Source organism: Lutra lutra, chromosome 12 (genome assembly GCF_902655055.1).
Source record: "Lutra lutra chromosome 12, mLutLut1.2, whole genome shotgun sequence".
In the NCBI taxonomy this organism is placed as follows: Eukaryota; Metazoa; Chordata; class Mammalia; order Carnivora; family Mustelidae; genus Lutra; species Lutra lutra.
The window spans coordinates 82520863-82661503 of NC_062289.1; the positions used below are offsets into that span (position 1 = coordinate 82520863).

Below are 140641 nucleotides of genomic sequence, written 5' to 3' on the forward strand. Positions count from 1 at the left end.
CACCCAGCTAGAGAGGATGTTTCACAACAGAAATTATTCTCCCTCAGCTCTGGAAGCCAAAAGTGGAAAACCAAGGTGTAGGCAGGACGGTGCTTCTTCGGAAGCCTGTAGGGAAGGAGCCCTCCTCGCCCTTCCAGCTCCCAGCTCCTGCCTCCCTCCTCATGTGGCCAGCTTCCGTTGTGTGTCTCTGTGTCCTCTCTTCTGTATTGTATTATATTGTATTTTTTTATTATAATTTTTTATATTGTATTAACATATAATGTATTATTAGCCCCAGGGGTACAGGTCTGTGAACCTCCAGGTTTACACACTTCACAGCACTCACCATGGCACATACCTTCCCCAACGTCCATAAGCCCATCACCCTCTTCCTACCCCCCTCCTCCCAGCAACCCTCAGTTTGTTTTGTGAGATTGAGAGTTTCTTATGGTTTGCGTATTGTATTTTTTAAAAAGATTTTATTTATTTGACAGAGAGACAGCGAGAGAGGGAACACAAGCAGGGGGAGTGGCAGAGGGAGAAGCAGGCTTCCCTGCTCAGCGGGGCTGAGTCCCAGGGCTCAATCCCAGGACCCTGAGACCATGACCTGAGCCGAAGGCAGACTCCTAACAACTCAGCCACCCAGGAGCCCCCATGTCCTCTCTTCCTATGAGGACACTTGTCGTGGATTTAGGGCCCCCCTGCCCTCATGCAGTATGACCTCACCTGAGGATGATTGCATTGGTGAAGGCCCGATTCCCAAGTAATGTCGCCCTCACAGGTCCTGAGAGTAAGGCCTGAACGTATCTTTTTAGGGGGACAGGATTCTGAAACCACTCCCGATGGAGAGAAGTGAAAGAAATCAGGAACTGTCAGGACAAGAGAACAGATTCGAGGAGGAGGAGGGGGAGGGGAAGTGGATGGAGGAGGAAAAGACCCCACCCCCCGCCTCCCCTCCACTTCCCCTCCCCCCTCCCCCCAACCCATGTGGCCCTTACCTGCCCATGTGGCTGGGGGCATAGGTGTCCAGTTCCTTGGGAGGCTCATGTTGCAGGAACCATTACAGGCATGGGTCATAGCATTTGCCGTCTGGGCTCCCTCCTCCCGCAGCCTATCTTGAGTGAATATCGGAATCCTTTGGAAGGCGTGTGAAAAAACAGATCCCTGGACCTCACCTGATCCGGCAGGTCTGGGATCCGAACCACGAATTTGCATTTCCGTCACATTCCAAAGTGCTGCGGCTCCTGGAAATGCGTGGGGAGCTGCAGCCTGAGATGAGTGGCTGCCAGCCCTGGCTGCACTCGAGGATGGCACAGGAAGGCAGAAACGACATCACATGTTGCGCCGGACCCTGGACCAGAGACTCTCCGAGGTTGGGGCCCAAACTCGCCCGCGGTATAGCCCCGCTATACCAAATCTGGGGTCAGCCAGATTTGAGGTGAACAGCCCAGTTCCTCTTTGTCCATCAGATGGCAACTCATAAAGCCTTCCCTGACTTCCCCCAGCGGGGTAAGTTCCCCTCTTCACCCATCCATTCGTCCATTCCTCCAGCCACCATGCCCCTTGCAGGCTGTGGGCCCTGCTGTGAGGAAAGGCAAGGCCTTTGTCCTCGTGCTGCTTTCATACCAGTGGAGGAGACAGACAGTAACAGTCAGCCTGGATAACATCAGGGAGTCATGGAAATAAAACGGGATGATGTGATAAGGAGTGCTTTTCTAGATACGCTCACCAGGGGAGGCCTCTCTGAGGAGGTGACATTGGAGCTGGACCTCGAGGGAGCTGCCATGGAGAGCAGTTGAAAGCAGGGAGCACAGCACATGCTAAGGTCCTGTGGCAGCACAAACCGAACACTTCAGAAGATCCACAAGAGGCTAGGATGGCTGCAACTCAGGGCTGAAGGGTGAGGAGAAGTAGGAGAGGGGAGCCGGCTCGGGGCCTTGTGGGCCCCAGGGAGGGGTCTGGGCTTCATGCCCGTGCAATGGGAAGCTAGTGCAGGATTTAGACAGGAAGTAACTCGATCCTGTTTGCTTTGAAAAGGGACCCCTCTGTGGCCTCTGTAATACACCCTCACCAGAGCAGATTCCTTTCCCTGAGAGCATTTCTCTTAAGTGCCAGTATAGACTCAGTGGTGTGAGAGTAATATGCTTGTCCCTGCAGGTCTGGAACCTGCATGGGGCTGGGGCTGTCACCCCCACTCCCCACCATGCCCACGGGAAACATAGTTAAACCAACGGCCCTGTGAGTGGTGATCTCCCTCAGCACCACCCTGTCGCCGGCCAAAAGCCATTTCAGGTGCTGGCAGGTGTGTCCACAGTGGGGTCGGCATTCACTGCTTGCCAGATAATGTTTTGGAATCTGCTTCTACCTGAGTTCCAGCCCCCTCCACTGTACCCCTCAGTCTGGTGGCCAGGAATAACTCCCCCGCTCAGGAAAGCAACAGGCAACTTTGCTGGTCTACAGTTGAGTGAATTTTTAAAAACAGTTCAGGGCCTTTCTCTAGCCTCAAGGATTCTTTGTCCTGACATCGACAAGCTCCTGCCCCCCTGCACCTATGGCCAGCCTCTTGCCCTGATGCTGTGGACCACATTCCCATGCCCCACTGGGCCCCAAGCGGTGGAGGTGGGTACTGAAAAGGGTACTCAGGCCAGACAAACAGTGAAACAGACGGGGACTTGCTGCAAATGAATTGTTTAGTTCGGCTGAAGCACAAAAAGTTGGCTTTCGTTGGAAAACCCAGCGCAGTGTCAGGCCCACACATGGTGAGAGGTTAAGTGGTTCTCTTGAGTTAAAAAGAGGAGCCTGAAAACTCAGCCCAGATTTCAACAAACCAGCACTCATACACTTTGGACCTGGGAACAAAAGCTCTGAGAGAGAGATTGAGAGAGAAAGAGAAAGAGAGAGGAGGGAGGGAGGGAGGAAAAAAGGGAGGAGAGAAACTTGGACTATGAGCCTTTTGTGCACTTCCAGATACTCCCCCGAAAAGCTACTGCTATAGCCATGCTACCCTCACACTCCACCTTTCAGTTCCTTGACCACACAAAGTTTGCTCTCACCTCAGGGCCTTTGCACTTGCTATGCCCTCTGCCTGGAATCCCTTCCCTGGGTCTCCACGTGGTTGGCTCTTCTTTATTCAGTTCTTTGCTCAGATACCACCTTCTCAGAGAAGCCCTACCCTCACTCTCTCTATTCAACCGCTCTATTTTGTTTCTTTCTCAGTATTTAGCATGATCTGAAATTATTTTGCTTATTTACGAACTTGCTTTTGTGTCTGGCCCCACCCTCTGGAATGCACCTCTAGGAGAGAACGGACCTCTCTCATGATCTCCAGTGCTCAGAACTGTCCTGAGACATAGAAGGCACTCAGTAAACATTCCCTGAATGAATGGATCAATAAAGCTGTTGATTGTGGCTGCTGGGTGCCAGCCAGAGGGTTTCATATCTGTATTCATTGAGATGCTTTTGGCTGAAAGTACTAGAAAGCGCCAACCCAAACAGTTTAACAATGAAGACATTTATTATTCCCATATGGGGGAAGTCCTGCGATGCCCTCTGGTGAGGACATTTGGGCTTCTCAGTTTCAGCGGACAAGGATGGCCATCACTCAGGATCCAGGTCCATCCCATGTCCCTTCTCCAGCATTTTCTACAGAGCAGGATGGCTGCCTCCCACCCAGGCATCTCACCCAGATGGGATAACACCCAGCAGAAGAGATGCAGAAACCATCTCCTCTTGGAGCCCTTTTGAGAAGACTTTTTCTGAAGGCCCCCCAGCGCACCACTCCCTTGTCTTATTGGCCAGCATTTGGTCACGTGTCCACCACCCTAAGCCAATCAGATGGGGCGTATGGTGTTACCAAGTCTGGCCTGGCATCTTCAGCAGCATCCCTTCCTGAGGAGGGCTGGGTGGGGAGTGTGGGTTCCTGCTTTTGGAACATCTGTGGCCTCTTGGAGGAAGGTGGGCACTTTGCCATCAGTAGAGAAGGGGGTGGGAGAGAATGAGTTTTGGGAAGGTGGCCCATAGTGTCTATTACACATGAATTCAATGTATAATTTCATTGTCACAATAATCATCGACCCTTGAGTGGGTCATTTAAAAAAAATATTTATTTATTCATTTGACACAGAGAGAGAGATCACAAGTAGGCAGAGAGGCAGGCAGAGAGAGAGGAGGAAGCAGGCTCCCCACTGAGCAGAGAGCCCGATGCGGGCCTCGATTCCAGGACCCTGGGATCATGACCTGAGCCGAAGGCAGAGGCTTAACCCACTGAACCACCCAGGTGCCCCAAGTGGGTAATTTTTTTAACACACTTTGTTTTATTTTTGAAAAGGTTTTTATGTATTTATCTGAAACAGAGAGAGCATGAGTGGGGGAGGGCAGAAGGAGAGGGAGAGGCAGGCTCCCCGCTGAGCAGGGAGCCCCACATGGGGGCTCGATCCTAGGACCCTGAGATCATGACCTGAGCTGAAGGCAGAGGCTTTAACCCACTGAGCCACCCAGGTGCCCCAACACACCCACTTCAAACAACAATTATTTTCAGTAAGAATAATTATTTTCTGGATTCCTTATTTAGTTTCGTTTTTTATTTTATTATTCCTTTTAAAGATTTTATTTATTTATTTATTTATTTTTAAGATTTTATTTATTTATTTGATAGAGAGAGATCACAAGTAGATGGAGAGGCAGGCAGAGAGAGAGAGAGAGAGGGAAGCAGGCACCCTGCTGAGCAGAGAGCCCGATGCGGGACTTGATCCCAGGACCCTGAGATCATGACCTGAGCCGAAGGCAGCGGCTTAATCCACTGAGCCACCCAGGCGCCCAGATTTTATTTATTTTTTTAAGCAATCTCTGCACACAATGTGAGGCTTGAGGTCACAACCCCGAGATCAGGAGTTGCATGCTCTACCAACTGGGCCAGCCAGGTGCCTCCTCCTTCTTTAGTTTTAAACAATCAAAAAGAAGGAATACATGCCTATTTTTGAAGATATTTATTAAGATATTTTGTGTGTGTGTGTGTGTGTGGCATCTGGAATTCTTTAAATTATATTTCATGAAGAATACAGTATTTGTTAGAGGTTAAGTAATACAAACATGCCAATTGGAAGCTTATGTACATTTTATTAAAATGCAACAGTAACATGGGTACTGTTTAGTATAGGAATTGACAAGCTTTTTTCTTTTTTTTTTTCTTTCTTTCTTTTCTTTTTTTTTTAAGATTTATTTATTTATTTGACAGAGATCACAAGTAGGCAGAGAGGCAGGCAGAGAGAGAGAGGAAGGGAATTAGGCTCCTTGCCAAGCAGAGAGCCCGACGTGGGGCTTGATCCCAGGACCCTGGGATCATGACCTGAGCTGAAGGCAGAGGCGTTTTAACCCACTGAGCCACCCAGGCGCCCCAACTGGCTTTTTTTTTTTTTTTAGAGTGACTGCTGGAGGGTGATAATAAGAAGCAGACTGAGTTTGAGTGGGTTTTATTATGGTTTTTAAATTATCTGGAGGCAATGCATTATGAGGGTTCTGAGTCCTCTGTCGCAGCCTTGGTACACCTCCGACTTTTGTTTTATAAAGGGCATGTGGGTCTCAGAAGGGGCACCCAGGGCTCAGAGGGGATTCCTGGAAAGCAGGGGATCGCTGGCGTGTGTCCCCTTCCTGCCCCCTGCATGGCGGGGTCCTCTTTTTGGGACAGACCCTGTGTGGGTGTGTGTTGTTCAGGGAAACCAGTGGATTGCCCCACTCAGGCTTGGCGGCACTTCTCCTTCTGGCCCAGGATGGGCCCAGGAAGGAAAAGGTCCCTCCAGAGTGGGCTTAGGGACAGTCTGGAAGCCCCCAGCCCCTCACTTCCCTCTTTTGGAGGCTGCAGAGAACTCTCCAGAAGGTCCACCAGACCTGCTTTTCCTCCCCAAGCCCTCCCTGCCCATATCTTATGTGTTGCCTCCCTCTCCAATTCTTTTTTTTTTTTTTAAGATTTTATTTATTTATTTGACAGAGAGATCACAAGCAGGCAGAGAGAGGGGGAAGCAGGCTACTCTGCTCAGCAGAAAGCCTGATGTGGGGCTCGATCCCAAGACCCTGAGATCATGGCCTGAGCTGAAGGTAGAGGCTTAACCCACTGAGCCCCCCAGGGTACCCCCCCCACCCCTGCCCCTGGTTGATCAAAGACCGACTCTCTGGTTTACTTCTTTATAGCTCAGCTTCCGGCCAGCCTCCTGCCTGCACTTCCTGGGGGTTCCTCTTCTATCCTTGCGGTGCTCAGATTTTTATCATTGTGTGGATATCAGCCCTTTGAAAGTGTGCCATCTGTGCAGGTAGCCATCACCACCATCCATCCTCCCAAACGGAGACCAGCGTCTCAGCCCCCTCCCCCGGCCCCTGGCGCCCCCATCCTGGATCCTGTCTCTATGATGGGGACTCAGCAACTCTGGTAGCCTCCTGTCATTGGAATCCTGCCATATGTGTGCCTTAATGTTCATGACATTGGCCTTCAGGTTTTCTTCTCATTCCTTCCATCTTTCCTTCCTCCTTCCCTCCCTCCCTCCCTCCTTTCCTTCCTTCCTTCCTTCCTTTTTTTCTTTTTTTCTTTCTTTCTTTTTTCTTTTTTTTTTTTTTTTTTTTTTTTTAGTTTGCTTCTTGCCCAATGTGGGGCTTGAACTCCCAACCCCAGGACCAAGAGTTGCACGCCCTACTGACTGAGCCAGCCAGGTGCCCCTTGTCCGGGTCCAGAGCCATCCTCCTGTGTCCAGCAGGCAGAAAACTAGGGAAACAAATAGAAGCTTCCATCCTCTTTTGAGCCTGCAGAAATGGAGCAGGGTTCTTAGCTCACGGCTGCCCTCGGAGTTCTCCCCACACCTCCACCTTTGTCCTGGAAAGTGATTTTATGTTGGAGGCTTAGCCCTTGTCAGAGAGGTACTATCTCAAGTACAAGAGCCAGGGGCAAAGGTAAGGTTCGGTTGCCAACTCTTAGAAAAGGAAGGTGGCAGGAGGTTCACAAAATGTCTGGTGATTCCTCAGAAAGCTGGGATTTCTTGGGCCAGGCTGAGTCTCCTGGGAGTGTCTGGGAGCTCTGGAGACCTCCATTAATATTCACCATATTGTAGGGACACTTTTGCCTGTTGAAGGAAAACAGCTCCTAAGACATCATTTACATCAGTTATCAGAAATCAGATCTTCATTAAAATCTATCCTGGGGGGCACCTGGGTGACTCAGTGGGTTAAAGCCTCTGCCTTCGGCTCAGGTCATGATCTCAGGGTCCTGGGATCAAGCCCCACATCGGGCTCTCTGCTCAGCAGGGAGTCTGCTTCCCCTCTCTCTCTCTCTCTGCCTGCCTCTCTGCCTACTTGTGATCTCTGTCTGTCAAGTGAATAAATTAAAAAAAAAAAAAAACTATGCAGGGATCCTTCTGCCCCAGGGCCTTTGCACTGGCTGTTCCCGCTGCCTGGGAATCTCTTCCTTAGAGATCTGTGTGGCTCCTTCCTGCACTTTCTTTAGGTCTTCATCCAATGTCTCCTTCTCCCAGAGGCCCTCCCAGCCACCCCCTTTGAATCACACGCCCCCTCCCCACCGGTGGCACTTACCCTGTTCTCTTATTTCCCTTCTTAAAGCATGGATCATTTTCTTTTCCCCCTCAAGGCCCCCTCCTTGGTCTGGATCATTCTTTAATACAGTGCTATTCAAAAGAAATGCAATGAGAACCACATCTGCAATCAAAAAAGTTTTTAGTAGCTGCATTTTCCTCCCTAAAGACTTGTGGGACAGAGGGAGAGGCAGCGAGAATCTCAAGCAGACTCCTTGCTGAGAGGGAGACCCACGCGAGGCTGCATCCCAGGACCCCGAGACCATGACCTGAGCTGAAATCAAGAGCTGGCCACTCAACCAACTGAGTCACCCAGGCACTCCTGCATTTTTTAAAAAGGATTTTATTTTGGGGCACCTGGGTGGCTCAGTGGGTTGAGCCTCTGCCTTCAGCTCAGGCAGGAAAGGAAGATTTTAAGATTTTATTTATTTATTTGAGAGAGAGAATATGAGAGATGGAGAGCATGAGAGGGGGGAGGGTCAGAGGGAGAAGCAGACTCCCCACTGACCAGGGAGCCCAATGCAGGACTCAATCCCAGGATCCTGGGATCACGACTTGAGCCAAAGGCAGACGCTTAATCGACGGAGCCCCCCAGGCATCCCAAAGGCAGATTTTTAATCACTGGGCTCTGGTAGTTATGGTTCCTCAGTGTGTAGATATCCATGAAGGACCTACTGTGTGCCAGGCACTGTTCTAGGAGTTGGGGACACAGTCATGGGCAAAACAGATTCCTGCCCTTATGGAGCTTTTCCATTAGAGAAGGAGAGCCAAGGCATTATGTAGTGTGCTGGGGGAGAAAGCAAAGTAGGGAAGGGAGACAGGGAGTTTTGTGGGGGGTGTGGATAGGAAGGATTCTCACCGAGATGGTGTCAGGGCAAGAACGTGAAGGGAGGGAGGGTGAGCTCCATGGGGGGTTGAGAGAAGAGTTAAAGGGACTGAGGAGTACAAAGGTCCTGAGGCAGGAGCAAGGTAGCAGGTTTGAGAAACACCCAGGAGGTAAAGCAGGTGGGATGGGGGAGGGACGGGGCGTCGGGGGGGGGGGGAGAAGAGGAACACGAGGTCAGGGGGATGATGGTCACCTTGTGGGTCGTGGTGAGGACTTGGCTCTTCGTCTGAGAGAGGTGGGGGCCAGAAGAACATTCTGATTTTCCCAGTGACGGTTCATTGACAGGTAGTTTGTAGAGCATATAGTGCAGTCTTTTAATGGGTACAATTCACTGGATTTTAGTCTATTCCCAGGGTTACGTCACCACTGCCAGGACAGTTTCATCAAGAGAAGCCTTGTACCCCTTAGCTCCGGATTCTCCCCCGTCGCTCCCCTGACCCTCCCCAAGACAGGCAACCTTCCGGTCTCGCGGATTTACCTCTTCTGGACATTTCCTATTAATGGAATCATACACCATGTGATCTCTTCTTTTTTAAATATTTATTTATTTTACAGAGCGGGGAGGGGCACAGAGAGAGATCTTCAGGCAGACTACCCGCCCCCCCCGCCCCACGAAGCACGGAGCGTGGTGCGGGGCTTGATCCCAAGACCCTGAGATCCTGTCCTAAGCTGAAATCACCGGTCAGACGCTCAACCAACTGAGCCACCCAAGTGTCCCTGTGTGGTCTTTTCTAAGTTTCACTCGGGGTAAAGTTTTCAAAGTTCATGCACGCCGTGGTACGTAGCAGTACTTCTCTCCTTCTCATGCCAAATAACGTTCCGCTGTGTGACAGTCTGTATTTTATTTGCCTCTTCGTCATCTGGGCTGTAACACCTTTTAGCTACTGTGCACAGGGCTGTAATGACCCCTGGTGCACACATTTTTGCGTGGACACAGTTTTCACTTCTCTCGTATGTGCCCCAGACTGGGACGGCTGGATTCCCCGCTCAGTCCCCGCGGCTGCCTCATTTTACAAACCCCCACCACTCCCCGCCCAGGCAGTGTCTGAGGGTTCCAGCATCCCCCACATCTTTGCCCACACTCACCATCTGTCTTTTGATTGGGGACACGTCTGAGCTGAGAAGGAACATCATCTGACTTGGTTCATTTGGGATCCGTCCGGCACCCACGTTGAGAATATCTTACTCTGATTCATCTCTCCTTTCCTTCTGTGTTTTTCTCAGCTCTCCCTATCCTGGCAAGGCCGCTCTCTAAAGCATGACGAAGTCTTTTCTCCTGCTTCTCAGCACCCCCCACCACATCCTTGCCCCCCACAACCCCGTCGGAAATGACTCCCCTCAATGAGCTCAAGGCTCGTCACGTGTCTCAGACAGCCTTTCATCTCCGCTGTGTCTCTTGTCAGGCGATCGCCCTGGTCTGACGCGGGGACCCTCCTGCCGTGTCCTTGAGGCTCTCTTGGGTAAGCACCACGCACATTTGGACCTTGAAGAGTTCGTAATAAATAACAGTTACATTGGGTGAGAGGGTCAAGGCGAATGGGCCTCTTTGGGGGAGGACGGGTGCAAGGAGGGGGGGCGGGCATTGGGCCAGGGCAGACCCCAGGTTCATTGGTTAGTTCAGCTGGTTAGTTCAGTTGGTTAGTTCCCAAGAACAGCAAAGTCATGGGGATAAGACAATTCCCATAGCTGATGGCTGTTGAAAACCTTGAGGAATTCAATGAAATATGTTAATTGATTGACTAATTGACTTGATTGATTAATGCCTCAGTGAGCTAATTGATCACCTGAAGACTTCAGGGCATACGTAACATGTGCCAGGAGCTGCCCGAGGTGCTGGGGATATATCATCAGCAAAACCAGACCGGCTTGTTGCTTGGGAGCTGGGGGAGACAAAAGTAAAGAAACCATTAAGACCATTTCAGGTAAAATGGGGATGATTTGGTATAGTGACTGGGGTTCCCATTTTGGATACTGGGCAGTGAAGGCCTCTCCGGGGAGTGAATGATGAGCTGGAGTCTGGAGCAGAAGTGAGCTCTGGAAGGATCTGGGGGAAGAGTGTTCTGAGCACAATATACAGCAAATGCAAAGGCCCTGTGGCAGGAGAAAGCTGGGGCTGTTCAAGGAACAGAAAGAAAGCCCAGGAGGCTGGGAGTACAGTTAGTAAGGGGAGAGGCTGGGAGATGGGGCAGAAAAGGTAGGCAAGAGCCAGGTCGTGCAGGTCTTGGGACAACACTGGCCTCAGCTGTGCTCCCACGTTGCGGGAACTGATCTAAGTAAGCCCTGCCACAGTTGCCCAATGCAGTTAAACCTCACGACAGCCCTTGGGGAGAGGCTCTTATTGTCCCCACTGGACAAGTGAGAAAACCGAGGCCAACAGTGGGCCAAGTGCCTTGCCCTGGGACTCTGCTGCGGGAAACCCTGGAGCATGGTTTCCCCAGACTCATTCCCCTCTGACACCGCAGCCCTGTCCTGGCACCCCGATCTAGGTCAGGGGTTGGGCTCCTCCTACATGCACCCTGGGCAAGGTCAGGTCTGCTGTGGGGGACAGTGGCAGGCAAGGCTCTCTGGCTGGTATGGAGTGGGTGCTGTACACAAATACTGCTTCGGCCAGATCATGCTGCTTTCTTCCACGGCTGAAGGAGAGTTTCCGAAGGCCTCCTCCCGAGCCAGCAGGGACCGGCCTGCCTTCGCCGGATGCTGAGGACACTGCGTCCCACCCCGTGTAACCCTCAACCAGTCCCTTGTCCTCTCAGTAGTCCGGTCTAGAGAATGAGGGGCTCAAAGCTCAATGTCACATGCAGCTGGGGAGCCGTAGGGGAGCACCTGCTGTGTTTTCTCGGAGCACCTGTTACCTGCAATTAAGCATCCTTTATTTGCTCACTCGCTCATCATATCTCCCTCTTCATTAGAAAGCAGACACTAAGGTGTGTTCATGTCACCTTTCTGTGCCTGCTTCCTCACCTGGAAAATGGAGCCATTTTGGGCAAGGTGCTAAGCCCAGGGGGCCCAGCATTACCTGCCAGGCAGAGTGCTAGCTGCGGAGGACAAGGCAGGGGCTCAGAGAGACCAAGTCTGCCCGCAGCATTCTAGCTGGGGGGCTGGTCAGAATGCAAAGGACGAATGACTGTGTAACATGCCAGGTGGTTCTCAGCGATAAGGGAGATGGGGAGAGCTGGCGCTATTTTGTTTTACACGAGGTGGCGGGTGGAAGGCCTTTCTGATAAGGTGGCAGAGTGGTCATGAAGGAAGGAGCCGGGCAGATATCTAGGGGAACAGAATGCCAAGCGGGGTGGGTTGTGTGTATCAGGCACTGAGGCGGGAGTCTGCAAGGCTGGTTCCAGCGAGAGCGAGGCTAGAACAGAATGTGAGTGTGGTTGGGGGCTTGGGGGATGGCAATGAGGTCGCAGAAGTGCGGATGAGGGCTCCGGTGTTTCTGATGAGTTGGGAAACTCCTACTAAGTGTGTCCATGACGCCGGTCATGACACAGGAAGTGGGAGAGGAGGAGGGGCAGGGGCGAAGGAGAGGGGAGCAGGAGGGTGAGGGGGCGCTGCGGGAGGACGGGGAGAGAGAAGAGGAGAGGGAGCAGGTGATGGGAGGAGGAAGAGCAGGGAAAGCGAGAGGCGGGGAGGAGCGGGGAAGAGGACGCAGAGGGGGAGCCAAACCCCACCGACGCCACTGCACGCGGAACGCGAGGATCCCCGCGCGGTCTCCCGCGGAAACGGAAGCGAGGGCGTGGGGCGGCAGACTACCCCCCGCGGGGCGTGTCCTCCGACCGTCCGATCCGCGCCCCGCCCGGGCCCCGCCCCCAACCCCGCCCCGACCCCGCGAAGCCCCCGCCCCCCGCCCCCGCCCGTAGGCTCGCGCCCGAATCCTGGTGCCCAGGGCGTCCCGGGGGCGGTCCGGCTGCGCCGGCGATGGCGCATAAAACCGCCGGCCACCTGCAGGGCCGCTCCTCCGTGCGCCAAGGTCTGGGCCCCGCCGTGCCGCTGTGGCCCGCCTGCCCTAGAGTCGCCGCCTGTGTCGCCTGTGTCTCGGTCCCCGTCCCCCCAGGCGCGGAGCCACGCGAGGGCCGGGCGGGAGCCAGGGCGCGCAGACATGGGCAGCCGCGCCAGAGCGTGCCGGGCGGTCGCGGTGCTGGGCTTCGCTGGGCTGCTGTGCGCAGTGCTGGGAGCCGTCATGATCGTGGTGGTGCCCACGCTCATCAAGCAGCAGGTCCTCAAGGTGGGTGAGGGGCGCCGCCTGGGGCCCGCACGGGGTCGAAACTGGAGGACGAAGGGCGCGGAGGAGCGCGCGCAGTCAGAGGGCGGGCGAGCCAGAGCCGGGATCGGCGCCCTGGGTCTGGGCCCCGGAGCAACGGGAGCCCGGAGCGCATCGCGAGGGGCCGCTGGCTGCCGCCGTAGTACCCTCCCCGACCCAGGCCGAGGCTGGGGGGCTCAGGGGCATTTGGGGGCTCTCCTGGAGGCGCGGGTCCAGGGTTGGGGAGGCCTGAATGAGAAACCTTACCCTAAGCAGTCTGGCGCCCAGGCCAGGCTGGAGTGTGAGCACATTATGGTGCTACTTTCTCGCCTCTTGACTACAGCAGCCTGAGGCCCTATCTGCTAAAATTAGGGCTGCACTTTGCCTGTTTCCTGTGGACCCAGGACGACAGGAACCTTCCATTCATGTGCTTCTGTGAGACTCACATGGGTCCCTGGGCCTGGATAGTAGTCCAGAGCACTCTGCTGTCCAGAAGCTCCCCCTTAGAAAGCCCTTCTCAGAGGCCCAGGGCTCCGTCCTCCCCCAACACTGCCTTCCTGATGCCCACTGGAAATGGTAAGCGGCTTTCCCCTTAGATTCCCACAGAGGCAGGAGCCCAAGGCTGCATTAGCAGAGGGCTTTCCTCTGATCTTAACTTTCCGCGCGATTGCCCTTTCAACTGTGGAGACACATTAGCTGGCCTCAGACCATCAGACTCTGCCCTGGGTGTCTGGACAGCCTGTTTAAGTGAGCTGGCGTTGAGAAAGGCCAGGGTCACAGCATTTTAGAGCCTTGACGCCAGAGAGAGCACTGGCAGTGTGGGGAGGGGAAACTGAGGCACACCTTGCCCAGACACTGAGCAAGCTTCGATAAAGATGTGGGTAATGTCACTTGCTCGTTGACTTCTCTTTTCCCCTTAGCCTGCTCCTTTAGTGGGTTTCTTAAGAATGGGACTTGTCCACGTCTCATATCTGTGCCCCCTGCCCAGTACGGGATGCCTGGGGATGAATGGATCACGGGATGAATGTGGTCTACAGTCTGCTTACACCTGAGCCGCCCCTCTCTGGGACCCGGCCGTCGTTAACCATGAGGCGAGGACTGGCTTTTCTCAAGGTCTCTGGGAGTCATGTTGGGCACACTGTGTCTTTTTGTTGGTTTGTTTGTTTGCAGATCTTGTCCCAGTAAACCCTGTAGTCTGATTCCGAGGAGGTCCTGGCTGCTGGTGCCCCTGAGCCCTGAGTTCCTCTCGTGTTTTTTTGGCCTCTGGGGGGGGCCAGACAGATGTGTGTGGGGTCACCTCAGTGTGTTCGAACTGCTTTGTTCTTTCTCATGGTGGCTGAGGGGTTACACTGTTCAGAAGAGCCATGAGAGCTTTATCTCAGGGAGAGCCCACGATGTTGTCATCCAGGTGCTGTAAACATGGGAGCCATCAGGACCCTGTGCAAGGAGCCTCTTGCTTTGGGGGTGCGAGAGTGGGTGGGGTTTATAGTTGAAACATCTTGTCGGCCCCATCATTCCTGGGTGAACTCCTGGGTGATTTCTTCTTCTCCTTTTGTCCCCCCTTTTTAAGAGATTTTATTTATTTGAGAGAGAGAGTGCACACAAGCAGGGATGAGGGACAGAGGGAAGGGGAGAAGCAGACTCTCCCGCTGAGCAGGGAGCCTGATGCAGGGCTCGATCCCCGGACCTTTGGATCATGACCTGAGCCAAAGGCAGACGCTTAACTGACTGAGCCACCCAGGCGTCCCCAGGGTGGTTCTTTCTAGGGATGTCAGTCAGTTCTGTGCACACTGGTTCACACGCAGGTACCCCCTAATTCCCCACTCTAACTCTGGGTTTCCAGAGTGGAGACCGCCATCATCCTCAGCTGTCCTGGACCGAGAATTTCCAGGCTTAAAGTGGAGCGAGAGCCGCCCTGCATCCTCCGTGAATCTCCCAAAGATGATTGGTTTGGGTCCGAGTGGCGTGAAGGCAGGAAGGCAAGCCCAGCCCACGACAGCCACTTCTTGGGCAGCCCAGGCTGAGTCCCAGCCAAGTCCCTTCCCGTGGAAGAAGGATGTCTGTGTTCAGGGGACCGAGTGGGTGGGACGTGAAGAGAGAGGGAGGGACTGCCTGCCGGTGTTTTCTTTGGCTGCACGTGTCCATGGCAGCGTGAATGGGAGGCCTTGTGCTTCGCTATTTTCTTATGCTTTTTGGTTAACTAAAGAAGTCCGCCTATAAGACATGAATTCTTGCTTGGAAAAAAATAAAAAATTCAAACGGTGGGGAAAAGAGATCCCTCCATTTTATTCCCATCCTCAGATAATAATTACCACCATTGTTGGCAGGTGTGTATCTTTCTAGACCTTTATCGGTGCCTACGTCATAAGTATGTATTTACGCACATTACGACGTATTTTTTCCATACATGGAACTATACTACATGTATATATATATATACACATATATATATATACATACATATATATAAAATGTATATATATCTGCAGTTTGCTTTTCAATTCGCGGATATCTCTTGAAAATGTCTCCAGGTCACAACAAATAAATCGATCATTTTCCCCCCCTTTCTGCATGGTATTCCTTTAAATCGCTATCCCTTTATTTCCTGGTTTCTCTACTGACTGGTGATTTTCTCTGTCTCAAGCAACTGACCCGTGAGTGTCCTGGTTTATACCTCTCGGCCTACATGTCACGAATACTCGCACAGGGCAGATTTTCAGAACAGAAACCTGTAGACCACGAAGCCTGTTTCGTTTGAATTTTGACAGTTACCGCCAAATTGCCTTTCTGGAAAGCTCCAGCATTTATGCGCCCGCCAAGAGCGTGAAAGCCCCACTCCCCCTGCATGTCTGCCATCGTTATACTTCACGATGATCATTTTGTTGTTGTTGTGGATCTGATGGGTTTGATTTACGTTCCTCAGGCTGCTGATGGGGTTGAGTGGGGAGCTGATGCATTCTGAAACCCTAGTCAGTTTCCGGAGCCCGGGGCTGCCGGGTTGGCTGGGCCCTTTGCTAGCTGGGGACATCATGCCACTCACTTCACATCTGAGGCACGGTTTCTTTCTTCAGCTCTGAGATGGGTCAGGTGTAGTTTGCCTGCCAGCGAGATTATAAACTACAAAGGCAGTTACGTATGTGTGCAAATACCTTGGACATGTCTCGTGTTTCTTGTTTGACTCTGACCATAGCCTTGAGAAGTAGGTTGAGGTGGTGCTTTGGTTCCCTCCTACAGGTAAGGAAACTGAGGCATCGCAGAGGTCTGGGGCTTGCTGGCGTCTGTACAGCTCGTGGCAGTGGAGGGCCAGAGCCACAGTCCCGAGTTGGGGTCTACATATCAGCCAGGGCCTAGGAAATAAGGTGGGAGTGGGAGCCGGAGCCCTTCATCCGATAGATTTCTAGGCAAGAGTTAGAAAGAAGGGACTCAATGTGTATGCTTTAGCACAGAGAGTTGGCAAAATAGAGAAGTCATTGAGAAAAAGCTCAGGTCACAAGACAATAACCTGTATTTCCAGTGGGGGACAGTGCACATAAAATCAGAAAAGGGGTGGACTGACAGTGCTCACTCTCGGGGCAAAGAGGGAGGCTCAGGCTGTGGCCGAGGGAAACATATTTTATCTGTAATTCTTTTTTCAGTTTTATTTATTTAGATTTAATTTGTTTAAATTTATAGTAATTTACTTATTTGAGAGAGAGAGAGTGTGAGGAGGGGGAGTAGCAGGCAGAAGGAGAGGGAGAAGCAGACTCCCTGCTGAGCAAGGAGCCTGCCGCGGGACTCAAACCTTCGATCCCAGGACCCGGGGATCGTGACCTGAGCTGAAGGCAGACGCTTAACCGACTGAGCCACCCAGGCGCCCCTGCCTTTTTTTTTTTTTTTTTTTTTAAACAAGGAGACTATTCATGTGTTATATGTTTAATTAAAAATTAGTAATGAGGGGCGCCTGGGTGGCTCAGTGGGTTAAGCCGCTGCCTTTGGCTCAGGTCATGATCTCAGGGTCCTGGGATCGAGTCCCACATCGGGCTCTCTGCTCAGCGGGGGGCCTGCTTCCTCCTCTCTGCCTGCCTGCCTCTCTGCCTGCTTGTGATCTCTGTCTGTCAAATAAATAAATAATAAAAAAAAAATCTTAAAAAAAAAAAAAAAAGAAGAAAAAAAAAATTAGTAATGAATCCAAGATTTCCCCAGAGAGTGGCCGAACGTGCCTCCCACGGTGGGCGGCACACAGCGGAGCAGCCTCGTGTGCTGAGGTTGCTGGGAGAGGTCCAGGGAAAGAAGTAAGACTCATCCCTTCTACTTTCCCTCAGTAGGCGGGAGTGGACAGGAGGTGTCCAGCCGGAATGCGCTAAGGAGAGCAGTCGTGAATTCCCATGGGCCAGGCAGTGTTCAGGACATCTTGGTGAATGCCGTCTTGCTTAGTCCTGGGACAGTTCTGGGACACTTCTCATTATCGTCCTCGACAGATAGGGAAACGAAGCTTTGGAGAGAAATTTGCCCCAGGTAACCTTCCTGGTGTGTGTGTGTGTGTGTGTGTGTGTGTCCGTGTAAGTAAATATCCTGGAGGAAAACGCCAGGAGAATGAGGACTCTTATCTCCATCGCCTAGGACTGAGCCTGGCATGCATGGCCGTCCCTGTTCGAACGGATGAGGAATGCTCCCTCCAGGTCCCTGGCAGTACGTTTCCAAGTTAACAGGTGTCTCTGGTCGGACAGGGAAGGCCTGGCAGTAGGAGGAGCCCCTTGCTGCAGCTGGGCCGCAGGGGAAAGTGCTTGTCTGCTGGGCCACTATGAGTCCATGGGCCTCCAAGCCTCCTCCACATCCAGGAGGGGAGCTGGGTCCCCTCTGCCGTCTCTAAGTTGGTTTTCTGATTGAAATCAGCCTCGAGGGCTTTATCCACTCATTTTTTCAGCTGCCAGAGGCTTCCCCAGCTTGTGTTTCCATCTCAATAAGTGACACCTCCATTTGCTCCCCCAAGTGTAGAGGTGAAGATCTTGGGTCATCCTTCATGTGGTCTATCAGCAGATCCTATTGGCTTTATCTTCAAAGTGTATCTGGATTTCAACCCCTCTTCTCAGCATCACCATGGCGGCCTTCTCCATCCACTGCTTGGACTGGTGCAGTAGTCTCATCTCTGGTCTTCATAGGCAGCCAGAGGGATCCTGATAAAACACTCGTCAGATCATGTGTCCCCTCAGCTGACTACCCTTCGAGGTTCCCTATGTTATTGTGAGTATCAAGGTTGTCCCAGTGGCCTGACGGCCCCCACTCTGGCTCTCCTTCCCTCTCTTACCTCGCCGTCTCTTGGCCTCCCTGCTCACCTACCACACTATCTCCTTGACGTCCTTGAGGCTGCCTAGCCTGGCCCTACCACAGAGTCTCTGGCTTGCATTCCCCTCTGTCTGGAAGGCTCACCCGCAGATATCTGTGTAGCTTGCCCCTCATGTCCCTAATAGTAGTCCCTTATGTTATATGTTTATTTGTGCAGCCTTTTTCTCCCTCCTGAGCCTGGACATCTGCTGGGGCAGGGCCTGCATTGTTGCTCTCACTGCAGAGTCTCTGAGGACCAGAGCAGCCCTTGCGTTCCTGCGCAGATGGTGGAATAGCGAGGTGGTCGGTGTTTTGAGGTCGGATTGTTTCCTTATCCTCTTTCCCTGCCTGAGATTCGGACTCAGACTAGTTCTTCCCTCAGCGAGAGCCACCCAGAGAGCCTCAGGACTGTCCTCCCATGCCCCTGGGTGGCTTTGGGCCCCCTGGCAAATCTCCTCCGCCCATCAGTTAGAAGGTGGGGGTTGATGACAGGGAAGTGTTAATGAGCGCTTCTTACTGGCCTGCTGTGGTCCTAATCATCCTAAGTGTTTTAGGCTTATTACATCATCTGTTTAGCATCCAGGGAGCTCCTGTTGCCTCTCTTTTACCCAGGAAATGGGGGAAGCACAGCGCCGTGAAGTCACTTGCCCTGGGTCACACGGCTGACATGGCAGGGCCAGGATTTGAATCCTGGAGCCCGCTGCCCTGTAGACCCTGTCCTCCCCACTCTCTGTTTCTGAGTGTCTTGGGCTAATCTTTGGCAGGAGGGCAGGCCCTTCCTGTGCTCTGTTTGGGTTGAGCTCCCCTTCTGCTTGCCCTGCATGGCCAGCAGGCAGCGGGCCCCCTGCAGCCAGGTGTGTGTATGTGTGTGTTCTGGACTTGCAGATGCCAAGAGAAGCGGGGAAGGGCGGCTTCTCCTGCAGGGTCGGCTTGGCCAGCCTTGCTCCCAAAGCTCTGGGAAGCCCCCGGGGTCCCAGCCTGGCCACTCCTGAGCCCCGGACAGCGGAGGGGGTCTCTTGCCTCTGGCCGCAGGCCATGGAACTGGCGGGCGCTGGCGGGTGGAAGGCGCTCGGTTCTTGGGACCCTAGGATCGCAGGTGCACGCCCACTCCGGGTTGTTTTGCTTCCTCTTTCCCACAGGGGGACTTCCTGGTCCTCCCGGCCTGTGGGAGGTCGCTTCATCTCACTCCACGGTGACAGCTGGAAACCACGGCTATTTTTAGCGTCCCTGAGTTGGATTTAGTTTTGTTTTCCTTTCTGGTTTCCTGAGGGGACGTGTGTGCTCACGCGAGTGTTGTCGCGTGTGCCGATTGTGTGTACACGACGGGCGACAGGCGAACGCATGTTGGCATGGGCACATGCACGCGTGCGACCACAGGCTGGAGCACGTGCACACGCGTGTGGATGTGTGTAACCAGGGAGCACGGTGTCACCATGTTGGCGTACACGTGGACATGCGGGCGTGCGTGCACACAGGTTGCCGTGCGCCCGCGTGTGGCATGGGACGTGTGGTCCTCGTGTGTTGGCACGTGTGTGTGTATGTGTGGGCTCACGCGCCAGTGCTGACGTGTGCATACATGTCGCCGCACATGGTCACACACAGGCACACTGGTTGGTGTGCCCGGTCACATACGTGAGCACACGCGGGCACACACATCCGTGCATGTCTGTGCGTGTTGGGTGCGTGTGTATGTGTGTGGTGACATGCCCTAGCACCGTCTGGCCTTCCACTGGCCTGGCAGCGCCGGTGTATTCTGGGTGCCCGGCTCTTCCCGTTCCATGAAACGTTCCCGGTGCCTTCCTGGAATGACTAATACCAGCCGTGCCTCCACTCGGTGATTCAACGTGATTAGCTAGAACTGGTTAAGCTCAGTTACCTGGAATCACCTTGTGCTGGCCTTCCTCTAGCAGCGAATGACACAGAGTGAGTCACGCGTTGGTGTCATCAAACACTCGCTCAGTAAAGTGTCCCCACATCCCGGCACTGGCCTGTCTGTGCCGTCGTCGTCTGCAGGGCGTGCTGGTGGTCGCTGGTGCCCAGAAGGGTGATCCTGTGTCCTTGCTCAGCAGCGGATGGCCACCTGGCTCAGGGGCACCCCCAGGGCTGGCTTCTGGCACGAGGCTGATGCAGACATCTGGTTGGTGATCTGAGAGCCAGAGGTCTGGGCGGAGGAGTGTTGGGCCCCTGCTCTTCTCCACGAAGAAAGATCTAGTAACTTTGGCCCCATCAACACATGTACTGTGTGGAGAATTCGATTGTGCGCCTAGGCCAAATATTCAAAACAAAACAAAAGGAGACCTTCTTTTATGTACCTCATTTCCCTCCCCCTTGTCAAACGTGACCTTGGCCTCCCCTGGCTCTGGGAGTGCCTAGCAGGAGCAGAAATGCAAAGAGAAGCAAAACAACACAAACAGGCCATTCTTGGCTTTGGAGCCACACAAGGCTCAGCAGCTGGGCATCGCAGGGCGTCCGGGGTGATTCCGAGCCTGATTTGAAGCTACTGTGTGCCCAGATCGTCCCTGAACCCAGAGGTCCCCTGTGGCCCGGTGGGACCCCGGTGGCCCGAGGCCCAGCTGTGGGTTTCTCCCCTCCTTCCCCCACCCCCCACCGCACTCTGTCTTCCTCTTTGCCAACAGCCTCATGCTGGGGACAGGGAAGGAACAGGAGTGGCCTGACCCTTGTTTGCTTCCTGGCATTTTGGGTGAAGTTCCTTCCACCTTTTCTGGAAGGTCCTAGAAGGACTCTTGAGACACGTCTCAAGAAATGTCTGTTCTCTCGGTTTTCCTCCTACCTCCCTGGCTGGCTGCTCTTTGTCTCCTGTGTTCGTGCCTCCTTATCTCCCTGACCCCTTGCCTACTGGCGAGTCCCAGGGCTCAGCCTTGGATGTCCTTTCTGGGTCGTGCATTGCCTGGGTGAGCTCCGGGAGCCTCGGGCAGTGAGTGGCATCTTTGTCTTGGGTTCCCGGCCGATATCCCAGGCCGAGATCTTCCTCCTGAATTCCAGCCCCCAGCATCCAGGGGCCCGCTCTGTATCTCAGTTCCGGTGGTGGAAGGCTGCTTGCACACCCTGGCCTGTGCCTGGCCCCTCTCCCCGCCCCAGGCCCCGATCCTATCTCTGTCCCTCTTCCAGGCTCTGTCTGCATTCCCATCTCTGTCTGTGGCTTTTGCGGCCTCTAACTGCCCGGGCGGAAAGGCCTGGATCTCTCGTCTCACTCTCACTTCCCACACTGTACCGTCAGGATGTTTCTGACTCCCTCCTCACAGGACATCCAGGATCCCACTGCTTCGTGCCACACTTCCAGCTCCCGCCCCTGTCCGTGGGGCCACCCGCTCTCACCTGGATTCCCGACGGCCTCCCTGCGTCCACCTTTGCTCCCTGGCTGGGTTTTCTCCGCACAGCAGCCAAAGGGAACCTGTGACCTTTGCAGTCAGCTCACGGTCCTCCTCTGTTCGAAACCCCCGCCGTGGGCCTGTCCCATCCCCTTCTCAGGGTCAGAGCTGCACCCTCATGTTGGGTCTTGACGCCTCCACCATCTGCCCCTCACCCCTCGCTTCCCTCCCCTTCCCCTTGACCTTGCACACCAACCTACTGGCCATTCCTGAGACGTATGGGCACACTCCACCTTACTCTCCCCTCTGCCTGCATCTCTCCTCTGATGTGTGTGACTCACGCTCCCACCTCCTCTAGGGCTCCGTTCAGATCTCGGGTGCTCTTGGAGGCCCACCCTGACCTCTCCCTTGTTTGAATTTGCCCATTGCCATTCCCCTGGGCTCTGACCCCTCCTTCTCCTTCCCCAGCTCTTCCTTCCGTAGCCCTGTCACCCTGTGAGGTCCTACATACTATACCTGTGCATCATGTTTATCGTCTGCTGTCCCTTTCTCTCTGGGAGGATGTGGGTCCTGTGAGGGCAGGACGGTGATTTTGTGTGTTACCCTGTCCCGGGCACCTAGAATGATGCCTTGCACAGAATCGTGGGTTCTCAAATATTTATGGAATGGATGTTTAGAACACAGGTGGCTTCACAGGGAGGTTTGTGACTAGTGGCAGGCTGTGATCCTGCGCAGGGACGGGGTCTGGCTTCCCTCCTCTGCACGGGCCCCTGCTGCAGACCTCTTGCCAGCGTCCTCCCTGTGCTGTCTGCTCCTGCGCCTTCTTGCCACTGTGCTGTCCGTTCTCGCTGCTGCAGCCGGAATGCTCTTTAGAAAATGCAACTGGGATCATTTTACCACTGTGATGTAGGAAGCCTGCCTGTCCCAACAGCTTATAAGTCCCTTCTTCACCAGCCCCTGCCTGCTTCCATTCTCAGAATGCTCACCCTATTCCAGCCCCACAGGTCTTTGTTTTCCTGCAGTGCCCCTGTGTTCTTTCCTGCCCCAGGGCCTTTGCATGTGCTGTTACTACTCCACAGAATGCTTTTCCCCTCTGGTTCTTATGCTTGGTTCCTCTTTTATGTTTCCTCTCTAATGTGACCTCTTGAAGAAGATACCCCCTGACCACCAACCCTCCCCCATGAGCCCCACTGCCACTGTCTGCCCCATCTGTGTTATAGCTACCCCATGTTACTCCCTCCCAGCGACCGGGAGTGTCCCCTGGCTGGGCACTGATGTCTTCTGATTGAACCCTTCTCAGTCCCAACGTGACTTACAGAGATGTCATGAGGGCCGTCTGTGAGTGGTGGGGTAAAGAAACAGCGCCTGTTCTGGCTGGGCGGCTTGGGGAGGTGTGGAGGCTGGTCTAGAGCCCTTTCCTTCTGCCTCCTGGAGGGAGTGGGGATCCTCACACCAGGTAGGGTGGCCTGAGCTGGCAGGTGACTGGCACGGGGAAGGGCTGTGTTTCCCTTCCTGCTGCTCTTAAGCCAAGGTTCAGCATGAAAGGGGAGTCACTTACGGACCATCTCTTGTCTCCACCAGCAGAGACTAAGTGAGGCTGGAGGGGGAGACTCGGTCCACTCGTCCCATCCTGCTGATGGTTTTACTCTGTAAGGGATCATGTGGCTGACTCACCCCTACAAAATCATTTCCCCCGCACTCAGTGAACCGCCTGTCACCTGGGGAGTCATCGGGGGATTTCTCCTGACCCTGCTCTTCTTCCCGTGGGTCCTGAATGCTTTCCTGGAGTTAAAGATTCATATTTTGGTACATATGCTTCCATATCACTCACTGGCGTCTCAGTCTGGGGCTCAGAAAACAAATGGTCAGCCGCACTATGTGGGGGAGAGTCTGGAGGCTTTGAAATTCCCAAGAGGTCTCCAAAGGGAGCCTTGTGGAGGGACCTTTAAGGGTAATTAGAGAAGTTTCCTAGTAGCTGGGAAAAGTTGTGCTGTGAATGCTCATTGGCTTTGATTGGCTGGGCTCGAGTTACATACATGCTCCTCCCTGAGCCAGTCACCATGACTTGAGAAGTGGACTGCTGTGATTGGTCAGTATTGGATCATGTGCCTGGAGCTGGGGGAGGAGTTTCTTTTTTCCCAAACCGCAGGGAGTTAGGTGGGTGGGGTGGAGCCCTAAATAAGAAGGAGGTGGGATGGGGGTGAGGGTGGGGGATGAGGGTGTTAGCAGAAAGAGGAAAAGGTGACAGGCAGAAAAAATTGGCTGAAGGGCCCTTTGCCCCAGAAGAGCTTCCCCTCTGTATCTCATTGCCTCTGTGACTCTGGCAATTCCAATGTTAGAGATTATTTTGTTTGGCTTAATTGAAGACCTCTTGTGGAGTTGGTAGCTTGTGGCTCTTTGCTTTTTATCAGGGAAGTTTTCACAAGCTCTCACATCGTTAGATCTGGAACTTGGATTTTACTTGACACCTTTTAAAAATTTTTCCTTTGGGGGAAAACAAAACCCAGAGGGAGCGGGGATTTACATGAGGCCCCAGCGCAAATTAACACTGAGTGCTAGCAGGGCAGATTGTCCCAGGTGAGCCGAGGGGGTGGGATGCTGGGTAGAGGCCACATGGGCCAGGGGAGCAGGGCTCGGAAGCAGCTGAGCAGTTGCGGGTTTCAGCCCTTCACCAGTGTTCCTGTGTCCCTGTCTGCCCCACATCCTGGCGGCAGGATTGGGAGGAGGTATTGTTTTATAAACTGGGAGAGATGTCAGAGCCACAGTGTGCCGAAGTTCAGGCTTCGTCTGCTCCCGGTGGGAGGCTCCCCAGGTTACGTGCTGGAGGGGAGAGTGGCGAGGGAGGGATGGCCGGAGACCCTGTGGCCTTTATCACAGTCCGCCCAGGGACAACTGGGAGGTTGGACCTGCAGTCCTTGCAGGTGCATTCTGCAGTGTGGCTCACGAGTCCCTGGAGGAACGACTGCCAGCTTGCTGGCCCTTGCCCCAGACCTTGGGACATTTACTTCTTTTTTTTTTTTTTTAAAGATTTTATTTATTTATCTGTCAGAGAAAGAGAGGGAGAGAGAGCGAGCACAGGCAGAGGGAGAAGCAGGCCCCCTGACAAGCAAGGAGCCCGATGTGGGACTCGATCCAGGATGCTGGGATCATGACCTGAGCCGAAGGCAGCTGCTCAACCAACCGAGCCACCCAGGCGTCCCGGGACATTTACTTCTTTAGCTAGGACAGTGTGGAGGTGTGTGTGGGAGGAGCCTGCCTAGGCAGCCAGGCCCTTGGGGCCCTTGGGAACATCCCTGACAGCATACCCTGGGTGCCTACATGGTCACCTTCCATCTGGGTGACAGGTGTGGGGCAGAGTGGGCTGTTGGGAGCTGGAAGGTAGTACTGAATGAGAGGGCGCAGCAGGTCACCGTCAAGGTCAGCCATGAGTTCTCAAATCCCCAGAGTTTCCTCCAGCCCTTGGCCAAGGTTTTGGCGTCTAGGAGATTAGGTGGACCCAAGAGCATGCGGGGGCTTTGGAGCCAGACATCTGGGTTCAGATCCTGACTCTGCCACGTGCCAGCTGTGTGCCTTTGGGCCAGTGACTTAATATCTCTGGGCCTTACTTTTTGCTCTGTAAAATGTAATCTCCTCTCTAGGGCTCTTAAAATATGGAGGAGTTGGCATATGTAAACCACTTAGGACGACAGCTTAGCAAGTGTTATGGAAGTGTTTGCTCTTGCCGTTGTCTTAGCCTTATGGACACGAGTACATAAAAGGATTAGCCTGCCTCCGTTTCCCCTGAGTGGGACTGTACTGGGCCCCGTTTCCTGCGTCTTGCCGTTCTCACTGCACTGTTGCTCTCTTCTCTGAGTCTTCCCAGTTCACTTGGGGTGCTCTTGCTAGTCTGTCTGGAGGCCTGGGAAGGCTCCACTCTGTGGCTGCCCCAGCCTTTCCCAGAAGGGACCATTCAACCCCTTAAAACAACTGGACGGCAGTTCCTGTGTTCTTTTCCTGGGTTTCTAGTTGGAAAAAATTTTAGTTTGGGGAAATTGCCAGAACCGTGCGGGGGGACTGGTGGGAGCCCTCTGCCCAGCGGTGCTCATTGTTGGCGAGGGACCGGGCCAGTGTGTTTGGCAGGGTGCCCTGCGATGTGGGTCTGTCCCGTTGTTTCTTCATCAGTGCACGTTTTCTTCCAACTGATTCCTACACAAAAGCCTCCTTGTGTGCATCGCATGAGAGCAGAGCTCTCATGGCTCCGTTGGGGGGGGGTGTCTGGACTCCCCCCAGCTTGGCAGCCCCACCCGATGCAGGCCGGGACCCCAGGGAGGGTTTGAACACCCCGTCCCCCAACCCCGGGACTGGGAGAGCCACTGAGTCCTTCCGGCCCTGCCCCTCCCCCTGCTTCCTATTCTCCTCGCTCAGATTCCTGGCCCTCACGCCAGGCACCAGCCAAGGCCCGGGGTCCTTCCGGATTCCCCCTTCCCCACCCCACCTCTGGATTAACCCCTGCCCCGGGAAGCGTGACCGCCTGTGAGCTGGGCTGGGCCAGACATCCGCCTCCTCCTCTGGGCTGGAGAGCTGAGCTGGGTGGTGGCAGAGGGGCTCCCCTCTGTTCTGGGGTCCCCCACCCATCCTTCTGAGTCCTGCAGAAATCTCGGGCCCTGTCATCCTGGCCCCTTCTGGCCTCTGGGCCGGCGGCGGAGGTCATGCGGGTCCTCCTCGGCCCCGAGCCTACTGCAGCCGGAATCCCTTAGCAGCTGCGGGGACTCTGCCTTCCCGGGACTCTGCTCAGCCACCCGTTCCCAGGCTTCCTGGACACCACCCGCTGCGGCCTCCCGCTTCCTTGTTGTAACTCTGATTTCCCTCTGGGGTGAAAGACGACTTGCTTCCAGGGAGGTGCCTGACTCACCCGCGGTGCGGTAGAGACCTCGCACAGACACCTGTCACACGGCTGTGGTCCGAGTGTCCGTTCTCCTAAAACTGATTTCTTGGCAAAACCTAAGGCCCAGGGTGATGGTATGAGGAGGCGGGGACTTTGGGAGGTGACTGGGTCTGGAGGGTGGGGCCCTTATAAAAGCGTTAGAGCCCTCTTATTTATCTATTAAAGATTTTATTTATTTATTTGAGAGAGAGAGAGAGACAAGCGACTCTGTGCTGAGCACAGAACCCGACACGGGGCTCGATCCCATGACCTTGAGCTCATGACCTGAGCTGAAATCAAGAGTCAGAGGCTTAGCCTGAGTTTAAGCCAGGTGCCCCCCATGAGTGCCCTTTTCAGACAGTCCCCGGCCACTTCCTCCCTGTGAGGACACAGCAGAAAGCCTATGACCCAGAAGAGAGCTCGCACATGCCCTTGCAGGCTCCTTGATTTCAGACTTCCAGCCTCCAGACTGTGAGAAGTGAAGATCTATTGTTTCTAAGCCCCCCTACCTATGGCATTTTGATCTTGAAGCCGGGATGGACGAGGGCAGAAATCGGCACCCCGAGTGGGGTGCTGCTCTCACCGCACCCAAACCTGGGGAAGAGGTTTGGTTGAGGGGCAGAGGCTGGGAGAATGGGGTGCCAGCCGGAAGGAGCCCACATTGACCCTAGTGGACCCTTAGGATCAGTCCTGGTGAGGGCTCAGAAGGAGGAGAGGGGAGTTGGCGAGACCCCCGTCTTCTTAGAGAACACCTGGTGGTTGGGAGCCGGATGGGGTGGCTGGCGGACGTGGGCACCTGCTTGGAAACCGGAGGAGAGGCCATCCTTGAGAGAAAGGAGTCGGAGCCTGCCTGAGCTGGTGTCCTGTGGCGGGTTGAGCTGGCAGGAGATGAAATTGGACACCTGAGCCCAGGGTGGGAGGTGTGGCTTGGCTTGGGCCTGGGCTCATAGTAAAATGCCAACAGCGAGGTGACCTATAGATGGTTCATCAGAGGGAGGCAGAACCAAACCCCTTGGAAATCTCTCACCTTCTCCTCCGAGGAGCGGAGAAGTCCTGTTCTGAAGAGAAGGCCACGGGTGTGGCTGATGACGGTTTGATAAGGGGATCTGTGTGGGTGTGAGCCAGCCTTCAGGAAGGCAGCCAGCTGGAACCCAAGGGGAAGGACTGGAAGGAGTGAGGGAAGGTGCCTGGAAATCTTAGATTTTACGGGATGGATGGATGCACTGTGGGGCCGTTTAGCTGCCCATGTGCTATTCCTCAAGACAAGGGCGAGACCCCAGGAATGATTCCAACCTCAGGGTTTAGTGTGGTTTGCCCCGTTGGGTTTTAGGCTCCCCTTGGACCCGTCCACCTTTTTTTTTTTTTTCTCCTTTCGGGAATGGGAATGTTGAACCTGGGCCTGCCCCCCCACCGCCGCCCATGGTATTCTAGAAGCCCGTGCATTTTTGATCTCACAGGCTCCAGAGTGGGGCCTTGCTCGTACCTGATGTCGATTTCTGGATGGGGCTTTGGACTGGGACTTTTGGGTTGAGGGCCTGTGAGGAGGGTTTTGGGCTTTGTGGGGTCACTGCGGTGGGTGTGTTTGTGTCCCCGCCAGATTCCTACACTGCACACCTGGTGTCTTGGGTGATGGGATCAGAAGGTGATGGGATCCGGAGAGCCTAGCGGTTTGGTGTCACCGATGGGATTCACAACCCCCTATCAAAGAGACCCCCAGCGTCTCTTTGATATGGGGGACTCAATGGGGGACCTCCCCCCATTGAGGACACCCTGAGAATCCCGCCGCCAGAAGGAGGGCTCTCCCCAGACCACGAGGGCGCCCTCAGACTTCCAGACCCCTCCCACCCTGTTGTAAGAAACAAAGGTCTGCTGGGACTAAGCATGATGTTGGTGGCCTTTCATTCTGACAGCTTGGCCCAGACGGACCGGGACCCACGTACATACCCTTTGGTCTGTCTTTGCTTCTGGTTCTGTTGGCGAGAGCCGACCTGGAGGTTGCAAGAAACCACGCCCGGTTTTCACGATCGCGCAGTGTTCCTGGAGGCTGTGCGGGTGTGTCCTGCTGGCAACGGCCGGTGGGCGTGCACGGCCGCGTTCCCCGAGGGCCGGCAGCCCGGGTAGGGCCGCCAGTCCCCGTGTGTGCAGCTTCGGCTCTGCCCGGACGAGTCAGGCTCCTTCCCAGAGCGGTTGCGCCAGCGTTCACGCCCCTCGTTAAGTTTTTCACTTAATAATTTGTGGCGCTGAAATTCACATAATGTACAGTCACTCATTTTAAAGTGATCTGTTTGGTGGCACTTAGTGCCTTCACAGGGGTCTCCGTGGGCTCCTAGGACAGCCCCGTCCCTCTGCAGTGACACCTGTTCCACCTTAGTCCTCCCTCTCTGCCTCCCGGCCCCCCAGCCCCCCGTGACCCCAGCCTCCTTTCCAAGTCTGCGGACTTGCCTGTCCTTGACGGCTCCTACCCACGGGGTCTTACAGTCTGTGTCCTGTCCTGTCTGGCTGCTTCCACATTCTCACGGGCCGTCTGCCCTGTGGCAGGTGTCCGCGGTTCAGGCCCTCCCCTGGCCGCCCCCTGTTTTCATCCCGTGGGTAGAGCACACTTTGTCAACTCGCTCACCCGTGGAGGGACACGTGGGCCGCATGCACCTCGGGGCCACGGTGACTAGAGCTGTGGAGAGCATGGGTGTCCACGTGGCTCTGCGGGCCTGGGTGCACACGTGCGTGTTCGAGGGCGTGGGCTCACGTGCATGATCCCGTGTCGCGCTGGGAATCTGCCCACGGAGCAGAGGCTGGGAGCACGGTTCTGGATCGAGGTGGGAGGCATGGGCTCCCCTCCCGGCTCGGCCTCCTGCTTGCTGTGTGACCTAGGGCAGGTGCCCCACGTCTCTGAGCTCTGTGGACGAACCACACCTCCATGCAGTCTTGGGCGCCCAGTGCTTGGAGCCGGGTGTGGCCAGGCAGACCCCCCAGGGCCACCTTGCGTTGCATAACCCTGGGGAGGGGTGGTACCCCACCTTCTGGTTCTCGGGGACCTCCTTGGGCTGTGCTGGTGGTGGAGTGCTGGGTCGCGGTGTGCCAGGGAGCCCTCCTTATTAACCACCCACGGCAGCGCCTAGACCTTCAGGCCTTCTTGAACCTTTCTGGTGGTGGTGGGTGTTGTTTTGATGTGCCTTTCTGAGTCTGAGCCAGCTTTTTTCCTTTTTTTTTTTTTTTTTTTTAAGATTTTTAAAAAATTTATTTATTTATTTGTCGGAGACACAGCGAGAGAGGGAACACAGGCAAGGCGAGTGGGAGAGGGAGCAGCAGCCCACTGTGGGACTCGATCCCAGGACCCCGGGATCATGACTTGAGCTGAAGGCAGCCGCTTAATGACTGAGCCACCCCGGCGTCCCACCACCTTTCTTTTTGTAGGTCAGTCAGGGTGCAGGGTGCCAGCCTCAGAGAGTGTGAGGGGCCGGTTGGGGGTCACACAAAGTGGGGTACACCCCAGGCCTCGGGCTTGGTTTAATCAGAAATCTCAGGCTCTGGATAGTAGAGATGAGCTAAGCCTGGAGCGGCAGAAGACACGAGGTTCTCCTGAGAAATCGCGGAGCAGGAGAGGGGTGGGCGTGTGTCCGGGACCGGGAGCTGTCCCAGAGCTGTCCCAGAGCAGTGTCCCTGCCTGCTTGTAATGGTGTGCATCCGTGTGTGTGTGTGTGTGCGTGCGTGAGTTTCCCGGGGTCTCTGTTCTCACGTGGCCATCCCCTCTGTGTGTCTCTGTCCTCCCTTCTTCTTATAAGGGCATCTGTCATTGGATTCAGGATGAACTCATCTCCAGATCCATAACTCCATTCTCTCTGCAAAGATGCTATTTCCAAAGAGGGTCCTATTCCTAGGTCCCAGATGGACGTGAATTCTGGGGGACGCTCTTCAACCCACCCCAGTGTGTGTGCCCAAGTCTCGGACCTGCAGATTTCCAGGCTCAGACCCAGCCCCTAGTTCTTGGGTCCTCTGGGGACTCGGTTTCCTTCTGGCAGCCCCTCTGGACCATACAGATTTTCTCAGCTCCCATGGCCTCAGCTGGTCCTGTTTCTCATGACAGGGGACTAAATGTGCTCCCAGGGCCGGCTTGTGCCCAGAAAGCCCCTGCTGACATCAGAAATGAGATAAAGAAAGAAAAACAGGAGCATGATTTTTTAAAAATTGAAAGCATGTGAAAAACTAGTCCAAGCTCAGAAAATGGCCCAGGCTGAAAAGTCACCGCTCCCTGCCCTGATGGTGGGTCCTTACTCCAGGGGGCTGCTTGGTAACTTGGTTTACTGGTTTACTAGTTTACTTAGTTTACTAGTTCCTTCCTGAGAAACACTGTGTGTGTCCACAGGGACTGGGACATCCTTCCTTCCCAGGCACACACCGCTTATGCCCGCATGCCTTTTTCCACCTTGGGTTTGGTACCTGGGGGTGGATCTTGGAGATCCTTGCCTTGGCCATCACATCACCTCGTAGGGGCCTGGCCGCAGGCCCTCCCTCCACCCTCTGGGCTTGGGAAACAGAACATAGAGAAGGCAGAGCTGTGGCTCCCTAGTTCCTGCCAGAGCCTCGCAGACATGACCCAGGAAGTCAAAGGTTGGGATCCATCTTAGAAAAGGCTTCTTGCTGGAAATGCCTGTGTGTCTTCCAGAACTTTCTCGGGGAACGTTTTTGGTGCCTGGGCTGCCATAGCAAATGATCACAGACTTGGTGGTTTAAAGCAAGAGAAATGCATCCTCTTGCGGCTCTGGAGGCCAAACATCTGGAATCAAGGTGTTGACGGGGGCCACGCTCCCTGCAGAGGCTCTGGGGGAGGAGCCTGTCTTGCCCTTCTGGTGGCTTCAGGTGGCCCTTGGCTGAAGGCCACATCCCTCCAATGTTTGCCTTCTTTTGCACACGGCCCTTCTTTGAATCTTCTCTTCTGTTCTAAGGACACTTGTCTTTGGATTTGGGGCCTACCCGCGTGATCCAGGATAATCTCATTTTAAGATCCTTAACTGGTCCAAGTGGAGGCACAGAGGCTCAGAGAGGCCGAGAGACTGCCAGAGGTCACACAGCTGGTGGTGGAAGGTGAGCCTGGACCATCCCCTGTGCTCTCCACCTTTGTTCCCAGGGAGGTAGCCCAGACTGGGTTGGAGGGGTGTTTTGTGGGGCCCACACTGCGATTAAAAATTTTACTTAAGTAACTTGGCAGCCAGCATTTAAAGGCGGGCGGATTTGCACAGAAATCTAGATTTCTAGGTGTTCATGACAGTTCGTTGGGTGTGTTCCTCAGTGAGCTGATGTCTGCTCGTCTCGGTGGGACAGTGCTCTCCAGCTGTGTGACTGAGGGCAAATGACGCCTGTCCAGGCCTTGGCTTCCCCATCTGTAAAGTGGGGACAGTCCTAGCCCTGCCACGCAGATGTTGCTCTGAGGGACGCACGGTTCGGTGAATGGGGGGTGAGCAGGCCCCGCCCGGTGCGTGTTCAGCTGTGCCGGCTGTCGCCATCGATTTCCAGTCTCTTTCTGGAGTAAATTCAGAGTTTGTTCACGGAGGCTGTCCAGGGTCCTGGTGATGGAAGAGTTCCCAGAGGAAAGCGGGGCCATCCGAAGCCCCTGGGGGTTCTGACCATGCTGAAAGCCTTAAGCACACGGCAAGCCTCCTGCCTCAGTGTCCCCATCTGTCAGGTGGGGTGCTGTGGGCGTCCTCACAGCCGAGGACTGGATGAGCACAGTGCTTTGGGTGCTGCCTGCTCCCGGCGAGAGCCCGGGGATGGTGGTGGTGGGGACGGCGAGGTAGGGCGTGCCCCGAACACTTAGAACAGGAGGGTGGCAGACGCGCATGGCCCAGGGAGGGGCAGCAGAGGGGCTGTGGTGGGGGGCAGGGGATGGGGAGGCTGTCCTTGGCGGGCAGCCTGGCCCTCACCATCCTCTTCCACAAGACGCGAGGACTGACGTCCCTGACCTCCAGGCTCCCTTGTGGCTGGGACCTGAGTAAGTGTGGGGGAGCTGTCAGCAGTCGTGGCCACCTGTGTCCTTGGCGAGGAGGGAAGGAAGGTCAGGGTCTGGGACAGAGTCCAGCTGAGGCTCGAGATAGCCTTCAACCCTGGAGGACAGTGTCGGGAGGGGCTTCTCGAGCCCTCTTCGTGGTTTTGCACGTAATAACCAGCAACCTTGCATTTCTGCAGCGTCTCTGACTTCTCGGGAGCTCTCACACCCATCCTCTGGCTGACCCGCTGCGGGGAAGCAGGGCGGGCTCCAGGTGTGTCTGCCGCGTGGACAGGAGCCGCACTAGCAGGGGGCCCCCCCTCCTCTAGCCACGGGGGCTTTGCATTCTTCACCAGCTGCCTCCTTAGCCTCACCGAAGGGCTCAGGGGATTTCAGTCCCCATGGACGGATGGGACAGGCCGGTCCAATGGGCTCTGGGCAGCCCTGTTTGTGAATCAGCCGAAGAAGTGATGCTGATGGGGTGGGAGGGGAGGGGGGCCACATGCTGTGAGAAGGAGGGGTGCTGGGTCCTGAGTGATTGGAAAAGTTGCTCATTCCTTTGGCACATGTTCGCTGAGCACCTTACTGTGTGCTGGGCCCTGGCAGTGTGGGGACTGCGGTTGTGGATGGAGCTGACCGGGCCCCAGTCTCAGCTACCAACATTGCAGCAGGAGCCACGGCCCGTGCACAAGCAAACAGAGACGTTCACCAAGGCCGTCCGAAGGGGGCAAGGCTGGTGAGTTGACCTCAGGCTCTGGTGGGGTGGTTGGGCGGGCCTTTTTGAGGAGGAGTTAGGCATGGGAGCAGCTTGTTGGGGAGAGGGCACAGCACGTGCAAAGGCCTGGAGGTGGGCAGTTGGTTATGTAGTGACGGAAGAAGAACGGGCCAGTGGGGAGCCGGGGAGAGGCAGGCTGGGGCCTTGTAGGACATGATGAGAGGTTCAGACTTGGTTTCAGTTCGTTTGGGACACCCTTGGAAGACAGGAACGGATTTCAGATTTCTTCTGCAGAAAGAAGAGCCACTTCACAGAGCCACTGGGTTGTCCAAAAGACTGTTCTTGGGGTGGGAGGGAAGGAGATCGGGGGGCGCTCTCACACTTCTGTTTGAGGGGTGTGGGGCTGCAAAGAGACCGGCTAGGGGAACGATCAAGAACAGATGGACAGTGTGGCCTTAAATCTGGCCTTACATTCCTGGTAGGACAGCTCAGCAACAAAAACGAACAGACGGGGCAAGGACGTATTAGAGATTTCTCCGGAAAAGATGCACGAACGAATGCAAACGAAAACCACAGCGATCCCACCGCACATCCACGAGGATGGCTCGTACCAAAAAACCTGGAAGATTGCCAGTGTTGGCGAGGGTGTGGAGAAACGGGTGCCCTTGTGCCCTGTCAGTGGGGATGCGGCATGGCGAGGCTTCTGTGGAAACCCGGGCTTGGGTTCCCGGAAAAGTTAAACACAGAATTACCGTGTAACGCAGCCATTCTCCTGCTGGGCATGTGCCCCCAAAGAATGGAAAGCGGGGATGCGGGCAGGTTATTTGCGCACCTGTATTTGTAGCCGCGTGACCCCAGCAACCCAGGTGCCCACAGACGGAGGAGCGGTCAAAGTGAGGTCCCTCCAGCTGCTGGAATGTGATTCAGCTTCGAAACAAGGCAGTTCTGCCTCTACCCTCCCCCCCCCCCCCCCACCATAGATAAGCTCAGGAGACCTGGTGCTCGGTGACGAGAGCATCTGGCCATAAGAGGACCCACACCTCAGGAGTCCGCTCGCACGGGGCAGCCAGAGGGGTCTCAGGGACAGAGACAGGATGGGGGATGGGGGCACCAGGGGCCCGGGTGCTGGTGTTTCCTGGGGACAGTGTGGGCAGGTGAGAAAGTTCCAGAGATGGATGGTGACCTGGGTTGCACAACACCATAGATTTGCTTGATGCCACTCAAGTGTGCCCTTAAAATCAATCAGTGAAGTTGGTAAATTTTTTTTTTAAGATTTTATTTATTTATTTGACAGACAGAGATCACAAGCAGGCAGAGAGGCAGGCAGAGAGAGAGAGAGGAGGAAGCAGGCTCCCCGCTGAGCAGAGAGCCCAACGTGGGGCTCGATCCCGGGACCCCGGGATCATGACCTGAGCCGAAGGCAGAAGCTTTAACCTACTGAGCCACCCAGGCGCCCCGAAGATGGTAAATTTTATGCTATTAAAAAAATTGTGGGGCACCTGGATTCTAGGTAGAGAGACGAGGTCCGCTCAGCTGCCCAGAAATCCCCTGGGGTGTGCACCCCTTGGGCTTGGGTCCATTTTGGGAGGTGAGGGAGTGGGGCTCAGTGGTGGGTCAGTCCCTACCCAGCCAGGAAGCTTCCTGGGACCCCCAGGAATGCCAAGTGGCTCTGACCTCTGCTGTCCCCTTCTGTCCCCCGACCAGGGAACCTGCTGGCTTTTTGAGGGGGGCTTTGGCCCCCTGGTGTTGGAAGAACGCTACTGCTTCTTAGACCATCCCAGGGAGGGGAGGCTGGCCTTCCGGGGCTCCCTGATGTCCCTGGCTAGGGGTGTGGCTGGCTGAGATCTCTTTGGAGGTGTGCCTCAACCGAGGTTCTGATACCCTTGTGTCACTGTCAAGCAAGGCTGTCCTTGGGGTCGCTGAAGTCAGGAGGGGGCAGCGGCAGGCCCGCAGCAGGTCTGCAGCAGAAGGCGCTTGTTGTCCCGACTCCTTTGTGAGAACAAAGGCCCCCCCACTGCACAACTTAAAAGAAGCCACCCAAGAGTGTGTCCTGCCCTGGGTTTCTTTTAAGGCAGTCAGGCTGCAAGTCAAGTGTGGGGTGGGGGGTGTGGTGTCCTACGGGGAGGGGGCGGGAGGGGGTGTGGACCCAGCATGCCAGGTGGCATGCTTTGAGAAGACAGTGGGCCTCTGTCACCGTGGGATCTGGTCCACCTTGTCCGGCCGGGGTCTGGTCCTCTGGCCGCAGGCAAGAATGTTCCAGAAAGGAAGAGGCACCTGGGCCGCAAATGTCACTCTGCCCTGGCGCAAGGGTGTTGCCAGGTGTGGAGGGGGCTGTGTGGGAGGAGGCCACATATCTCTGAGTGGGGTGTGGGAAACAGGATACTTGTCCCCCCGAGTTGTCTACATCCTAATCCTGGAATCTGTGAACCTATTAGCTCATGTGGCATAGGGGACCTGGCAGATGCGATGAACTCACAAGTGGGAGTGGGTGGACATATGACTTTCTTAGCATTGTCCTCATGGTCTCATGATGGCTGCCACAGCACCAGACATCACCCATATATCATTCAAAGCCAGAAAGAGGGAGGATACAATGGGAGGGCTTTGTTCTTTTTTTGTCACAAGGGTCCTTAGAAGAGAGAGGGAGGGACGTCAGAGAGGATGTGATTATGAGGGCAGGGTTTGGAGGGACGGACTTGGCTTCTGGAAGCTGGAACAGGCAGGGAAGTGGATTCTCTCTGAGAGCCTCCAGAAACAACCGGCCCTGCTGACCCTTTGATTTTAGCTCCATTTTGGGGTGAGACCCACTTTGGATTTCCGACCTTCAGATTGTAAGAGGCTAAATTTGTGATGTTGTAGACGTGTACGTTTTTGACAAAAACTTGTCAAAAACAACTTGTCAAATCAGTGCCAGGAAACGGACCCAATGAGTCTGCTTCCACTAATGCTGGAGAAATAAAATGACAAATGAATTCTGGTTTGGGGTTAAGCAAAATATTTAAACTTAAAATAATACTGTGGGCTTTAATATATTTATTATTGTAAGCATTTTGGTATTGTTTTCAACGACTTTAACGTTTGGGAAAGACATATGTGGGCCCACAGTTTTACTTTCGCCTCGAGCTGACCAGCAGGCTTGTGAGGGGGTCTGACTTGCTGTGAAATAACTTTCTATTTTAGAACAGTTTCAGAGGTCTAGAAAAACTGGGGAGAGAATACAGAGTTCCCACGTTCTGCAAGCCCTGTGTCCCCCACTCACACCACTTACTACAGTCCACACTCTGTTCCGCTTCCCTTAAGTTTTCCTTCCTACCCTTTTTCTGCTCTGGAAGTCCACCCAGGAGACCACGTCACATCTGGTCACAGTGTCCCCTTGGGCTCCTCTGGGCTGTGATGGTTTCTCAGACTTTCCTGGGTTTTGGTGACCTGGATAGTTAGTGATTTTGTAGGATGTCCCTCTATCGGGATATGTCTGATGTTTTTCTTGGGATTAGACTGGAGTTCTGGGTTTTTGGGAGGAAGACACAGAGGCAACGTGCACCTCTCACCATAGTACGTCAGCATGGTGTCACTGTTGGCACAGGTCCTGTTTCTAGTCCCTTTTGCACAGATGAGAAACTGAGGCCCAGGAAGTTCTGCCGGGCTCCTTCTGGGAGGTGGCGAAGGGCAGGGTGAGAAGAATGCAAGGAGGCAGTTGTGGCTGTCGGGTGGGGCCCCTCTGCTTGTAGGGATGGCTCCATGCCTCTCCTCTTCCTCCTGGGTCCCCAACAGCCTCCTTGCTGGTCTCCCGGAACTCAGATCTGGGGGGACGCCAGCATCTTTATGGGCCTCTGTGGGCTGAGGCTTTGGTGCTCTCCTCCGCTTGCCACATTTTTGTTTTAGTTTTTTTCTTTTTAAAAATAAGAATTTAACATCCGTACGGGGAAGTACACGGTATCGGTGTAGATGTTGGTGAATTTTCACATAGGTTTGCCGAGCTCGTCTGGATCACCTGCAGATGGCTGTTCTCCACCCTCCCTGTCGGTGCCAACCCTGCGGTACCGCTGTCCCCCACCTCTGTCACCAGAGATCGGCTTTACCCACTGGCCGGATCGTCGCGAGAACGGATTCCTGCTGCCGTTCTCCTTGGTGCCCACCTTTGTTGGTTGGTTCCGTGCTTGGCTCATCCGTGTCATTGTGGGCATGCAGGGTCCACTCCTTTTCTCTGCTGGGTGCCATCCTGTGGCGTGAATGTCACCCTTTTCATCCTTTACCTTGTCTGTGGACATCTGTGTTTCCAGTTTGGGGCTGCTGTGGGCCCTGGTGGACATGGCATTTGTACGTGGAGGGACCTGTGTTATCATTCCTCTGGGGGAAGCCCTAGGAGGCGGCCTGCTCTCTCTTGTGGGGCAGAAGTCTGTTCCACTTTTGCAGATAATGCCAATGTTTTCCAGTGACTGTACCTCTTATGCTTGCACAATACAGTGTGCAAGCATTCTAGTTGCTCCATTCCGGGCCAGCGATGCTGTCGTCAATCTTTCTTGTGTTAGCTGTTCTCGTGTAGGCTGGAGGATCTCACTGTGAGTTTTATGGACACTTCTCTGATGACTAGGCTGCCCAGGATGGGTGCGGTGGCTCCATGAAATCAGGGGATCCTAGTCTCCTATCTTTTCACTCCATCGTCCTTTGTTTGTGGTTTCTGTTCTCAAGGCTGCCTCATGATCCAATGAGGCTGCTCCAGCTACGTCCATCATGACTGCGGTCTAGGCAGCAGGTGGGGGTCTTGTCAACAAATATATAGGAATTCCTAACATTGATAATGCCAGGAGGATAAAACAGGGTGGTGGATAGAATGTGACTGCGGAAGGGCTGTTTTAGAAAGGATGGTCTTCTTTTCCTTTTCATTCACTGCTGTAGTCTGCAGACTTAGAACAGAGCCTGACGGTAGTGGGAACTCAGTAAATATTGTTGAGGGGATGAAGAATATTCAGGGAAGGTCTCATTGAGAAAATAGATTTAGAGTTAAGAAGCGAGGGGGTCACCAGTAAAGTCGTGGGAGGGAAGATTGCCCCAGAAGCACAAGCAGTCAGTGCAAAGGCCCTGTGGCAGAAGCTTGCCTGTTGGGCTCCCCAGCAATGAGTGTGGTGTGGCTGGAGCAGAGTGAGCGAGGTGGTTGATAAAGCGGGGAGTGATTGCAGTGGTTATAGAGAGCCTTGTAAATCCCTATCAAGGACTTGGATTTTATTCTGAGGTAGATAGGGAGCCATGGGAGGTGTTTGAGCAGGGAAGTGACATGAGCTGACTTATCTTTTAAAAGTATAACTTTGATCCCATGGGGAGAGCAGACCAGGGGCAAGGGGAGAAGCTGGAGAGCCAGTGACGAAGTTAGCGCGTTTGTCCAACAAGCAGTGCTCGGTGCCGGGTGGCGTTGGAGAGAAGTGGACGGACGCCAGGTGCGTCTCGGAGAGAGAGCAGCCAAGACGGAAGGGTATTAAGTGGGAGGGAAGTTGAGGAGTCAGGGATGGCTCAACTTCCTCGGTGAAGAAACTCACCCCATTGTCTTAGCAAACCACTCGGGTTTCCTATAAAAAGCTTTTCTTTTATTTGTCTTCTCTTTAAAATCAAAAGAGTTTGGAACAGTAGTCAAGGGTGTGGTGTTCCCAGGTTCCAGACTGACTCAGCCTGTGCTGCGGTCCTCCCTGAGCTCCAGGGCAGCCTGGGGCAGGGCGCGCCTCCAAGCGCAGGGATGCAGGAGGTAATCCAGGGCGGGCGGGGTGCTGGTCCTGTCTCCAAACTGGGCCGTGTGTGCCAACTGGCCTCCTGGCTCCCGGGCCTGGAGGTGTGTTTCCTCTGGAGCCTGTTTCTTCTTATCACCAGGGGAGGGATTAGGTTTTGCAATTCTGTGGTCAGGTCAAGTTAATGATTGTTCTGTGAAGCTTCCCTGAGCCCCGGGAGCGGTGTGAGGACGCGGCCCGTGTGTGGGTGCAGAACCGGCAAGTTGGTCTCTCCCTCTCCCTGTGACCTTGGGGAGGCACTTGGCCTTCAAGCCTCAACGTCTGTATCTGTGAAATGAGCCTTAGCAAATTCGGTGAGGCGAAGTCGCCAGAAGTGTGTTGTTACCTGAACAACATAGATCCAAACGGTTGATAGGACTTGCCGGCGTCCTGCGTGTCCCCCAGCTTCTCAGGGCAGAGTCCCGTGTTGTTTCTCTCTGTGTCTTTAAATTCCTACCATCTCATCTAGCACAGGGTGGGTGATTGTGAATGGGATGAGTGCACAGTCATAATTAGACCAGGCAGGCCTGTTTCAGGCAGTTTTGGAGGACTTCCTGGAGGAGGTGGCACCTGCTGAGTGGGGTTTTGGACTTGGGTGTTGGGGGCATCCTAGGCATGGGGGCAGGGACTGTGGGAGGCCGTGAGCTGAGCCGCCTTTCCAGAGTGGACTTGGGTGGGAGAACGAGGTGGCGCCTTGAATGCCGAGCACAGGAATTCATACTTGAAGGTGGACGGGAGCCTAGTGATCATCGCGGCTGCCTCATATTGAGCACCTACTGCATGCACTTGCTGTGTACTAACCCTAAATCCCATCTATGACTCTGCCAAGTGGGGTCTGTTCCTATGCCCATTTTACAGACGAGAAAGCTGAGGCCCTGAGGTGTTCCTGGAGGCCTCACAGCTGGGAAGGTGGAGGTGGGTCCAGTCGGGTCTGGCCACCCCGGTGCCGCTTCTAAGAAGATACTGCAAACCCGAAAAGTGAGTGCTGGTGTATGATCTGAAATTTTCTAGGGGCCTCATTTAAAAAGAGCCACATAAAAAAAGGAGTAAGAAACAGGTGAAATTACTGTTATTTACCTGATACATCCAAGATCCCCACTCAGCCTGTGGATCAAAATAAAACCAATCATTGACGAGATAAATGTATATTCTTTTTTTTTTTTTGGACAAAGCTGGCCTCTAGCTGGCGCCTGGGCCCAGCTCCACCGGACTGGCCCCGTGTCGGGTGTTCAGGTCCGGGCTGCAGCCGGCGGCTGCTGGACTGGAAAGGAAGGTCCACGCCGACATCCAGCCGGGCGCTCCCGGCGCACCACCAGCCCCTTCTGCGGAGGGGGGATTTCTGGGTCACCTGGGCTGTGCGCCTTGGGGATTTATATATTGAGCTTCTTGAACAGAGAAAGGCCCGCCCACGTGTGTGTTAATTAAATGAAAAATAAGAGATCCCACTCCTGGAGATGGCACACCTGTCTGAAATAGCGGAAATTTTTTTTTTCCTTAACATGGCAGCTGCTTCTGGAGACTGCAACTTCTCCTTCAGCCTCCGTTGGAATGCCGCCTCCTCTGAGAGGCCCTCCTGGACTGCGCTGTTGGACAGATGGGCCCTGTCCCGCTCCATCTGGCTTTATTTCTTCCCAGTCTGCGTCAGGGCCGGACGTTCCGTCCCACGGGGTTCTGCTGATCAGGGCCGTTGCTGGTTTCTTCTGTGGGGCATCGCCTGTGCTCACGATGCCGCTGGGCCCCCGGCACGTGCCCAGTGAGCTTTGGGGTACTGGGGAATGGTTGGGGTGCGTGGTGCGTCTTTCCATGATTGTCTGGGGGCCCGGAGGTCATCCCGATCTTCCTGCCTGGCAGCGAGCTGGAGGGCCCTCGTGGGGGTCCGCGGGCGTGCTGAGGAGCACGGAGGTGGGCCCGGAGCCTCCTGCCGAATCCTTCCCCCCGTCCCCCCTGGCATCGGGGGGTGCGGATCGACCCTGGGAGCTTTGGGCCAGGATGCCAAGCCGGCTGGGTGTGGGTTCAAGTGACACTCTGGTCACTTAGCTTTGCCTTGGCCTTAGCCCCTGTATTGGGCTCAGTAGTGCCCACAAACCCCTCCCCCCCAAAAAAGATATGTCTCGAGTTCTAACTCCTGGTGCCCGTGAATGTAACCTTATTTGAAAATAGGGTTTTTGCGGATGAAATTAAGGTAAGGAGCCCTCCCTCACCCCAGCCCCAGGTGTGCCTTTGTTAGAGCAGCCCCTGGGGAACGTGGAATCCTCTCAGCCAGCGAGGTATGCTGGGTGACGGTTCCCGAGTGTGGTGTTTGCCGGGGTCTCGGACTTCCTGGCTCTTGGGATCTGGTGGGAAATGCTTTTCTGGTCTCTGAATGAGGTCACATGCTTTCGCCACGGGTGGCCAAGGGACAGTGAAGGCTCTGGGAGTCACGAGGACCCTCTCAGCCTCTGCCTGCTCCCTGCTCACGGCTTATCCCAGCCATGTGCTGGAGGCCAGCCCGGAGGGCTTAGTTCCCCGGAGCAGCAGGCGCGTGAATCCCGGGCCTCTTCCTGCCTTCCCTGGGCCTCTCTGTAAAGGGCAGGGCTGACCCACAGCTCCCCGTCTCCACGTTGGGACTGCTGTTCTGTCCCTCCCTGGGCAGTGTCTGGGTCTCCCCCCTGCCCAGCCTGGGGAGGAGATGGGGGCAGATGGAGGAGCCTGCGGAGCCCACCCTTAGATGGAGGGGGGCCTGGCCTGTGAGGTTGCAGCTCACAAAGCCAGAGAATTTCACCACATTTGTAATTTTAAAGATTGACTTAATTGAAACATAGACTGATAGCTAAAAAGTAATGTATGTGACATTGTCATTTTTGCCGTCCCGTGTCCCCTGAACTGCTGTTCCAGCCCAAGCTGGGCCCCAAATAGGCCATGTTCTCTATGTATTTGGAAAAAACAAAAAAACAAAAAAACTCTCTCAAGTAGGAGCTATTTAAAACATATTCAAAGGAGGAAGCCGATAATCACTCTCCGGCCATTTCCAAGTCGGTATTAGTTGTCCCAGAGTTCACACTGCTTGTTGGCTCCTCAGAAACGTGCGGAGTGTCTGCTGGGTACCAAGCCATGAATCAATGAGCAAAGCCGGTGAAGGTGAGGCTCTGAGCCAGCAGGGAGACAGAGGACAGTAGATGTAATTATAGGTGACAAGGACCATGAGAAACACAGCAGGTGAAAGGGAGTTTTAGGGTGGATCAGGTGAGAGATTTGCCTACGTGGCCACCTTGGGAAGAACATTAGAGGCAAAAAGTGCTAAGGCCCGGGGGCAGGAGTTTGCATATATACGGGACAGCAGGGCGCCAGTGACTGGGCTGAGTGAATGACAGGGATGGGGCCGGATGCAAGGCCCAGAGAGGCCACAGGGGCCCGACCAGGCCAGTATTAAGATGGCAGCTTTTGTGTTCATTTTATTTTCAAGACATCAAAGGTTGCACATTAGTTTGTATGTTTGACAAATTCCTATAAAGAGGCCTAACCGACTGTGTCTTTCTGCAGCTTGTCTGTTTTCACTCACGTCTTTGCGACTTCCCCCAGCCGGTCTGGTCCGTTTCTTCTGCCTGCTGGGGTGTGTGCAGAGGCCCAGCTCCGATCGGGCTGCGGAATGGTGTGGGTGGGCGAGGCCCGTATCTTGCTGCCAGGAGGGGAGAGGATAGGAATTCCGCGTCTCTCCAGACCTCGTGTTAGCGGACTCACAGTTTCTGTCCTGTGACTGGCTCCTGTCACTCGGTGCACTGTCCTCCGGCTTCATCGGTGTGCAGACCTGCCTTCCCCGTGAAGACTGAGTCAAGTCCTCGGATCGCAGTGAGCACAGGTGTGCTCAAACACACGCCTTTTAACAAGTGTGATGAAAACATTCTGTCTCTTGATTTTACAAGGGAGGTGTAGGCATTTGATAAAAGTTGAAAAGCGGGCATGTTACGGACGCAGCTTGGGAACGTCATGCCCGGGGAGGGAAGCCCCGTGAGGTCTCTCTTGCACCTCTGCCTGTTTTAAGAAATTGGGTGATATAGGGGCGCCTGGGTGGCTCAGTGGGTTGAGGCCTCTGCCTTCGGCTCGGGTCGTGATCCCAGGATCCTGGGATCGAGCCCTGCATCGGGCTGTCTGCTCTGCGGAGGGCCTGCTTCCTCCTCTCTCTCTCTGCCTGCCTCCCTGCCTACTTGTGATCTCTGTCTCTGTCAGATGAATGGATAAAATCTTTAAAAAAAAAAAAAAAAGAAAGAAAAAAAAAAGAAATTGGGTGATATGGATGTAAATGGACGACTCGTATCGGATGCCTCGAGACATCCGTAGCATCGTATTGGGTGTGTATTGGAAAAAAGGCAAATCTGTAGAGACAGAAAGTAGACGCGGGCGTGTGCCAGGGGCTGGGGGAGTGACGTGACTGCTAGTGGGCAGAGGGTCTGGTTTTGGGGTGATGAGTGTGTTCCGGGCTTTGACCGTGGTGGTGTTTGCACAGTTCTGCACGCACACCCACACCCTTGAATTAGACCCCAGGAAGTGGGTGAATTGTATGGTATGTGAATCGTACATCATTAAACCGTCAAGAAATGGTAACATCATGTTTTCACGGTTCATCGAGAACGTTCCTCCTTTTTAAGTGTGCAGCCTGATGTCTTTTCTCTCTCTCTCTCTCTCTTTTTTTTTAAAGATTTTATTTATTTATTTGACAGAGAGACCCAGTGAGAGAAGGAACACAAGCAGGGGGAGTGGGAGAGGGAGAAGCAGGCTTCCCGCTGAGCAGGGAGCCCGATGCGGGGCTCGATCCTAGGACCCTGGGATCGTGACATGAGCCGAAGGCAGATGCTTAACGACTGGGCCACGCAGGTGCCCCCCAGATAGTCTCTTGATGCCATTTTGCAGTCGGTCGCCTACCTCCACCTGAGCCCTGTGGCCACCACTGATCTGGTTTCTGTTCCTGTGGTTTTCCTTTTTCCAGACGTCCTGTGGCCGGACTCAGGCGGTGTGTCGCTGTTTGCTTTGCTTGGGGCTTTTGTTACTTAGCATGTGCCCTGGAGGCTCGTGCCGGGGGTGAACTGACCAGCAGCCGGTTCCGTTTGTGATAGAGCAGTGCCCCCGCATTGTTTTGTTATGTGGCGGTTTATTTCTCTCTCGAGGGACACTGGAGTTGTTTTAAAAAATGTTTTGAGACCATATTTGTTATTGATGGGCATTTAGGGAGCCACAGTTTCTTGGCCGGGTCACAGGCTACAGCCCTGCCAGGAATTCCCTCCCTGTCGTCTTTCCCTGGCCAAGTCCAACTCCCTTCTCGGGCGCTCGACTCCCACATCCCCTCTTCCAGGCAGCCCTACTGACTGTCCAGGAACGGGCTCGGAGGGTTGGGTGGGAGGAGAGGCAGTGGCGGCCTGCGAGGGCTCACGTTGGCCGTCTCTTCCAGTCTTTGTGTTCCGGGCCGTGGTCTTTGACCTTGGGGGAGGAGGGATCAAGTCAGCCACATCAGGTGAAAGGCCACGAGCCTGGCGGGCAGTGCTATCTGATCAGCTGCTCCCTCCGGTCGCCCCTCCTCAGACACAGATCAAAATCAGTGCAAAGTCTGTTCCCACCTGCGGGTGGGGGTGGGGCACTGACAGGGCCGGGGAGGAAGACAAGTTGGTCACTTCAAGCCAGGCGACTCCCTGGCTGACCGTCCAGACTCCCGGGGCTCTGCCATACCCTGCTCTACGCACTTCACTGGAACAAACTCATTTCAACCTCACACTGGCTCTGTCGTCGTGCTCGTTTTGTGGATGAGAAGACTGAGGCTCACAGAGCAGCGGTGACTTATCCACGGTCACCCAGCCAGAGGGCAGAGCTGGGTGGTTGAATGCTTACTCCCTGTGAGCGGGTGAAGGGGGTGGACCCCCCAGATCCTGGAAACCCCTTCTGTTGGAGACAGAGAGGGACACATGGCTTTATCTGGTGACACATTTATCTGGCCGTGATTTGTCTCCAAAGCAGAGTGAGCCGGAGAGGGTAGGAGGGATTCCGGAGTTCTGAAGACGGCTCTGGGTCCAGCTGAGAAATGGCTGGGGAGCGAGGCAGGAACTGGAAATTATTCTGTTTTGTTTTGTTTTATTTTATTTTATTTATATGTTGAGAGAGTGAGAGCGAGTGGACACATGGGATGGGGAGAGGGAGAGAGAATCCTAAGTACGCTCCCCACTGAGCACAGAGCCCGATGCAGGGCCCCATCTCAGGACCCTCAGATCACAACTGAGCTGAAATCAAGAGTTGGACGCTTGGGTCACCTGGGTGGCTCAGTCGTTCAGTGTCTGCCTTCAGCTCAGGTCGTGATCCCAGGGAACTGGGATCCAGCCCTGCATCGGGCTCCCTGCTCAGTGGGGAACCCACTTCTTCCTCTCCCACTCCCCCTGCTTGTGCTCCCTTTCTGTTAAATAAATAAAAATCTATCTATATTTATTTATTTGTTTAGTTTAAACATTTGTGTATTTTTTATTTTTACTTAATTATTTGACACACAGAGAGATCACAAGTAGGCAGAGAGGCAGGCAGAGAGAGAAGGGGAAACAGGCTCCCTGCTGAGCAGAGAACCGGATGTGGGGCTCAATCCAAGGACCCTGAGATCATGACCTGAACTGAAGGCAGAGGCTTCACCCACTGAGCCACCCAGGCGCCCTTGTGTATGTTTTGAAAAGAATCTCTTGTGTGCGTTTTTTAAAATGATTTTATTTATTTATTCATGAGAGACAGAGAGAGAGGCAGAGGCAGAGGGAGAAGCAGGCTCCCCACTGAGCAGGGAGCCTGATTTGGGACTCGATCCGAGGACCCCGGGATCATGATCTGAGCTGAAGGCAGACGCCCAACCGACTGAGCCACCGGGGCGCCCCATAAACTGTCTTTTTAAAAACCACTTAGTTGAGGTATGACTGACATTTTAAAAAACTGTCCAGGGGTGCCTGGGTGGCTCAGTGGGTTAATAAGCCTCTGCCTTCGGCTCAGGTCATGATCTCAGGATCCTGGCATCGAGCCCCACATCAGGCTCTCTGCACAGCGGGGAGCGTGCTTCCCTTCCTCTCTCTCTCTGCCTGCCTCTCTGTCAACTTGTGATCTTGGTCTGTCAATTAAATAATAAATAAAATCTTAAAAAAAATAAAATCTTAAAAAAAAAAAATCTCTCCGTATTTAATGTATACAACTGGATGAGTTTGCAGATAAGTAGACACCCTGGGAACCGTCCCTGCAGTCTACGTGTGAAGATACGCATCACCTCCTAAACTCTCCAAGTGATCGCTATGGTTGTTTTAGTTAGGCAAGACGAGTAAGCCCAGAGATTTACTGAACCCCAGAGTGTCGCCGCTTAACAAGACTGCATCCGAGGCTCAAATATTTGCTAAGAGGGTAGATCTTACGTTACGTGTTTTTATCACACACACACACACACACACACACACACACACACACACACACACACAAGAAGGAACTGGGACGGAAGTCGCGTTTCCTCCTGGCAGAGTTGCCAGTGGAGGCCAGGACAGGTAGCCGACCCCTAGTTACTAGCCCTTTGTGTGTCTTTTCAGTGGGGCGGGGGTGGCACCTGTTGGAAGATTTGAGGATTTCCGTCCTGGGTCGACCATACTCCTGCCCAGCAGCCTCTCGCCTGAGATTGAATTCCACGCATCAAGCCTATGCCCATGGGGCCTGGAGGGTCCTGGTGTTGGACCTGCTGTGTGGGGCCGGGGGAAAGCTACCCAGCCGCGCCACACCTCGGTTTCCCCCTTAGAGACACAGGAGGTCACCTTCCTCCGGGAGATCAGGCGGGTGAAGTGCCAGCTGGCAAAGGTGTGGCCGGTGAGCCGAGGCGTGTCTTAGATTGGCTCCGGGGTGTGCTCGATTTCGAAAAGCGAATGGCTGCTATTGAAACAATACCGTGATCCCACAGATTCTTTGCTGCTTTAAAGTTCACATCACATTTGTCAGTCGCTTTTATTTGCATGTGTTAGAGGCTCAGGTTGTAAGAGTGATCGTGCGGCTTCCATGGCCGGTAGGAAGATGTGTTGATCAATGAATTATTATTATGATACCCTGGAATCTGGATTTTATGGGACATCTTCCGTTTTTTTATTCTTGGCAATGAGTTCAGCTTTTCTTCATTTAAATGTCATGGTGGTGAAATGAGGACTGGCTGAGGCTACTGGCGCCCGTTGTATAGATGGGGAAACTGAGGTTCAAGAGGTGATTGTCTTGCCCATGTGGCTTTGGGGTCTAGCTGCCTCCAGATCCACTCCTTCCCAGAGTCTGCTGGCTGGGGACATGGGGCCGAGCTGGACCAGGCAACTCCTATCTTCTGCCTCCCCCCAGAGCCTCTGCCCTTTGGTTTTGGCTGTTTGGGGACAGTAGAGGTGACTGGCTTTGTTCTGGAAGGCTGTGTTCAAAGGACCATGGGAGGTGATGTAAGCTACCCTATACACCTCACTCTGTGGTATCGGGTGTCCATCTGATGGGCTGGGGCACTCTGCCCCACCCAGGCTTTGAGCCTTGTGGTGCCCGTGATGCGGCCAGGCCAGTCTGGGGGGGGGAGGATTGGGTGGTCCTGGGGGGACCTCCTTGTGACACAGGGACTTGCAGAGCTGAAGAGCCAGGCAGGGATGAGAGGCCAGTGTATCTGATAGACAGGCTGCAGACCTGTTTTCTTCCACTCTGTCTCAGCACCACCCTGCCTCAGGGCCTTTGCACTGACCTTGCTTCTATGGGGGATTACCCCCCCCCCACCAAATCCTTGTGTTCCACTCACTGCCTTTTGTTTTTATTTGTGTGTGTATGTGTGTTCGTTCTGTCTTTGCTTGTGTTTCCCCCGAGTGACTACTCTGTTTGAAGCTGCAAGTCCCCCTCCCCATCCCTGCCTCTCACACAGCACACATTGTACCTTCCTGTTTAATACCTGCCTTTTTCTTGCTAGATTAGAGACCCCGCAGAGTTGGGAAACGGGGTCTGTCTTGCTCACTGTTTTATCCCCAGCCCTTGGAAGGTTGCCTGGTATATGGTGGGTGCTCAGTAAACATTTGTTGAATGAATGAATGATACATTTGGCCACATGAAGCCCATATTCCTAGAGTCCAGCCCCAGCTACCTCCTGGTCTCTGATCAGGCTACCATTACTAGCACATGTTTACAAAAGTAGCAGCAGGGATATGTTCCCTGTGGACTGACCCTCGGGGGAAGCAGCGTGTGTGGAGAAGTTTCTCTCTGCCCGGGGACCATCCCCTGACATGCCGGTGGGACTGGGCCGTGCAGACCGGCTCTGGGCAGCCATTCTAGCTGCCCGGTGGGGTGGGCCCTGGCGGCGGCCCCGCTCACCCTCCTCACAGGCGTCTTTGTTTTTCCCCCTGCAGAATGTGCGCATCGACCCCAGTAGTCTGTCCTTCAACATGTGGAAGGAGATCCCCGTCCCCTTCTACCTGTCCATCTACTTCTTCGACATCGTCAACCCCGACGCCATCCTCCTGGGGGAGAAGCCGCAGGTGCGGGAGCGCGGGCCCTACGTGTACAGGTGAGGATGGAGGGGGCTGGACTGGGCCTCCCAGGTGGGCCGTCTTAGTGGGTTTGGACCCCATTTTACAGGTGAGGAAACTGAGGCCCCCAGGAGTAGGGGGGTTTGCTTAGGGTCGTCTGCTTTCCCCAATCCCATGTTCTCGTGGTTGAGACCGTGCACTGTGCAAAGCGATCTCTTAGGTTTAAACTGTGGCTTTCTGGGGGCACCCAGGTGGCTGTCGTTAAGCAGCTACCTTCGGGTCTGGTCGTGATCCCAGGGTCCTGGGATCGAGCCCCACGTCGGGCTTCCTGCTCAGTGGGTAGAACTCCCCTGCTCATGTTCCTTCTCTCGCTGTGACTCTCTCTGTCAAATAAATAAATAAAATCTTAAAAAACAAAACAGAACACTGTGGCTTTGTGGTTGCAGGCAAGGGGCGTTCCTTCCCTGGGCCTCAGTTTCCCCATCTGTAAACTGGGGATGACAGTTTCCACCATGGGGTGGTTGTGAAGACCGGATGAGCTAGTGGGAAGCCCCGAGCACAGAGCCTGGCATGCGGTGAGCACCCTGTAAACATTTGTTGCTGGCGTGTTCTTACCACACCCGCCACGGCCCCTTCGCTGGATCGTGGTCTTTGGGAGAGCGGAGCAGGTTTCCGAGAGATGAGGGAGGACTGTTCCGGGATAAGGCCTGATTCCCGGCTCCTGCCCATTTTGCCCTTGGGGATGACCCCTGTCACAGAACTCCCGTCCCTGCCAGGCTCGTCTGTGGAAGGCATCTGTGTCAGAGCTGGCCCTGGCTTGCCAAAGTTTATGTTTATTTCTTCATTCTGGAAGCATTTACTGGGCACCTCCTGTGGACTAGGCACTGTGCCATCCCTATTAAAGGCAGACCCAAGCCCCCGCCCCAGAGAGCTGACATTGATGGGAGAGAGTAAACTCATGGACATATCAGGTGGCCATAAGTGTGGTGAGAGCGAGGAGGGGGAAGCATGGAGGGTGCCGGAGGGAGGGGCGTGGGCAGGGTTGGTCTAACTGGAGGGTCATGGAGGACCTCTGCCAACGGGACACTCCCCTAAACGTGGGTGGTGAGAGGGAGGTGCCACTGTATAAAGATATAGGGGGCCCCCCAGGTAGAGCTGGCAGCTGGTGCAAAGGCCCTGAGGCAGGCAGAGTCTGGTAGTCTGGGAAGGAGGAGCCCTGAGTGGCTGGCGTGGTATGAGTGAGGGGGAAGGTGGCCGAGAGGAGGCCTGAGCGTTGGACGGGTCGGTGGTGAGGATCTTGGAGGCCACATTTAGGAGCTTGATTTGATCCTGTATGCAGAGGAGGGCTATCAGGGAGAGAAGGACATGATCTTGATTTCTCCTTTTTGAAGATTCTCTGGCTACTTTGTGGAGAATGGATAGCAGACAAGAAGGAATAACGATGGCAGTGGCGTAAAGCAGCTGAGACTTGCGCGGTGCCTTCTGTGCCGCAGGCTGCTGCTTGGTGGCTTGACATGGGCTGACCCACTCAGGGCTCACCACAGCCCTACAGAATGGGGCTTGTTATCCCCCACCCCCATTTTATAGATGGGAAAATGGAGGCCCTGGTAGTAAGTGATGGAGACAGGTTGGGAGCCTGGGCCCTCTGTCTCCAGAGTGCACGTTCCGAACCACTGTGTTGTGCTGTCTCCCTCAGAGAAGCAGGCGCATGCACGGGGGAGGCTGCTGTGAGGGACGGTGGCCCCTGGCCAGGGGGAGGGGTGTGTCGGGATTTGGGTGCTCTGTGGGGTAGCTCTGATGAACCTCACAGAAGCCTGCAGTGGGCTGAGGGCAGGCAGCTGAGGGCCCCAGGGCTCCCGGCGGGCGCTCCATCCCCGTGCGACTGGGGATCCGCTGATCACCGGCTTCACCACCTGCAGGGAGTTCAGGCACAAGAGCAACATCACCTTCAATGACAATGACACGGTGTCATTCCTCGAGTATCGCAGCTTCCAGTTCCAGCCCGACAAGTCCCATGGCCTGGAGAGCGACTATATTGTCATGCCTAACATCCTGGTCTTGGTAAGTTTGCCCCTTGGCTGTGTCCCTTATCCCAGCCCTCATCCTTGTGCCTGGGGTTTCCATTTCTCATCCTGCCTGTCCCCCTTGCACGGGCCACAGGGAGGGGCACGGGGGGCAGCCTGCGGTTTACGGGACCCTACACCCATGCAAATCCTCCTGTCTCTGGTTTGGGGGTACTGGCCAAAGTCCTTGTCTTTCCCATCTGACTCTACAAATCTAGACTCTAGAGGTACTAGTGGGGGACTACACAGGGCTCCCCCAGGCCGAGTCCTCGTCTGGCCTCTTCGCAGGCAGGGCCTCCATGCTCCGTGGGTAAGAGTTATAGTTGTAGCTGGATTTACCGACCTTTGGCGCTGTGCGCCGGGATCCCCGAGCCCACCTGGGGGCTTGCTGACTCACTGGGAGGGCTCAGGGACAGCGGACAGTCCCGCCCGTGGCTCTGATTTATTACAGCAGAAGGGCACAGAACCAAAAACAGCAGAGGGAGAAAGCGCATGGGGTGGAGGCCAGGTTCCCGCCTCCAGTGTCTTCTCCCAGGGGAGCCGCATAGGACACCCTTAATTCCCCCAGCAACAAGTCGTGATGGTGCCCGGGAAGGGTTGTCACCACGGAAACCCCGAGAGACTCTGTGCCCAGGGTTTTTATTGGGGGGGGTCACGGAGGCACCTTCCATCTGGCACGTACCAAAGTCCAGATCCCCAGAAGGGAGGCAGGTGGTCAGCGTAAAGTGTGCTGTTTGTACACACGGTGCAGACCCCGTGAGCCACCCCCGCCCCCGGTCGGTCAGAGAGTGGTGGGAGCTCCCTTGAAATCCCAGGACGCTGGTTGAGGGCCAGCCTTGCCGGCAGGCTTTTCTAGAAAGAGTGGCCTCAGGCCTGTTGGGTTAATTTCTTGCTAACATTGTGTTAGCACTTAGAGCTTGGGGCCCTTACACGTATTACCTGTTTACTCGTCGGTGACCCTGGGGCTGGCGCTGGGCTGCGCTCTGGATCCGAGGCAAGCTCGCCTGCTGAGCCCACTGGACGGACAAACAAAGAATAAACACACCTCGCAGCCTTACAGCTGCACCCTTCCCCCCAGCCCCATGCGTGAGTGTTGCCCGTGCAGTCACCTGCCGCCACCGACGAGGCTGGCAAAGACTGCGTGATCGTGCCCCAGGCAGCACGAGCATTCGTGGAAACAACCGCTCTCGCGTGCTCTCGGGACGCACGGAACGGGTGTGGGCAGCGGGAAGGGGGTGACGTTGAATAGAAATTGCACACGCCTTTGACCTCAGAAACTTCGTCTGTAGGAATGTGTCCTCTTGGTAGAACCGCACAGATAAAAGATGTTTGCACTCAAGGATATTCAGTGCCACAACCCTGTCAGAGCAAGCTTCTAGAAACAACCTGGAGGTTGCTCCTTCGTCTTTCATTGTGGTGATTTATTACAGGGTGGCCCGGAGGGGGCCGCGAGGTCTAAGTGAGGGACGGCAAGGTGCAGAATGTACGCACGGCGCTAGAGCGTATTATTTATTTATTTATTTACTTATTTTTTAATGTTTCGAGCAGAGCCGGCAAACTTCCGTCAAGGGCCAGATAGTAAATGAGTTAGGCTTTGAGGACCTGATCTCTGTTGGAACTGCTGATGCAAACCCAAAGAAAAATGTGTGGCGATGTTCCAGTAAAACTTTATTTCATATAATTTTCCAGTTTTTTCCAACAGTCTTTTTCACTTCCCCAACTATTTGGGGGAAAAAAAATATATATGTATATATATATATTTAAAGATTTTATTTATTTGCTTGACAGAGATCACAAGTAGGCAGAGAGGCAGGCAGAGAGAGAGGAGGAAGCAGGTTCCCTGCTGAGCAGAGAGCCCGATGCAGGGCTCAATTCCAGGACCCTGGGATCATGACCTGAGCTGAAGGCAGAGGCTTTAACCCACTGAGCCCCCCAGGTGCCCCTATTTAAAAATATATTAAAAAAAAATTCTTAGGTCTCAGACTGTATAAAAATGAGCGGTGGGCTGGCGTTGGCCCACGCACCGTAGTTGGCTGGTCTCTGGTGTGGGTGTCCCTGGAGGAACACCCAAGAGCCCACAGCAGTGGGTAGCCTTGAGGGAGAAGAATGCAAACGGGAGGGTCAGGGATTGGAGAGGGACATTTATTCTATAGCCTTTTGTGATTAAAAAAAAAAATCGTGTGTTTATTCCCTTTTCAAAAATGATTATAATGGTAAGGAGATCCCCTGGTGAGTTCCCAAGGAACCAGACCTCGTTGGCCCAGGTTTTAGGAAATGCTGGCTGTGTTCACTTTCCTGCTTTTGGATGAGGTGCCTTCAAAAAAATAAACCAAGTGCCAAGATGGTGTCTCCAGAGGAAAGAGGAATTAGAAAATAAATTCACTTGCATCCTCAGCACCCAGATATTGGGGAGAACAGGTCTTTGGGACACTTGGTATTTGGGAGGGAGATATCAGGAAGTGGAGTTGAGTCTTCATTAAGATTGTTTTGGTTGCAAGGTGACAAAGGCACTTGAGACTCCGTGCCCAGGGTTTTTATTGGGGGTGGTCACGGAGGCACCTTCCGCCTGGCACGTACCAAAGTGCCAGGTGGAGCACAATGAAAGGTGCTCCAAACTGGCCTAAGCAAAAAGGGAACTTACGGGCTCATGTTACTGAAAGGGTGAGGTTTCAGGTGTGGCTTGATCTAGGGTGCAAATCGAGTTGCACAGATCTGTGCCCTGCTCTGGTGGACCTCAGGGTGGATACAGCCTTCAGGGAGGGCAGCAGGAAGCTCTCCTCGCAACCTGACAGCCCCAGGGGAAAGTTTCCCATGTCTTATGGCTCTGACTGGGCCACATTACACATTCTCAAGACAGTCACTGTAGCTGGAGGGAAGAACATTTCTGATTGGCCAGACGCCTGCCATGTGCTCACCTCTGCGACTGGGGATGGAGTTAACGTCACCTGAATCCACTAACAAAGGAGGTCCTGTTACTGAAGGATTAGGGAATCTTCTGGGGACCTTCCTAGGCCTGACGTTCATATCCCCTGATGAACTCTGCCTCAGGCCTGGCTTAAAGTCCAGGATGCATGGACCCGTGGTGTCCAGCCTGTAACGTGTGCTGTCCCCTCGCTCTGCAGGCTGCGGCGATGATGATGGAGAATAAACCCATGAGCATGAAGCTGATCATGACCTTGGCGTTCAGCACGCTGGGGGAGCGCGCCTTCATGAACCGCACTGTAAGCGAGATCATGTGGGGTTATGACGACCCCCTCATACACCTCATCAACAAGTACCTCCCAAACGTGTTTCCCTTCAAGGGCAAGTTTGGGCTATTTGCAGAGGTAAGCGTGGCTCAGCAACACGTCCGGGGCCTTGAAATGGGGGCTGGGATCGGGGGTGTGGGGGTGATGGGTTATAAATGGCAGAAAACCCAACTCAGACTGGCTTAAGAGAAATAGAGAATGTATTGGCTCATACGTCTGAAAACTCGAGGTAGAAATGGAGATGCAGCCTGACCCAGGCTCAGAAGATGCGATCGGGCTGAGTGTGGACTGCTTGGGGGCTGCTGCTGGGGGAAGGGGGAGAGGCTGCTGGGGAGGGAGTCAAGGATGTTAACTACGACCTTGCTCTGAGCTGCCTTGTTTCTTCCTTCCTTCCTTCCTTCCTTCCTTCCTTCCTTCCTTCCTTCCTTCCTTTAAGATTTTATTTATTTATTTATTTGAAAGAGTGAGAGAGAGAGAGAGAGAGAGCGCGCGCGAATGAGCAAGGGGAGGGGCAGAGGGTGAAGGAGAGGCAGACTCCCCGCTGAGCAGTGAGCCTGATGAGGGGGCTTGAGCATCAGACACTGGGATCATGACCTGAGTTGAAGGCAAACACTTAACCGACTTAGCCCCCCCAGGTGCCCCTGCCTGCTTTTTTCTTGATCTTGATCCCTGGTCACCTGGTAGTAGCTGGGCTCCTGAGCCGTGATCTGATGCAGAGTCTGACCCTTGACCCCTGGTCACCTGGTAGTAGTTGGGCTCCTGAGCTGTGATCTGATGCAGAGTCTGACCCCTGACCGTGGCTCCCTCCACCAAAGGTTTGGGTGAGCCCTCTGGGTTACTCCAGAATCAGCCTCCCCTTTGGGCTCTGGTGACCCGTCTTGGGGGAAGCGGAAGGAGAAATTATGTTTCTGTACCTGACACATGATAGATAGTACATATTTAACCAGGATGACGGGTTCTGAGTTTGTGGATAAGTTGGCAAGTTTGGAGCGACAGGATTCCTTTGAACACATCTTGTAAACTTGTAAACACATTAAAGTTATTACAAAGTGAGTAGCATGCTTATAATATATGTTTGGGTATAATGGAAACCCTGAAATAACATTCCAATAGTGACTGTCCAGTGTTGACGTGGTGTCTTCATATCCTTCGGGGATCTAAAATTCTACCCTGCTCTGCCATCCTTACGGTGTGGTTTTCGTGCCCTAGGTTACCACATAGCCCAGTATGGCTGCTAACGCACCAGCTACCACACCCACATTCCAGGATGCACAAGAGGAAGGAAGATGGGGATGGTTGGGGATGGAGAGGCAGGCAAGGGAGTTGAGGACAAAACCGCATGTCCCAGCTGTCTCCCTCCTTGGGAGGGAGAAAACCAACTTCTACTTTCCTTTGGCCAAAACTTAGTCATGTGGCCACACCTTAGAAATGTAGCCTTTTAGCTGCTGTGCTGATGCCCTAAGGTTTGGGTTTTGTTACGAAGGAGTGAGGGGAGGATATTTTGGATACTAACTGGCAGTCTCTACTGATTATTATTCTAGTGTCCTTCTGGGGGAGCCTTTGTTATTATTATTAATAATAGTATTAATAAAGAGTAGCATTTGGAGTTCCTACTGTTTTTCAGGCACCACTTAACAGTGTTGACACACTCACTTTTGCACTCCCATTGTCTCCAGGCTCCTGTTCGTGTCCTCATGGAGCTCAGAATAGGCAGGTGACACGACACAGACATTAGGAGGCCAGAGCAGGTCTTCGAACTGGTCCCTGCCCTGGAGCCTGTTTGCCCAACTAGTCGGTAATCTATTTCGCCATTTGGCTGGTAAACATCCTACTGAGTTCTTAACATGGTTTCCGTTCCTTGGCCTCCTCAGGGGGAACACGGTGCTTCTAGGTTTTGCCCTGTGGTTTGTATGCTTTGCGTGTCTTTGCTGTGAATTAGGCATCCGTCTCTAGGAAAGAGCCTCAAGGTGCTGAAGCCTGGGGCTTCCGATCCAGAAAACGCTTGGGTCCAGTATCGGTTAGGATAGACCAGGTCGTGCTGTGTAACAAGCAGCCCCAGAATGTCAGCAGCTTGAACCAGCGAGATGACTCCTTGTTTGTATGCCGCGTCCGTGTGGGTGACCAGGGGGCCCTCTGCTCTTTTTGGTCACTCAGGGGCCCAGGCTGAGCGAGGCGGCAGCTTGGTACACGCTTCCACGACCCCTACGCAGTGGCAGAAAGAACGGTGACCTGTGCATGCGCTAGTCCTAAACTTTCCACCCGGAAGTGGCATGCCCCCATCTGCTTCTTTTTCCTTGATTGGAGAGGTCACATGGCCATACTTCTTTTTTAGTTGTGGGGCCGGGGGGTCATTCTGCTATCATCTGGGAGGAGAAGCCGACTCTCCTTGAGTCAGGAAGGGAAGGTGGGATGCTTCCTAGGAGGGACACTGCCACCCAGGGAGTCCCCCTTCTAGAAAGCCCTCCTCCTCTTGGTCCCCAGGCACTGGGGATTCATCAGTGAACATGTTATCAAGGCCCCTGTGCTCTGGGTGAAACGGAAAATGGCCTCAAAATGGGTGGGCTTGAGGGCCAGGCCCCAGGGCCTTTGCCCCTGTCCTGAGGCTTAAACATGCTGGTCTGTGTTGCCGTTCACAGCTCAACAACTCCAATTCAGGGCTCTTCACCGTGTTCACGGGGGTCAAAGACTTCAGCAGGATCCACCTCGTGGACAAGTGGAACGGACTCAGCAAGGTGAGGGCGAGGGCGATGGCCCTCCTCTCTGGGGCCAGGCGGGACAGCGGGGGCGGGGTCACCCGGCTGGTTACCTGCACTGTGCCCCTTGTCCCTATTGCAACTCAGGAAGGTGGTCACATCTGTGATGGAGAAGCCCTCGGAGTTGGGGGTTCTGCCTGTGCTTAGGGCTCAACTAGCTCTTGGTTCCCGATGGATGGGTGGGGAATGGAAACTCTACTTATTTGGCGCCTAGTGTATACCAGGAAGTGAGTTATTTCTTTCCTTTTGTTCTTAATTTACAAAAACACTTCAAAAATACGACACTGATGATAGAACCACCCACTATGTTGAAAGATACTACCGAGTAAAAACAAAAACAAAACACCCGAGAATCACAGGAAGACATTCACATAAAAAAACAATAGGGACACATCTCAAGTGCCCTTTGCACCTCCTCCCAGCCCTCCCAGCTGCTCCCTGGAGCACAGAGGCACCCAACAGTGCACGATATCGGGCATGACCTTCCTGTCCACTTCGGCCCATTCCACGCCCGTGTGTGTGCAGAGAAACGTGGTGGGTTTGCTGCTTCTTTGAACACGATGAAATCATATTACATACATTGTTCTGCACCTGCGTTTTACACCTTTGTTGCTTTTTCTCGTTACACGTGCCCAGGAGCGAGCAGGTGCGCGGGGCCGCTCGCACGTCCCCGGCGCTCACCACGGTGACCGCTGCCAAGACCTGGGCTCTGGGGTCCAGGGACACCCCCATCCGTGCTCAGAGTGACCAGGTCCCCGTTTGCAGCCGGCAGTAACCATTCCCAGGGGAGACCCTGCGACATCCCTGGCTTGCTGTTCACCTGTGCCCCAGGTCAGGCGTGCAGTGCCCGAGAGCGCGTTTCTGGGAGCCGTGGCTGAACTAAAGGGCTGGGTCTCATCGCTTCCCTGCAGGTCAGCTTCTGGCATTCTGATCAGTGCAACATGATCAACGGGACCTCGGGACAGATGTGGGCGCCGTTCATGACTCCGGAAACCTCTCTGCAATTCTACAGCCCCGAGGCTTGCCGGTAATGGCTGGGACGTTCTGAGGCCTTCTGGGGCCTCCCGGCAGCGGAAATCAGCTCTGTGGACGCTCAGAGCCTGATCGAGTGGCTTTTGGCGTGCCCTTGGGAAGCGGTTTGGCTCTTTGTGTATTTGTTGGCCCTCGGCGCTGTCCTGAATTATCCTCAGTTGCGCCACGAAGAGCCAAACCGCTCGTGCTGCTTTGGCAAGACCCAGAGAGGCCCCTAGCAGTGTGGGGCTTGGCATGGTGTGGCGGTGGGGGCGGCAAGAAACCATCGGGTCGCGGGGGTTGCTGGGGATCAGGCAAGCCTGGGCCCTCTGGGGCATCTGTCCCGCTGCCCTCAAGCCCGCCCAGATTCTGAGAGCTCTTGATGTCTCTCCTGCGACACTTGCAGGACCAGAGTGTGGCCTCAGAAGCTTGCTTGGGGCTGACGGATTCCAGGGGCTCCAGGGCAGGGGAGACTAGACCGTGGACCCTAGAGCCCGTCTCTAGGTATTGCCCGGCCCTCAGCTCCATTAGGGCCACTCTGGAAAAATCTTTTACTTGGGGATTCACGGATGTGAACTCTGACTCCTCTGCCTTCCTGGCAGACCTCTGTGGCGGCTGGCTGGGTCAGGTGCTGCGGACAGGGTGGAGAGGGGATGGGCCCCCTCCTGTTCCGTCCTGACCCTGACTGGGGCGGGGGAGACTCACACAGACACACGTGCAGGCCAGCGTCAGGGAACCTGAAGTGCCCGTGCGGGGTGTGTGTTCACTTTTTAGAATTAGACATTTCGACCCAGAGAAGAGTAGCGAGAGTGTGCCATTCCCCTTGGTTTTGGGAGTTGTTTCCTTTTTGGCCCCAGGTGCCCTGTCCCCAGACTGCCTGATGATAGCTGGAGGTCTCCATACTTAAGCGGGCGTTTTCTGGAAACAAGGACATTCTCTTGCGCAATCACGTTACCCTCTCCGGCTGCATAAGGCTATTGTCTGGGCCGGTGCTGTCCACTCCCAGCGTGGTGCCCGTCCCCGTCTGCAATCTTAAATTTTTGAGTGGCTGTGTTAAAAAAAAAAAGGAATGAGAAGTAGGTGACATTAACTTTAATGACAGGTTTTACCTGACCCACTGTATCCAAAATGTTACCATTTCAGTGTGTAAACAGTGTCCTGTGTTACAGAGAAGTTTCACATTTTTTTTTCCTATCCAGTGTAGAAATCTGGAATTTATTCTGTGCTGACAGCGTGTCCCAGCCACAACGCCCCCTTCCAAGGGCTCTGGAGCCCTGTGTGACAGTGGTGGGGGGTGGGGAGGGCAGCACCGTTGTAATCCAGAGTCCAAGTCCAAGTTTCCATGTACCTTTGAGAAATATAGCTGGGTGAATTGGGTGGGGGAGCGTGTCGCCACAGCCTCAGGAGAAGTGACCGTGGAGTCACCCGTCGTCGTGAAGAACGGCAGTCTGATGTGTGAACGTGGAGGGCGTAGCACATACAAAGGCCCAGGGGCAGGCGGGAATGCGCCTGAGCAGTCGCCAGGATGCTTATAGGGTGCAACAAAGGGCAAGCTGGGGCTGGACCTCACGGAAGCTGTGGGGCCGTGGAGAGATGACGGGTCTCGTCCCAGGGCAATTGCAGTTTTAAGTGACATACTCTGTTCTCGTTTTGAAGCACGGTCTGCTTGGGGTGAACAGATGGGCGTGGGCCGGGAGGCAGGAAGAGCCATGAGGAGGCTGTTGCAGTTCCCAGGGAGAGAGATGGTGGCTGCAGCTCCCCCGGGGGGCCGTGGGGGGCGGCGGTGCCTGTGGGGAGAAGCGGCTCAGCTGGGGTCGCGTTCGGCAGGACTGGTCCAGCCACCACGTTCCGGGTGTCATGCTCCCCTCCCCCGTTTGTCTCCCACAGGTCCATGAACCTGGTCTACAAGGAGTCGGGGATGTTTGAAGGCATCCCCACCTATCGCTTCGTGGCCCCCAGCACCCTGTTTGCCAACGGCTCTGTCTACGCGCCCAACGAGGGCTTCTGCCCGTGCCTGGAGTCCGGAATTCAGAACATCAGCACCTGCAGATTTAGTAGGTGCCGTCTCCGGTGGGAGGGGGATGGGTGGGCGCGTTGAGATCTGTCCCTGCCTGGTCTGCAGGATCTCTGGCCTCTTTACTCTTCCTAATCCCATTAGGCCAGAGAGGAGGCAGCAGAGAGAATCTGAAAAGAAAAAAATAATGCCATGTAGGTCAGTTGCCGTCGTCAGGAATTCCCACCACCTCAGTGGCTTAGCGATGTCAATGCATCCTCTTAAACAGTTCTGAAGTCCCACACAGGCCTCTGGCCTAGTGTCAGCGGGCTGTGCTCCTCTCTGGAGGCTGGAGGGGCGATCCTTGTGTTTGCCCTTCGGAGGCCTCCAGAATGCCGAGGCTCCTGTCCCCACCATCAGCATCTCGCTGATCAGCATCCCCATCTCTCCAATTCCACCTTCTGGCCTCATCTCTCCTGTTCCCTCTTCTAGTTTAAAGACCCCGGAGACTACCCCCGTCCCGCACCCCCCACCACGTCCCCATGCCAGGATAATCCAGGCCATGCTCCCTGTTTTATTATTTAATTTTCTTTTATTGCTAAAGATTTTTATTGATGTATTTGACAGAGAGAGACACAGCAAGAGAGGGAACACAAACAGGGGGAGTGGGAGAGGGAGAGGCAGGCTTTCCACTGAACAGGGAACCTGATGCGAGACTTGATCCCAGGTCCCTGGGATCATGACCTGAGCCAAAGGCAGAGGCTTAACCCACTGAGCCACCCAGGCACCCCTCATTGGCGTATTTGAATTGGTTTGAATGTCATCCAGTTAAAAGGCAGCGCCTTAGTCACACTGGCCCCATTTCTGATGATCAGCATCGCGTGGGCCCAGAGACTTCTGAACGGGATGGCCTGCACAGAAGGACAGCATCTTCATTGGGGTAGAAAGGTCTTTGCTTCACTGGGAACAGGCTCTCTGCTCGGTGCAACCCCATGCACATACAGTGAAGCTATGATGATGGTCTCAGCACTCTGCCGGATCTGGCCTGAGCCAGCCTCTGCAATACCATTTCTTTCTGTACTTCTCCCACTAACTAGTTTTCAGTCCCATGGCCTGCTCCCTATTTCTAGAGTACATCAGGTTTGGTCCCACCTCAGGGCCTTTGCATCAACCTCCTACCTTGAGAGTTCTTTCCCCAGTTATCCATGTGGATCTGTGTGGATCATTCCCTCCCCTCCTTTTGATCTATTCAGAGGCCACCTCCTCCAGGAGGCCTGCTCTGATTTCCCATGCTAACATTGTCCCTCTTCCCCCACTCCAGCCCCTTCTTGCCCCTGCCAGCTGCTCTCTGTCATTTCCCCTGTATTATGTTCTTGGTGTCCATCACTCCCTGAAATCACTGTGTATTCTGTTTGGCTAATTTATCATCCGTGTCCTCCCGCAGGCTGTAAATGTTGGCAGGGTGCTGTCCTCAGCTGCTACAATTGTGCCCTGTATGTAGTATTTGAATGTATGGGCGTGTGGGTGTACCCTGCCCTTAGGAAGTTGAGGCTCAAGGCTGGGACGTGCCCAAGGTCACACGGTTGGTAGGACGAGAAGCCACTGCTCATTTGACCGGGTCTCGCCTTCTGGGGACCTCTTTGGCTACATATCCTGCTGGAGATGTCCAGCTGTAGTTTGCAGCAGGGTTAGGGGGACAGACTGTCAGGTCGGACGCCTCCCCAAGTTCGGGCAGAATGGGGTGCTCTGTAGGTGAAGGGTCTGGAGCTGGGGCCTGGAGGTGCCCTCCATGTCACCTCCTTGTGTGACCCACCTGGCCTTGCCCTGTTTAATTCTCCCGTCCCTGGGGTCTCTGGGAATTTCTGCTTGCGGGAGACCCTGCCTGGCTGTGTGCTGCGGTTGTGGGGCAGGTGACAAGAGCAGCGGCCGCCTGCGCCGGAAAGGGCATCTCATGGTTTGTGTGCCGCAGAATTCCAGAGCAGATTCTTGCATTCGGCACAGCTCCGGAGCTCAGCTCTTGGGGGAAGCTGCCTTTCACTCCGGGTGCCAACTTGGTTTTCTTCTGGGCTTGCTCCGCTGCCAGGCAGGCTCTCGCCTCTGGCTTGGGGCTCCCCACTTTGCCTCCAAAGGCTCGTGCCCGAAGGGCCCACCTGGGACCTCCTCACTCCAGCAGGTGCCCCACGTTCACTCTGATTGGTCTGCCTTGCGTCCTGTGAGCCAATCACCGTGGCCCAGGGCGATGCTGATTGGCTAGGCCACGTCACGCTCCGCCTCTGATTCCATGGGCGGGGCCAGTGCCTGCGTAGCAGGTGAGGGGAAGGTTGGTTCCAGAGTCCGGGTGTGGGACCCTGTGGGATCGGGAAGGAGGAGTGGGTGCTAGGCGGGCCCAATGTCCATCCACTTCAGAGGGCTGGGGAGGAGGCTTATACAGCCTTATCGTAGCACATCTGCCAAAATAACCTCAAAAGTACGAGGGAATTTTATTTTTATTTATTTTCTAAAGATTTATCTATTTTAAAAGGAGCAGGGAGGGGCGCCTGAGGGGCTCAGTGGGTTAAAGCCTCTGCCTTTGGCTCAGGTCATGATTACAGAGTCCTGGGATCGAGCCCCGCATCAGGGGGCTCTGCTCAGCTGGGAGCCTGCTTCCCCCCCTCTCTCTTTGCCTGCCTCTCTGCCTTCTTGTGATCTCTGTCTGTCAAATAAATAACTCAGACAGTAAGCACACTCATCACTTATTTTTTTTAACAGCAAGCGTACGTGCATGCGTTCCTCTGCTTACTGTCTGAGGCAAGGGTCAAGGGGATGGACATTGGTCTGACCCACTGCGGGTGCCTCTGACCTTGGAGGCACGCTGGGGCTCCTTGGAGGTGCGCCACCTTCAAGGGCCCAAAGTGGTGACCGCCGCCCTTACTGAGGGTCTCCGTGAACATGGGGGGCCTCGTGTTCCCTCTGGTGGTCCTTTTTCATATCGGAGATGGGAGGATGGGAGAGGAGCTTTTCCAAATTGTAGGGCATTGTCCCTGGGGTGCTCAAGGTAGCTTCAAAGGTGCAAGGAGGTGGCTTTAAATGACACGAACTGACTTGGGAGAGAGGGCTTCTGTTTTCCTTTCGTGTTGCCCTTCTTCCAGTCACCCCCAGGAGGGAGTCTCTGTTGGCACTAAGAGGCCTTTTCAGCACCCATCTATCTTTTTAAAAGATTTTTATTTTTTAAATTGATATACGTGTGTGTGTGTGTGTATTTAAAATATTTTATTTATTTATTTGTTAAATAGAGAGTTTGTGTGCACAAGCAGGGGGAGCAGCAGACAGAGGGAGAAGCAAGCTCCCCGCTGAGCAGGGAGCCCGATGTAGGACTTGATCCCAGGACCCTGAGATCATGACCTGAGCCGAAGGCAGATGCTTAATGACTGGGCCACCCAGGCATCCCTATTCATATTTTTGAAAGATTTTATTTATTTTTTTGTCAGAGAGAGAGAGGGAACATAAGCAGGGAGAGGGGAAGAGGGAGAAGCAGACTCCCCTCTGAGTAGGGAGCCTGACATGGGGCTTGATCCCAGGACCCTGGGATCATGACCTGAGCTGAAGGCAGCCGCTTAACCGACTGAGCCACCCAGGCGCCCCCCCGTCTTTCCTTTTAACTGAAAAGAGTGCTCAAAGCCCCATGTGGGCAATGGTATCTGGTTAGAATATTCAACCTTCGTGGTTTCCGTTGTATTTATTTCTATATTCACTGTCTTGTTGGGGCAAGTGTTTGCCAGTTATGGCTTGGATAGAAAGTTCGACTTTAAAATATCGCTGTTTAAATAAAGCCATGGCATTTGGATCAGAGCAGCACATTGGATAATCACGCAGGGGGACCCAGGTGTGGCAAAACTGAAGAGGTACTTGGCTGAATGAATCAATGTCAAGAAAAAGGCAATGGGCGTTAAAGTCCTCCGGGAAAGATGAAATCAGGTGGCAGCGAAATCCCAGCTTTTATTTTAAACCAGTGCTTGGTTTTCCTAAGAAAAGTAGAAAGAACCTAGATTTGAGGCTTCCAGAAACATAACACGGATCCTGGTCACCTGGCAGGTGGTGGACACACTGTTGGTTTTCGGGAAGGAGACCTCATGAGTTTTGTTGTCATTTTTCTTTTTTGTTGTTGTTGTTTTGAGATGCAGTTCACATGACATAGAATTAAGCATTTTATTTTATTTTATTTTTTTTAAAGATTTTATTTATTTATTTGACAGATCCCAAGTAGGCAGAGAGGCAGGCAGAGAGAGGGAGATGCAGGCTCCCTGCTGAGCAGAGATCCCGATGCGGGGCGCGATCCCAGGACCCTGAGATCATGACCTGAGCCGCAGGCAGAGGCTCAACCCACTGAACCACCCAGGTGCCCCAAATTAAGCATTTTAAAATGTATAGTTCAGTGGCATTTAGTACATGGACAATATTGTGCACCCACTGTCTCTGCCTGGTTCTGGAACATTCTGATCCTTCCAGAAGGAGACCCACACCTGTTAGCAGTCATTCCCCATCTCCTGTCCCCTAGCCACTGGCTAGCACAATGTGCGGTATTCAGTCTTTAGGGTTTGCCTGTTCTGGGTCCTCATGGGTTTTTGAGAGAGGCTGATTTCTTTTCCTCATTAACTCGTTGTCCATCAGGCCTGTTGTCCGTGGTCCTGAGCACGTGAGGATAGCTGGCGTTTGCCTTACTCGGTCAGTTGATGGAGAGGTTTGCCCTCACGTTTCTGGGTGTGAATTTCTCACACAGAGGGGCCCGAGTCAGCCCCTGTCACACTCGCTGGCGTCCATCCCACAGAGTGGCTGCTGGGAGAGAAGGAGCAAAGCAGGTGTGTCTTCTCCCTTCCCGTGGATGATAGGGAGACCTGGCCGCCTGCACGCACCCCTCAGCATCTCTGACAGCTGCCGCCTTGCCTGAAGGAGATGGTCCGGGCTGCCTGGCTTCGCGATCGAGGTGCTCCTTCCCCACCCAAGTTCAAAACTGGCCTCGACTTACCTTTTTATCCCCGACTCCCATAATTCGCCTCCACATACTGTCTGTTCCATGTGCACTGTGCATTTCCCTGTCTCCCTGCCTTTGCTTCTACCCAGCCTTCCACATGGAATGCCATTCCCTGGCCTTCCCTGCCTGGCATAGTTTAACCATCCTCCCTTCCTTCCTGTGGTCTCCCCCACCCGAATCGGCAGCTCTCACACAACCACTCCTGCCGGCACAGAGCTTCCCAGTGCGTGGCGTCTCTCGGGCACTTGGTAAACATTTACGAACTGGAGGAAAGAGTTCTCTCTGTCTAGTTATTGTCATTGGCATCTTGTCATCATCTGGGAATTCTGCAGGCAGTGGCTGGGTTCTGTTGCCTGTGCTTCCCCAGGCCCTGGCATGATGCAGGCCTCTGGATGTGCCGACGCTCTCCATCGTCTGATGCCCCCTTTTCCCCTTCTCTGCCTTCTAGACGCACCCTTGTTTCTGTCCCACCCTCACTTCTACAACGCCGACCCGGTGCTGGCCGAGGCAGTGTTGGGCCTCCATCCCAACCAGGAGGAGCATTCCTTATTCCTGGATGTCCATCCGGTGAGCCTGTGCCTCAACCTATGGGGGGTGTGTGTGGGGGGAATTTCCCACTGGTGCCTCCTTGGCCCCCTTCTCTGCTCCCCACCCCTGCCAGGCACTGAGCTGTTCCAGGGTCGGGGTGGTGGGAAGCCTGGCTTTCCTGGGCATTGATAACTTCTACAGTATCAAGCCATCAGAGGTGCCTACTTTGCTCTGACTCCATAGTTCAAGGGGTTCATTATCTCTTCCCAAGGGAATTGTCTTTATAAAAGGACCATAAGATAGGAAATTAATTAGAATTATCAGTCTGCAAATTAGTCAGAGGAGCCCTCTGGCTGTGCCAGCATATCATAAAGCTCTCTAGGTCCCGACAAGAGCCTGGGATATCTTGCAGATGAATCAGGTCCTAGGGAATTTGTCCTCTGTGACATGCTTTCTGCAGGTGGCAGCCAAGAAGGTGGCAGGCCCACGCATGTGGTCCTCCCGTTGGCCTGTCTTTACCAGGTTGTCTTATCTCCAAAGCTCTGCTACTGAAAAATGTGCCTATTTGGACTTGGTGGCTTTTGCTGTTGATTAAGCAATCCTGCGGGTTTCTGTCGCCAGAGTGGACACTCATGGTCTTGCCCACAGGCCTTTTTCAGAGTTCTTCGACGTTCCACGTTGTTTTTCAGTGTGCTCAGATTTTCTGAGCTCCTGACTCGACTCCACTGGTCCCTGGCACTCCCCACCTGCCCCCGCTCTTCACTAAAAACACACGCTAGTTAAGCCAACGGTGACCGCACACACTTCACGTCCAACAGATGCTGCTTGCACGCTCATTCTGGTGCTGCCACGAGCTAGATGCTTCGACACATGGCAACTCAGTACACACTCACAGTGATCTGGGGGGCGAGCCCTGCTCCTCCCATTGTACAGATGGGGAGGCTGCGGTCCAGATAGGTCGTGTGATATAGCTCGTAAATGGGATTGTTGGTGCACTGAGGAGAGGTCCGTCCTGTCTTGTCGTGTTGCTTGGATTTTAGCAGTTAGCAGACACACTAGCATCTCAGTAGGTGCGGGTTTGATAAATGACCAAGAGTAAGTAAGGGACGAAGCTGAGTTCAGACATGGGCCTTCTGATGCCCCCAGCCCCGTCCTGTGCTAACATCTGGTTAATTTTAATGAGGTTCAAACCAATTAATTAAATTGATGGTAATTAATAAGCGTTCCATATTAAGTTTGTTCTTCATTGCTAGAAGTGTTATGACTTCTCTGTGTTGTCTTCACATTTTAGCCAGTTTTTAAGAGGGTTTTTTTTTTAATTTTTGTTTTTTTTTTTAATTTTATTTATTTGACAGAGAGAGACATAGTGAGAGAGGGAACACAAGCAGGGGGAGTGGGAGAGGGAGAGGGAAAAGCAGGCCTTCTGCCGAGCAGGGAGCCCGATGCGGGGCTCGATTCCAGGACCCTGGGATCATGACCTGAGCCGAAGGCAGATGCTTAACAACTAAACCCCTCAGGCGCCCCGAGAGTTTTTTGTTATAAAGCTACCATGGTTGTTTATATTCTTCTCTTTTAGTTCATTTTAATAATTAATTAATTAATTAATTTTTAAGGATTTTATTTATTTATTTGACAGAGAGAGAGAGAGAGATCACAAGTAGGCAGAGAGCTAGGCAGAGAGAGAGGGGGAAGCAGGCTCCCTGCTGAGCAGAGAACCTGATGTGGGGCTCGATCCCAGGACCCTGAGATCATGACCCCAGCCGAAGGCAGGCGCTTAACTGACTGAGCCACCCAGGTGCCCTATTCTTTTTTTTTTTTCAAGATTTGTTTATTTATCTGAGAAAGAGAGAGTGGGGTGGGAGGGACAGAGGGAAAGACTCCCCAGTGGCCTCCCCACTGAGCAGGGTGCCCAGTGTGCGGCCTGATCCCGTGACTCTGAGATCATGACCTGGGCCATAATCAAGTTGGACGCTCAACCTACTGAGCCACCTGGGCGCCCCTCATTCACTTATTTTGTTGTCTCTCTCGCTGTCTGCTGGCTTCTGGGGAATCCAGCAGGAACATGATCTCTGTTCTCACGGGTGACTCTCACTCGAGTGCTCAGCTCTCCCTGCCCCCTCCCCCCATGTTGAGGAACAGGCGGCCAAGATTGGGGGACCAGATGATGCCAGCAGGTGTCTTGTCCCAGCCACAGCAGGAACTGGCTTCCACGTCTTTTGTTCCGGGTCAGCTGGAGGCACGCAGGGAAAGGAAGTGGCCTTTTGGGTTTTGATTGCTGATTCGGGCACTTCCGGGGAGGAAGAGCCTGGGACCCGTTCGCTGCCTGGGTGGCGTTAGCCCCGAGAGCAGGATACCTGGGGCGGGGGGCTCCTGTCCTGGAGGCTTCTCTTCTGGCCCTAAGAGCAGGAAGGGTGTGGTGAGGGGTGTGTTCACGGGTCCCTGTTTTCGTTCTGTGGGGTGCTGGGGATGGGTGAGGTTTTGCCCACGAAGGGGCCTCACGGCCCAGGAGGAGCCAGCCAAGGAGGGAAGGAAACACATTTCCTGGGGAAGGAAGTGGGCCCGGGTGGAGACCCCAGACTAGAGAGGCTGTTCTAGAAAGAGGGGGTGGCAGTGGCAGGTTATGTCAGGGTCCCTGAGGCCACCCCCAAGTTTGCTGATTTGCTGGGGGGACTCGCAGGGCTCTGCATAAGGTGGGAGTCCCGGCTGGGATGGATTACAAAGGACACGAAGCTCCGTGGGCAAAGAGAAGGGCACAGGGAGTGAAGCCGGGATCTGGGGGTGGTGGGTAGTCAGGCACAGGGCCCTTCCCCACGGCGGCCACACAGGACACACTGAATTCCCCCAGCAGTGAGCTGTGTCATCTCCCAGGGAAGCCCATTAGAGACTCAGCACCCTGAGTGTTCCCTGGGGTCCGCTCCCACCGGCTCCCTCTGCCTGGTGCCTTCCCAACTCCCAGACTCCCCCGCAGGAAACCCAGCGGTCGGCATAAATCACGTTGTTTGTACAAACCATCCGGGCGCAGTGAACTCTGCTTATCAGGGAGTCGGTGGGGGGCCCTCCCGGAATCCCGGTTCCCAGACCCCAGCCACCGGCCAGCCCAGCCAGCAGGCCTCTGTGAGGAGAACAGCCTCGGCCCTGCTGTGTCATCGCTTCTCTACACACCGGTGGACTCCCTCCCATCCCGCCGGCTTCTGGGGTTCAAGGTCTCCCCTGTTTCTCAGGAGCACGACCTTTGCCTTGTCCCTCCTTGTCCCTCTGGGCCACTGGGGCCCACCAGACCTGCTCATCACGGAAGATAACGCCCTTTACCGCGGATGTACCTGATAATCACATGAGAATTGATGGCCCCTAGTGTGGGTATCTTGGGTGCCTGATTGGGCGCCACAGAAACTCTGGGAAGTGGGGAGAATTAGTCCCTTTTGCAGACGAGGAGATAGGCCTTGGCGGAGAGGCGGCAGCTCTGGCCTCCTGACCTCGAGCCTCCGTCCCTTTCCGCTTCTGGAGCTCCCTCCCTGAGTTTGGTTGTACATGCATGTGTCCTTGCCTACTTTTTACTTACTATTTTAAAAAAAATGATCTCATCCAGAAAAATCCCACAAACGTAGGTTCCTGTGACAAAGGAAGTTTCCTGTCCCTACCTCGTATCTGGAGATTAAAAAGTTCTCGAGAAAAAGAAAATTAAACCCAAGGGAAAACTATCATTAGGTTTGAGACAGGAAAAGTTGTGTGAGGAGGGTGACTTTTTCCATATGCAAATCTATTTTGTTTAGCTTGGAGGATGGGGCAGGGATGATGAAAACAGAATGTACTTCCCTGAGACAAATAATACATTATATGTCAATAAAATATGAATAATTAAAATTTTAAAAATAAAGGGGAAAAATGAACCAAAAAAAATAAAGGGAACAGAATGTACTATACCTAGGGATAGGTGGTGGATGAAAGGGGGCTGTGGGAAGCGTGTGTTTGCCTGGGAGGGGTGGGAGCTAGTGGGGGGTCCCGGTGCCCACCCTCAGGGGCAGGACTGGGGGCTCCAGCGAGCCCAGGCCCCTCTCTGTGCTTCTTCCCACAGGTCACCGGGATTCCCATGAACTGCTCTGTGAAATTACAGCTGAGCCTGTATATCAAGGCAATCAAAGGCATCGGGTGAGTGGCTCTGGGAGTGGGGGCCTGGGTCCCAGGGATGGGGGGACTGCAGTGACCCTCCCCAGGGACCAGCAGGTGGGGAAGGAGACTGTCCTCCTGGATGTGGGGTCTGTTCCCCACTCCGGGATCCTGGTTTTGTCTCTCAACATCTGTCCCCCAAATTCGCCAGACTCTTCCATCCAGGCAGTTTCCTACTCAACAGAAAATTGAAAAAAAAAAAAAAAAAAAAAAAGTCCTGGCAAGAGCGAGGATTGGAACATGGAAATGTACCAAATAGCCTTTTAAAGGGTGACTCTTTGCTTTATGGAAGGCATTTTTTTTTAAGCCCCGATTTTCTTCTTGTTGCTGTTTGTTTCGAATAATGGCCTTTTGGGGATGTAATTCACGTGGTGTAAAACTCACCCCTGCGATTCGGCGATTAGTAGCGTGTTGGGAGTCATGCACCCCTCGCTACGGTGAGCTGTAGAACATTTCCCTCCCTCCGCACACACCCCAGTAGCCGTCACTCCCCCTCCCCCAGCCCCTGGCGTCCCCTCATCTACTTGCTGTGTGTCTGGATTTGCCTGTCCCGGACACTTCCTATAAAGGGGATCTTGCACGCACGAGGTGACCTTTTGTGTCTGGCTTCTTGTACTTGGCCTCACGTTGGCAAGGCTCAATCAGGCTGTAGCTGATGTCACCACTTCTCCTTGGTGGCCGGATCGTAGGCCATCGTGTGCGTTGGGCAGGTTTTATCGTTCCCTGGGTGGACATTTGGGTTTTTCTCGGTTTGGGCCATCCTGAGTAATGCTGCCAGGACCGTGCGTGTGTAGATTTCTGTGTGGACGCGTGCTTTCCTTTGCTTTGGGTGGACACCTGGGACCATAACTGCTGGCTCATTCAGCAAGGCCACGCTTAGCCACTGGAGGGGCCGCCGGACTGTTCTGTCCAGCAGCTGCCTCACCGACCTTCCCGCCAGCGGTGTGGGAATGTCCCAGCCTCCACGCCCCATCCTGTGGGCAGGATGCGGGGTTGTGATGGAGCTGGGCGAGAGGGCGCACTGATTTACTCGTTATGGTGGCGTCTGGGTTCTGGGTTCTGTTTTTTTTTTTTTTTTTCCCCTAAGCATATTTGAAATAGTTTCATGAAAAAAATTCCCCTAGGAAGAGTTCTGGGCTGCAGGAATGTGAGCGTCTCTTCAGCTTTGTGCAATGCCTTTCAGCTAGAGAGAACACGTTCCTCTCCCTCGCTCCGGGTTTTTATTCGTGCATTGTGAGGCTGCCAGAGGGTTTGCTCCTGGAGGAGCTGGGGGTAGTAAAACGGTCTGCCACCCACCAGCCTCTGGCTCTGGGGCCCATCACGGCCTTGGGAGGGGGGTGTGTGTGACAGGTGACTTGGGAAACCCAGGGAGGTTGGGTGGGGAGGGCGGGGCTGAGGCCCCTGCCTCCCCTTCCCCCCCGCCCCGGGAGCTCCTGCCAGTCGTGGCCCTTCCCATGCGTTTTCAAATGCATTTTTCAAAATCTGGATTTTAACAGGGTCTCTCTCAATGTTCACTTGTTGGAAGTGAATGTGAATTCTTGACAAAATGCTGTTCAAGCCAGCGGTACACTTGGGCCATTGGATTCTGCCTGCTGGTGACCCCGGGCCTCTCCCCTGACCTCTCTGGGCCTCTGTCCCCGTCTGTTCGGCACGGGCTACGCAGCCGTCTGACCTCCCCTTCTGGCTGGAGCAGCGGCCTCGAGAGAGCGGGTCTAACGGCAGCGCCTCCTGCGATCCCCGAGGGCCAGTGGGCATCGGGTGTGGGAAGAGGCCAGAGACTCAGCTGAGCTGTTTGCCTATGGCTCCTCTGGGGAATTTTGGGGCTGTTTGCCCACGAGATAAAGGCAGGAGGGTTGCATGCTATTTGCATTTAATTTACATCCGCTCTTACAGACTCAGATAAAAGAGGCCAGCGCGGACCCTCTGTTGTATTTCTGTGACTGGTCTGCAGGTGATGCTGTGTAAATTCATTTCACGGCACAATCTGTGGCCTAGTGCGTTCCACTTCCCCTCTGTCCAGCTGTGCCTTCTTTAAGCAGAAAACCCCCACCCCCCGCCCCGCCCAATAGCTGCAGAATATTTTCGTCCATTTGTTTGCTAGGATTTAACAATGACAACGGTAACAGACCTGAAGCGCTCTCTGTATGGTGGGAGTTCCTCTAAGCACTTTGCTCATGTTACTGCATTTAAAACAATAGAGCCCCATGAGACTGCCTGTGTCATCCCCCCTTTACAGTGAAGACCCAGAGAGGGCAGGTAACATGCCGGCGGTCACTCCGTTAGCTAGTAAGTGTTGTGTCAGGGGTCCCCAAGACCACTCTTAGGTTCCATGATTCGGAGGGAAGATTCACAGGACCCAGCACGTAGTCGTACTTGTGGCTGTGATTCATTACAGCAGAAGGATTCTAACAAAATCAGCAAAGGAAAAGGTGCATGGGGTGAAGTCTGGGGCTTGGGGTGGGGGGGTCCGGGCAGATGCTTCCAGAGCCCTCTCCCAGGAGAGTCACACAGGATACCCTTACTGCCTGCAGCGATTAGTTGTGACAATACCTGTGAAGTGTTTTCTACCAGGGGAGCCCATTAGAGACTCAGCGCCCAGACCCAGCCTGTTTATTGGGGCTGGTCACGTAGGCAGCCTCTGTCTGGCATGGGCCCAGATTCTAGACTCTCCCAAGGAATGCAGGAGGCGAGCCTAAAACCTATTGTTAGTTAGCCGGGTGCATTGCCATCCCGAATAAATTTGGGGTTTTGTTTCTAAAGGGAACAGATGGACATCAGCCAGGTCCATGGCAGCCCCCACCTTGTAGGAAATGTGAGTTTTTAATTCTAAAAGATAGGATCAGATTGTCAAGTTACTCCCTGCCAGGAAATGCCCATTACTCAAGCCTGCACCAATCTAGCGGCTGCAACATCAAATCCCTCTTGATCCCGGAGCTTGGGATCACGTGTCCCAAGCTGCCTCACGGAAGACACGCCGGCAAAAACTTCTCACTTGCTTTGTCTCGCTTATTTCCAGGCAAACGGGGAAGATCGAGCCCGTGGTCCTGCCGCTGGTGTGGTTCGAAGAGGTGAGGCTGCCTCCGGCTGCCTGCGTGGGCGCCCTCGGGCGCCGAGTCTGGGACGCCAGGCAGGAGCCGGGGTGGGATTTGGAGGCAGGTGGCTCTTGGGGGTGGGGGGGGGCTGGTTGCCGGAATGTGGGATGTAGAGCGATCTGTGAGAAGCTCCACGAGGCCCAAGCACACCCTATCGATTATCCCGCTGCTGATAGGATCCCTTGGGTGAGGAAGGCAGAAGCTGCCTGACACAGTACGGCCCTGGCCCAGGGTGTAATTTTCTGAATGGGCTTGACCACTTCTGAGAGAAGGGAAGCTGCTTCTCAGCGCGTCAGCTTTTCACTTGAAAACTTTTTTCCTGGCTTTCCAGGGTTCCTTCTGGCAGAGGGCTTTTCAATCAGGCAGAGCTATAACATCCCAAGGGACAGCCTGCTCACATCACAGTCTGGGCGACTTGTGGGAGGCGGAGCTCTGCCATAGGGACACCCAGGCTCCTGCAGTCCCGTAGTCCCGCCCCCCGCCCCCGGAGATCCTCTGAACCCTTTCCTTTCCAGGAACTGGGATCCAGGTGGAGAGAATCCCGTGGCAGGTGCCTATGGGCCAGGCAGGAAGTTGTAACCTACTGGGCCCACATCCCATTGGCCAGATGGGATCACATGGCCTCACCCAGCTGCACAGGAGTCTGGGAAATGTAGTCCCGTCGTGTGGCCCCCCCAACCCCCCCAAGGAAAAGGAAGCCCCTGCCCACAGGCTTCATTGCAAACTCTGGACTGTGGTCTTGAGATCCGGAAGGGGTGGGGGACGGGGATATGGTGTGGGGCAGGGCAGCATCTGCACCCCAGGCCTGCTGGGTATGGCGCCAGCCCATTCATTCGTCATTCTCCATCCCCAGAGTGGGGCAATGGAAGGTGAGCCCCTGCAGACCTTCTACACCCAGCTGGTGTTGATGCCCAGTGTGTTGCACTATACCCAGTACATCCTCCTCGCCCTGGGCTGCGTCCTGCTGCTCATCCCTATCATCCACCAGATCCGGAGTCAAGTAGGTGGTGGCCAGAGTGAGGCTTGTGCTGAACGGCCCATTGCTTGCCTGCTGGGGGAAGGTGGGGCGTGGGGTCCTCTGGGCATCCCTCCAGTCATCTCCGTGGACACCCTCAGCCCTGAGCCCACCTTGGGCAGCGATCCTGGGTCTCTGCCTGGGGCAGGGGAGCTGTCACTGCATGCTTATCTCTCTTGCGTCCCGCATTGCCACTTCTCTGCGGGTCCTGGGAGGCCTGGGGACCCTCTCGGGGAGGGGCTGCTGGTAGGGCTCTGGGTAATGAGACCTGGTACTTGAATGGTTTGTTCATCAAGTCAGCACCTGTTGGGTGCCACTCTCTGCCAGGTGCAGGGCAGCTAGCCGTGAACAAGACAGACCCATGCCCTGCTCTGGGGGAGCATGGCATTCTAGTTATGGAGATGGATGAAAACCGAGGGAACAGAAAAGGCAATTTTGCTGATGATAAAGATAATAGAAAACATGACAGACAAGGTTAGTGCTGTCCAGTAGAAATACGTGAGCCGTGGGTGAGCCATTTACATTTTGCAATAGGCACATTAAAGTAAAAGAAATCAATTTTAATCGTATATTTTGTTTCACCCGGATAGGTCCAAAGTAGGACATCAACATATACACATAAAAATAGAAAATATATAAAGTATGTAAAAAATATAAATGTAGCTATATTTTACTTTTTTTTTCATGTTAAGTCTTTGAAATATGGTGTGTATTTTATACTTACATAAGGTCTTGATTCAGACTCACCCATTTTAAAGACTTAATAGCCATATATGGCTCCTGGACTGGACATCATTGTGTTCAGGAGGGTTGGGGACGCTATAGAGAGAGTGTTGGGAAAGGCTTCTCTGAAGAGAGAGAATTTAGGCTTAGATGGGAATGCTGTTGAGAGACTCAGCACAGACTCACAGAAGTACTCGGAGAGAAGGAATGGCCAGTGCAAAGGCCCTGAGGCAGGGGTGGCTGAGGCATGTCTGGAGGGCCCTTGGGCCCCCATGGCACCTGATTTCTTGCTTCAGCGTTGGCAAACGGGTCTTCCACTTTCTCCTCTTTCTTGGGGAGCAGCTTGCATGCCTGCTTACTTGCTTGCTGGGGTAACCATAAACCTTCCTGGGCCCTTAACTTGGGTGTCAGCCCCTTAACCAGATTTGCCTTCCAAATTCCCCATCCTGTAGGGAGAAAGGTTTGCCCTGGTGTAAGGGTTCCAGGGCCCATGAGCTCTCACCATGCCACTGCTCTGGTGTTTGAGCTCTTGGTGACCGATGGGTTTAGCCAGCCTGTTGGGGGCTTAGGGAGACTGGACTGAGTGGGACTGGCTCTCCAGGGAGCATAAGGGAACTCCCTATAGTTCTTTGCCTGATTTATGCTGGCAGGGCAGAAAGGAATAGAAGCCAAGGCTCTCAGCCTGAGAATCCCTCCTTGGGTGTTTCCACCACCACCGACAGGGGATCCCAGGTGAGGGACCGGTCCTGGTGAGGGACCGGCCCAGGGAAGGAGGAGGCCCGAGCAGCCTCCCCATCTTCTGTCTCCTCTGTCTCTCCTGAGTGTCCATCAGGAGTGGGAGGGGAAAGGAGAGTGAGGAAACCCATGAAACCACTGGTAGGACCCCTTCCCTCCAGGCCTCAGCCCCAGGTCAGTGTGCGGCCCCCAGACGCAGTAAGGATGTCTGTTTCCCTGAGGACGCAGTTGAGACTTCCTCCCCACAGGGGGCACCGGAGGTCACATAGTGGAAATTGATTCCTCGACTTTTTTTTTTTTTTTCTTTTTTTTGGGGGGCAGGGAAGCTTAGCAGAGCTTAGGCCTCACATATTTTTATGTTATTTGTCCTGATTTTTTTTAAAAAAGAGATCATATGCTGACGAACTCAACATATTTTAATTTCCCAGAAATTTTTCTTCTTAAGTCGTTCCTTTCAAATAGCAAGACTTTTCACAGAAATTTCTGTTTCGGGCCGATTTAAAACGCCACCTGCTCGGCCCACTGGTTCTTGGCCAATGCGCCTTGCCCACAGTGGCCCATCTCCCCACCTTGGTTCCAGTGTCCAAACCCTAGTCGTTCAGGTGGCCAGGCCCTTGCCTGCGGGGCTCGTCCTTCGGACCGGGCGCGTTTCCCGAAGGCATTTCTGTCTCTGGGGAAGGGCACCCGCTCTCCACGTCTCCGCATCTCCAGGTGTTAATGGTTTATTGGACTTAACACCCTGCTCCTTGCTTTCCGGAAGCTGAAGAAGCGCGTCAACCTTTCGTGTTTGGCTACGGTGTCAACTATAAATTAGCTTGGTTATCTTCTAGGAGAAATGCTATTTATTTTGGAGTAGTAGTAAAAAGGGCTCAAAGGATAAGGAGGCCATTCAGGCCTATTCTGAATCCCTGATGACATCAGCTCCCAAGGGGACTGTGCTACAAGAAGCAAGATTGTAGGTGGGTACCAGGTAACGCGCGCGGCCCCCTCCCCCCCCCCCCCCCCCCCCCCCCCCGTAGCGAGTAGGACTCCGGTGCTCGAAACTCTTTGGATCTTACGCGTGTCTTCAGCTTAAACCGCACCTGGAGTGTCTGCAGACTCAAAACTCGTACTTGCCCATTTTCGCTTTCAGAGTGATCGGCAGTTTCTTTGGTCCCAGGCGTGGTAGGAGGCGGAGGGCGGTGGCGCCCTGGGGGCTGCTGTCTTATTTTCGAGGTTGTCTTAGGAAGCTATGATTGGGGTTCAAGCCAGCTGCTTCTCTGACCTCTGGTGCGGTGGACTTCTCCGGGAAAGCTGGCTCCGCGTTCAGACCCCCAGACATCCTTCTGGACCCTCTGGAGTAGAATCATGGGTGGAGCCCTGGAATATGTATTTTAATAGACACCCCCAAGAGGGTTCTGGTATAGATGATCCCGTGTTTGAGAAACAAGAGTCTAAATAAATCTCGGATCAGGGCGCTTGGGAGGCTCAGTCGCTTGAGCGTCCGACGCTGAATTTTGGCTCAGGTCATGATCTCAGGGTCCTGAGATCGAGCCCCGCATCAGACTCCGTGCTGGGCGTGGAGCCAGCTTGGGATTCTCTCTCTCCCTCTCCCTCTGCCCCTCTCCCTCGACCCCCATCCTCCATCCCCTCTCACATGTGCTCTCTCTCTCTGAAACAAAACAAAACAAAAAACCCCCTGCAAACCCGAATTAAATCAATACTTCGATAAATCTGGGATGACCAAGAAAAAGAGAATTTGAGCATCAACTGAGTGCCTGCTGAATACTGGGCTTCAGCCTGAGGGTAGGCTTGCCAGATAGAGCAAAGACGCACAGGTCCGCTTATCCTCCCCGCCCCCACGACCAAGAAACAACAACAAAAGGATAATGTCAGGTAAACTGAATTTTAGGGTAGGTGTGTTCCGTGCAGTTACTGGGACATGCATATACTGAAAACTCAGTTGTTTACCTGACATTCAGATTTAACTGGATGCCCTGATATTATCTGGCAATCTACCTCCAGAAGAAGCAGGCTCGTGCCTGCGGGAGTTCGCCTTCCTGGCTGGGATCCGTTAGGTCTGAGGTCCTAGTCCTGCTCGGGGATATGGCTGGCGGAGCCCTGGGCCCTAGACTTTGGTGTCGGGCGGGGGTGAGTCACTCTACAGTCGTACCTGTGACAGATGGCCGTTACCTTGGTTTCTCAAAAATGGGCTGCCCCCTCGAGCTTCTGGAGCCAAATCTGCTTGGGTTTAAGTAGCTTTCTTGACAGCCACAGAGCGTGAGTGAGGCAACACCCTTGCTCTTTGGGGCTAGTTGGCTGCCTCCGCTTTGCCAGGGCTGGAGGTGGAAATAAAAGAGAAAATGCAAAGTTGTGGGCTCAGCGGCTGCCAGCCCTGTGAGCAGGGAGGGACAGCTGTGTCCCCAGCCAGGCTGGGGGTGGGGTGGCTCCTCCTGCCAACTGGGGAGTAGGAGGGAGGGGCGTGAGCGCGTCAGGACTGAACATGCCCTGGATACCCTCCTTGAGGACACAGTCCCTGGGCTCGGGAACAGGGTGTCCTAGCTGGACGCTAGTCTCCCTTTCCTTCCTTGTCTCCCCAGAATCCCAGGATGCCTTATTGTGTACAGCTTGCCTTCCGGGGACCCCTGCCCCCTTCTCACCACGATTCCCTTCTGTGGAAACTTGCTGGGCATTCTCGGAGGGCAGGGGAGGGTTCCTCAGAGGTAGAGAGGGCCTTATTCCCTTTTAGCACAGATAGGGCTGGTGGTTCTGTGAGGTCAGAGCCCTGGGCTGCCAGGGACACGGCCAGCATGTCCTGCCACGCCCCTTCCCCCATAAGATAAAACCAAAACCTGGGGTCTCCTATTTATTTATTTATTTATTTATTTGGGAAGTTTTAAACTTAGAGATACTACAGCCCCGCCTTCTGGAACGCAGCTCAGCCTCCACACCAGTGTGCTTGGGGAATGCAGTGTCCTGTCATGTCCCATAGGATTTGGTTTGGGGTGGGTGGGAGGCAGGCACCTGGGAAGTGACCAGTGGTCCTGGTGACCTAGAATCCCTGCATGGTGGTCTCTAGCCTATGCTGAGCCTAGGTGTGGGTCCCCCCAAATCTTGCCTTGCACCTGAGCATGGGAACAGTCTTGAAGGGCTGCCTTGTTTGGGGAAAGCAGGAAATGGGGCCTGCACTAGCCAAGAAGAGCATTTTTATGTCGATAAGAAAGACCTGGCCTGCTTGAGGGCAGAGGGTTTGGCAAATGGAGGCTGACAGCGCGTTCATAGCCCCCTTGGCTAGGCTCACTTGTGCAGTGAACATCTTGGGCAACTGTACACGGAAGCCCTTCAGGGAAATGTTCCTGGACTGTTCCTACCTTCTCATTAATTTCTCTCTGATTCCAAGTCCTCATTCCTCAGGCAAACTAAGGTGGAAGGGAAGAGGAAGAGGAGGAATCTGGTTCATGTTCTGGTTCCTTGGGGATTTGTTACATGTGTTTTCCTTGGGATAGACCAGGGGGTCTTTTCAGTTTGGGACTAATTTTCCTTTTTACTTCTGAGCAAGGCTTTCTTAAGCTGTGGCTGTTTGGGTCAAGCTGCTGAGCTTGACACCACCCTAGGTGTCCCACACTGCCTCTCTGTGGTGGTGTGTTATGGGGTAGGCTGGTCTCACTCTGGCCTGGCCTCGTACCCCCCATTCCTGCCCCTGGCTTGAATGGGCTCAATCCCGAAAGCCTTAGAAATGTCTCAGAGGGAGAGGGGCCAGAGTCCAACCCTTCCCCGCCCTCTGTCCTGCACAGAGTGGGGGTTTTAATTCTCTTCACCGCCTGGAGAAGCAAGCCCTTGGGATTACAAGTGGGCCAGGGTGCTCGGGATATCCCAGCCCCAACTGCTGCTGGGAGGCCTCTCCCTTCTTCAGGGGAAGGAAGGCATAGGGCTCAGAGGGATGAAGAACCCGGTCTCTGCCTCCCCACCTGCCCCCAGTTCTTATCATCATTGTCTTTAACGACTTCGTTGAGAAACTTAAAAAAAAAAAAAAAAGTAAAAGATAAATTACAGCATCTACCGTTCCTTGTCACCCAGACTCAACAACATGAATTGTGAACATTCTGTTCTGGTTCACCTTTTCCCCCAGAGGCCGTCCTTGCCAGGAATTTGGTGTGTAGGCTTTTCCCCTCTACGTCTGTATAAATATATCCGGAAACAATAGAGGATTAAAGCAATTCTCATGGGTCCCTCAGCCACTGGCTTTTCGCCTCAGCAGGTCTGGATTTGTGAAAGCTGTCCAGGTTCAATGCCATCTTGTGATGCTATTTAAAAAATGCACTCTCCAGTCGGTGGACATTTAGCTGGTTTCCAGTTTCGCTGCTCACAGTATTGCAGAGAAGGCCTGGAGCCCTTGCTTTGCCCTGCTCACTCTGTTAGGCAAGTGCCTTTGGGCCTTGGTTTTCCCACCTCGGAAATGGGGTGAGGGCAGGGCATGATGCTGTGTAGTGAGAGAGGACGCCCTCGTAACTGCATTTCAAGGGTCTGTACGTCACTCCAGCTTTTTCTGATCTCGAGCTTGATGAATGGGTGTTTCTGATGGGGGACGTGGAGGGGGTTGTCTCCTCGCCGGAGGATGTGGGTGCAGGGCCAAGCGTGGGGCTGGGGATGCGGGTGGGCCTCCCTGATCCGGCTCCGCGATCCAGCTCCTGTCTTCCTCCTCAGGGTCCTGGAGATGCCACGAGCCAGCCCAGCACGGCCGCTCAGCCAGACCGGCTCCCCGGCCCCTGTACCCCGCTTCTTCAGGACTCTCTTAGCGGACAGCCCACCAGTCCTAAAGTCTGAGCCCCCCCAGTTGCCACACGCGTGTCCACACACTGCACACCCCCTAGCACGTGTACACGCATGCGTGCACAGACGTGTGCAGGCACACTCAGGGATGGAGCTGCTGCTGAGGAGACTCGGAGAGCTGGTCAACGAGGACTGTCTGGAACCTTCCGTCCAAGTGACCCGCAGTGCCGTGGGCACTGGGTCCCCTCCCTTGAGAGAGCCCAGCCTGACCTGCTCATCCAGGGGGCCCCGGTGCCTGCTGCCTCCTCCCCCGCAGCGCCCTCTCCACCAGTCACGAAATACTGCAGTCCCCGCTTGGTGGCTTAGCCACACGGGACAGGCCTTTTACTCTGAGGGGCTGGCTACTGTCCCCAAACCCAGCCCGGGAACACAGACTTCTCATGCCAAAGCCGTATGGGCAGGGGGCTGCCCAGTCCTGCCCAGACCCGGAGCTTTGGCCCTCATCCATCTGTCTGGGCTGGGGGTGAGGCCCCTTCACACAGGCCTCAGTAAACACGTGAGCTCGAGATGCGTCTCAAGGCTGCTCCAACTGTCTCCTCATTCCCCAAGCAGACGTTGATCTCCCTGAAGTCCGCACGGGCGGGGACCAGGCTTGGGTGCTGGGGTCCCCTTCCTCCAGCCTAAACTGACGTCTTCCTGTATACTGAGCCGGCCACTCCCCGCTGGGGGTGGTGGGACGCTCCGCCCCAAGCTGCCCCCCACGAGGGCCCTCGGCTCTTAGGTGCCGGGGCAGAGGTGCGGAAGCCTAGCCCCATCAGTCCGGGGGTCCGGTCTGGTCGGGTGGGAGACCCATCCACCCGCGACTCCCGCTCTGGGGCAAGCCTCAGCCTCTTTTCTACTGCAACAGAAGTGAAATTTATCATCTTTTAAAAGTAATTCACTATTGAAGTAATAAACCTTTTTTAAAAGTTAAAGCTTGAGTCTGTGACAGCGTGTTTGTGGGGGAGCGGGGAGCTTCCTGGGAAGTTCTGGACTCTTAGTCAGTAGCTCCTTTCTGGTAACTGCCAGGAGCAGCTGGGCTGCTGACTTGCCTTTCTATTGTTTTAAAATTTCAACCTTGTTTATATTTAACATTTTATATAAATACTGCATGAATGCAGTTCTCGTTTAGAAAGAGTAGGCTCTCACGCGGCTGTGACCCGTGTCCCAAGGTAGCCTGCCACTTTGGCATGGAGCCTGGCTAGGCTTTTTTTTCTGTGCATCTATATACAAATCGAGGTGCCTGTAGGAAATGCTCAGTATTGTTCTGGGCTATTGCTTTTTCTTGTTACGGAAGAAGCAGAAAAGAGCAGTGCGTAACACAAAGTGTGGGAGCCAGACGGCCTGGGTTTGAGTCTGCGCTCTGCATCTTACCACTCGTTGTCACTTCAGGCAAGTCGTCTGACAGCTCTGTGTCTCGGGAGTAGAGAAAATAGCTGGTTTGTTGGAGAGTGGCACTGTGCGGATGCAGGGACGTGGGACATGGAATGCTTCTAGAACACAGCGGGCACATGGGAAGGGCTATATAAATTGGCCATCATGACCCTTCCTGTGACGATTTGTCATTCTTGGTTTTTTTCCCCACTCAAGCGGACCATCCAGCTGTTCCTGTTTTGGACACCCTTTTCTGCTCCTCATTATTGTAAATGCAGCACAGTTTCCCAGGTACAGATGCTCACACAGTCCCTCTTGATGCACATCTAAGCTGTGTCCAGTTTTCTCTTCCTGCAAACAGCATTCTGAAGGTCCGTCCTTCCCGGGCTAGGCAGCATCTGCGCTCCGTGGGGCAGCGCCCGGGGAGCTGGGATGTGTCGCCGCTGCACGGGCCCTGGCAGGCTGTCTCTGGCCCAGGTGCATAGGCAGAGCCCCACCGTCCCTTGGGTGCCCCTTCAGCCTTCCGCCACCCCGGGGTGGCCCCCAGTGGGGATCAACAGAAGCCAGGGTCAAGTAGGCACAGGGCAGATCCCGCAGCGAGCCTCGGGCCCACAGTACTGTCAGGGCCCCACAAAAGCAATAGCATTTCTTGGAAAATCAGCAGAAACCCAAAATTTTAGGTCAAAAAGACATTTTCGAACCGCATATTATTCATCTTCTAGCAGTGCTGTTGCAAAATGCAACTAAAAAAAATTTTTTTTTTCAATTTGAAACATTTTTAATGCTGGATCGGGCTTGCGGAGGTCACCTGCTGCCCCACCCCAGGCCACAGGGGCCCCTTCAGGCCGGTCGCAGCGTCCTTCACGTGGCAAAGGCTGCGCGCCCCGTCTGGGTCCACGAGGACGTGCGTCCTCGTCACAGGCCGGCCGGTGACGTCAGAAGTGCGGTGATGGCGTAGGCGGTGCCGGGTGATGACGCACAGGTGCTATAACACGGAGAGGCCTGTGATGGCGCTGGAGGCGTGGTGATCGCCCTGTGAGAAGTCAGAGGCGACGTGATGACGTCAGAGGCAGCGTGATGACGCCAGCCTTGGACCGGAAGCCTTGCCTTCCGACTTCTGCGCTGTGGGCGGCTGGCCCGGCAGGTGCAAACCCAGGGGTTGGGATCCGAGGGTCTTCGCCTCCTCCCCGCTCATGTGCCACCGGCCCTCCCTAAGGCTTTTTGTGGAACCATCCACCTGTTCGCTCCAACATGGACATCGAGAAGCTTGCATCTGATCTTTAAGTAGCCACTCAGGATGCACTTTCCCACACACTGTGGTTCTGGACCACGTCAGGGGGCGCCTGCGTGGCTCCGCCCGCGAAGCATCTGCCTTCAGCTCAGGTCATGACCCCCTGGGTCCTGGAATGGAGCCCCGCGTTGGGATCTCTGCTCAGCGGGGACCCTGCTTCTCCCTCTCCTCCCCTGCCCCTCCTGTCTCTCTCTCAAATAAATAAAATCCTAGAAAATAAAATAAAACCACGTCATCACTCTTTAAACAGCCCACTGGGTCCTAAATATGATACAACCCCTGAAAATAACACACAAACCAGCTCTCCGTTAGTACACGTCCGGTCTTGAATGCCTATTTCCTTCTCCCCTAGAAGTTTAGCAAAATGTTATAGAATTTATGCCTTTAAGTATTATGACTCGCTCTGTTGTGTTTCTTTGCAGCATAAGCATCTGTAGAAGTTTGAATGAGTGTTTTAATTTCTTCTTTTGACCACAAAGGGTAACATGTTGTTGGTCTGGACTGCCATTTTCTGTAGGTACACCACTGACGGACAACATCAGTGTTTCCTATTTGCTAGCTATCCCACAAACAAGTAAGACTCTATTGGAATGCGTCCCCCTTTTTACACATATTTTGAATTTTCTTAAATTCAGAGTGGAATAAATGAGTGTACGGTTCTAGGAATTGTAACATACACATTCCAGTAACCACCACTAACCAAGTTACAGAACAATGTTATGTTCCTTCCAGATTTCCTCCTGCTTCTCCTTTGCAGGAAAACCTTCTGCTGAGGCCAAACCCTGGCAACCAGATAGTTCTGCCTTTTTGACAATGTCCTCAGAAGGGAATCACACAGGATAAGGACTTTTAACGCCGCCTCGTTCACTTGGCATCCGTCCTGAGATTCACACATGTCCTTGAGTGTGTCGACAGTTTGTTTCTCAAGAAAACAAAGCAAAACAAAACACTTGCTCTTTCTTGCAGAGTAGATGGCCATCGTATGCGTATACTGGGGTTTGTAGGCATTCGGGAGTTGCAAGACATTTAAAAGTGTTTCCAGTTTGGGGCAATTACGATGAATACCTGGGAGTGGGATTGGTGAGCCCTATGGTGACTCTGTGTTTAACCTTTGGAGGTTCTGGCTGACACTGTCCCTAGCAGCTCTCCTCTTCTGCAGTCCCACCAGCAAGGTATGAGGGCCTCCCGTGTTGTGCATAACAACAACCACCAACATAAGCACCTTGGTATTCAAAAAAATTTAGTCCTTTTTAGTGGAATCTCACTTAAAAATATATTTATTTCTTTTAGTGAGAGGGAGACAGAGCGCTTGCAAGTTATGGGGTGCAGAGGCAGAGGGAGAGAGAAATATTCTCCCGTAGACTCCCCACTGAGCGCAGAGCCCAACACCAGCCAGATCCCAGGACCCCAAGGTCATGACCTGAGCCAAAATCAGATGCTTAGGACTGAGCCACCCAGGTGCCACTCACTGTGGTTTTTATTTGCCTGGAAATATATCTCCTAATGAGGTGAATGAGGCTTCCCCAACTGATTCATGTATCCTCGAATGACGAAACTTTTTACTAGAAGGAGACCAAATTTGCCATCATTTCCATTCTTATTTTTATAGATGTAAGATAGAGAAAAAGCTTGTTGACAAAAATAAGCAACAGGGAGAGGAGGGAACGCCCCAATAGCCGTGTCGCTCAATTCTCACACCCTTGAGTCATGGGCAAAAATCAGAGGGCCATCTGTCACCAAGAAGTCTTTTTGCTGACCTGTCAGCTGACAAATCCGTTTGACCTCTCTGCACAGTCGTTGAAAGCAACAGAGTGGAAAGCACCCATTTGCAACAGGATTGCAAAAGGATTGCTCAATCTCGAGATTCGTTCTGGAAACCAGTATTTGGGACGGTCCCTCCGGTGGGGCGGGACAGCGGGGCTGGGAGAATGGTCTCTGCTGCCTGGGCCTGCCCTTGGGTAGACCTGCTGGTGAGAAGCTCCAGGGTCCACGCCTCCAAGTTCCCTTAAAACCCCCATTTGTTCTCTCCTGGAAGCTGAACCCAGCATTCCCCAACTTGAGTTGATAACCATTGAGGACTGTAGACTTCCCTGCACCTGAGCCTCAACACAGACGCTTCTAAAAATTCTTGCATGGAGTTCTACACTCTCCTAAAAAGGGGGAAAAAAAAAAGGCAATTATCCGTAAAGCATTCTGCTGGGTACGTGTCTGTCCCAAAGGAACACTGCACTGTGAACATCTTGGTTCTGAATAGTTTCGTAAGGTTTAAGTTGATTTGCGTTCTGGTACAACCTTGGTTCGTAAACACATCCAATGACTTCATTCAGGGCCCAGTGAAGAAAGTGGCCCAGCGCTGGAAGGACCAGCCGTGCCGACGCTTCAAAAGACCTTTGTCAGACTTCAATGTGACATCGGTCTAAGAGCGTCTTTGACTCTGAGGCGTTTCCCCATCCTCTCACTTTACGTCCTAACCCCCACCTACCACATGATTCTGTTAACTCAATATTTTTCAAAAATTTGACTCATTTTTTAAAAGAATTGTCTTTTTTTTAATTTTGAAAGTATTTATTTGACAGACAGAGATCACAAGTAGGCAGAGAGGCAGGCAGAGAGAGAGGGAGAAGCAGGCTCCCTGCTGAGCAGAGAGCCCGATGCGGGGCTCGATCCCAGGACCCTGAGATCATGACCCGAGCTGAAGGCAGAGGCTTTAACCCACTGAGCCACACAGGCGCCCCTTAAAGAATTGTCTAAAATAAAAAAGCAGTTGTATCTTAAGTTGTGGGCCCAATGGGGCAAGTTACATGTTTTCCGGTATCCATTAAAACTGTAACTGTTAAAGTTTAAAGCTATTCATGCAGGTACCACTAGACCTGCCCTATCTGAGAGCTCTGCACTGTTCCTTGTCGTGAGATCTGCACTCCCCCATCTTCCCACTCTGCTTGTGGAATAAGTGTTACCCTTGTACGGAGGGTTTCCCTCTCTGTCTCGCTCCGTCCTGGCCACCGTCAAAGGCTCAATTCCAGCCATGCCCTCTCCTCCAGAAAGCCTCCCTGATCACTTCTGCTCACCCAGATTTCTCTCATCTTGGAATTCCCAGGACACTGTCTATACCCTAAATAATACCAGAATGTTCTGGAATACCAGAAGTCCTAATTGTAGTTGCCATAGGCCCAGAGACTTTGTTCCTTTGTTCGCTCAGACGGTCATTCTTCCAACATTGGTTGAGAGCTCGCTACCCATGGTGCATAAAATCACTAAGGTAGGTTTCCTCATCTGAAAAAAACAAGGATCATTCGTTACCTGCCATGCAGTGTAGAGCTCAAGAGTTGGTGGCCTCACGTGAGGGGTTTGGGGCTGGGGACGCTGCATGCCAGCCCACCGTTTTGATGCTGTCTGGGTGATGCCAGTGGGGTTCCTCACTTGGAGCCTCAGCAGCCTGGCCCACAGTTCTCCCGGCTCTCTGCATGCCCCAGGCAGTCCATTCTCCATGGGTGGCCCGAGAGGTCTTTCTAAAGCATGAGCCATCACAAGGTTCCTCCCCCGCGTAATGAAGCCCCTGCGGCTTTTCCCCCACCTTGATGATCAAGGCCCTCTTGGGGGCTGCGAGGAATATCCCTCCCCTCCTCCTGCCGGCGGGCATGACTTCTGGGCAATTCCAGGCTGGGCCACTGGAGGGCAAGCTGTGCACACAGGTTGTTTGGAGACCTGTGGGGTCCTGCAGATCAGTCCGGAGGGCGTTCCTTAAATTGGAGGACAGTTACCTGGGGTCATAGCCTGGCTTCAGAAAACTTATAACCTCAAGAAATGGGATTTGGTGGAAATGGCATTTTTTTTCTAAGAAGCGTTTCCTTAATACTTTTCAGATTTTCAAAGGGGCCTTGACCCTTTCTAGGGTATTATAGGCAAGAGGGACACCCCGCCCAAAAAAAACCAAAGTTATGTGATGTTTGCTTTCCCTTTGCACGCAACGGAAAGGGCTCTGGCCTTGTGTGCTGACCCCTGTTCTTCTCCAGGTGCTGGTCACCTTTGGAGAAATCTGTAACCTCTCTGAGCCTTGGGCTTCCTCCTTGTGAAACAGGAGTGAAGATTGCTGCTCCATGACTGTCCGAGAACTCCCTGGCGGGATGCGGGTTGGAGATCGAAATGGACGTGTGAGCATTCTCTATGGGGTCCGGGACTATTACAAAATTGTTAAGCATCCAGCTGGCGTTTATTAAGTATCTACCCTGTTGGGCTGGGTCTTAAGGGGGGGTCAAGCTGAGAGGGCTGTGTCCACTCATGCATGCATTCCTTCCTTCAACATATTTTTTCTGGGAGCCCACGATGTGTCAGGTACTTGTGTTATATACTGGGAGTTGTCTTTGGTTGGGTCCCTCAGTCGGAGAGGCTGAGATAAAGGGGTGTCCTGAGTCAAGGGGTGTCCCAGGAGGACAGAGGGGGCTCTCACAGCCCAACGGCAGTTTTCCAAGGGTTTTGGGCGTGGAAGTACATTGAAGCCAGGGGTGCCCAAAAGCAGTCAGAAGGGATCTACTTGGATCTGTTACGGTACCAATGTTCTCTGCCTCAGAAATGTGGTGGTGGGTAAAGAAGGAGAGGTCCCTGCCCTCACAGGCTTGCAGTCTAGTTGGGGAGACAGCAAACAAGTAAAGGAAAAAGTAGACACCTCCAGAGAGGGATGGAAGTCAGGAACATGATAAAAGCAAGGTGGCATGATGAGAGAGGGCTGCTAGCAGTGTTTCTAGAAGTGCCCTCTGAGGGTGCCATTGATGCTGATCCCTGAGGGATCTGAAGGAACCAGGAAAAGAGCACTTTAGGAACTGGGACTGGATGTGCAAAGGCCCTGAGGTAGCAAGACGCAGACCAGAAACGAGTGGGCTATGGCTGGAGTGTAGTAAGCCACGAGGGTGGGGGATTGGAGGGAGATGAGATGGAGGGTCAGGCAGGGACTTGATCCCTGTAGTTTGGATTGTCAGCATAACGGGAGCCACTGGAGGGTTTTAAGTTGGGGAGTGAAGTGAGGGCTGTTCTGCTGTGTGGAGAGAGCAATGGGGATAGGTGTGGTGTAGAGGGATCCAGCAGGAGGCACTCTAGGCTATAAAACCTCTCCAGCCCCCTGCCCCTTGCCACAGGACCTTCAAAGCACCCCTGCAACGGCTGGGGCAGGAGAATCAGGACGCTTTTGCAGGTGAGGAAACTGAGGCACATCGTATGCCTCTCCTGCCTTCTGGCTTCCTAAGTGACCTCCTTAGGGGAGGGTGCATCCTTGCAATCCAGGCCCCCTAAGGACCTGCCCTTCCCAGTTTGATCCCTGTGTGTAAGCATTTGGTCCCGCTGGTCCTCCTTCCTTGAACTCCACACTCCTGAGGCTGGGCACTGGGTCTGTGGGGTCCCCGCTGCGTCCCCAGCACCTGGTCAGGTGTGTGTGCCAATGAGTCTTTGTTGAATAAAGGAAGGAATGATCAGGGAGTAGCAGAGCTGGGGGGGGGGGCGGGGGGGAGGGGCGTGACCTGGGGGGGGGAGGAGAGCGCGAGTGCAGGCCTCGGCCACCAGGGGGCGCTGCGGGACCGAGCCACGACTGTACTTCAAGACCGGCTAAATTGTAGGTAAAAAATGAAAATGTGATGGACGCGGACTGCACAATCTGTGCTCCCTTGTACGTCTGCGTTGAACAAGCCGACAATTTGCACACAGAAAGATGCCCTGCAGTGTGTCTGCGTGACGTTAAGCGGGGCGTGAAAATGGGAAGTAGCGAAGTCCGCAGAAGCCAGAATTGGCCAACGGGAAGGGATTGTCATTCTTTCAGTCTGGGGGGTGGGACTCACCTCCAGAGGCGCTCCCGTGTCTGCCCGTGGAATTCCCATGAGCGCAGAGCGCCGGCCGTCCAGCTGCCCTTGGCCCCCCTGTTCTGATGAACACTTTCGATGCCCCGCAGATAGAAAAATGTCAGAGCAGAGCTGGGCCCTGGTGTACGGCTTCCTCTCCGAAAACAGGTTGTTGCTAATGTCGATTGAGCGCCTACTGTGTGCCGTGAGTATTTTAAACCCTCAATGCGAGTTTGCTTCAGTCCCCTCACCACCCAAGTGAGTGCCTTTGTCGTCCTCATCTGGTTTTACAGATGAAGAAAGTAGGGCCACAGAGCAGGGGAGTAAATGCCCAAGGTCTTATGGCAGGTCAGAGTCCCAGCCGAGATTTGAATGTGGGCAGCCGCGTCTGCCACTGCCCCACACGTTCCCTTTTTGTCCCGTTCTGTTAACCAGGACTCATCACTGGGGCTGGCGACCAGGAACTCCTGCTTTCTTTTATCCCTCCTGGAATCCCACGGGGGAAACCAGCTTGGAGGAATGTCCTTTCCAACCAAAGGGACAGGCAGGTCCTGGTTCTGGAGAGTCTGCGAAGGTGGAGAGATGAAGGGGGATGGCAAGGCTCGTTTCCCCCAGACACAACCCTGAGTCCATCTAGCAGGAGGCCCTGCCCACCAGGGATGGGCCTGACCACTGTGGAAAGGCTCCCAGCAGGGGAACATTCAGGCTCATCACAGAGAGGTTGAGAATGGAAGGGAAGAAGAGGCGTAAGAATAAACATTTCTAAAAATAGTACTTGGCTTTCCAAACCCCACAACGAAACTTGAAAGAGAGGGTAGCAGATGGGGGCAGGCGGCGGGGGGTGGGAAGCCGCCCAGGACTTCTGACTAGGGTCCACAGCTTTGGTTTGGAAGGGGGGAGTCCTGCTTCTCTGACCTCCTTCTCTGTGGGTCAGAAGCCAGCTAACCAGGGCGGGGAGCGGGGGTGCGGGCCAGGCTGGCTGTGTCTTCCCAGGGTGAAGGCCAAATGGCAAGATCTTGAAGTCCAGAGTCATGAGTGCCTCCACATTTCATGGCACATTTGTCACAAAGCCTTCACTACACCCCAGTTGACAACATGCACAAGTGCTTGGCTGGGGAAAATGGCGGGCCTTCAAGACAGAGCCGTTGGCATTCCGCATTAAGCCACAGATGTGAGCCACACTGGCCACGAGGCACGTTTCCGCAAACGAGGTCTCATTTACCTCCTTGACCTCCATGACAGAATGGGACTTCCTCTCCCCCAGGGAAAGCATTTCAGCAGATGGGTTGGAACGATGAGCTGCGGAGGCCTCGAGAGGGAGGCCAGGCCCGCAGCAGTTTTCCAGAACTGTGGAACATTCTTCTGGTCTCTGGGATCTTCTGTCTGTTTCCATGACCCACCCCATCTGCTCCTCCTGGGGCAGCAAGATTTCTTCCATTTTAGGGGACGGAGCCTCCCTGAGGAGACACTAGCGTCTCTGGGCCCTGTTTCATGGTGTGCCCGGCTCTGTGGTCTCTGGCCGTGGCCTCAACAGCTGTTCAAGGGAAGGACATGGCTTCTCCCACGATATCAGTCTTGGAAATCAGGCAGGCGGCGGGGCCCGGAGGCTAGAGCCGTTTGCTGAACAAGCCTGGATTCACTGTGTCCCTCAGGCAAGTCACTGACCCCTCTGTGTCCTGGCCAACTGGAATTAGAATTCCTGCCCCGTTCATTTCCCAGGCCCTCATGAGGATAGTCAAGGAGGACATTTTATGCAGCTCAGGCTGGAAAGAATTTGAGAAGGTTTTGAAACACGTTTGCGAAGTAGTCTTGGAACAAACCCTAACACGGAAGATGCAGTTTCCCGAAGCAATGACGAGGTCTCGAGGAGCTGAGCTGTAATACCGGCCGTCACCAGGAGGTGTCACTGTCAACACGAGCAGGTGAGTTCGTCGGGTGGCTTATCGCTCTGTGTAAGACCATCGTCTTTCAATGACAGACATACATCAGTGCAGGTGAGTTCAAATGACCACAGACCCAGGCAGCTGAGTTAATAAGCCTGGAAGGCCAGGTGTTTGGTAGGGTAGCTTGAATGCTAGCCAGACGGTGGAGGTATGTCCTGCGCAGAGCTTGGCTGGACAGCCAGGGATGTGGGGGGGTTAGCAGATGCTTTGCCTCCCCCAAAGCAACCCTTTGTCGACATTTTTTTTTTAAAGATTTTATTTATTTATTTGACAGAGAGAGATCACAAGTAGACAGAAAGGCAGGCAGAGAGAGAGAGAGGGAGAGAGGGAAGCAGGCTCCCTGCCGAGCAGAGAGCCCGATGCGGGACTCAATCCCAGGACCCTGAGATCATGACCTGAGCCGAAGGCAGCGGCTTAACCCACTGAGCCACCCAGGCGCCCATTTGTCGACATTTTTAAAGGTACACAACCAACACCATTATGGCTAAGACTGATGGAAATACGCAACATCGTGGAAGTGTACTATCCAACCCGTGCTTGTGTGTTGTGCTCTGGGTGAGTGACCCCCTCCCATCCCCCCTGCTTGCCAGCCCAGGGCTGCCTTTATGTCATCTGAGAACCTGGCTTTGCCTTGAGTCATGCTGATGGCTGCCTTATTAGGAAGCAGGCATGTGCTGCAAAGTCTTTCAATTTTTTTTTTTTTTCAAAAGAAGATGGTTTTTAAAAATGTAAAATTTCTTGATTTTTAATTATTGGCAAAACATACCAATGAAATAAAATACCATGTGGGCCAAATGAAATGCATCCTGGACAACACTTTGTCAGTTTTTGAGCAGTACATGCCTTTGCTTGTTAGTTGTATGATCTACGCATGCATATTTGTGGCCAGAAACCCCTTCCTGGAGGTGCATATGTGGGTGTCTTTCATTAGTCAGATTCATGGGACGTGTTTATCTTATATAAAACCGGTAAAAGAGATTCTACTTTGGGGTTTATCAGCAGTAACAGTGAACACTCAGGTTTCTAGAGTCAGAACTGGGTGTGAATCCCGGATCTGCTATTTACTAGCTGTGTGACCTTGGGCAAGTCACTTAACCTCTCTGAACCTCACCATCTTCCTCTGTGCAAAGGGGGCTAATACAAATACCAATGCAGTAGCCACGGGTAGTGTGTACACCACATATTTCTAATTTTCGTCTTCCAGGCACATGGGGGAATGATGCTTTCCTGACCCCCTCGTGGCTGGATGGGGTCCTGTGACTCCTATGAGAGTGGGGCGTTATCTGTCATGCTGCGTGGGCTACAGCATTTAACTGCTGGTGTGTGATCCTTCAGAGCTCCTTTTCCCTCTGCTCCGTCAGCGTAGGTCCCAGAATGAGCACTGTGCAGGGCGCAGCCCCAAGCTGACTTCTACAGAATGAGCAAGAAATCAACCTTCTCTGTTTCAAGCTGCGAAGATCCGTGGAGTTGTCTGTTACCACAACATGCATAACTCGGACCGTCCCAACTGGTACAACCTGCTTCCAGAAACACAGGGAGGGTTCAGTGAAATAATGCCCCGAGGGGGGTTAGTGCCGTGTCTGGCACGTAACGAGGACACAATAAATGGGGGGGTCTTCTCGGTTCATTCAAGCAATGTTTGGCCCTATTCTAGGCACTGGGGATAGAGTAACGAACAAAACCGACCCAGATTCCTGACCTCCTGAGCTGCCAGTCTGCTGGCATGGGGGTGTCTCCTCCCTTGGCTGGGTGCACAGGGAAAATGGGGCCACTCACTTTGTTCTGAGCCCGTGGGGGAGTGAAAGCAAGTCTGCAGATACCATCGGTAGCGCAAACTGGGATTGGGGAGCTCCTCCATTTCAAGGAGGAGCGGGTGGATTGTGACCGATTCCAGCCAGGTCACCCCCGGCTGCCAACAGTGACGTCAGTAACAGAGCCCGGCCTTGGGCAGAGGCCAGTATCGACTTTGCCTGGGGAGCAGGCGGAACGGCTGGGCATCTCTGCTCCTAACCCAGAAACTGTGGTGAAAGGGGGACATCAGTCATTTCTAAAAGGGCACTAACATTTTTCAAATGCCTTTGTATGTGCTTAGGGCTCGCCTTATGTCCTTCTGTCCCACCAGATTCCTCCTCCAAGGAGGAATTCCCCACATTTTACAGCTGAGGAAGTTGAGGCTCAGAGAGGCCAAGTGAGCTCTCGAAAGCTGCACAGCAAGGTAGCGTGGCAGCTGGGATTCAAACGCAGCTCTTCCTCCAGATCCTGTGTGTGTCCTCTGTGCTAATGTCTCACGATACTCTTGGGGACAGAGGAAAACACGGACACCATAGTCCTGGGCTCCCTTCCCTTCTCAAGGAGATCCCCAGCCAAGGCGATCTTTGCGCGTTCTGGTTTTGATTATTTTTGCCCTGTTGGCTGAGCACCTCCTGTGTGTCTGGCCCTGCAAGTCACTGGACCTGTATCCCCTCATTCCATGCTCACAACGACCCATGGCAGTCACTGTCCTTATCCCCATTCTACAGAAGAGGCCACTGAGGCTCGCAGATATGCCCTGTCTAGCCAGGTGGCCAGATGGTATAGGGCAGCCTGAGGAGCTGAGGCAGTACAGAGCTCTGGAGGCAGAGAGAGGAGTCAGAGGGAGGTAAAGGGTCATCGAGCTTCAGGTGCACGTCCCCTGGGGGCCAGTTGGCAGGGATCTACCTTGGCTTGTTGTCTCTGGCCATGACCCCTGGGCAGTGAGAATTCTGGGGTAACTCCAGGTCATGTCCCAGGGGAAAGGAATGGCCTTGGACCAGACCAGAGGGCGCAAGCTAGTGGCCTATATACATGTTGACTTTGGCTCACACAGTGTTTAAAGCGGGGGAAACAAAAACTAAATTAGTGGCCAATACTTAAAACTCAAGGGATTTTGTATAAAATCTGCTTTTCAGAAATGACAAGATCTGGCCACACAGGGCCCTCATGCGCGCCTGGCCGCTGTTCCCGGGTGGTCGCAGCTCAGAAAGGATGGGGATTCTCGGTCTTTGCTGGGGCCAGTCTTGCTCCTAAATCCTGCCTCGCGGGACTTGGAGCCCACGACCTTGCCCTGAGCCTGACCTCTGGGAACAGACTTGTAGAAGCTGGCAGAGGGCTGGCCTGGACACGGGAACGTGTCAGCAGCGACGCAGGGGGTCCTGAGTCAGAGATGGAGATGGGGATGGAAGCAGAGGTCAGAGGGATGGACGTGAGGATGGGAGAGGGGCTGTGAGCCGAGGGACATGGGTGCCTGGAGAAACTGGGAAGGACAAGGGATAGATGGTCCCTGAGAGCCTCCCGAAGGAACACAGTCTTGGTGACACCTTGATTGTGACCTCTGACCTTCCGAACCACAGGCGAATAAAGACACGCTGCTTTAGGCCGCTGAAGGCATGGTTACTTGTCCTGGCAGCCTTAGGAAATGAGCATGGGGAGGGGCCCACGTGGCTGGTGGCGTAGACCCGAGGTCCCACCCCCACCCAGCGTAGGCACCTCTCTCTGCAAAGTCATTCATCTCAGTAACGCTATGAGAACATGAGGTACAGAGAGGGCGAGCCACCTGGCCTGGGTCACACAGCCCGTGGGGGCTCCGTGTGGACTTGAACCTGGGCCGTGGGGCTCCAGGCCTGCCTTCATGACTCCCACTGCTTTTTATCACTCAAGGTCAGAAGCAGTTCATTTTCTCTGTGCTTGTGCTGTGGGCCGTGCTGTGCTGGGCCTTGGCCATTTGTCCCTGGCTCCCAGCCCCTCCTTCTTTATCTTGCCCCTTGTCCCGGAGGGTCAGCCTGTGCCCTGCCCCTCCTCCGGCTTCTGGCGGGGTTCACCGATGGATGGCATTGGCGGGAGTGGGAGGGGATGGGAGGAATGTGGCTCCCAGAGCCCTCCCTGCTCCCGCGGCCTGTGGCTGGTCCAGCCTCTGCAGGCCTGGCATCTGCCCTGCCCTTGAACTGCGGCCAGCTCCTGCCCGGCCCCCTCCTCAGGCCCCGCACCCCCGGCCCAGCATCGTGTCCTCTGCCCCAGCCACTTCTCCCACTTCCCCGCGGCTACTGGCCCCTGGGCGCCTCCGTGTCCCTGCCCAGCACTGCCCACATCTCTGTCAATAGTTTCCTTGATGAAACCTCTGGAACCCAAACCCCAGGCCCTGGATTCCATTTTCTGCTTGATATTTGGGGACCATCGCAGCTGGTCCCCACCGTCCCTTCGGGGGGTGGTTTTATGAGCCCATTTTACAGAGGGGGCAACACAGGCCCAGAGAGGTTGAGTCACTCCCCTGAGGTGACCAGCTGGCTTGTGATAGGGCCGGGATCTGGGCCCGGGCCGGCCTGTGCCCTGCGCCCCAACCAGGGTCCCCCCGTCCCCAGCCTTGGGCTTCCTCCTCTGTGAAATAAAGGGGAAACGTAATAACTACCCCAAGGGTTGCTCTGTAAACAGGGTTGGTCTTTGTACCCACCCCACACCCCCGCCCATCTAGAAACGATGGCTTGGCTCTCTTTGCTCCGAGGCTGACCCCGGATGGTTAAGCTCTGTGCGTGTCTGTTTTCTTCACAAAGTTGACTCCTGTACGGTCTTCTTGCATCTTCTCAAGCCCACCCAGGCTCCTCGCGTCCTCCAGCTGTCCTCCAACTGCCCATCAAGCCTTCACTCAGTGCCGGGCAGACCTCCGGGCCGTCCTGGCCGTTGTCAGACACTCAACGGCATTCCTGGCCTCGGCCCACTAGATGCCAGCAGTGCCCAGCCGTTGGTGGCGACAACCCAAAGAACCGGTTCCAGACAGCGCCCGATGTCCCCTGGGGTAGAATCACCCCTGCCTGAGAACCACCGGTTTTAACTCTGACATTTCACTGTGTTTGGAACAAAGAGGTTTTTCAAAGTGGGACTTCACTGGGCCCTCCTCCCCACCCCAAAGTGTCCCCAGAAATATTTCTCGTGTGAGCCCGACTTCTGGTTGCCCCTCGACTCTCCAAAAGCCCTTTCTGTCTTTGCAAAGGGGGTGTCCGCTGTCTCTTTCTCCGTCCACCCAAAGCCTGGGTTTGCCCGGCCCCCGAGGAGCCCCTCCCAGAATCCTGTTCCTTCTGAACTTTGGCAAATGTTTCTTCCACTCCCAAGGACCCAGAGGAGTTGCAAAATGGGATTTCCTCCAGACGCTCTTCCTCGACCTCCTTGCCCCTGGAGGGAATTAATTTCCTGAAAGAAAAAAAAAGAATCATTGCCTGTCTTCTCAGTGCTGCTAGCTCGCTGTGTCACGGGAATGGAGTCAGTGGGCTGCTCCTCGGTGCCCCCTGGTTTGGGGGAGGGAGACGGGAGCCCAGCAGCTGTCCTGAAACCCTCCCCTTCCTGCCACCTCCCAACGTCCTGAGAGCTTTGTCATTGAAGAGGCAGGGCACACATAGGGCCCCAAGATATCCATTTGTCTCCCTCATTTGCAAGCACTGAATGAAATCGTTCAGCATTTCCCCACAGCGCAGAATGCAGCAACTCCAAATGAGCTGTTTATGGGCCATTTTTTTTCAGCATTACTTGCATATTATAATTAAGAGATAATGTCAGTGGAATAGAACATTGTCACCGGGTAATGGTCTCCCGCTGCTTCCGAAATGTCAAGGCAAAGTCACAGCATTTATCAAAAATAAATGTTGGTGGGAAGACGTGACGTTTGTTTTCACAGCAGGGACATTAATCCCGGGACAACGATATGGCAATGTCTTTATTTCTCTCTTCCGGAGTGATGGATGCCAGCGATGAGCCTGTCTGATGGATGTAGGGTCTTGCCAGGTTGGCGGAGGGGGAGGACATTGGGGCAGAGGTGCCCGCGGCCTGGCCGGGTGGCCACGTTTGGGTGGGGTTGGCTGTCTTCAGCCGCAAATTCGCTCTGCACCGGTGTGTGCCGGCAGTGGCCTGTTGGGGGTGTGTGTGTGGGGGGTCCTGGCTCCCGATTGGGCAGGGCGTCTTCTGCAGCTGGAGGCGCCCTGCTGATTGGGTGGGGAGAGGGCCGACGTTTGGCAGAGGTCCTCCTTCCTGCCACTGCACTGGTCCCTGGGGAGTGGGCACGATGATGGAGAGGTATACCCTGGGGCAACCCCAGTTTCTGCATCGCTGCCCAAGTGGGAGCCGGCCCGAGAAGGGGCCGCTGAGACACTCGGCCCCCTGCCGCTGCTGGCGATCGGGGACCCGCTGCCTTGAACTTTGGCACGGGGACCTGTAGCTCTGCAGGCGGCCTGCACGGCTGTGCCGGCCGGATCGCCTGCCAGGCTGACGGCCCCTCAGCACCGCTGCCCTGAGTGATCTTTCTCAAGTGCACAGCTGATCCTGCAGCTGATCCCGAAATCCCCCTGGGCCCTCCAGAAAAAGTCCCACCCTCTCGAGGGTTCCAACATAGCTTTCCCAAAGTCCTTGCAGTTCCTCTAAGGGGCTGGCTCCGTTTCCACCTCAGCAGAAACCTCTACTCCTTCTTTCCGCTTGGGGCGTCCTTCTATGCTCCTGCCTACACACAACCCTCAACCTGGCTGCCTCCCATTTCTTCAGGCCTCCATTCCATCCACTCCTCCTCCAGGAAGTCCTCCCTGACTCCCAAGCCTTGGATATGTGCTTCCCCCCGTGGCCCCTACACTTTGGCCCTTCACTGAATCACACCAACATGACTGTTTGGGTCTTGGTCTGGGTCCCCCTTTCGTCTCTGGGTGGCACGAGGGCAGTCTGTTCCTGGATGCACACTCGGTGTTGAACGCGTGTCTGTTGCAACAGGTGAAGCGTGAATGAACGGAGCGAGGCCTTTTATGTGAGTTTGTATGAGTCACTTATTGGCAGAATAACGCTGTGTAACAAATTGCCCCAAATATCATGACCTCACGTGAGAAGCATATCTTTGAGTTTGCAGGCCAGCCATTCAGGTGGGGCATGGCTGGCTGTCTTCTGTCTCAGCTGGGCACAGGTGCACGTCTGGGATCGCTGGCTGGTGGCTGACAGAGAGAGGGTGACCTCAGCTGGGATTACAGGGTGGGGGGACTCTGCACTGCTCTCCCGGTCTCTCCCCCAGCAGCAGGCTGGAGCGTGGCATGCCTGGCGTGGCCTCAGGGGAAACCAGCATCCCTGCCCCGTACTTCCATGGGCGGGGGTCAGTCTCGTGGTCGGTTCAGACCCGAGGGCCAGGGAAATAAACTTTCCCTCCTTAGTGTGAGGAACCGAAAGCCACGGGGCTAAGGGCGCAGAGACGGGTGGGACGTGGAATTTCGTGGTATTGGGATCCTCAAGGCGATCTGTCACGGTTTGAGTCAAGTTCTTACAAGATACAGCAGGTGGCTAGAAAGTGCCACACACCTGCATTGATTCTTCTGATGGCCCCGCAGACGGCGGGGTGCTGGCGCGCATGTGTTTATCGTGGTGGCACAAAACGTGTCGTCTTTCCCCTATGTAGCGCAGGCCATCAGTGTTAGATGCATTCACAGGGTTGTCAAACCTCTGGAACCCTTTTCATCTATCAAAGCAACACCCCGTCCCCACGAAACGCCAGCACCCCGGCCCCTCACCCACTGCCCCCACGCCCAGCCCCCATCCTGTCTCTGTGACCGCGACGCGTCCGCCTGCCTCGTGTCTCGGTGCAGCTGCCCTTCCTCCCTGGCTTCTCTCACGCAACACGACATCCTTCAGGTTCATCCTTGCGCCTTCCTTTCCGAGGCTGAATCACACCGTGCTGTGCGGACGGAGCACGTTTTCCTCGTCCATCCGTCCGCGGGCGGACACTCGGACAGCCGTCGTGGCCAGTGCTGCGGCCTACGTGGGTGTATGGATACCCGCTTCGGGATCCGGCTTCATTCAGCACCTCTGCGAGGAAGCCCGCCGGCGGGACTCCCGGGTCAGCGGCGCTGTGTGGGAGCCTCGCGGCGGGAAGCCTTCGGGACAAGAACAGGGGGCCGCGCATCTGATAGGGCCTCGGGTACATGGGGCGAGCTCCGGGGTCCAGTGGTCCTGCTTAGAGCCTAGCTCTGCTGCCTCCTCGTTAGGTTTTCCCGGACAAGTCACTTGCTCCGATGCTCAGTTTTGTCCTCTGTGAAATGGGTATAACTAATGGTGTTGATTCGTAGAGAGGAAGGAGGAAATGAGCATAGTGCCTGCCACATGAACTTAGTAAAGAACACCCACGTGCTGTTTTAGGCGACGTTCTCATCTGATGGTCATGCCTTGGACCCCGCCCCCACCGCTCCCCCACGCCATTCCCAGGGGTAGCATGTGTTGTAGCTGACAGGTGGCTGAGGGAGATGACTTTATTCTCTATCAGAACAGACCCACAGTGGATCGGGGCCCGGGAAGCCCCAGGGAGGGCTGGGCTGGAGCTCGTGGGCCACCCTGGGGGTCAGGAGGGGTCAGGACCGCTGCCTGTGGGGCGGTGAAGCCGTGGGCAGGGCAGGAGGGAGGTTTCCTGCCTCCGCAGATGTTCAACGCCCTGATTCAGAGGCCTCCCCGGCCAAGCCTCCTCTTCCCCTGCGCAGATGCAATTTGGGCCCAGCAGGAAGAGAGAAACGAGCTTGCATAATAGAGGAACATTTGGTTCTTTCGGCTGGGCCTGGAGAGGGGGAAGGTTTTTTGTGCTGAAGTGTGCAGCGCGGGGGCAGACTGGAGAGGTTTCCTGCTGCCAGGCAGGGCGGGGGGGCCCAGTCCACCCCGGGGGCGGGGGGGGGGGTGCCGGTGCTGAGGGCCAGATGGATGCGGTGGGGAGAGGTGGTTCCCCCACCCCGCGGGGAAAAGGCGGACAGGGAGGGGGCATGGGGCTCTGTGACTTTGCTATTTTCGGAGACAGGAGAGAGGGTTCAAGGCAAACCACACAGGGCAGCACTGTGGCCTCAGGGATGCTGGGCCAAGCACGCAGCCGCAGCCGGCTCTCCGTCTGTCCTGGGGCCCTTCAGGACACTTCCTTCTCAGCCCAGAGAGATCTGTGACCTCAGCGCAGAGTTGAACCTGAACGTCCTGATCCAGGGGGATGGGTTTGAGCCGCCAAGGTGAGCCCTCCCCAGGACCGCAGGGCTGGGCAAGAGACAGAGACAGACAGACAGACAGATAACTGAGCATAGACTGGCGAAGGTCAGTAGGTCAGTCCCCAGATGTGACACCCCCACCCATAACTGGACCCCTGGCTCTGCTGTTTGTCAGGGGATTGAGATGGGACAATCACCCCTGCCACCCGGGGGCGGGGTTCCAGGCCACGAAGGGGACACAGTCATGACTCTCAAAGGGCTATTGTAATTCTTGATGCGTTGTTCATATCCCTGACCTGGTTTAGGCCTCGTGACAATGTAGAGAGCTTGGGGGCAGCGTCTCTGTCTTTGGATAAGTATTTGCTGGGTGCCCCCCGCCCCAGGCCCTGTTTTAGGTGCTGGAGGAGCCACAGGGAGCAGAGCTGATGAAGAACCTTGTGCTGGGGGAGGGAGGAGGTGACGTTCTGGGGGTAAAGGCAGGTGCAGAGCAAGGACACACCTTGCTAGCAAAGGCCATCCCATCCTCACGGAGGGCACAGCTATGCCCTTTGCCACTTCTCCCCACCAACAGAGCTGGGTGCGTTTCCCTGCCCCTTGACTTCGGGTGTGGCTGAGCGACTTGCTTTGACTTGTTTTGTCCGAATGAATGAAGTGGAAGTGGATTTGCTCCAGTACCATCCCTAGCCCTCAAGGGACCTTGTGCTATCCTGCAGCTTTGCCATCACGGGAGACACACATACCCTGGAGTGGCGCTCACGGGTCCAAGGAGGTGGAGGGATGGGTGGAGAAGCTGGGCCCGGCCTGGGTCTGCCCACGGGGAGAGGTGTAAATGATAATGAGTGATGGGTTTCTTTTTGTCTTTTTAAAAAGATTTTGTTGTAAAGTCATCTCTACACTCAATGTGGGGCTCGAACTTACAAACCCATGAACCAGACTGGCTTGCTCCGGGACGCCTGGGTGGCTCAGTCGGTTGGGTGCCTGCCTTCGGCTTAGGTCGTGATCCTGGGGTCTTGGGATCGAGCCCCATGTCTGGCTCCCCACTCAGCGGGGAGCCTGCTTCTCTCTCTCCCTCTGCCTGCTGCTCCCTTGCTGTGCTCTCTCTCTCTCTCCCTCCTAAAGCCAGCCAGGAACCCCGCGTGATTGTTGTTTTAAAGCCACTGAGTTGAGGAATTATTTGTTATGCAGCATGCTGGTGGCAATAGCTAACAGATAAAACCAGCTCTTGGTAAGTGCTATTATTAACCTCGTTCCCTAGAAACAGATACAGGCCCAAAGAGATGAGCAGAGCTTCTCAACATTGTAGAGTGAACGTGTCCAAGCCCAGATGAGAACCTGGCTGGTTTTTATTGAGCAGCTACTGTGAGCTTGTGATTGTACTGGAAGCCTGAGATCGTACAATGAAAAAGACATTCCTTCTGCAAGCAAGCTCTGTTTAAAAAGGACTTGGCTTTTCTTTCTTTCTTTTTTTAAAGAATTTATTTATTTATTTGACAGAGAGGCAGGTGGGGTGGGGTGGGGAGGAAGCAGGCTCCCTGCTGAGCAGAGAGCCTGAAGTGGGGCTCGATCCCAGGACCCTGGGATCATGACCTGAGCCGAAGGCAGAGGCTTTAACCCACTGAGCCACCCAGGTGCCCCAGGACTTGGCTTTTCTTAGAGTCTCCACCAAAGTGGAGACTTGAGTCGCATCCCCTGGTGTGTATGCCACCCCTGCACCCACCCTGCGCCCCCAATCACTCACAGTGGTGACAAGATACGGGGCTGTGATTGGCCAGGCTAGATCACATGTCCACCCCCTGTTGCTGGGAGAAGGATGTCCTGATGTGAACCGTAGGGACTGACAGCAGAGGAGAGACAGCTTACCTGAAGAAGCGGGTGCTATTGAATCTTAAGAAGTGAGCAGAGCTGGAGCTCGGGGATGGCTCAGTGGGTCCAGCGTCTGCCTTTGGCTCAGGTCGCGATCCCAGGGTCCTGGGATGGAGCCCCGCCTCGGGCTCCCTGCTTAGTGGGCAGCCTGCTTCTCCCTCTGCCCCTCCCCTTGCTCATGTTCTCTCTCTCTCAAATAAATAAATAAAATCTTAAAAAAAAAAAAAAAGAAGAAGAGGGCAGGGGGGAAAAAGCAATGCTCACTCCAGACATCTGGGTCCTAATTGAGAACTGCCCCCCACCCCCCCCAGCCCCCCATCAGCCCACACCTCCCCACTAGCCCTGCAGTTCTGCAGTCCTCAGGGAAGCCCCCTGGGTCCACAGCTGCTCCAGGCCTCCCCCTACCTCCGCCGTCCTCCCAGGAGCCCTGCCCGCCTCTCGGAAGATCAGATGTGATTTATTCCTGGCATCTGTGCTGCCACTTGCCGCGAGGGGCTCTGCGGTGGGACGATAAGTTACGGGGCCATTTATCTTGTTGGCGGCTCCTGATAAAATGAGCAGCCTGAGCAGACAGGGCCTTTAACGAACACGATCAGGGCTGTTCATTTAGAAACCAGGAGACCTTGAAATTGGCTTTAATTGAAGGGGTGAGCAGAGAGGGGTTTGGCGGGGGTGGCTCAGGTTGGAGACACCTCGCCTCCAGAAAGGTCGCAGCAGTGGGCCGACCCTAGCTTTGGGCACGCTCTGTGGCCTCTTCCAGACTTGGTTTTCACACCTGTGAGATGGACAAGTGTCGGTCAGCGCTAGCTTACTTATGTTGCAAGTAACAAACAACCCCCCCCCCCGACCCCCCTGAGCCGCCCACCCCAATCTCCTGGCTGGAAACAGGCAACATTCATCCTTCATTCATGTTCCACGTTTCCCCGGGGGTCGGCTGCGGGCTCCGCTCCGCGCGTCTGCACTCGGCCAACCAGACGGAACGAGCATCCCGACGGCAGAGTGGAGCGTCCCCAGGTGTGGGGCAGATTTTCCACGGGTTCTTACGATGCCTTCACACGAGCAGCTTACATCACCCCGGCTCATGTCTCACTGGCCGGGCCAGACTGCCTGGGCTGGGGATGGGCGTAGAGAACAATCCTAGTGTGTGACTGTGAGCATGAAATCCGGAAGCATCCTTATTTATCAGAGGGCCGTCCTGCCGGGTCATTCTAGAACCCCGGGTTTGTCTTCTCCCTCCCGGAGATGCTAATTTTCTGCTGCTAATCCATGCCTTACCTGCAGGCCAGATTGGTCACCCTCCCTCACATCACTCCCTCTGCTGCAAACCTCAGTGAACAGCATTTCCTCTCTCTGTTGCTCAATGTTAAAGCAGGTCAGGCTCCCATTTAAAGAACACCTAGGGTGGCCGCTCTCCAGGCCCCCAAATCCGGCCTAGGGAGGGCTGGGACCTGCTATTTACCTCTCACTGTATCCCGATTCTAGAACTGTGCCTGGTACACAATGAATGCTCAGTAGTTACTTGTCGCAATTGCTAAATGATGCACCAACATCACGTGCCCTGGAAAATGTCACAGGCAGGCTTCTCAGTGCCCAGGGCTGCTGTCCCCAGGGGTCATTGCTTACTGCCAGGCACTCACCATGTGCCAGGCCTCCTGGGCCAACTGCCCCACGTGCTTTAACCCCTTAACCCTCCAGACAACCCCCACTCCACCGTGGTCGGCACGACTGTGGGAGGATTCTTTTAAATTTTTTTCTTAAATTTCCCCCAGCTTTATTAAGATGTAACTGACATATGATATTGTTGTAGTGTTGGGCGTACAACTTGAAGATTGATATGTGTGTAGATTACGGAATGATCACCATTATAAGTTTAGTTACATCCAGCACCACACACAGCTACCATTGTTTTTTTCCTCAGGATGAGAACTTTTAAGATTTACTCTTTTAGCAACTTTCAAATATATGATATGGTATTGTTAACTTCAGGCAGGAATCTTTACTGAGGTATTCATTCATGTTTATTCCCCCTGTAACTTTCCTTCCTCTGATTCCAAGATGGTATCTAGCCCTTCATCTTTTTTTGATTTTTTTTTTAAGGTTTTATTTGGGGCGCCTGGGTGGCTCGGTTGAGCGTCTGCCTTCGGCTCAGGTCATGATCCCAGGGTCCTGGGCTTGAGCCCCTCGTCCTGATCCCTGCTCTGTGGGGAGCCTGCTTCTCCCTCTCTCTCTGCCTACTGCTTCCCCACTTGTGCTCTCTCTCTGTGTTAAATAAATACATAAAATCTTTAAAAAAATGAAAAGATTTTACGTATTTATTTGAGAGAGACAGAACATGAGAATGAGCGGAGGGGAGCAGGCAGAGGGAGAGGGAGAGGCAGACTTCCCACTGAGCAGGGAGCAGGATGCTGGGCTCGATCCCAGGACCCCGAGATCATGACCTGAGCTGAAGGCAGATGCTTAACTGACTGAGCCACCGGCACCAAGCAGTGGGTAGACGCTTCTGGAAGACAGACCACTTATCTGCTTTGTGTTAATTTGGTCTGTCTAGAGACACAGACCAACAGGATCTCTCTCTCTCTCTCTTTCTCTCTCTCTCTCTCTCTCTAAAGAGACTTGCTATAAGGAGTGGGCTCATGTGGTTATCGGGGCTGAGAAGTTTCAGTCTGCTATCTGCTAGCTGGACCCAGGAGAGCCAATGGTGTAAGCCTCAGTCCAAATCTGAGTCCAAAGCCAGGGGAAGACCAAGGTCCCAACCTGAAGACAGGCAGAGAGAGCAGATTTTCCCTTATTCACCCTTTTGGTCTATTCAGACCTTCAACTGATTGGACAAGACCCACCCACCCTAGGGAGAGCAATCTGCTTTACTCAGTCTCCCAATTCAAATGTTAATCTCAGGGACGTCTGGGTGGCTCAGTTGGTGAAGCATCTGCCTTGGGCCCAGGTCACGATCCTAGAGTTCTGGGATTGAGCCCCACGTCATGCTCCTTGCTCAGCAGGGAGCCTGCTTCTCCCTCTGTCTGCCTCTCTGCCTGCTTGTGCTCTCTCTCTCTCTCTGGCAAATAAATAAAATCTTTGAAAACAAAACAAAACAAATGCTGTTCTATCCCAAAACACCCTCATGGACACCCCCAGGGTAATGTTTAGCTAAATGTCTGGGCAGCCCACATTCCAGGTCGATGCATTAAAATTAACCATCATATACATTTTATGAGAAACCCATGTATTAGGGTAGAGGCTCAGCTGCTGTAAAAGAACCCCACCCCAAAACACATTGGATGAAACAAGAGAAAAGCTTGTTTCTCTTCAGTGGAAGAGCACTGAGGGAGGTGTGGACTCAGGGAAGCCGGGAGTTCAGTTCTGCGGTCCCGGGGGGGGGGGGTGGGGCTGGCCCTCCCATCTCATTCCAGCACCCCTAGGACATGGTCCTTCATGGCATGGGTGGTGTGGAGTCAAAGCCGGATACACATCCAGCCCCCAGAGAGGGGGTGGGAAGGGGGCGGCCGGCATTTCCTGGTAAGCAGTTAACACGGAAACTGCGCACATGAGAATGGCCTCTGCTTGCCTTCCTACGGGAGCAAGGGGGGCTGGGAGGCGTGTCCTTGGCTCAGCAGCCATGGTCCAGTGGCAGTTTGCTCACAGCGGGACAGAAAGCATCCTGAGCTCTTGGAGAAGCTGCTGTTGGTTCTGGATGGGGAGCAAGAGAGGGAGCGAGGTTTTCACAGGCTGGGGTCGGCAGGGAAGAGGCAGTCCTGTTGACCTCATTCCCTGGAGGTGCCCCAGGGAGGTGACAGGATCTAGAAGCTGCATCAGGGGCCAGGAAGGGGGTGCTCTAAGCAAAGAGGCCCCAGTGTGGACAAGCCCCGTCCTTGCTTGTGTGGACAAGCCCACACAACGCAGATGCTGGAGAGTTTCACACCAGGTGGGGCTGCATGGGCCCTGATCCGAGCGTTCCAGGGCTCTCAGATGTTTGGTCTCGGATGCAACCCAGCGTGGAGGAGTCCTAGTCCTAAGATGGAGACTGGATTTTCTATCATCTTGGAAGGACGAGAGCTTGGGATTTGCTCTACGTTGATTGGAAAGAGGTAGAAATTTGTGTATCTTGCAAACATGGATCAATATTCCTATTTTACTGAGTGAGGAGATGTGCTCAGAGACGTCAAGTCCCCGAGCCCTAGTCACACAGCAAGTCCCCGATAACAGTGTGATTTGGAATGAAGGCTGCAGTGTGCAGAACTTACCTGTTCCTTGCTTAGGGTGCAGGCATCGTGTGGGTTTGAGTGTGGGGAAGGGAGGAGGAATTGGGGTGGCGGCAGATTCTGGGGCATGAGTGGATGGCTGTGATGTGTGAGCTGGGTGTACCAAGCCTTCTAGAACGTTCCGCATGCTGCCCCCTGGGAAGCCTCCCTGATGTTCTTCATACATATGTCTCAGAAACAAAAGCTGTTTTCTCAACGGGTTGTCACCCACTCTCGGCCCCCCACCATAGGTGAGGCTGAAAGAGACTGTGAATTCTTCAAAGCTGCTCCTGGACCAGGCTCCTCCCAGCCAAGCACCTGCTTGGAGAAGAGAAGCCGACTGTCAGGCTTGAAAGGGAGATAGCCGCAGGATGCGCAGCAAAGAGCTCCGTCTGGTCTGCCCCTTCTGGGCCAGGCCGGGTAATTCAGCTCTCTGAGCCTCAGTGTCCTCATCTCTGAAATGGACCTAATAACACCATTGCAGGTATAGTCCAATGAGAAAACAGGTGGATATTTTAGCCCCGTGCCTGGTACAAGTAGGAAGAGCTCAACGTAAGGCTGGCTTTTTTTTTTTTTAATAAAGTTGAATTTTTCTATCTCTTGCCACTCAGCAGTCTTTCTCTGAGGTGCTATGCCCAAGTGCCCCAGTCCAGCAGCTGTTCACTGTAGCAAAACCTGGAACCAACCAGTCTTCCTGGGAAGGAAAATGGATACACTGTGGCACATTCCCAGGGTGCAATGTTACACAGCGGTGGAAACCAACACACACCATCTCCTGGCCATCTTAATGACGCAGTGCACAGCAGAGTTTCCCGACTTGGCTGCTCTTATGTTTTCTCCTTATTACTATTCAACGGCAGCTGTGTGGAGGCATAATTCACATATTATAGATCACATAAATCAGTGGATCTTAGCGTCTTCACAGACTTGTGCAAGCATCACCACAATCAGTTTCCGAACATTTTCCTCTCCCGGAAAGGAAACCGCAACCCACTGAGCGGCCACACCGTGTGGCCCAGCGTTCAGGCCCCAGCAGCCACCAGTCTACCTTCCGTCTCCGTGGATTGGCCCTTTCTGGACACTTCGTAGTTGTGGAATCACACAGCATGCTATCTTTGTGTCTGGCCCCCTTCACTCAGTGTGAGGCCTCCCAAGTTCATCTATGCGAGAGCGTCACTCTTCACCGCTGAATCATAGTCCATTGGATGGAGGGGCCACGTTTTGTGTATACGCCTCTCAGTTGGTGGCATTTTGGTTGTTCCCATGGCTGGGCTGTTGTGAATGGTGCTGCTGTGAACATCTGTGTGCAGATGCTTGTGTGGGCCTCTGTTTCCATCTCTCCCGGGACTGCTGACATTGGGGGCAGGATCATCTCAGTGGCAGGGAGCCGTCCCAGACCCTGAGAGGGCTCTGCTGCGTCCCTGATGCCCACCCACTGGATGCCAGTAGCATGTCACCCTCACCCCCAGCCACTGTGACAATCAGAGGTGGCTCCAGACATTGCCCAGTGTCCCCTTCCAGAGGCAAGATCACCCCGGTCAAGAATCATGGGGGTAGAACGAGGACATCTAGCTACAGGAGGCTACATACAACATCACCTTCTGGGCGGAAAGTTGGAGAACAGCTACAGCTCAGTACTGCGTTACTGAGGGCAATGGGTCTCAAAGTGTGGCCCCAGAGCCACAGCATCCTCTCGGGACTTGTTAGAAATGCAGATTCTCAGGCCCGACTCCAGATCTTGGGGATCAGACACCCTGGGGGGCAGGCCTGGAATCTGTTTTCACAAGTGATTCTGAGCACACGTGTGTGAGTAGCCCGCGAGGCCTACACGCACGCACGCCGATAATGTGTACGTAGAAAAGCAAGGGAATGATGATCGCACATCCCGGACGGTGCGCCTGGCCGCGGGTGATGACAATTTGAATGTGCACGAAATCGGGGGTAGGTGCTCACTTCTGGGGAGAGCTGGGGGGCACATGGGTCCCTGCACGAGTCCTGCTTTTGGTGCCCGCACAGTGGGAGGAGAACCAGGACTGTCCGTGATGTTATGGAACAAGAAATTTAAAAGTACAAACAGAAATGAAGAAATTGGGGCCCCTGGGTGGCTCGGTTGGTTAAGCCTCTGCCTTCGGCTCAGGTCATGAACCCAGGGTCCTGGGATCGAGTCCCACATCAGGCTCCCTGCCCAGTTGGGTACCTGCTTCTCCCTCTCCCTCTGCCACTTCCTCTGCTTGGGCCTGCCCCAAATAAATAAAATCTTAAAAAAAAAAAAAAGTAATGAAGAAATGGACAAACCTATAAAGTTAGAGCAAGAACCTGTCAATGTGGGAGTGAGTCATGAGATTAGGATGAAGCTGATTCTGTGGACCCTACTGCTACATCCAAGGTTATTTGTTGAAAGGGGGTAGGGGTCTTGAAAGGTCCCCACAAGTCAGCCCCGGCCTCTGGTGCCTGGTTGGTCACCGTGAGTTTTTCACACACCCTTTGGCGCTAGAAATTAGGAGTAGTTGCTACGGTTTATAGAGCAGTCTAGGCCAGCTGAAGCACACATAGTCACACTGGTTCTTGGTGTCCCATTTTACAGATAGGGAAACCGAGTCTCAGACATTATTTGACTTGCCTGAGTTTCCAGTGGTTTGGGATTGGAGCCTCAGTGCAGGTCTGTCTGTCGCTGGACCTTCAGGGGCTTGGGCAGGGTCATTCGGAACATCCAGGCCAAGGTCTCACTGGGATTTCCTCCAACAAAAGCCAAGTTCAAGATGTCTTGGTTTCTCTATGAATGACCTAATCCTCTCCATTATAGGCCTGGGTGGCTGGGGCTGAGGTCACAAGGCCCAGAGAGGTGAAGGCATCTCCCCAAGATCCCTGGAAGAAGCAGGATTCATACCTAGTTCGCCTCCTCCAGGAAGCCCCCCTGCACCTGCTGCATTCCCTCATCTCCTACAGAATGTGGGCGCTTCGGGACACATCCCCAGAGCCCGTTTGCCTTCCAACACAGCTCAGTTGGTTGTCAGCCCTCCTAGGCCAAGTCCAAACCTTCATGTCTCTTCCCTCCCCTCCCTGCTCCTGCCCGCTCAGCACAAGGTGGGCACACACCAGACCTTCAGTAGGTGCTCTGGACGTGAGTAGACAGAGCAGAGACAGCCCTGGGGCTCATGTGGAAGGCTCCCCTGAGCATTTGCTCCTTCTCCCCTACCTCAAAGTAGTCTGGGGCAGAGACGTCCAACTCTGCAAAGTACGCTGAGACCAGGAGTCTCCAGCTCCTCATATGGGCCCAGAGCCCCGCCGGGATGAACACATCCTAGCCTTCCTACAGCCTCTCCCCAGTACTGTCATCCCTGTTTTACAGGTAAGCAAGCTGGCACAGAGAGGTTGACTGACTGGACCAAGGTCGCACAGCTACAGAGGAGCCTGGGTGTGGGTGGAGAGACTCCGGTTAGGGCCATATTTCTGGCTCACGTAAGGGAGGATATGGACCAAGGCCATGAGGCCCTATAGACTGTTTTTAGGTTTGGGTCAGGCGTTTCTCCCAGGTTAGACAGCCTGGGCCGGCAGCTCTAATCCAGGCCAAGGACTGTCACAGCCGCTCAGCAGGGCCAGGGTGGGGGCAGAGAGGGAGTGCTGGCTCCTCTCAGCAGCTGTAACAAAGAGAAAGCAGACTGTGTTTCCCTTTGCTTCCACTCCAGCCGGGGGAGGGAATGCACCGAACCCAATTACCCACTTACAATGGATGCTCTATTGTGGCATGAGGCAAGGTCAGGGGCAGGCGGGCTGGGGCGGGGCGGGGCGCCGTGTCCCTGGCACAGCCGGTTGGCTGGGCCCTGGCTGACCTGGCTTCCTCCTGCCCGCCCCACCTCCCCCTCTCCTGGCTCACAAAGACTCAGCGTCTCTTTCCCAAAGCTGCTGCTCTCCAAAGCTCTCACTGTCTAGGACCTCCCAGAAGAACCCAGGACCCTCCTCCCAGCCCTCCAGGCTCATTCATTCCTCCCTCCCTCCCCCATCTCTGTCTCCACCAATCTTGTAAAGGATCTCGAAATTTCGATCAATCAGGCAATCAACCTGGCTTCCACTGAGAGTCATTCATGTCTTCACCAACCGTCCGTTAAGCACCTACTATGCGTGGACGCTAAGGTTATGTTCGCCGACCCACTATTTGTGGAGCCTACCGTGTGTGCTCGTTGAGATGCTTTTCATTCATTTGCCAGGTGTCTGTGGAGCGTCCACAGGGATACGGGTGTTTATCAACTATTCATGGACCACCTACTGTGTGCCGAATGCTAAGGCTATGTGCATTCGTCTGCCACGTGCCTGTGGGGGACCTACTATGTGCTGCGTGTTTCAGATGCTGCAGTGAACAAGACAGACAGGGGCTCAGGCATCCTGTGGTCCACCGGGGGGCAGACATTGAACAATGGTTTGATCTGCTGAACCTTTATGGCACACCGGACACACGCAGGGTCGTTAGGCTCTTGGAGGACAGGTTTGGAGATGCAGGAAGGTCAGTGTGGATCAGAGGATGAATCACGAACTAAGCTTGTAACTTTGAGAGACCGATTTTACCTCCAGGATCTCAGTTTACTCGACTGTGAAATGGATGGTAATGAAACTGAGCAATGGGGCCCGAGAAGTATCAGTTGGCTTCCGTGGGGACAGTGGTGGCCTTTGATGGCTCAGCATCGGCTCCTCCTTCTGCGAGGGGCCCCCTGACCTTGTTGGTTCTCTTCTTTCCCCTTAGCACCCGCACCTCAGGTGGGGCTGAGCCCTCCCACCTTGGCTCCCTGAGAAGCACGTGACCAAATCTGGCCAATCAGATCATTTCACCCCCTGGCCAACATCATTGGTTAGAGAGGAGGTCAGTGATCCAGGCAGGGTTCAGTGAGGTTCAGTTTGGGAACCATCGAGGGCAGCGCATCTTTCTGCTGGGCTTGGCAAGTGGAGGGGATCTGGGCCCCTGGTGCCATCTTGTCTCATGCGGGGAGGGCCTCCCAAGATCGAAACCAATCTAGAAGAAACAGGGAATGAGTCCTGATGGTGCTATTTTGAGCCCCTGGATGCAGCTGTGCCTGAAGCTCATACAATTCTGGACTTTGCAGTAACATGAGCCAATAAATTCTCTTTGTTGCTGTAGTCAACTTGAATTGGGATTTTGTCACTTGAAACCAAGAGCCCTGACTCATAAGTAGGCCTTTGCTCGCCCCTTATTTCATAGAACAGAAGTCCTCCTAATCCTGGCATGTGTGAACAAGGAAAATTAATTCCCTGGCTTTCTAAAAAGCTGATGAGAAATGGATAGTGGGACAGGCTGCATGACCACTCCTTTCTTTTTGGTGTGTGAGGACATCCATTCTCCCGTGGCCCCCGACCTCGTCTCACTGAGCCAGAGCAGGAATCACTTAACCTTCTGGGCCTCGGCCTTGAGAGCTTTATGATGGATGGCACTCAGCCTCGGAGGCAGAAATGGAAAATTCTTGGCTGTCTGGTTTGTCCCTTCATTCTGCATTTCCCAGCTGGCCAGGGAAGCTGTCGATGAGCAAAACCTGGGAAGAATCTGAGGAGGCCGACATTTCCCATAAAGAGCCAGATAGCAAATGCCTTGGGCTCCGTGGGCCATAAGGTTTCGGTTGTGCATTTTCTTAGTTTTTTGTTTGTTTAGCTTTTTACAGTCCTTTACGCATGTAAGAAATAAAAAAAAAATATATATGTAAGGGGGCGCCTGGGTGACTCAGTCGGTTAAGCATCTGCCTTCAGCTCAGGTCACGGTCCTGGAGTCCTGGGATGGAGCCCTGCTTCTCCCCTTCTGCCCCTCCCCCTGTTCATGCTCTCTCTCTCTCTCAAATAAATAAATAAAAATCTTTTTTAAAAATGTAAGAAATATTACTTAGGCTGCACAGAAACAGGCCATGGGCTGGAGATGGCTCAGGCTGGTGGTTTGGTGACTCCTAGATTAGATTATAATTATGGAGACTGATGGTCCCTTCTGCCTCTCCTTCCCCGCCTCCCTCCCTCCCTCTCTTTCTTTCTTTCCTTTTGACAAATCCTCGTTTCCTCACACCCAGGAAGTATCCTGGAAATTCTATTATTTTATTTTTTTTTTTTGGAAATTCTAATATTTCAGTGCAAAACCTCAGATTTGCAAGGTGGCCCTGTCTCCTTTGTCTGTCATGTCTCTCCCAGGCACTTCGTGCAATCTATAGCTATTGGGTTTATTTCTTTGATTATTTGGGGGTTTCTGCCTCCTTGTCCTAGAACATAAGCTCCACAAAGAGGGAGAGCCCCAAGAGGTCCAGGGTCTGGGTTCCTGGCAACTGGGGACCAGTTTCGGTGACTGCGGGGCCGGTGCAGGGGTGTGGGAAAACTGACGAGCATAGAGATGGCGGCTCTCCCCTGTGCGAGCAGAGCTGGGCGAGCGGGTGGCTGCTGGGGAGCCCTCTCTGCAAAGGCAAACTCACCCACTGTCCCGAATCCTGCACTTGGAGGAGTGAGCTCCCCGTCCTTGGAGGCAAGTGACAGCCAGCTGCCTGCCAGGACCAGCTTGCAGATGGGATTCCTGTCCCAAAAGGCAGGCCTTCCTCTGCCAGAGGACGCCCACAGCTCCTTGGCCTGCTTGAGAAGTCCTGGCTACGATTTGCTGGGATCCAGATTTGGCTTCTTAGGACCGGCTTGCTGCCAGGAGTCACCTGGTGATCTCACACTTGTCAAGCAGAACCAGAGAGACATGTGGGTATGGAGCAACTGTCTCTGAGCCCGGAGCTCTGGGGAGCCCAGGCTGGGGGAGATTCTAGCAGCTGGACCTGTGGAGTCCCGAGCCATTCTCTTGCCACTCCCACAGCCACTATCTGACTCGGAGAAGCCAGAGCCCGGCGGAGACTGGGGCCTGACAGGCCTCAGAGTGTCCCCTACCTAGGTGTGGGGAGCCTGAGCTGGGTGGGGACTCATGTGTGCTCCATTCTGTTTTTTTGGGCTTGGCAGCTGCCCCTCAAAGCTGCACGCAGATCCAGGGACTCAGTCACCTTGGGCATCCTTCTCGCACCTGTACAGTCCCCCTGGCTCGTCACCATGCTGCTGTGGGCTGGTCGGAGGCCCAGGGCGCATGCACCTGCTTCCCCGCCTGTCCCAGGTCTTTGCCACCGGGTTCCTTCTGATGGATGGGCTCCCAGGGTGTGGGGCTTGTTAAATCGTCACCCCTATCAGCCTCTTTGGGGCAGTGTGACCTCAATCACTGGCTTCCAGGTTCAGACCACCCCATCTCTTTCTCTTTCTTTTAGTATTTTTTTATTTGAGAGAGAAGAGACACCCCCATCTCTTACATGAATTCCTCATGAAAGCCCCCCTCAAGAGGTGGGGCCCAGGTACACCCTTGTCAAGGTAGATGGCATTATTATCCCCATTTCACAAAGGAGAAACGGAGGCACAGAAAGTTTAGGTGTCCAAGGTCACATGGCCTGGTTACCTATTCATTTGTTTATGTGTTTATGCATCCATTCAGTGATGGTGCTGGGGTCAGAGGTAAATGAGGCGGCCCCCATCCTCACAGAGCACGGGGGCTGCCAGGGGCTGGGGGCAGGGCACAGCAGGCACTTGGTTAAAATCCAGGGATCCTGGAAGTCCGCCCTGAGGACCACAAGGCACCAGCCTCATACAGCTAAGCAAGCAGCCAGGTGCCAGCTGTCTCACGTCTTAGACTTTGGGGGAAGAGTAAGTCCCTGACATGTCTTTATGGACGGAACAGAGACTGGTACACAGTAAGCGTTGTCTGCATATTGTTAATGTTTTCATTAATCTCCTGACCACATCAACAAACAGTGACCTTTCTACTTGTCCTTGAACATCAATAGGACATGGTAGCCAATCAGAGGTACAGACAGTGTGGGGAACAGTGTTCCAAGTAGGAGGAATGGCATGTGCAAAGACCTGCATCATTGCTGCCCCTCTGTGCATGAAGGGCTGAGGGCAGGGCTCAGTGCAGGTGTGGCAAAGGCTGAGCCCTGCCCTTTGGGGTTCGCAGAGGGTAAACCAGGCTCCTTCATGTGAGAGGTGGGACTGGAGCGGGTAGATATGTCTGGGGTGGGATGCAGAGAGAGGGAAGGAGCCCTCTGTGGGGCCTCATTCTTCAGATGTGTGATGGGAACAACAATGGCGGGGATCCTGTTGATTAAAACAGCAGCTTGGTTCTGAGGACCGAGACGTGCAGGTGTTCCCGAGAGATTTTTCTTCAGTTCCTCTCCTCACTCTCTGAAAACCCTCCTGGCAAGGGGGCTGCCCAGCCTTGCAGAGGTGGAAAATGAGGCGTCTGTCTTTTCCGGGTGTGCACGGGGACCTGCTGTGACTCTCATTTAAGAGCGAGGTGTTTCCTGACCAGAAATGACTCAGATAGATTTGCTGGCGGAGGCCTGCAGCTGCCATCCTGGGATTAATTTGGAAGTGCTGCCTCAGGATGGCGGCCCTGATGGCTGCCCACGAAGGTCAGGCCTCTCTGGGCCTTCTGTCTGGGTCACTCTCAGGGCCTCTCTCTGAGGAAGCTGCCACCTCCAGAGAGGAAATGACTGGCCTGCAATTCACCCCTGGAAAATTCTGCTAAGACTCCCCTCTGCCCTCTTGCTCTAGTGATGGCTGCGGAGGGAGGGTGAGCAGGAGGGTGTTTATGCCATTGTTCAATCAGCAAACTGTTATTCAATCAACAAACACTGGTTCAGCACCTCCGATGGGCCCAGCACTGTGCTGGGTCTGATGACACAGAGTTAAATAAGGTATTGTCTCTGCCCTCAAAGGATTTCAGCCTCAGGATGCCTGGGGGTTGGGGGGTGCAGTCAGTTAAGCAACTAACTTTTGGTTTTGGCTCAGGATGTGATCTTAAGGTTGTGAGATCGAGCCCAGTGTCGGGCTTCGTGCTCAGCGTGGAGTCTGCTCGAGATTCCCTCTGTCCCTTCCCCCCATGCAAATAAACAAATAAATCTTAAAAAAAAAAAAAAAAAAAAAAGGATTTCAGCCTCACATGACAGAGACTTGCAAGCCGGTAACCACGCATTGTGACATTCTTACATATGGAGACTTGAATCAGTCAGGGCCTCTGTTTGCAAGTGATAAAATAAAACCTAACCTCAAAGTACCACAGGCAAAAGAGGGAACGTAATCATCATCATATCGCTGAAAAGTTCAGTATACATCTTCAGGTATGGTTTGACTCAGGGGCTCAAAACACCTACCACGATTTACTTTCTCTCCACCTCAATACCTGCTTTCCACGATTTTGAGCTCTGCAGTAGGCTGACTCATGGCCCCAAAGATGCCTATGTTCCAATCCCAGCAAACTCGTGAATCTGTGACAAAAGGGACTTTGTAGATGCGATTCAGTTAAGGTGAGATGGGACAAGTATCCTGGGTCATCATAAGGGTAATTTAACACAGTGGTCACCATCAGTGAGAGAGACAGAAGAATCCAAGTCAGAGAGGGATGTGAGCACAGAGGTAAAGGCTGAGGGATGCCACAGCTGGAAGGGGACATGAGCCACGGAATGTGGACAGACTCCAGAGGGGCCGAGGAAGGCAAGGCACCGCTTCTTCCCTAGAACCACCAAGAACAACACAACCCTGATGATACTTTGATTTTAGCCCAGTCGAGGCCCATTTCAGACTTCCGAGCTCCAGAACTGGAGAAGATAATAAATTTGGGCTGTTTGGATTCCTATCTCCCTTGGTAGGAGTCTGGCAGAAAAGAGGGGGTGTTTTCTCTCCGGTAACTCTTACGCAAGTCCTAGTAATGACTCTGATTGGCCAGGCTTGGACCACAGACTCCGCCCCTTGGGGGGGAGGAGCCCCATCTGCATCTCCTTAACTGGGAGTCTTGGCAGGTGGAGGAATCCAGAGAGGAGCTCCGTTAAAAAGGGGGATGAATGCAATGCAGCTAAGAACAGCCAGGGTGCGCTACAGCAGAGGAGGGAGAAGTCTCAGCGCCCTGGAGGGTATCGTAGGGAGATTGGGTTTTATTCCCAGTTTGCTGTCTCATGAACTGTGTGACCTCAGGTCGGTGGTGCCACCTCTCTGGTCCTCTGTTTCCTCACCTGTAAAATGGGCCTCATGGCCACGGCCTTGCGACTTCCTGGGGCCGGGATCGTCCTTGAGCAGCAGGCCAGCTTTAAGCCACTCCTCAGTTACTGTCAAACTAACCCAGGGATCATGGAAGGTGGGAAGGCTCGGGTTTGGGGGTGGGGGTGGGTGCTCTCGAGTTTTTCTTTAGTGGTTTTGCTTTGTTGGGGCATTCAGTGGAATCTTCGTCTGGTGACTCAGACTTCAGAGGACATTGACCTCCCTGGTCTGTTGTTGGTGTGTGAGAAAGCATCGTGGCCCCTTCCTTTTGTGGTCCCGGGGCTCCTGACCTGTCTGGGTGCATCTGTCTCTGGCACGGTGCCAGCTGTATTCTCCTGCCGGGGGTTCCTGTCAGGGGAGGGCTGGGACTCTGGCCCATTTTTGAGAAGGAAGGGGCATCTTGAGGACCAGTTTGTCCCCAGGTTGACTCAGAGTGGGTGCGAATGGTCCCACGACCTAATTACTCATCAGATCTTACTGGCTGCAAGTGACAAAAGTCAAATCAAGTGGGTTCAAATCTCAGCTCCACCTCTTCCTGTGCGACCCTGGGCAAGTCACTGAACTTCTCTGAACTCCATTTAAATGCTGCAGCCGCTAGGAATCCCTGAGGATCCCCACCCCACTCAGTAAATGGATTTTCTATTATATGCAGCCCAGTGGAATTCTAACTTCTGACTTTGCCCTTCCCTGGCCCTTTGTCCTCTGACCCCAGAAGGGGGGCCTGCCAGCTGCCTCCCAGACCCCTGCCAAGGCTCTGCACATGAGTCCGGCCTTCCCCTGATGTGCCCCTGCTTCCCTTCAGCCCTGCCGGACCAGTGGAGGGTGGCTGCCTCTTGCAGGGTGAGGAGTCAGCAACTTGTGCTGGAAATTGGCCAGTGGAGGATTCCCAGTCAGACGGTGGACACGACCCTGGGGATCTCTGCACCCTCCTGAGACTGGCCTCCCTGGGGTTTTGCTTCTGTACCAGGCCTCCCCCTGAAAGCTTCGTCCCGTGTGGGAGCAGAATCCCAAAATAGCCCCAAGAAGGGAGAGTGAGTGCAAGGGTGTTTATTCAATTGTTCAATCAGCAAATTGTTATTCAATCAACAAATGTCCCTCTTCTGGTGTGTCGACCTTGTGTAATCCTCACCCCTCCCATTTACCCCAAGTGTGAATATAATGGAACAGGCACTCCCTTGATTAGGTTACGTTGTATGTAAAAAATGTGAAGGTATGGTCACTCCCATGTGACAGTATGTAAAAGTTTGCGGTAGGAGATCGGAGAAAGACTCAGCCCCATCTATCTGTGTAATGTGATGATCTCGTCTCCCTATCTAAAGTGTGCAGCCCTCCAACACCGCTCCTTTCTCCTCCTGGAGAAATCTGCAGCAGGAGAGAGAGGAAAGAAGTTCAGACTTAGCTTGGTCTATCAGTTTGGATTGGATTTGGCTGCGATTAGCAGAAAACCCATTTAAGAGTTGATTAAATGAAGGAGTCTTAAGAAGTCTGGAAGCAGGTAGGCAGTTGAGGGCCACTGTCTTCAGGGACCCAGCCTACCCCTCTGATTTTGCACCATCTTTCTTACTGTGGCTTCTAACTTTGTCTCTTGGTTATAGTATGGCTGCTGTAGCTCCAGTCATTGCATCCGCCTGTAGGTAGGACAGTGAGGAAAGAGGCCAGGGCAAATTCAATAGGTGACTGGATAAATACACGGAAATAGATCCATACAATGAAATACTATTCAGCATTAAGTAAGAATGAACTACTGCCGCCTACGACAGTGCAGGTAAATCTCAAATTCATTTTGCTATTTAGACGCGTAGATAGCCTCTTGGCTGCTCCATCTGCCTCCAGGACTTCCAGGAAAAAGTAAAACTTCTTTAACAAAGCTCACGGCGCCCTCCTGGACTAGACTTAACATCCAGACTCAGACAGAGCTGAGTACAGCAGGCCCCCCCAACAGACCCACAGGCAGCCGCAGACGCAGACCCGTTCTTTTGTTCCCCCTGCCGGTAGGCTCCCACTTCAGGGCTTTTGCACTCACCCATGTTCTACCTGGAACCACTTCCCCAGGCTCTTTGCCCCGCCGCCTCCTCCCTTCCGGGATTTCAGCTCAGAGGGAGGCTGTGCAGGCAGCATCCCCCGCCCCCCCACCACCATACCAACCCGCCCACCTCTCAGGCATCATCAGCTTTGCTTTCATCCCCGCCCAAGGCGTTCTTAAAAATCGTTCTCAAAAATCGCTGTCTGTGTCTCTTTGTTTCTTGTCTGTCACCCCTGGAGGACAGAGACCCCGACCCGAGGTGGGGAAGCTGATGTCATCTGTCCTCTGGGGAACTCAGGGCACTGGGCTCCTTTGCAGATCCCAGGCCGGTGAGGGAGGGCAAGCGCTCAGCACACACACCCCTGCCCCCAGACCCAGACCTACTCACTCATGCTTCATCCACTCACCTGGAGTCCCAGCCCCCCGCTTGGTGAGGGGAAGCCAGCATCGGATGGTTCCTGTTCTAGGCTGACCTCCCTCTTCTGAACTGCTTCTGGGATTGCTGAGATGTTTCCCATAGGGAAGTGGAAAACAAAGGGCTTTGAAGGGTAGAGGGGTGACTGGGCTGGGGCCAGTGCCCCCAGCTCTGGTCTAGCGGTCTCAGGGGTGTGGGGACAGGGGGCCCAGGATCCCCCACTCAGAAAACCTCAGGGGTGGGGCTCCCATAACATGCCCCTTGCTCCCAGCTGTGGCCTCCACTTGGCCTTCTTGTGGGGAGAGGGACACTGGAGAACTAAGTTTTGGTGTTCGAGATGAGGCCTCTTAGACTGCTCCTCAGCTTTTGCCCCTGTCATCTGTCAGGTCAGCAGCCTAGACATTCCTAAGATGGCAGCCAATTCAGTTGAACAGGCATCTGTGAGCCAGGCAGGCCCTGGGGGGTCGCCTTGCCAGCAACCATTCCCTCCCTTTCCTTTCCAGAAGATCCTGGAGTTTTTGTTTGGATGGTGAGCTGCCTTGTCCAGGGGCATTCATCGGGTAGGTCTAAGGAAATCCTATTTCTGGTTTACCCAAGGTGGACATGAGATACAGCTCTAGCCAGTGAGATGTTAGGGGGAATCTGCTGGGGGCCGATTTCCCACCTTTAACAAGAGAGAAGCACATGAGAATAAAGTTCCTCACTGCCTCACCTTCCTTTCTGCATGGTTCACTGGTGTGTGAGGGAGTGTTGGCTGGAGCCACAGCAACCGTTTTGTGACTGTGAGGCAAAACACAGTGGAGCAGAAAGTCAGTAAGCTTCTAAGTTTGTGGAGCTAAAATGGTCTGGAAATTGATGCTCTCCAGACTTCTTACCATAGGAGATCTTTAAATTTCCTTGTAGATGTTACCTGCAGCCAACAGCATCCCAACTCTTTTGCATTTTATGTGGACTTCTTTTCCCTACCTCCTCCCCCTTCAAGTAGGTAGTACTTACTCATTGGCAGGGCCCAGCTCAAATGCCACTTCCTCAGAGGAGCCTGCCCGGATTTCCTCCTTCCAAGGACAGATGATGCTTCCCTGCTTCACCACCCTTCTAGCAGCCGTGCCTTCAAAGCCCCTGGAGTTCACTGTTGATAAACGTCAGGCTCGTACAGGAAACTAAACACGTCACACTCTGCGAGACTGCTTGTTCCTGCTCAGAGCTGTGCCTGGAATCGAGACTGGTGCTTTGCAAGGAGCTCAGCAAATATTTGTTAAAGGCATGAGTGAATACTCTGGACCTTAAAGCTCTCATAGTCCAAGATCACGGATACCACGGCACACCAACTAGAATGACTACATTGGAAAAGACGGGTATTATCAAGTGTTGGCAAGGTTATGAGGTCCCAGGCCTCTCATATTCAGCTGGAAAGAATGCAAAATGGTGCGACCACTTTGGAAAACAGTTTGGGAGTTTCTGGGGACATGAGTCACCCACCCACCATGTGACCCAGCGATCCCACTCCTACGTATTTACCCAAGAGAAATGAAAGCATATCTGTTGGTGTCTGTCAGCATCCACAGGGGCTTTCTTGGTAACGGCCCCCAACTGGAAACAGACCAATGGTCCGTCAACAGGTGCATGGAAAAAACAAATGCTGCTTTATCCCCACAACGGAATACTATGCAGCAAGGATCAAGAGCGAACTGTTGCAAGCAACAATGCTGATGACTCCAGGGGCTTAGGAAAGCCAGCAGCCCGGGGGCTGAGGATGGACCCGGCAGGGGTGGCGGGCGCTGGAGCCCAGCGAGGCGGTCATCCCTGCAGAGTGGAGCCTATGTCCTTACAACATGCCACAAGGTCCTGAGACATCCCCCCCCCAATTGCATTTTCTTCCTGTCCCCCTCCACTCCTGCTCCCCCCGCCACCCCGCCGCTCTGCAGGCCTCTGCCCTGCTCCCCGAACCCAGCAGGTTCCAGAAAGCAGGCTCCCACCGCAGGCTTCTGCACGGCTGCTCCTTCTGTCCGGGACACTGTTCCCTCAGATGTAAACACGGCTCAGACCCCTCGTCAGTCTTGCCTTCTGCTTGATTTCCTTTTTGGCACTTCCCTCCATCTGGTAAAAATTACATGTATACACACACAAACAGCCACATGGACGGCTCTCGGAATAATTACGCTCCACGGAAGAAGTCAGATGAACGAGCCCTCCTGCGCGATTCCATTTGCACGAAATGATCTCATTTCCACGAATTCTAATCACCCGTCTCCTGCTTTCAGAATACCCATGACCCTGAACAACAGCCAGTGGCCCCAGGTAGCTACGGAGCCCTTGAAATGAGGCCGGGGAGACCGAGGAACGGAATTTGAAATGTTACTTTGTTTTAATTAATTTAAATTTAAAATAAAAAAAAACCCCACATAAGTGGCTTTGCTGATGTGGGTGCAAATAGTAAAGGAAAATGCTTTTTTGATGTTCGGTGCCTGGAAGATGTCTAGGTCTCTGGGGCATAGCTCGGATAGGTCTGTCAGCCTCTCTAACTGCCGGCTTTCGGAAATCTAAGTACAGATCAGTGCTTCCGGTGGGGATTTGCAGCCACGGTGGGATGGGCTGCAGGTGTGGAAAACATAGCGGGTTTCAAAGTGTTCGTGCAGGGGGGAAAAAAAGAAAGTAAATATCTCACCAATCATTTTTCCTGCGGATTAGAAGCCAAAACGATGACACTTGGGCTCAATGAGGTTAAATAAAACATTACACTTAAATTCATCTTGTTTCTTTTTCCTTTATGTGTTTTATTAATGTGGTGACTAGGAGTTTTTGAATTCCGCATGTGGCTCAGCCCGTCTCTGGGCTCATCTCCATCCGTGGCTTCTAGAAGTTGGCCTGCTGGGCGCCCGGCAGAAGAGATCATCCTCGGTTTGCTGAACGCGGGCGTCTGTCCATAGCAGCGGGGCACTCCCCCTGCCACAGGGAGAGCCTGGGCACCATGAGTCAGTTCCTGCCCTGGGAAGGGGAACTCGGGCATCTGCTTAGACCTTGGCATCAAGGCTCTTCCCCAGATTCCCTTGTGCCAACCGCCTTTCCCCTTGCCCGCCCCCGGCCGGGTGGGAAATGATTTGCGTCATTTTGTACTCAAGGCCCGAGGGCATCTGAAGTTCAGATCTGCTGGAAGGAGCTCAGCCTGGGCCTTGTTCTCCCCATGAAACAGGAATCAATACGGCATTGATCCGGAGGTGCCTGCCTCCCTTTCCAAGTGCCTCCGAGCAGCAGGGTCCAGCACCCGGGCTGAGGGAGCAGGGTCACAGAGCGGCCGCCGCTCGGAGGACGGATTGTGCACGCTGGCTCCTGGGTTGTTCGTTTGTTTTTTTCAACATTAAAAAATATTATGGCCAAAAATACAGAACGTAAAATGTATCCCTTTCATCCTTTTTAGGTGTGCAGTTCAGTGCCACTAACCCCGTTCATGTTGCCGTGCTACTGTCTAGACCTTGTGCATTTCCCCCCAAACTCCCCGGCTCACTGGCTCTCGGCCTTGGGGAAGGAGGGCAGGACTGGTGCTGGAGGGTCATGGGAGAAGGCAGGTGTCTCAGCCCCAGCTGGATTTCCTCTCTGCTTCTCTCTGGGGGCAAGACCTCAGGAAATGTTGCAACAGTCACGTAGGGTAATTCCAGGAGGCCTAATCAAGAGGCTGTTTGCAAAGATGTGGGCAGGCATGGGGAAATCCTGGGCGAAAAATGGAAATGTTCCCACCCTGGGCTGGAAGAGGGGAGGGAGAGTTCCAGAAACCCAGCAGCCAAGAGGGTATTGGAGAGGTGCCCCTGGGGGGAGGGGAACAGCCAGCACAAGGGAGCCTGTGACCTCACTCCCCTGCAGGGCTCTGTGGGGGCTGCCCTTTGGCCGAATCCATCCAGAAGGCAGAGAACGGCAGGCTGTGGGTGGTGTGGGTCAGCCTCAGGGCAGAGAGCTGGGGCAGGAAGGAGGAAAGAGATGGGCAAACAGAAGGAACTAGAACACAGGGCTGATTTGTTTCTTCGTGTAGCAAACACCTGTCTGTCTTCATAGCATCTGTTCCTCCTCCTTCTGGCAACTGCCCTACTTTTCACCAGAGGCTCTGGCCTCTGCTCTCAGGCCAGAGATGATACCCCACCACCTCCAGAGACAATGATCTGGACGTAACACAAAATTCCCAGCAGCCACCTTGCCACTATGTGGCGTCTGTGAATGAAGCCAACACGGAGGACTGGAGAGTAGGGTGGGGAGAAGGGAGAGACTCAGACCTGGTGACAGGTGAGGCAAAGCTCCTGGATCCAGCTTTGCCTGAAGGTGAACCATTCCTGGAATTTTAGTTACTTGAGCTAAAAAAAAAAAAAAAAAAAAAAATCCCCTTTTTGCTTAAGCCAATTTGATTTGCATTGGCTTACAAGAAAGATTCCCAACATTATCATTTTTTTTCTGTATTTTCCCCCTTTCCTTTTCTTCTTCTTTTTTTAAGTTCAGCAAGAATGCTGAGCAAGCTGCAGATGTGGAGAGCACCGAGCTGCCTTCTGCCTCTGGTCTTTTGGGTCAGCATTATCTCAGCACAGAGCCAGCGATGGGCCTGGAAAGGGTGGGGTCCGTCAGGGCCTGTCCTGCCAAGCGGGTGTGGCACAGTGAACGCAAAGCCTGTTTGCCCGTTGCCTGTCCCAGGGGACGAGGTACGGAGGCTGGTAGTGAGAACGCCGGCTCTGGGTCTGTAGCCGGCCTGCTGTTCGGCCATCATGTGGTCCCGAGCAAACCTTGTCACCTTGCAGGGCTATGTCTGCCTTTGCAAAACGGGCTAACACAGGAAAGAAAGGCCACAAAGCTGGCTGGCGCCCAGCTCTCGGTAAAGCCCGGACAGGCTGTGCACAGGGCTCTGGGCTGGAGTCGCGGCCCTGCTGCTTCTTAGCTATGGAACCCTAGGCACGTCCCTTCATCCTTCCGTGCCTCAGTCTCCTTGCTGAGAAAATGTGGATGGTGATAACGTTCCTTCCTTATATTAGTGTCATGGGGACTACAGATTACACCAGGCACGTGGGGAGAACATTCAGTACCACCTGCTCTTTTACCCAAAGCCTGGTAGGCGGTGTTCATATTGGCAACTTTCACGATCTCTCATGCTCTTGGCCATTGAAATCTCACTTAAGTTCCTCCCGATGCATCTGAAGACCGTTTGGCTCTTACTTCCTGCCCAGCATTAAATATTTAACCTCCAAGTGCTCTGGTTTCCTCATAGGCAAAATGGAGCATTAACGGTTCTTAGTTCATAGGGTTCTTCTCAGCACTAAATGAGGCCGCACTCAGCATAGCATGTGTCCCACGCATGCACAGGGCTCGACAAATATGGGCCTGTATCAATGACAGCATTATTCCCCCCAGCAAGATCTCAGGGGAGACAATTAACAACTGAGCCACCCAGGTGGGAGGTTGGGGCGCCTGGGTGGCTCAGTGGGTTAAAGCCTCTGCCTTCGGCTCGGGTCATGATCCCAGGGTCTTGGGATTGAGCCCCACATCGGGTTCTCTGCTCAGCAGGGAGCCTGCTTCCCGCCACCCCCCTCACCGCCTGCCTGCCTCTCTGCTTACTTGTGATCTCCGTCTGTCAAATACATAAATAAAATATAATTTTTAAAAAAGAGAGAGAGAAGGGAGGTGGTTGGGATTCTACTTGTTTTCAGCAGAAAAACATCAACTAGCCCCTCATGTTAGCACCTGTCCTTGTTCTAGCAACTTCCTGGCATTAACCAGCCCTGAAAGACCCACGGAAGTCTCATTCAATTCCTTGCTTGGTTTAAGAGGTCATGGGGGTCAATGATGTTCCAGGCTTTGGTGTCCCCCAGCCTGATCTGAATCCCAGGCTGGCTGGGTCAACTGGGTGACCTTGGGCAAGGCACTAGAATAAGCCTCAGTGTCCTCATCTGGAAAATGGAGATCATTTTACCAACCCTGCAGTGTGAGCATATGCAGCAGATCAGTTTTCCTCAAAAGACATTGGTGCCTCCCCCGCTTGCAGGACTTATCAGTGCTTTCAACATGCCCAGTGTGCAACTCTAAGCAGGGATGAGAACATGCAGCTTTCCGTGGAATCCCCTTTTCAAAGGCATCTTTGTGCTTCAGGGCCTATACTGCACGCTCTGGATTGGTGATGAGGACTATGAAAACGCTCAGCGAGTGGGGTCTGCTGCGGCAATCGCGCCACCGCTGACCTTTGCCCTCCAGCTGCAGTTGGGAGGGAAGAGCCATCCTGTGTGGCTGGAAAGAAGATAAAAACCCAGCAAGCAAGGAATTGTTAGATTAACCAAGCTTGTGAAAACACCTTGATAAAACAAAGATAGATAAAACAAAACTCTCCCACCTAGAGAAGAACACGTCATCAGGTCAAACAGAAGAGGAACCAGAAGACTAACACAGGTCCTTGGAACTCTTCTGGAAGAACGTCTCAAGAATGTGGAAAGAGAGGGTTCGGTGCTGGGCATCTGCCAAAAGCAACAGAGTTGGACAAGCGTGCTGATAACTCAATGTATTCATTACCCATCGTTGTGTAATAACAAGGACAAAATTAGCAGCTTACAGTGACTCACATTCACGGTTTCTGTGGGTCAGGAGTCTGGACGTGGCTTAGCTGGTTCCTCTGCAGGACTCACCCAGAGTCCTCACCACATGGTTGTTGGCGGGAGTCGGGTTCTTGTAGGCTGTCAGGTAGGGTGACCAACTGTTCTGGGCTGAATTGCGTCCCCTCCAAAATTCGTATGTGCAAGTCTAAGCTCCAGCCTCCAGAACAGAGAAATAAAGTTTCCTTGTTCAAGTGCCTTAGTCTGTGGCATTTGTTACAGCAGCCTGAGCTGACTCATACACCGACCATCCCAGTTTGCAAGAAGTCAGAACTTTCAGTTTTAAGACCGGGATGGTCCTGGGTAAGCCAGGGATTTCCAGGGATGTGGGGCAAATGGGAAAGAGTTGGCCATACCCTAGCTGCTGGGCTGAGGGCTCCTGGTTCTCCCTGACTTCCAGCTGGTGGCCACTGTCGGTTCTTTGCTGGTCGTGGGCTGGAGTCCCACCTCAGCTCTATACCGGGGCCTCCCACAGGGTTACGTGCTTTGTCAAAACCAGCATGGAGCCACAGGTCCCGGGGGACACTCCAGGAGAGGTGTGACTGCCAGCAGGTGCGGTCATGGGGACCACCCAAGAGCGTGTCAGCCACCCTTGCTGTCCAGATTTGCTTATGACTCTTTGAGATTGTTCAAGTAATAATAACAGTTAACGCTTTGTGGTGCCTACTGTGTGCCTGCTGGGGTTTCTTTTCTTTTCTTTTTTTAAAGATTTTCTTTATTTATTTGACAGAGAGATCACAAGCAGGCAGAGAGGCAGGCAGAGAGAGAGGAGGAAGCAGGCTCCCTGCTGAGCAGAGAGCCCGATTCGGGGCTCCATCCCAGGACCCTGAGATCATGACCTGAGCCGAAGGCAGCGGCCTAACCCACTGAGCCACCCAGGCGCCCCCCTGCTGGGGTTTCTGAGGACTCATTTAATCCTCTACCAGTCAGCGGTGATTAGCTTTTGCTACAGTAACAAATGACCCCGGAGATCCCAGCCTAACAGCGACAGTTTCTTTTTTGTCCCAGGTAGGTCAGCATAAATAGCTCTGCCCTCGGTAAACAGAGGAGTCAGCGTTTGAAGGGAAGTGAATTCGGTGAATCAAGATGCTTTAGGCACAGGCTCTTAAAGGGACACGGACCACTTTCATTTGAGTCACGGAAACACATCTGCGCTCGAGAGGGTCAGAGAACGCAGTCCCACCGTGTGCTGGGGCTGAGAACGGGAAAGCCAGCAGCTGGCTTAGGGAACAGCCACTAATGACCAGCCTGCCTCCTGCACAGCTGTTATGAATAGGTGCAATTACTAGGCGCATTTTTCAGAGGAAAAAGTTGAGGCTCAGAGAGGTTAGGGAACTTGTTCAAGGACATACAGCTTTTAAGCAGCGAAGCAAGGACATCATCCCACGTCCTCGAGAAAACCGTCACATTTCTCATTCATTCCGGGTCCGTCTAGGGGCTCCTCTGGCATGTCCCCTCATGGGCATGCACCCCCCCCACCCCCCAGACTGCATGCAAGGTTTGGAGCATGTGGGGTTGTGGGAGGACCTGTGGGAGGGCGCTTCCAGCAGCCCCTTGTTCCTTCTGCACTCCGCTGAGATCACTGTGATTTCCTGCTACTTTGTAATAATTTATGGCAAATCTAATGTGCCCGCCGCTGCATGAGCTCATCCCGAATCCCCTTCTATTGTCTGAGCCTCATACCAGGAGGCGTCCTCTGAGGCCCTGGTATCATCACTCCCTGATTTATGGCACCAGCTTCCCCGCCAATCGAGGCCGACCCACTTGGAGGCTTGCCGTGCTCAGGAGAGACGGCAGAGAAAGATCTGATCGGTTTGTTTTATCCCCAGAGGAGAACAAACCTGAGGAGGGAAGATTTTCAGGAGGCTCAAACCAGACAGCGCTTTCCATTTCCTGCCGCTGTGTCCTTACAGAAAAACCTGGCTGGGTTACAGATGGCTCACCGGCTCAAGCCGACTGTGTTTAAAACCTCAGACATGCCCCCTCCAGCCACCTCCCCGTCTCTGGGAATGCTAACTTCACCTCCGGTCACCGGGCTAAAAACCTGGGAGTCCTCCCTGACTTTATTTTTTTTTCCTTTTAAAGATTTTATTTATTTATCAGAGAGAGAGAGAGAGTGAGAGAACGAGCATGAGCAGGCAGAGGGGCAGAGGCAGAGAGAGAGAAGCAGGCTCCCCACCAAGCAAGGAGCCCGATGTGGGACTTTATCCCAGGACCCTGGGATCATGACCGGAGCCGAAGGCAGCGGCTTAACTGACCGAGCCACCCAGGCATCCCCTTCCCAACTCCCCTTGTTCTCATGCCGATAACCACTTCATTAGGAAACCCTTTTGTTTTTATCTGCAGAATAGATCCAGAGTCTGACCACTTTCCACCACGTCCACTGCCCACACCCTAGTTAGCACCCCTGTCATTTCTCTTGCTTGGACGGGTGCAGTAGCCTTTTTCCCAGAGTCCTGGCAGAGACCTTGGCCCCAGTAGGTCTAATGCCCACATGACAGCCAGAGGGATCCTGTAAGAATCCTAGTCACGGCTGGTTGCTCTCGTGTTCAGAAACCTCCCATGGCTCCCACCTGCCTCAGAGCAAAAAATGAAAGTTCTCACTGTGGGCTCAGAGGTCCGCATGCTCCACCCCTCCTTCCCTTTCTATCTTTACCTCCCAGTGCTGACCCCTTTGCTTGCTTAGCATCAGCCAAACCAAGCTCCTTATAGTTCCTGACACTTGTCAGGCACATGCCAGCCTCTGGGCCTTGGCACTGGCTGTGCCCTCCTCCCTCGGATTCTTGTGGCTCATTCTCTCACCCCTTTTAGAAACTTGTGGCACCTCCTGGCATTCCCTGCCCCTGCCCTGGTTTGTTTTCTGGTCTTAGCACTTACCAGTATCTGACATATATATCTGATGTGTATTTTAAAAATATCCATCTAAAATATCTATCTAAAATATTTATATTTTATTGCATGTCTCCCTCTGCTACTTGAATGCTAGCATCTACAGGACATGGAATCTTTCCATCTTGCTCAGTGCTGTATCCCTTGTACCTAGAACAGCAGGTACCTTGGAGCAGGTACATAGTAGGTGCTCACTAAACTTTCACAGAGTGTGTGCATTCAGAGGCGAGTTAAGCACTTACTGAGGGTGCTCTGGGGTCACAGCAGAAAGCCAGCCTGCTGTATACAGTGCAGTGATGGAGGTGGGAGACTGCAGAGGGGCCCCAGTGTTATAGCCCGTTGGGCTCATCCGCAGAGCAGGGGTGCCCATGGTACTCCCCCCACCCCTATCACTAGGAGGATTAGCACAATGGGTCTTTGCAAAGCACCTGTAAGCAACCATCAGCCAGTGTTCCCTTGTGCATTCGAACTAGTGGGAGGGAACCGGGAAAGGACATCCGCTCCATCTTTCTGGAAGCAGGAGTCCTGCAGCGGCTCAGCCTTAAAGCAGAAACCTCTAAGAGTTACTTTGAGCTGCGCTTGACTTGTTAACAAAACCATGCATTGTTCCCTTCTGTCGGTATTGAAGTTGACAGCTATTAGCTTCGATTTTACCTTTGTCTTCTCTATTCTGGAGGCAGCGCGTTCTCTTTTTAAGGTCTCTGACATTGTCTCCAGCCCTGAGAGCTGGCAGGCTCTGATTGCCATGCCCGTGGGGCCAGCGGCTGCCAGGACCCGTTGGAACATGCCCCCGCCCCCTGCCCTCCCCATCCCGCGCCTCCCCCACCTCTCTCCCCAGGCCTCTACCCTTCTGCAAGCAGTCCTCCCCTTCCTAGCAGGGTCTTTGCACCTGCTGAGCCCACCTCCCAGGACGCTTTTCCCTTCGCTCTTCTCACCTCTCAGCTCCATCCTTACTTTCCCAGGGGAAGCCTTCTCTCACCCCCCACCCCCCACCACCCCAAGGCTAGATCAGCCCCCTCATTCCGGGGGCCCAGCGCAAAGTGCCTCTTGTTTGGAGCACTAATCACAGCTGACATTCATGCGCGCGGTACATTGTTTCGCGTCCTCCTCCTACGCGCCCTGCACCGTCTACCGGGGCAGCGACTTCTCCGCTTTCGTTCCCAATTGTTTCTCTGGCACGCACAGTGCTGGTTGCACAGTGCCGGCTGGCAGGCACTCAGTAAATATTTGTGGAATGTAGGAACAAGCGGCCCACACTTGGCGTCTAGTAAACAATGGCTTCTTCAAGCAAATAGCACAGCCTGGCGCAGAGCGCGCGCGGGCCCCATTGCCACACCGGCTCCCCTCCTCCGCCCTCCCAGTCTTCACGCCTTTACAGCTCCTCCCACTCTGGGGGCGGGGCTTGCTCTCCAGGCCCTTTGACTTTGGCTTTAGCCACTTGCCGGGTCTCCTGCGGTCCCCAGAGACCTTGCGAGAGAGAGGGAGAGACAGACCTAGAGACAGCGAATTTCTCTCTCGCTCGCTCGCTCGCTCTTTCACCCCTCCTCCAAGGCCACGAGGAGCACCTGCTGAGCTGCAGCTGGTCCCAGAGGGAGGGTGACAGAGCTGGGAGGCTGAGAGGCCCCCACCAACCCCCCTGCGGCTCCACAGTCCCGGCCAGGTGAAGTCAACAGAGTCTGCCAGGTGAGCCAGCCCAGGCTCCCAGACGCACAGGCTAGGTCAGTGCTTACTCCTTAGGCGCGGGGCTGGTGTGGCTGTGTGTTACGCAGGGTATAGGGGTGTTCAGCAGATATCTGTTGAATGTTTGAACATGCAGCCAGGGAGCTGGGAAAGGCATCCAAATGAAGCACCCAGCACCGCCCCTGGCACACAGTATGTGCTACATATATGCTGTTCCCTTCTCCCAGCTTCTTCCTCACAACAGTGGTGGCTCACTGAGGCACGTACATTTGGACGTCTTGGCGACCCTTATGTGGTCCGCACTCGACTGTCGTGACAGGTCACCCCAATCTACCAGCTATCCCACAGCTGTCTGTGGTCACACAGGGCCTTGTCATTCTCGCATTCTGTCCTGGCAAAGACTCCTATCCCCGAGGCGAAGGGGCCCGGGTCCAGCGGAAGCCATGCCACAGCGGCGGCCACAGATGGCTGCCCTCTCTCTGGGCAAAGCTGGATGCTCTCTCCGTCCGACTTGGTTCCTGCTAGTCACTATAAATAGTCAAATAAGATCCCTCCTCCCCTTTCATGTGCAAAAGTCGTAATTATTTCAGTGCCATTCCCTGTCACCAGCCCTTCCAGAAGACACAATTAGTGCTGTCTGGGGACCCAATCGTTCATGTTTGTACACACTGATTATTTCAGTAGAGAGGGTGGAGAGGGAACCTGGAGCCGTGCGGGGCTCTGAGACACCTCTGCTCAGCCTCCGCAGCGGGGAAGTGGCACTTTGCGCACCAAGCTGGGCCCTGTGCTTCCGTCCTCCTTCCTGCCGGGCGCAGTGAGCCTGGCGGCTTCCAGGGCTCATGAGCTCAGGGTCCAGGTTAGGTGGGCATGACTGTGGATTTCACTAGATGCGGTGGGCTTCCAGCGAGCCAGGCCAGGGGCCAGAGGCCCTTTCCTGCTCCAGTGCCTGTCCCTGGCCATTGTGCTCAAACCAGATTTTCCAGAGTTTTCTGAAGGACTGCTGGCAGCCTGGGACCTGTGGGTGCTGTTATCACCTCACTTAGACAGCCAGGCCAGCCTGCCCTGCGTAAAGAAAGGGACAGGAATGGGACACCTGGGTGGCTCAGTCGGTTAAGCATCTGCCTTTGGCTCGGGTCATGATTCCAGGGTCCTGGGATTGAGTCCTGCGTCCAGCTTTCTGCTCAATGGGGAGCCTGCTTCTCCCTCTGCCTCTGCTCGTGCTCTCTCTCTCTCTGACAAATAAGTAAGTAAATAAATAAATAAATGGGTAAGAAGGCAGGATGCCACTCGCTGTGGGTCTGTGCCCCAAGCGGCCCCCTGCACCCTCGCTCAGGCACAACCTCGGGCAAAGCAGGACATTTCTCTGCTCCGAGTCCCTGTTTCTCTGAAATAAGACATTTCAACTACTACTCATCGAAGATGCTGATGGCCACGGGCTTCCATCCAGGGCTCACTTCTCAGCGAGGGCTTCTGATCAGTTTATTTTAAAACTGCCGCACTCCTGACTTAGGTTGTGTTTCCCAGAAGTGGAGCCTGAGACAAGGATTCTTACTGGGGTGATTTACTGGAGAAGAAGAGGCAGGCTTGAGCCCAGGAAAAGCCAAGAAAGCAGGTGGTCTCCGCTGATGACCAGCCTCAGCCCGGTCCCACGCAGGGCTCTGAGCTCCTGCGGACACACTGCCCCAGCGTCGGACCCTTTTCAGCCAATGCGTCAGCATCGATGTATGTACGTGTTATAGCACAGGATTTTTTTGCTCTATTTTTTATTGCAGTAAAATATACACACTATAGACTGAATGTTTGTTTCCCCTGCAACATTCACATGTGGGGGAGTTCCACAATACTTGCGCTTTGGCGCCGGGCTTACCTAGTTGCGTTTTTGAGGTTCATATAGGATGAGTCAGCACTAGGTTCCTCCCCTCCCCCACTCTCTCCATGTATTTTATTTATTTTTAAAGAAGATTATTTATTTATTTATTTATTTTTGCAAGAAAGAGGGAGAGAGTGAGTGCGCGTGCGTGCCCAGGAGCTCGAGAAGGGGGGGGGGGTAAGGGGGAGGGCAGAGGGGGAAGCGGCTCCCGCTGAGTGGGGAGCCCAGCACAGGACTCAGTCCTGGAACCCTGGGATCATGACCTGAGCCAAAGGCAGAGGCTTCACCTACTGAGCCTCCCAGGGGCCCCCATAAATATTTTAAATAGACTTGAATTTCTAGTTCTGGGTTCACAGCACCTTCACTCCTTTTTTTGGCCGAGCTACATTCTGTTGTGTATATAACCCCCATTTTGTTTATCCATTCTTCCCTTGACAGACACTTGGGCTTCTCCCACCTTTCGGCTCCTGTGGACTGGGATGCCATGAACAGAGGTGTGCAAATGTCTGTTCATATCCCTGTTTAGGGGGTCCAGGCTTCTGTCCCCACTGCCTACCATGTCAGTGAGTTGGGGGCCCCTGCAAGGGGGGGTGCACCTGAGGGAGTAACTTGGGCTTGGGTGAAGGCCAGTCCTTGGAGAATGATACAACTGAGCCCCTCACAGCCAGTGTTCATGGCAGCCAAGCAAGGGAGTGTGGCCAGGAAAGGGGCCTGGGTTTGGGGTCTCAAGGGTGTCCCCTGCACTTCCCACACTTCTCACCTGCCTCTTTGGCCTCCTGAGGACTTACCACCTTGATATCTGCAGGAAGGCACTTACTTCCTTGTTATGCGGCTCCCCCCTCTAGAAAGTAAGGTCAGGAGCCCGGCACTGCATCTGTTTTGCTCCTGACGGGTAGTAGCGCTCCGTAAGTGTGTGACGGATGAAAGGGTAACACGTGCCGAGCCCTGTGCCACGCATTGTGCGCACACGATCTCTTAGAATCCTCACAGTGAGTCTGGGATGTAGGCGTTGTGATGATCCCTCTTTCACAGAAGGGGAAACTGAGGCTGGGGATGTTCAGTGAACTCCCCACGGTCACAAGCCATAGGAGCGTCAGAGCAGGGACACGCTGGTCGTCTCACACCCACCTCAACGGGAGTGCTCTGCCATGCTGAGGGAGCCCAAACTAAGAATTTTAAAATATTTCACTGAGGAAAGATACCCAGGAGGTGCGCAGATCTTCAGTGCGTAGTTTGATGGCTTCTGGCACATTTACACGAATGTCATTAGCACCTTGATCAAAAGGTGGAAGGTTTCAACCAATGGGAAGGTTCTCCAGGACCCCTATCACCTCAGATTCCTTCTACCTGTCTGGAACCACCACGCTGGCTTCATTTGCATAACACTGAGAGCCCCTCACGTTCATGGAAGGCAACAGTTTGTTGTTTCTGTGTGGTTTTCCGTGGCATGACTAGATCGCAGTTGGTTTGTCATCCTAGTGCTGATGGACCTCTGGGCTCTTTTCCTTTTCTGGCTATTTCAGGTAAAGCTGTTGTGGGTGGTCTTGGCTATGTCTGCCAGTGAAGGTTTGATTTGCTTTTCTTGGGAGAATATCTGGGAGTGGGAGTGCTGGGTCATAGACTAGGCATGGAGCCCTGACGGTTTTCTAACGTCGTGGTACCAGGTTTCACCGCCACCTGCAACGGACGGGAAGTCCAGCTGCCCCAAAGCTTTATGCACACTTGGCACTGCCACCCGCAGGTACCCACGTTTGATGTAACATGGCATCCAAACATTGTTCCGATGTGTACATGTCCAATCAGGGTCCAATCGGGAAAGCAGAAACCACTCTGGGTGTTTCAACAGAAGGAACTTAACGTGGGGAATTGGTTGCAGAGGTGATGGAGAAGCCGAGAAGCCTGGAGTCAGCCCGGTGATCAGCGAAGGCAGGAAGCCGCTGCCAGTGCGAGACCAGAGGGACGAATGGAGGAGGCAGTGGTATCCGAACCGGGGGCGAGGGTCCCCCCAAGGGAAGCAGAGCTTCAGCAGAGCGTTTTGGCAGGAGCTGGCGGTGCAGAAAAGACAGAGAGACGGAGGAAACCACCCCAGGAGAGAGATGGAGAAATACCTGGGGTCCTCGCTTAATCCCATCCTCCAATTCCAACGGGCACCTCCCATTGGCTGGCCCCGGGTGGAAGCCAGCTGATTGGACAGCCCAGCAAATGAGAGACAGGGGCGCTGGTGAGCAGGCACGGGAGCCCCTGGCGGTGTAGCACGTCTGTGGGATGCTCCACGGCTTACCTTATGGGCGATTTAAGAGACTTTTAAGAATAATTTTGGTTATCTTAATTTTTTTTTTTAACTTCATAGTTCAGTTTGGAACTGAATCCACCGATAGAGTCTCTACTGATATTTAAAGTCTGGCTTGTTAGGGGGCTCACTCTTATACCGGGTGTCAGCTGGTCTCATGTGACAGTCCCCGTCCAACATGCCTGAGAAAGCGGTGAGCTACGCTCTTTTCACAGGAGGACTGAAGGGTCCTGCCGAGGTGCCTGGGCTGAAAGTGGTCCAGCCTAGGTCTAGTTCCTGCCTCCCTTGGACAGCTTTGTGACCTTGGCCAAGTGTCTCAACCTCTCTGAGCTCCCACTGTGAATGGTTGTGGTGTGTTGTGGAGATGAAATGAGATAGTCTGCATAAAGCTCTTAGAACAGGGCACCTGGGTGGCTCAGTCAGTTAAGTGTCTGTCTTGGGCTCAGGTCATGATTTGATACTGGAGTCCTGGGATCGAGTACAACATTGGGCTCCCTCTGCCCCTGCTCCTTCCCCTGCTCATTCTCTGTCTCTCAAATAAATAAAATCTTAAAAAAAAACCAAACCCATCTATTTATTTATTTATTTGAAAGAGAGGGAATGAGAGAGAGAGAGCATGAGAGGGGAGAGAGTCAGAGGGAGAAGTAGACTCCCTGCTGAGCAGGGAGCCCAATGTAGGACTTGATCCTGGGACTCCAGGATCATGATCTAAGCCAAAGGCAGTAGCCCAACCGACTGAACCACCCAGGCTCCCTCAAATAAATAAAATCATATATATATATATATATCATGTATAATCATATATATATATCACACATGATTTATATATTTACTTATGATAATATGTAATTTATATATACATATATAAATATATATTTATATCATATTATATATAATAAATATTATATATAATATAAATACATATTTATATAATACATATGTGTATATATGTGTGTGTGTGTGTGTGTGTGTGTGTGTGTATCTTAGAACAGACCCCCCCCCCACAGTAAACACTCAGTAAATGCTTGTCCGCTTTTCTTTTACAGGCAGGGGTTGGTGCCCTCGGTACTTTTCACAGCTGTGGGGTGTGTGAGCCCAGGCTCACAGCTTTAAGGATGAGGCTATCTGGCATCAACTAAAGGAACCCACACAAAATGGACAGCTTCAAAATCTTCCTGCAGAGCAGTGGCAGATGGAAGATAATTCTAGTAACACAAGAGCAGGTGAGCTGCAAGAAAACAGCTGAATAATATAGAAGTTCATGTGCATAATTTTTTAAAAGATTTTATTTATTTATTTGACAGACAGAGATCATAAGTAGGCAGAGAGGCAGGTAGAGAGAGAGTGGGAAGCAGGCTCCCTGCTGAGCAGAGAGCCCGATTCGGGGCTCCATCCCAGGACCCTGAGATCATGACCTGAGTTGAAGGCAGAGGCTTTAACCCACTGAGCCACCCAGGCGCCCCTCATGTGCATAATTTACAAATTAAGAGATATTCATATCATGGGGGTTGGTGCTCAACATTTTTTTTATTGTCACAGGGTACAGCCAAGAGTGTGGGGACCACTCCGGTTTGGCTGACCTTCAAGGAGCACGGGGTCACAGAAGCCAGCCCTAGTGGGACTGGTTAGAGCGTGTTCCTGACTGCTAGCGTACCTTTAGTCATGCGCTGATGAATTTTCGCTGACACACGGCTCAGTTTAAAAAAAAAATTTTTTTTTTGAATAGCTACATATCTATCGTAATGCGTATGGGAGAAAAATAAAATAGCACATATGTCTTTGGGCAATATTGGCGGAAAAACATCTCCCCAAAGACCCACAGAGTCCCCGTGGGTCCAGTATTTGCACATAAATTCTTGTGAAGTGTGGCTGCAGCTCTAGGGGAGCACGTATTCAGAGGAATGAACTTAGTGGGAATAAGAAAGTGGTTTTTATGACTGCCTATTGTTTATGGAGACGTTCTGTGTAAGAGAAGCAGTGGACACTCCCAGGAGCGGTGCCCGCCCACTCCAGGTTTGGAAGCTGGGCCGGAGGGAGGGGTAGAGGATGCTGGGTGTGTTTGTGGGAGGAGGAGGGTTTTAGCCCGGTGTACAACCTTTCATTTCTGTAAAAAGAGAGATCTGAAGCAAATTTGGCAAAATGTTAATATGTGTTTAATCCGAGCAGTTGGAGATATACAATCTGTTACATTATTGACTTTACCCTTTGTGTGTTGGAAATAGTTTGCTATTTCCGAGATATGAGGAAAGTGAGTTTGGAGTAGGGAGGGTGTAATAACTGTTGGAGTCTGGTTTGTTACTCGAAATATTTTTCCCCGAGTGGGGAATACCAGACATGTTAGAAGGATCTGAATCACACTGTCTGTACACGTTTGAAATATACAAACATAGTGGAGTCCCTCTGTCACCACCTCTGTGATCAGTGCTAAGGCTTCAGGAACATCCTCAAAAAAGATCACCTCCTTGCAACAAAAACAAGGCCACTGGGAGGCTATCCCAACCTCCCTTGAAAACCAGTGACTTTACTGCCGTTATGAGTTAGGAAAATATTTGACAGAGAACCCCTGTAATGGGGACTTTAAAAAAAAAGAAGAAGAAGAAGTTTACTTCTCAGAGGTTAACAAAATCAGAAGGAAGTCATGGCTTCCCTCTTGTGGTCTAAGGGGGCTGCTGTTGCTCCAGCCATCTCATCTGAATTCCAGCCAGCAGAAAAGAGGAAGGCTAGAAGTTGGCCATTCCTCCTCCCTGTAAGGATGCTCCCCAGACACTGACCATACCACTTCCACTTACATCTCAGTGGCCAGTGCTGTGTGGTTTGGCCATACCCATCTTCAAGGGAGCCTGAAAAATGTCCTCTATTCCCACCAACTGTGTGCCCAGCTAAAAGTTAGGGTTTTTCTTACTAAGGAAGAGGGGCCATTAGATACTGGGGAACAGCTCAAGTGCTCTCTGCCATTGGGCTGTGGGGGTGGGAGGCCTGCCTCCCGAGGAAGGGTCATGGGCCCCTGCTCTGTCACTGTCTCATCTGGCCCGGAGCTCAGGTGGGGACCTGGAGGGACCTGGCAACCCCGTTTTGCCCACCACACGGTTCTTTGCCAAGTTCTTTGGTTGGCTCTAATGCTAGGATTTTGCTCACTGATCCAGGACATATGGAGAAAATTCAGGGATCTTTCAATAGAAATGAAGGAATTTTTTTTATCCCTGCATAAAAATAATAGGTACTCATTATATTAAGCAGAAAAGAGAAAATCAAAATGTAGAAATGTGAAAGATTTACTCCACGTTCCACCATCCAAAGATAATCAGTGCTATTCACACGGGGGATTCTCCCTTCTAGACTTATATCTATATGTGATTTCTGCTTCTCTTTGTAGCCTGGTTATAATCATATGGTGTGTATGCTTTTTATTTGATCTTCTTATTTAGTGTCGTAAATAAGCCCTTTGCTGCCTCTTTGCAGCCCTGGTGAAAATGGCTGCATTCTGTCCCAGCTGGTGGCTGGGTATCTCGGTTTGGTGGGGTAATGGGGACCGCCTCTGTTTTTTCTCTCGTCCTTACTCCACTGTCCTTACTCCACCTTGAGCAAGACGTGTCTACGTCTTTTGCCTCCAGGAAGGGATATGGCAGAGACAGCCTTCAAGTCACCTTGGGAGCCTTTTGAGCATGGGTTTCCAAAGTGGGGTAGCCTGGGGGTGGCCCAGGAGGACGTATTGGGGAGCAGAGAGACCTACCCGAGCAGTTGCCCCAACCCCGGCCCCTGTTATCTGTTTGCTCTCTCGCTTTCCCCACCAGGAGCTGGAAGCCAAAAATTCACCTTCCCAGTCTTCCTGGCAGCAAGGGTGGCCCTGCGACACTTCTCGCTCATGAGAGGCAAGCAGAAGCTGGCTGGGAATTTCTGGGAGAGGCTTCGCTTCTCCACCAGCCCCGCCCTTCCTCCCTCCCCTTCCCAGGATTTGTCCTCGCCCAGTAAGAACTGTCTGTGGCCTGGGAGCCTGAGCCCTCCAATGTTCCACAGTCACCACCACGCCCTGTTGCTCCCCATCACTGTGGCTGGTCACCCACCATTCCTCCTTCGACTGTCGGCTCCCGGAGAGCAGGGATGGGTCTCTTCTCTTCAGTCCTCTGTTCTCGTGGGGCCCAGATCAGTGCCTGGTGCAGAGGGTTGTGCTTAGTAATCTTTGCTGAGTGACTGATCCGGTCTGAGCCGCTGTGGTGTGTGTGCTCAGCTTGGTTAACATTTTTCGGTTACCTGCTGGGTCCAGGTAGGCATTTGATTTTACAAGCCCATGTGGAAGTGCCGCTTTTTCCTTTGTCAAAGTAGAAAGGATCATAATGATCCCTGACCTCTGAACAAGGCCTTAAAGGCTCCACACCCCCAAAGGCAGCATAACTTAGTAAGAACAGAGGCTGACAAATTTTCCGGTAAAGGGCGAGATGTAAATATTTCTGGAGTTGTGGGCCACACTGTGTTTTGGTTACAAGTTCTCCACTTTACCAGCATAGCAAGAAAATAGCCACAGACAATATGTAAACGAATGGACCTGGCTGGCTTTGTGTCGATAAAACTTTATCGATAAAAACAAGCAGTGGGCCAGATTTGGCCCGAGGGCTGTAGTTTGCTGACCCCTGGTTTAGAGTGTGGATTCTAGATCCAGACAGCCTGGGTTCAATTCAGTTCACCAGTGGTGCAACTTCAGGCAATTTACTGAATCTTTCTGTGAGTCAGTGTCCGCATCTATCACATAAAGAGGGTTTCCTCTCCTGGGTCTGAGGGGCAGAGGGGAGAAATGGGGTATAATCATGCGGTGAACTCCAGAGTCCTAGAGGAGGAGGCTGCTGGCAGAAGCTGCGGTCCCGGAAGATGGAGCCGTTGTCAGAACTGGATGAGATGAAGGACCTAGAGGAACGAACACTCCGACCTCCCTCTCCTCCTGCCAACACCCCCTCCTCCGCCCGCCGCCAGTCTCCTGCTGTTTCCTTGCACTGGGAAGCCCGGCTGAAAACCAGAGGGCTCCAGGGTCAGCCTCCTGGTGCATAGAGCCCAGTGGGGTATGCCTATCAAGGGCCAACAGAGAGAATATCCAGCACTATGGCTGGTAAAGACATTATAATGATGGTTTTTAAAAATACACCTGTCTGATGTTTGTACGTCCAAGTTCATAGCCTTCCTCACCATGGTCAAAAGGGTTAGCCACCCGAGCGTCCCTCAGATAATAAGTGGAGAAGCGAAATGCAGTTTATCGGTCCAGGGGAGCAGTAATCAGCCTTGAAACGGAAGGCGAGTCTGACACCTGCTGTGGCATGGGTGGACCCGGAGGACAGCGCGCTGAGGGAGAGAGGCCAGCCACAAATGGACAGCTGCCCTATGGTGATGGCACTTACGTGAGGCCCCCAGAGGAGTCACACTCAGAGGAGGTCACAGCCACAGGTTCTAGGTGGACATGAACTGTGGAGGACACCATCTGCCCCAGGCCACGGGATGAACTTGAGTCAGGCTGGGCACTGCGTTTAGAAGAGTTCTGTGCACCTGCCTGCCGCCGTTCGCCACCCTTGTTCCACCGGAGAGATACAGATATCCCTCTTGTTTAAGTTGTTGCTTGGGGGGTTCTGGTACATGTGCCCCGCTCTGTGCCCCAGGCTGGGAGGAAGCCTGCCCCTCCCAAGGATCCTCCTCCACCTCCAGCCCCCCATTCCCTGTCCCCGCCCCATCCCCACCCCCATTCAGCTGCATAATTCAGTGGGGAGGGCGCACAAGCTCACAGTAAAACAGAGGAAGCTGCTCCCATTCTGGCTTTCCAACAAGGAGGGCTTAATGAGGCAATTAAGCAGAACTATTTTCTCTTTATCTCCCTCTCCATCTTCCTGAGCCTGTCAGAGCATGGAGCCTGGAGGGCCCTCAAAGACGAGAGGAGTTTATCCTTTCCCCCCATCCCCCCAGTTTCAAGAATGAGAGAACAGGACTCAGAGAGGGGCAGTGGCTGGGCCAAGGTCACACAGCGAGATGGTGGGACCAACCACACCCAGAACCCCAAGACCCTGGCAGGGGAGGGGAGTGGAATGGGGACAGTGGCCTGCTGGAAAGCTCAGGGCCTGGCCAGAGAGCATGGTCACTCTGAGACCCCTGGACACGGACCCCGTGTGACCAGGTCAGCCGAGTGTTCAAGGGAAGATAAAATCCACATCTGTAAGGAATACCATCTAGTAATTCAAGGTTCTAGAAAACCCAGTATATGCCAAATAAAGAAGACCTTGCTGAAAATGTATGTACTTGGATTTTGGGGTGCCTGTGGTGGACACAGCCCAGAGAGTAGATGGGGAGGAGTTTAGGCCCCAGCATGGTGGACACGTGGCTTCTCCTAGTCCCCTGAGTAGTGAGGTGGGATCTTCTTGGACTGCCTACATTAGCGCTCTCTCTCCAAGATTCCCCCTTACAGCCAAAGAGTGTATAGCAGCCTGGCCACGCACAGTGTATATGTTGTACACTGCACAAGGGTGCCCACGAAGAGGTCATCAAGGGTGAGCTCAGGCCATGCTTGGCTTGCTTGTAATGTAATGCATCCACCTTTGTTCCTTGCATCTTTTAGCCTCTAGAGGAGGCTTGCATTCTTTGGCCATTGCCCCTCACCCATCTTTGTATTTTGGGGGAACCCCCCGTCTTAGTCCATGTGCTGCATGTGGATCTGACCATTCCCCTCTCTTCTCCAACTCAAGGATGAGCAAGAGGCTCAAGCGTGGCTCACAGAGTGGTTCATGATCTTGACCAGGCCAATGAGAGCTTTACCTGGGATTTGGGTGGGTTCTTTTTCTGCAAGGTGGGTAAGCCAATAAGATGAAGATCTGGAGCTTCTAGTGGTCCTCCTGCCTCCAGGTATGCAGACCTGGCTTGAGAACAAAATCTACACAGAAGAAAGGCCAATTGCTATTGACCTTGAGACCTGGATCCAGCTGTACCTGAATCTAGCTGCACAGGCCCTGAAACTTTCCGATACTCAGACCATAAAATCCCCTTTTTGGCTTCAGCCAACTCAAATTGGGCTTGTGATTCTTGTTACCAGGAGTCTTTTTTTTTTTTTAATTTTTATTTTTGTTACCAGGAGTCTTGACTGGTACTCCCGTCTCCAATTTTGAATCCCCAGCCCAACCCTGCAGAACGAACACGCCAAACTCGTGTCAGCCTCACTCACTCTCTTTCCTCTCCCTTCTCTCCCCCGCCAGCTATGCTATTGGGTGATACATCCTAATGTATATTTAACAGTGGCTCAAAATCAAATTAATTTAGATTGGTTAATAAACTGTAACATCCGTTTCTAAATCAAGCTACATTTTCCTCTTGAGCAACTAAATTCATGCCTGTTGGTTTAATTTGCTGCTATTGTAATCCTTTTGCGCTGATGAAATTATGGAAAGGTTTCTAGTGAAATTATCCAGATTTGATTAGGGTTGGGCATATTAATATTTTTCCTTCCCAGTAGTCTTTGGAGAGAGATTGGCTGAGAGTGTGTGGGCTCCACGTGCTGTGGGCTGCGACCTCAGAAAGCAGACTCGTCCTGTCCCTTGGCCGATGATCCTTCTTTGGGTGTGCATTTATTGAGTGCTGGCTGTATGCAGAGCCCTGGATGTTCATGTTCTCAGTGGAGAGTCTGAAAGAAGATTTAGAGGTGCCTTCCTATGGCCCCCCCCTCCGGTTATAGTAGAACCTCGTGTCTTGTTCACTGTGACCCCAGTACTAAGGAAGTAGGTGTTCATGTGCTACATGATTTGACCTTGAGCTTGAGCTTGACCCTGAAGAATTTCCTGCTGACACAACACACCTCTCTCTAATGCCCCATGGTGAACTGGCAGGGGTGGAGGCGAGAGAGAAGGGAAAGGGGGAAGGTCCAAGCTGGACCCAGCCCCATAGACAGGAGTAAAACAGGCAAGTGGGTCTCCCCCACACTCCTGCGCTCCCTGCTGAGGCTGCTCCGCCTACCTGCCAACTCTATTTGTTCTGGAATGTGCCAGGCCTCACCCCAAATAAC

At 53.6% G+C, this 140641-nt stretch overlaps 1 protein-coding gene and 1 long non-coding RNA gene across 3 annotated transcripts; one reads left to right on the forward strand and one right to left on the reverse strand.

Annotated features, from left to right (window-relative positions):
• Positions 1 to 9014: 9014 nt before the first annotated feature.
• Positions 9015 to 12294, reverse strand: LOC125081852 (uncharacterized). The gene is made up of 3 exons (XR_007121802.1): positions 12102 to 12294; positions 9520 to 9916; positions 9015 to 9255 (listed from the first exon to the last, which is right to left on the reverse strand). It is a non-coding gene; the product is annotated as an uncharacterized LOC125081852 (long non-coding RNA).
• A 24-nt stretch (positions 12295 to 12318) lies between these two features.
• Positions 12319 to 80195, forward strand: SCARB1 (scavenger receptor class B member 1). 2 transcript variants are annotated; one of them, XM_047696644.1, is made up of 13 exons: positions 12320 to 12655; positions 48020 to 48177; positions 50059 to 50200; positions 53325 to 53528; positions 56087 to 56182; positions 57115 to 57230; positions 59102 to 59268; positions 64664 to 64782; positions 68816 to 68889; positions 71924 to 71975; positions 72853 to 72999; positions 75303 to 75431; positions 79156 to 79295. In XM_047696644.1, the coding sequence occupies exons 1-12, from the start codon at positions 12530 to 12532 to the stop codon at positions 75429 to 75431; spliced, it is 1530 nt and encodes a 509-aa protein (XP_047552600.1). In that variant the 5' UTR covers positions 12320 to 12529; the 3' UTR covers positions 79156 to 79295. The 2 variants fall into 2 exon arrangements, with proteins under 2 accessions (XP_047552601.1, XP_047552600.1); XM_047696645.1 differs by lacking the exon at positions 75303 to 75431 and having other exon boundaries at positions 12319 to 12655; positions 79156 to 80195.
• The last annotated feature ends 60446 nt before the right edge of the window (positions 80196 to 140641 follow it).

Bases quoted from the DNA above. Each gene is read 5' to 3' on its own strand.
- SCARB1 (XM_047696644.1), top strand. From the start codon at position 12,530: ATGGGCAGCCGCGCCAGAGCGTGCCGGGCGGTCGCGGTGCTGGGCTTC. The intron at 57,231-59,101 runs GTAATGGCTGGG...TGTCTCCCACAG, and splicing joins TACAGCCCCGAGGCTTGCCG to GTCCATGAACCTGGTCTACA. The intron at 71,976-72,852 runs GTGAGGCTGCCT...CTCCATCCCCAG, and splicing joins CGCTGGTGTGGTTCGAAGAG to AGTGGGGCAATGGAAGGTGA.